This window comes from Ricinus communis, chromosome 5, assembly GCF_019578655.1.
Source record: "Ricinus communis isolate WT05 ecotype wild-type chromosome 5, ASM1957865v1, whole genome shotgun sequence".
Lineage (NCBI taxonomy): Eukaryota > Viridiplantae > Streptophyta > Magnoliopsida > Malpighiales > Euphorbiaceae > Ricinus > Ricinus communis.
The window spans coordinates 7,150,067-7,291,053 of record NC_063260.1 but is presented as its reverse complement, the minus strand read 5'-3'; the positions used below and the strand labels follow the sequence as shown (position 1 = coordinate 7,291,053).

General features: G+C 31.2%; 15 protein-coding genes across 28 annotated transcripts; 8 read left to right on the top strand and 7 right to left on the bottom strand.

The window, feature by feature from the left end:
• The first annotated feature begins 5,520 nt into the window (after positions 1 to 5,520).
• LOC125370218 (2-oxoglutarate-Fe(II) type oxidoreductase hxnY-like) lies at positions 5,521 to 12,475 on the top strand. 2 transcript variants are annotated; one of them, XM_048375153.1, is made up of 11 exons: positions 5,521 to 5,671; positions 7,243 to 7,435; positions 7,832 to 7,900; positions 10,102 to 10,153; positions 10,499 to 10,620; positions 10,785 to 10,885; positions 11,223 to 11,281; positions 11,383 to 11,439; positions 11,556 to 11,601; positions 11,758 to 11,837; positions 12,239 to 12,475. In XM_048375153.1, exons 1-11 carry the CDS (start codon positions 5,594 to 5,596, stop codon positions 12,291 to 12,293), a joined length of 912 nt encoding a protein of 303 aa, XP_048231110.1. In that variant the 5' UTR covers positions 5,521 to 5,593; the 3' UTR covers positions 12,294 to 12,475. The 2 variants fall into 2 exon arrangements, with proteins under 2 accessions (XP_048231110.1, XP_048231108.1); XM_048375151.1 differs by having other exon boundaries at positions 12,221 to 12,475.
• Positions 12,476 to 23,654: 11,179 nt separating this feature from the next.
• LOC8266434 lies at positions 23,655 to 28,043 on the top strand. Of its 2 annotated transcripts, XM_048374275.1 has the most exons (5): positions 23,655 to 24,771; positions 24,880 to 25,292; positions 26,377 to 26,523; positions 26,913 to 27,029; positions 27,116 to 28,043. In XM_048374275.1, the coding sequence occupies exons 1-5, from the start codon at positions 23,781 to 23,783 to the stop codon at positions 27,725 to 27,727; spliced, it is 2,280 nt and encodes a 759-aa protein (XP_048230232.1). In that variant the 5' UTR covers positions 23,655 to 23,780; the 3' UTR covers positions 27,728 to 28,043. The 2 variants fall into 2 exon arrangements, with proteins under 2 accessions (XP_048230232.1, XP_015583854.1); XM_015728368.3 differs by having other exon boundaries at positions 23,655 to 25,292.
• A 14,109-nt stretch (positions 28,044 to 42,152) lies between these two features.
• On the top strand, positions 42,153 to 43,307 carry LOC8261096 (transcription factor MYB114). Its single transcript, XM_015728632.3, has 3 exons — positions 42,153 to 42,467; positions 42,592 to 42,721; positions 42,818 to 43,307. Exons 1-3 carry the CDS (start codon positions 42,326 to 42,328, stop codon positions 43,164 to 43,166), a joined length of 621 nt encoding a protein of 206 aa, XP_015584118.2. The 5' UTR covers positions 42,153 to 42,325; the 3' UTR covers positions 43,167 to 43,307.
• A 10,229-nt stretch (positions 43,308 to 53,536) lies between these two features.
• Positions 53,537 to 57,685, bottom strand: LOC8267731 (probable glycosyltransferase At3g07620). 2 transcript variants are annotated; one of them, XM_002530620.4, is made up of 5 exons: positions 57,263 to 57,685; positions 56,720 to 57,178; positions 56,486 to 56,616; positions 54,962 to 55,310; positions 53,537 to 54,520 (listed from the first exon to the last, which is right to left on the bottom strand). In XM_002530620.4, the coding sequence occupies exons 2-5, from the start codon at positions 57,167 to 57,169 to the stop codon at positions 53,831 to 53,833; spliced, it is 1,620 nt and encodes a 539-aa protein (XP_002530666.2). In that variant the 5' UTR covers positions 57,170 to 57,178; positions 57,263 to 57,685; the 3' UTR covers positions 53,537 to 53,830. The 2 variants fall into 2 exon arrangements, with proteins under 2 accessions (XP_002530666.2, XP_048230996.1); XM_048375039.1 differs by having other exon boundaries at positions 56,720 to 57,684.
• A 10,912-nt stretch (positions 57,686 to 68,597) lies between these two features.
• LOC8267729 lies at positions 68,598 to 73,334 on the top strand. 2 transcript variants are annotated; one of them, XM_048373734.1, is made up of 11 exons: positions 68,599 to 68,885; positions 70,101 to 70,179; positions 70,765 to 70,824; positions 70,919 to 70,958; positions 71,107 to 71,285; positions 71,424 to 71,462; positions 71,681 to 71,767; positions 71,956 to 72,016; positions 72,364 to 72,488; positions 72,834 to 72,925; positions 73,067 to 73,334. In XM_048373734.1, the coding sequence occupies exons 4-11, from the start codon at positions 70,922 to 70,924 to the stop codon at positions 73,179 to 73,181; spliced, it is 735 nt and encodes a 244-aa protein (XP_048229691.1). In that variant the 5' UTR covers positions 68,599 to 68,885; positions 70,101 to 70,179; positions 70,765 to 70,824; positions 70,919 to 70,921; the 3' UTR covers positions 73,182 to 73,334. The 2 variants fall into 2 exon arrangements, with proteins under 2 accessions (XP_015581777.1, XP_048229691.1); XM_015726291.3 differs by lacking the exon at positions 70,101 to 70,179 and having other exon boundaries at positions 68,598 to 68,885.
• Positions 73,335 to 74,724: 1,390 nt separating this feature from the next.
• LOC8267728 (E3 ubiquitin ligase PQT3-like) lies at positions 74,725 to 82,153 on the top strand. 3 transcript variants are annotated; one of them, XM_002530617.4, is made up of 15 exons: positions 74,725 to 75,676; positions 76,200 to 76,296; positions 76,520 to 76,601; positions 76,712 to 76,878; positions 76,981 to 77,057; positions 77,295 to 77,351; positions 77,498 to 77,654; positions 77,755 to 77,903; positions 78,076 to 78,240; positions 78,320 to 78,625; positions 78,795 to 78,836; positions 79,044 to 79,296; positions 79,381 to 79,500; positions 79,897 to 79,966; positions 81,146 to 82,153. In XM_002530617.4, the coding sequence occupies exons 1-15, from the start codon at positions 75,511 to 75,513 to the stop codon at positions 81,842 to 81,844; spliced, it is 2,607 nt and encodes an 868-aa protein (XP_002530663.1). In that variant the 5' UTR covers positions 74,725 to 75,510; the 3' UTR covers positions 81,845 to 82,153. The 3 variants fall into 3 exon arrangements, with proteins under 3 accessions (XP_002530663.1, XP_015581775.1, XP_015581776.1); XM_015726289.3 differs by having other exon boundaries at positions 77,286 to 77,351; XM_015726290.2 differs by lacking the exon at positions 76,200 to 76,296 and having other exon boundaries at positions 75,540 to 75,676; positions 77,286 to 77,351.
• A 2,767-nt stretch (positions 82,154 to 84,920) lies between these two features.
• LOC8267727 (3-isopropylmalate dehydratase small subunit 1) lies at positions 84,921 to 87,183 on the bottom strand. Of its 2 annotated transcripts, none has more exons than XM_048373735.1 (2): positions 86,340 to 87,183; positions 84,921 to 85,205 (listed from the first exon to the last, which is right to left on the bottom strand). In XM_048373735.1, the coding sequence occupies exon 1, from the start codon at positions 87,111 to 87,113 to the stop codon at positions 86,349 to 86,351; it is 765 nt and encodes a 254-aa protein (XP_048229692.1). In that variant the 5' UTR covers positions 87,114 to 87,183; the 3' UTR covers positions 84,921 to 85,205; positions 86,340 to 86,348. The 2 variants fall into 2 exon arrangements, with proteins under 2 accessions (XP_048229692.1, XP_002530662.1); XM_002530616.4 differs by having other exon boundaries at positions 84,921 to 85,277; positions 86,340 to 87,180.
• Positions 87,184 to 87,472: 289 nt separating this feature from the next.
• Positions 87,473 to 89,581, top strand: LOC8267726 (60S ribosomal protein L15-1). The gene is made up of 4 exons (XM_002530615.4): positions 87,473 to 87,632; positions 87,975 to 88,141; positions 88,901 to 89,098; positions 89,185 to 89,581. The coding sequence occupies exons 1-4, from the start codon at positions 87,629 to 87,631 to the stop codon at positions 89,428 to 89,430; spliced, it is 615 nt and encodes a 204-aa protein (XP_002530661.1). The 5' UTR covers positions 87,473 to 87,628; the 3' UTR covers positions 89,431 to 89,581.
• A 72-nt stretch (positions 89,582 to 89,653) lies between these two features.
• LOC8267725 (DNA mismatch repair protein MSH4) lies at positions 89,654 to 100,506 on the bottom strand. Of its 2 annotated transcripts, none has more exons than XM_048373732.1 (24): positions 100,284 to 100,506; positions 99,669 to 99,872; positions 99,543 to 99,578; positions 99,334 to 99,446; positions 98,828 to 98,873; positions 98,107 to 98,153; positions 97,810 to 97,917; positions 97,536 to 97,611; positions 96,767 to 96,839; positions 96,457 to 96,599; positions 96,284 to 96,369; positions 95,583 to 95,722; positions 95,343 to 95,482; positions 95,209 to 95,259; positions 94,386 to 94,449; positions 93,231 to 93,374; positions 93,079 to 93,146; positions 92,693 to 92,751; positions 91,734 to 91,890; positions 91,315 to 91,367; positions 91,143 to 91,241; positions 90,561 to 90,780; positions 90,362 to 90,484; positions 89,654 to 90,033 (listed from the first exon to the last, which is right to left on the bottom strand). In XM_048373732.1, exons 1-24 carry the CDS (start codon positions 100,347 to 100,349, stop codon positions 89,869 to 89,871), a joined length of 2,481 nt encoding a protein of 826 aa, XP_048229689.1. In that variant the 5' UTR covers positions 100,350 to 100,506; the 3' UTR covers positions 89,654 to 89,868. The 2 variants fall into 2 exon arrangements, with proteins under 2 accessions (XP_048229689.1, XP_048229690.1); XM_048373733.1 differs by having other exon boundaries at positions 90,561 to 90,675; positions 100,284 to 100,505.
• A 775-nt stretch (positions 100,507 to 101,281) lies between these two features.
• On the bottom strand, positions 101,282 to 104,396 carry LOC8267723 (inositol 2-dehydrogenase 2). The gene is made up of 7 exons (XM_002530612.4): positions 103,972 to 104,396; positions 103,712 to 103,882; positions 103,425 to 103,589; positions 103,189 to 103,353; positions 102,335 to 102,469; positions 101,794 to 101,891; positions 101,282 to 101,675 (listed from the first exon to the last, which is right to left on the bottom strand). The coding sequence occupies exons 1-7, from the start codon at positions 104,146 to 104,148 to the stop codon at positions 101,462 to 101,464; spliced, it is 1,125 nt and encodes a 374-aa protein (XP_002530658.2). The 5' UTR covers positions 104,149 to 104,396; the 3' UTR covers positions 101,282 to 101,461.
• A 2,476-nt stretch (positions 104,397 to 106,872) lies between these two features.
• Positions 106,873 to 113,099, top strand: LOC8267722 (phosphatidylserine decarboxylase proenzyme 1, mitochondrial). Of its 3 annotated transcripts, none has more exons than XM_048374443.1 (12): positions 106,873 to 107,256; positions 107,535 to 107,623; positions 107,860 to 107,913; positions 108,019 to 108,084; positions 108,473 to 108,533; positions 108,699 to 108,808; positions 108,911 to 109,164; positions 110,012 to 110,118; positions 110,929 to 110,996; positions 111,639 to 111,716; positions 112,166 to 112,288; positions 112,687 to 113,099. In XM_048374443.1, the coding sequence occupies exons 1-12, from the start codon at positions 107,088 to 107,090 to the stop codon at positions 112,801 to 112,803; spliced, it is 1,296 nt and encodes a 431-aa protein (XP_048230400.1). In that variant the 5' UTR covers positions 106,873 to 107,087; the 3' UTR covers positions 112,804 to 113,099. The 3 variants fall into 3 exon arrangements, with proteins under 3 accessions (XP_048230400.1, XP_048230401.1, XP_048230398.1); XM_048374444.1 differs by having other exon boundaries at positions 112,495 to 112,786; XM_048374441.1 differs by having other exon boundaries at positions 106,874 to 107,256; positions 112,642 to 113,099.
• A 695-nt stretch (positions 113,100 to 113,794) lies between these two features.
• On the bottom strand, positions 113,795 to 115,262 carry LOC125370112. Of its 2 annotated transcripts, none has more exons than XM_048374446.1 (3): positions 114,908 to 115,262; positions 114,643 to 114,795; positions 113,795 to 114,067 (listed from the first exon to the last, which is right to left on the bottom strand). In XM_048374446.1, the coding sequence occupies exons 1-2, from the start codon at positions 114,911 to 114,913 to the stop codon at positions 114,643 to 114,645; spliced, it is 159 nt and encodes a 52-aa protein (XP_048230403.1). In that variant the 5' UTR covers positions 114,914 to 115,262; the 3' UTR covers positions 113,795 to 114,067. The 2 variants fall into 2 exon arrangements, with proteins under 2 accessions (XP_048230403.1, XP_048230402.1); XM_048374445.1 differs by having other exon boundaries at positions 114,647 to 114,795; positions 114,908 to 115,257.
• Positions 115,263 to 116,509: 1,247 nt separating this feature from the next.
• Positions 116,510 to 117,324, bottom strand: LOC125369995 (uncharacterized mitochondrial protein AtMg00810-like). The gene is made up of 3 exons (XM_048373544.1): positions 117,235 to 117,324; positions 116,942 to 117,036; positions 116,510 to 116,810 (listed from the first exon to the last, which is right to left on the bottom strand). The coding sequence occupies exons 1-3, from the start codon at positions 117,322 to 117,324 to the stop codon at positions 116,510 to 116,512; spliced, it is 486 nt and encodes a 161-aa protein (XP_048229501.1).
• Positions 117,325 to 123,066: 5,742 nt separating this feature from the next.
• LOC8267721 (formyltetrahydrofolate deformylase 1, mitochondrial) lies at positions 123,067 to 126,069 on the top strand. Of its 2 annotated transcripts, none has more exons than XR_003080578.2 (8): positions 123,067 to 123,350; positions 123,470 to 123,582; positions 123,673 to 123,823; positions 123,928 to 124,001; positions 124,087 to 124,246; positions 124,390 to 124,488; positions 124,592 to 124,691; positions 125,686 to 125,747. XR_003080578.2 is itself a non-coding variant. In XM_015726281.3 (8 exons), the coding sequence occupies exons 1-8, from the start codon at positions 123,201 to 123,203 to the stop codon at positions 125,830 to 125,832; spliced, it is 981 nt and encodes a 326-aa protein (XP_015581767.2). In that variant the 5' UTR covers positions 123,075 to 123,200; the 3' UTR covers positions 125,833 to 126,069. The 2 variants fall into 2 exon arrangements, 1 of the variants encoding a protein (XP_015581767.2); XM_015726281.3 differs by having other exon boundaries at positions 123,075 to 123,350; positions 124,605 to 124,691; positions 125,686 to 126,069.
• Positions 126,070 to 126,532: 463 nt separating this feature from the next.
• On the bottom strand, positions 126,533 to 130,017 carry LOC8267720 (VAN3-binding protein). Of its 2 annotated transcripts, none has more exons than XM_015726280.3 (7): positions 129,306 to 130,017; positions 128,218 to 128,619; positions 127,594 to 127,972; positions 127,333 to 127,512; positions 127,170 to 127,219; positions 127,022 to 127,079; positions 126,533 to 126,915 (listed from the first exon to the last, which is right to left on the bottom strand). In XM_015726280.3, exons 2-7 carry the CDS (start codon positions 128,473 to 128,475, stop codon positions 126,680 to 126,682), a joined length of 1,161 nt encoding a protein of 386 aa, XP_015581766.2. In that variant the 5' UTR covers positions 128,476 to 128,619; positions 129,306 to 130,017; the 3' UTR covers positions 126,533 to 126,679. The 2 variants fall into 2 exon arrangements, with proteins under 2 accessions (XP_015581766.2, XP_048230751.1); XM_048374794.1 differs by lacking the exon at positions 129,306 to 130,017 and adding an exon at positions 128,784 to 129,071.
• Between the last annotated feature and the right edge of the window lie 10,970 nt (positions 130,018 to 140,987).

The following is a 140,987-nucleotide window of genomic DNA, read 5'->3' as shown; positions in this document are numbered from 1 at the left end:
AGATGTACAAAGGTTTTTTGATTTGTAATTGTTAGTTTTGCTAATAGCCATGTGGTCTATGCACATGTGATTTGAGTTTTCAAGTTTCCATTTCACACAAAACAAATTGCTTAAAGCAAGATTGAGTTTAATGGTTAGAGTTGTCCTTAATTAATTGTCTATGTGAGCAAAATTCACCATGTTTGTTGTTGCCGACATTTTTCTTTTCAACATTTTAATTAATTCATGCTGTATCAACTAAGTTTGTTGTGTATCTCCCTCCCTGATTGCTCCTTTCTCTAGTTTCTTTCCTTTTTGATCCTTCACCGCTTGAACCAATCAAGATATCCTATGAGCTCAAACAAGATTCCTTGGGATGTCCATTCATGTTGCAATATATGCAAAATTGTTGCTTCTTTTCTTCTTTTGTCATCTCTCCTCTTTTATCATTCTTTTTGCCCCCTGTATCCTTTTTGTTTCCTTATGAAGTCACCATCATTGTTATGTTCTCATTAGACTCAAAGATAGGTTACCTACACTTCCTTCCCCGCTTTTCTACCCTTGTTATAATTGAATATGCCTTATTAACTCAAGGCAATGGTTCCATTAACAATATTTGGCTCTTGTTATGCTCATAGTTGTCATTCAAACGCATCAAAAATTACATTAAACTATTAAAGGAGGTGATATTTGCTATTGCTTTAGCAGATCCATAAGTGCATTATGGGATTGGCATCAACACAATGAGTTCATCCCACAATCTCTTGAGCTTTGTATAATATTGTGCAACAGTTAATGATCCTTGAGTTATTGAACTAATTTCCTTTTGTATTTGATAGAGTAAAGGTCTATTAGACTCCCCATATCTCTCTTCTAATTCACACTAGAATTCTCTAGTCGTGGTAGTGTACAGAAAACCTTCTGCAATGTCTTTTGAAATCGAGTTCAAAATCCATGAAGTCACCATACAATTAACTTTAGTCCATTGATCATATAAGTATGATTCCTTAGAAGGTTCCTTATAGATCCCATCAATAAAACATAGTTTCATTTTAGCTCTTAGTCTGATCTTAATAGATTTGCTCCAAGCCAAGAAATTTTTCCTAGTTAATGGTGCAATGACCAAAATCATACTTGGGTGGTCTGAATTTTGAAGAAACAATAGATCTCCACTATCGATTAAGTTTTGATCCTTTGATGCAGCCTGAGTTATTTCCTATCCATCTATTACTAGCACTTTTTACAATTGTCTACCATCTCCAACTTCAACTAAAGTTTCTATACTGTAGATTTATGGAGTGATTCAAGAAAAAAAAACCTTACCTTCTAGCTTTCAGTAAAAAAATACCCTTAAATCGTCTGCTTTGATACCATAAGCAAAAAGACTAAAGAATTTTAAAAGAATAAGCTCTGGTATTATTTCAGTAGCTCATGAAATATATACATGGTAAGCACCTCTATATATACAAGTATAAGCTGTAAAAAATGACTTAGGTGCATAACAAATTCTCACATATTCCCATGTCAGTATGCTCCTATCCATATAACAAAAATGTTGTCCCTTAGAACCAAGAAGGGGGTTGAATTGGTAACCTCAAATTGCAGAAATTAATAATTTTAGGTAAAAACACAAGAGATTAAGGATGATTTAAGGAAAATAAAGGTTAGAGAAGATGACACAAAGGTTTATAGTGGTTTCAAAACAATCCTCCCTACATCCACTCCTTAATATCACACTTGAGTATTCGACTATAATCTCTAAGATTACAACCTTTGGATTTTACAAGTTCACCCAACAACTTGGTGTTTTCAAGGCTCACATTAAACCTTTTCCCTTGGTGAACCAATCTCTCACTAAGTCCCTTAACCCTTGAGTATTAATGGTTACTTAACAACCAATTCCTTGTGCTTTTAATACCTAGGCTTACATAAAAATCCTTTGTTTTAGTTGAACAAAGACTTTCAACTTAATACACTTTACAAAGAAAGAAATGAGTTTAGAAAGTTGAGAAATGAATTTGCAAGAGTTTTTGGTATACTTAAATCACACACTTGCTTATAGAGCCTTTAAGAGGGGTATTTATACACATACAAATCCCTTGGAGACGTTATATTGGATACTCATTAATTGCAAGATTGATGACTTAGCAAAAAATTGCCTAAAGTCCTGAAAAGTACCCCTGCGCTTTCTAAAAAGAGCCATTGGGGCTCCAATGGTTCCAGCCACGTGGCATTGATGGGATGGCTGATATCCCAACAGTTACTGACATCGTATTAATTACGAAAACTGCCATGCGCCATAATAGTGTCATCGCGCTTGCCTTGACCGTGCCTAGAAGCGCCCTCGCGCTCCTCATCGCGCCATCGTCTGTCATTTTTGTCTCAAGCTTAAATATGAAGCGCCCTCGTATTTCTTAAAGTTTTGACACTTTCACTGTCAGATGTCACAATGTGATTAGCAAGATGTCAAGTGGACTTTTCAACGTCTTGTAAAATTTTGGTTATATGAAAAGCGTCCCCTTCCTGGAAGCCATTGTGCTTTTTAGATCTATTTATAAGACTTCCTTTAAAGCTTAAGGATGCTTAGTCTTTAATTGGTTCCTTTAGTACTCTGTCATATAAACACTTAGATATAAGGTTAGCAATGTTCAATTTGGTGTTTAAGATCAAAATAGAAATTAATTGTACTTTAGGTCAACAACAAATAATAACAAATTAAAGAAATTGACAAAAACTACTATTCCTAGCTCATCTATTTCTACAACCAATAGATTTACCAACTAAAAGATAATGTACAAAATATGAGAAAATAATAATTTGTACACTATTGTATGAGATTTATTATGTTTGAGATTGATTGTAATGTACTTATAAGTGAAAAACTTTAGAAATAACGATTTCTTTTTTTCTTTTTTTAATTTTAGCAGGACAGTTATAAAGTAAAAACACAACGATTACTCTTCTTCTTTTATATTTTTTAAATTTTAGCAAGATAGTTATAAAGTAAGAAGATTAATTTTTTAAAAAATATTGGGATTTTGAATGAATAACAAGAACATAAAAGATGAGTTTGAAAGTTGAAGAGAGAGAAAATGACAACTATTCTTTCTTTTTTTTTTTCTTTTTGAAAAAATTTATTATTAAGTCTTGGAAATTTTTTAATTTTATTCTATTGATTTTTAATTTTTTATTTTATTCTATTAAACTATTATATCTTTATTTTTATTTAATTAAGAAAATTCTACACAATTTTTTATAAATTTTTATTTTTTCTACTCAATTATTGTATCTTAATTTTTTATTTCAATTAAGAATTTAGTAATCCATAATTGGAATAAAAATAAAAATAAAAGTTTATAAAATAAAACAGAAATTAAGAATTTTAATGAAAAATTTTAAAAAATTAATAATATGATTTACCTTTTTTAGAAATTAACTAATTATATTTATTTTTTACTGTTCAACATCTCTAGTATATATATATATTTAAATCAAAAGAGATTTTGGTGATTATGAAAGTAGTAATAGCGGTGGTCGCTGTGATCGTTCCGGCGATAATAACAATGGAGATTGTGATGGGAGTTACGGGTCAACTTCATCCTTCGTTAGAGTTCATCCGCAACTTGAATTCTTCCTTCTTATCTTCCACAACTGTCACAAATTGACATGTTATTGGGATGCAATATACATTTTTCTTTTCTTAATAACGTAAACATCCTATTCTTTTCTCTTTTTGTTTCTTCTTTTTTCGCTTTCAAGACCCAAAACATCTATCTTTGTCACTTATTTAGTATGGACAACGCTGATTCTAAAGTGCACGTCTTAAATAATTATTATTTTAAATAATAATATATATATTAATTATGAAATATTATAATATAAAATATTTATATATGTGTTATTTTTTTATTTATTACAATATATAAATTTAAAATAAATTTTTTAATAGAATTACTTAATATTATATTGGATTTCATTTACTAGTATATTACATAAAGTAGATCAAGTAAATAAACTGAGCTGCTCTAATTATATATGACTTTCCCTAATAAATTATAGGGATAAATATAGCAGTACCATGTAGTTTCAGATTTTTAACAAATTTAATGATGTATTTTTCAAATAAAGAAAGCTATGGAATTATAAATTATAATAAAAATAAATATTTTTTCAGTAAAAATTTCTAATTTATAAAAATTTAAATATCATCACTGTAATCAACAATAATTAACATTTTATATGTGTCTAATAATGTAATTTATTTATTGTTTGACATATTTAGACTATATCATTTGCCGAAGAAGAAGCCGGGGCTTCCAAGGGAAGAAAATACATAACTATTAATAGTTTTAACATATAAACTTTTAATTAGTATATTTTATTTTAATTATAAATATATTATATTATAAAAATAACTTTTAATTTTTATTTTTATATATTATTTATTTATGTTTTATAAAAGGAAATTTATGATATATACATAACATATTTTAATAAAACTATTTTACTTTTATTTTATTATATACTTACATAAATAAATAAGAGAAAAACACACATATATATATATAATTATATTTTTATAGAAAAATTTATTAATATATTTTATTTATTCTATTAAACTAATAAATTTCTTATATGTTCCACATTTCTCTATGTATTCATTTTTTATGATCTATTTCATAATATATGAATTTAAATAATTTTTTTATTACTCATTCATTTTAATTTTGTTTTACTCATGATCCAAATGAATATTTCTATTTTATATTTCAATTGTTTTTATGTATTTTCACATACAATACATACATATTCTTTAAATAAATTGTATATTTCTTTAGTATTTTATATTATAATTAATTTTAATATAAGCATGCCATATTAAAAATACATAATTTCTTTTTAAAGTTATATATTATACGAGTTTATAAAATATTATCAAATAAAATTTTATATTTTATTCTTTTTTTATGAAATTATATATCTATATTCTTGGAGCAATTTTCGAATCTTGGCTTCCTTCTTCCCCTTCTTCTATAATTTATTGTTACTTTCAATACTTAAATTCTTATATATATATATATATTTAAATTCTTTTTAAATCTATTTAAATATTAATCCTATTATCTGAATCCATCTTAAATATAACGATATGTTCTATTACAATCTTTATTTATATGAGTTGAATTTATCGGAAAAGAAGGGTAGTAACACCGGGTTTTGAAAAAACTTAAATTTAATCCAAGTAGAAGCCCAAGAAAGAAAAATCACGTTATGGCAAACAACATCAGAATTATCCATACCATTAAGGGGATAATATTTTACAACTAAGTAAAGGCATATGAGCTATTAATTATTAAGTAATTCAATCATTAGCTATCCTTCTTTCCTTTGTATGTTAAATTAAAAAATATATATATATATGAAAATATACCTTGCCAATTTATTCATTATAAAATTCCCTTTTTGACTTTTTTCTTTTTCTCTTTTTTTTTTTCTTAATTGCTGGTTGACTAATACTTTTTTGCCCTATTCATTTAATTACAAATTAGTAAAGGCTATAAATTCTCTAGCGGGATATGGCGTGTGTCTATACAATAGAGATAGAGAAGTGCAAATGGCAGAAGCAGCTAAACTTCAAGTTATCGACCTCTCCTCACCTCATATTTCCTCCGTCGCCGATTCAATCCGTCAGGTCTGTTTTCTCTTATTTTTACTCCACCATTTAGATATTCTTTTGACCATTCCCAGGGCTTAAAAGGATTTTGGATTGTCCCTCCACAAATTGTAGTGAATTATTCTTGTTTTGTAACAACTAACAAATATACTCTTTTCATTTCTCATTTTTTTATTATGCTTTTCTTTCTTTTCTTATTTGTACTGCTGATATTTTATCAGAGAGTTGTCTATAAAATACATATTGAATAAGAAATTATGCACCAATATATGACAACTTAAAATTTACGACTAATTATTCTTCTAAAATAGGTTGTCGCTGATATTAAAATATTAAAATATAGATTGGGATTGAAAGCACAATAAATGAATTATTTTTTTCTCTTTCTATATCATTTTGGGAAGTAGTAAATAAAAGAATTTTTAAAGAGAAAGTTAAATGAAAGATATTATTGGTTAAAAATAAGGTATACTTTCAGAATTATTTACTCATTATAATAGTTGATCGGATATTCCTTTTCTCTTTTAACACTATTTATAGATAAAGGTTGAATTTGAGATGAAGGGAGGAAAATGAAAAGAAAATTACAACCTATCTTATTTGGTATCTATTTTATTTGAATAAAGAAAAGTGTAAGAGTTAAAAAAAAAAAAGGCTAGCCAGTGAAAACCTAACTTTGAAACTTCTATAGATAAAATAAAAATAAATTTAAAAAAATTACGAGTATATATAGTGTTTCTCATATATATAAAATATTAAAATTTTGCTGAAACATCGGATAAATTTCAAAAAATAATGTAAGACCTTATAAAAATTGAGTAAATCCTAAAAGCAATGTAGAATCTTATAATGGCGCTGTCGGAAAAATCTAGACTAGCCATATGCTATTGGCAAATTAAACGATTATAGTAAACTTAATAAATTGGTATATATTTTGAAGAAAAAGAAATATCGTTTTGTCTTCATTCTTCATAATCAAATATCAATACATCTACTTTTTAAATATGAATTACGCTGTGATTGTTTTTATTATTGTTATTCTGTACAATCCATTTCAGACGTCTAACTTTGAATAGCCATTTGAATACAGTGTCCAGTGGTCCATCTAACCCTTTTCTTTGCGATTGACAAAGTTTGAGAATGACTCCGCATAGAACCATCATTTGGATTTACTTCTCATATAGTTTTAATATCAAAATTAACATTACATCTTAATTACCCTAAGTATTTCCATTCATGTTTCTTTCTCCATCTATATTTTCCCTTCTGTTAGAGTTTCATTTTACGGTATAGGATGTAAGATATTGTATGGTAAAGCTTTTTTTCTTTTTTTTCCTGAATTACTCAACATGGTTAACTACAAAACACTTATATATTGAATTTAGGTTTAAGAGATTTTTTAACAAGATATCATTGAACGATCTTTTTTCTTCTGATGGAATTTATGTGTTAGATGAAATGTCTCACATAAACTTGTGCTCAGACACAGTGTAAATAATGAACTTAGAAGAGGAAAAATTAGTGTAAAAGAGAGATTTGGACTGATTATCTTCTGAAGACTGACTTCTGATTATTGAAATGCATCTCAGGCATGTGTGGAGTATGGTTTCTTTTACCTTGTGAATCATGGAGTCGAGGAAGAGTTGATAGCGAGAGTTTTTGAGGAAAGCAGCAAGTTTTTCTCCCTCTCCTTAGATGATAAGAAGAAATTGCTTCGCAAGGAATACAGAGGTTACTCGCCATTGTTTGCAGAAAATCTCGATCCATCTTCCCGCCCTGAAGGTTTTTATTTGTTAAACAGAGTTATTAGATTTTTATTTTATTTTAACAGTAAATATGATTAGTATGTTAATATATTAAATATATTTTTGTTTCATAAAGTAAAAAAATAAATTACTATATTTAAAGAGGTGAAATTTCAAACTTGAAATTTTGATTTTTAATATTTATACCGGTGACCAGAATAAACTAAGATATTTATATTAATTACATATTAGGTGGATGATATATTGCATCAATGAAATGAAAAAAGAAAAGAATGAAGTTAAGATTGAGTTGTATCAAAACGAGAATCTTTTGATAAGTAGCAGGTAAATCAAGAAAGAATGGAGAACATTTCACTTTCTTATCTTACTTTTATTTATGAGATTGAATGATACAAATCGAGAATGGAAACAGGCGACTCAAAAGAAAGCTTCGATATTGGTAATTTGGAGAAAAGCAACCTCAACCAGTGGCCCTCAGAAGGTATTCATTTGTACAACTAGCATTTCTTGCTTGTTTATCTTATTTAAATGCAATTTCCAACTTTACATTAAGAACAAGAAATTATAATAATTTATATAATACTTAATTAAAATAGTTTTAAAAGACTTATTTATTAAAATACAATAAAACTAAATTTTAATCAAATTACTTTGAATTATAATGTTTTATATATATTTTTTAAAATTTTAATAAAATTTTATAATTAATTTATATAATTTTAGTTTTATGAAATGAAAATAGCTTTAAAGATTCATTTATCGTAATAAAATGAGATAAAAAAATCTAGAATGGGAAATAAATTTTAATTAGACTAGAATAAGGTATTCTTTTTATTTTTAATCTTTTCAAATATAATTTAGCCACTTTATATTTTTATTTGTTGCTTAAAAATTTCTGAAAATTTATAATTGCCATATATATAATATTATTAAGTTACAATACAATAATAGTCAGCTTTTAACTCTATTATATTGGAAAAACTATATTGGCAGTGATCTTTCTTAAGAAGTCATTATCTTTTTCATAATGAATTTTTAAATGTCCATGTAGTTATTTTCCATATATTTCTGATAAATAATATAGTTTTGTATGCTACAAAGTATACAAATTTTAAATATTCTCAATCGATTAAAATAAGTTTCGAAATTTAAATAAATATAAGTCTATAAATTAGAATAAATAATTTTATTTGACTAAATAGTATAAAAATATTAAATATACTCTGCGGAGTAAAATAAGTTGTAAAAATCAGACAAATATAAGTCCAAAAATTAGAATAAATACCTTATTTAACCAAATTTTATTTAAAAAAAATAGTATTTTAACATAAAATCATTGGTGCTTACATTCTAAATTATCAAATGCATGGAAAGAATTACGATGTAGAAATATGTATCAAAATTTCAAAGAGAATGTAATATTGAAATTTAAACTTACAAAATTAAATTTTTGGATTTAGCTACAATATAACGTCAGTGAGAATTAAGCCAAGAGTCTATAATAATAAAAACTGTATACGAACGTAACTCTAATAAATAGAAAATAAACAAGAAATATACCTTTAATCTCAACAAATAACAAGAAAATCAGTTAATAATTTGTAACTTTAATTTACAATTGGCTAATTAACATTGTTAACCCTAAATAAATTGAAACTAAAAAAGAAAGGACAAAAGTAAAAATAGATATAGAAGTGGAAAAGTTTTATTTTGAGAATTGTGAGTATTAATCATTTCAAGCAAAACTATAAGAATTAGTGGTGGATATTAACTTAGTTTTAATAGCTTAAATCTTTTATAGTAGATGAGAGGTAATTTCTTGAATAAATTTCAACATTTTAATAAATTTATTAGCGCAATTATATTTTTTGTGTTGTTCATTCAATAATAGTTTCGTATATTAAAAATATATAAAGATGTTAAACCTTATCAATAGATTAAAATAAATTTCAAAGTCTAGACAAATATAGTACAAAAATCAAAATAAATAGCTTTATTCAATCAAATTGCATGATAAAAAAGCATTTTAAAATAAAACCAATGATAGTTACTATTAAATTATTAAACGGTAAATAGGATCATAATATATATGTATCAGAAGCTAAAAAGAGAAGACAAGTATTAAGATTTAGACTACAAAATTAAACTTTTAGATTTTGTTGCACCATAGTGTTAGTAAGGAATTGGCTAAGAGCCTATAATAATAAAAATTGTACAAGAATGTAACAAATAAGTAAAAATATTGGAGAATCTCAAAATAGAAAATAAATAGAGACTATGCCTTCAATCTCAACAAACAAAGAAAAATAAGTGAAAGTTGTGTAGCTTCAATCTACAATCGGCTAATTAATGCTTTTGCTAACCTTAAACAAATTGCAATAAAGAAAAAAGAGAAAAAAATAAGTATGAAAATGAAAAAGTTTTACTTTGAAAATTGTGAATATTAATTATTCAAAAAAAATTATGGAAATTAATTAATTTAGTTTTAATAACTTAGATTATTGATTATAATTTAAATGTAATCACTGCAAATAATGCTCTTTTTATATTCTAAAAAAAATTACAATTCTCACAATTTAGAGAAGAAACAATTTTAGAATGCATTTAAAGTGCCAACTAAGAAAGAGAAGAAATGTGATATATATTAATTAATTAAATTGTTCTTTTTTGGGTAAATTTCAGAAGTTCTCCCGCATTGGAGATCCACAATGGAGGCTTACTATTGCAAAGTTATGTAAGTTTCAACCCCCCTAGTGTTTATTTCATGTTGTTTATGTACTTTTTAGATCCTTTTGGAAATTTTCAAAGGAGAAGGGATTGATTATCAGATATGAACCTTGACCTCTTAGACTAAAAGGGCCAGCGTTAGACTACTAGCTCAATTGCTTCATACATGAGCTTAAAGAGTGACCTCTGCTGTACCTTGGGCTCCTTTAAAAAATTCCCATGCAAACAAAATGAACTGCTTGGTTATATTATATATAGGTTCTGATTTTTTATCCCACAAAGAATTTAGACTTAGAACATAGTTAGATGGTACAGTTTCTTACTTGGTGACTGGTGCTACATGCTACCTCAGGTCTGCTGGAAAAAGACTGTCATCTTTAATGGCTCTGGCTCTGAACTTGGAAAAGGATTATTTTGAGAGAATAGGAGCCTTGGACAAACCAGAATGCTATCTTCGCCTCTTACATTATCCAAGTAGGACCAATTTGGCTTCTTTATATCTCCTTTTCTTTTTCCCTTAAAATAATTCAGTAGCATCTGTGGAGAATAAGCACCAGAGGTTTGATGAAAAAGCTAGATTTATGACCTAATTATAATACATGCTAAATGATTTCTGAATTGGTCATTTCTGGTCTCAGGTGAAGTTGTACATCGTGAGGGAGAAAATATGGGTGCTTCAGCACATTCTGACTATGGAATGATTACTCTTCTGCTGTCTAATGGTGTGCCAGGACTTCAGGCATGTCTACACCTGCATTTGTTAATTGTGGCCACAAAAAGAAAATTTAATTTGTTATTTTTCTTTTTGAGGTCAGACTTTAATTGTATGAAATTGCTTATTTTTGCTAATACATTTCAGAGATCGACATGGGTTCATTTGAGAAGGGGTAGCGTCAGATATCTACCAGAGTTGCCACCAAATTAAGATATTTGCTATAAAATTCAATAATAAATATAGTTTATGGCCAAAATTAGCATTCGTCATTTGTGTGAAGTTTAGCGATGACAAGATCGTAATACCCTTTAATTTCTCAGATAACTTCAGTGCTTAAATCTAATTTATCATTTGATAACAGGTTTGTAAGGACAAATTTAAGGAACCACGGATCTGGGAAGATGTGTTACATGTGAATGGGTAAATCTTGAGTTGCATGACTACATTTCGTTGATTTTTTTTTTTTTTTAAATATGTTTGTCCGTCTTCCAACCTTAGGACTCTTAATTTGAAACTTGCAGGGCCTTCATTGTTAACATTGGGGACTTGATGGAGAGGTGGACCAATTGTTTGTTTGGGTATTTACTGCTCTACACACTAACTTTTCTCTTAAATCATTTTCAAGGAGATTTTTGCTTTCTCTTCTCTGCCTTTTCTTCTTATTTCTAAAGCTGAGATCCTGTAATGTTTGCAGGTCTACATTACACAGAGTAATTCCAACAGGACAAGAACGTTTCTCTGTAATAATCAAATGCTTACTTCTCCGAATACAACCCTTTTTTTTTTTTTTCTAGAAAAGTTTTATGCAGTCTAGTTTTGCTTCTAGCAGCCTTTGAGTTCAACCTTTCAGTATATATGTTAAAAGATTCTGATTTTTTTAAGATAAAATATGGCAGCTGGTGTTCTTCTTATTTCCTGACCCAGAATGCATTGTGCAATGCTTGAAAAGTTGTTGCAGTGAATCATGTCCGCAGAGGTATTTCTTTTCAACACCTTTTCTTTTTCTTTAATTAACTTCTAATGGATTTAAATTCGTAATCTTAGTGTCTTAAAAGAATAACTAAGTAACTATGTCAAAACATATCAATAGCCCACCGAATTATCTCATGAATGAGTTCTTTAATTTGATATGGAATCCAGGTCCTTTTCAGTTTATTTTAAGAAAAATATTAACAATACCCATGTTTTTAATCTTTTTTATCAATTTTTTATTGTTTATTTTTGTATTTTGACTTTATTAAAATATCAAAAATACTGTTTCTCTTTAAGTTTATTTAATTTTATCTGAACACATATTTTTGATTGATATTCTTCTTTCAAATATGGGCTGTTAATGCAAATGGATATAAATGTGTGCAGATTTCCTCCTATTTGCAGTGGGGATTACCTAGAAGAGCGTTTTGGGCTGACATTTGGCTCGAAAGTTGATTAAAGCTTGAGGCAGTCTTTACACATTCAACTCCAAGTGTGGAGTTAGAAAATCAGTTGTTGTCTGTCCAGTGTTGGAATAAATGTCAGTATATGACTGGATCTACGATTATATCCCAAACAGTCTTCTCTTTTCTTAAGGGAATAGCCCAAACAGTCTTAATAAGAAAGGTTTATTTGTCCCCACGCGCTGCTTCTGACGGCTCTTCTCGTAATATCTTATTCAATTCTTTCTTTAATATTTCTTCTCCTCTTAAAACCATATTTACAGCCAAAATCATAATATGAACATGGACACATATGTACTTAATTTGGGCCTTACAATCCTTTTCATTGTCTACTTCTCTCTTTAATGTCCATATAAGTTCTTATATAGGATCCAAATTATGATTGAATTACTAATCAAATCGGCTTTCCTTTCAGGTTAAATGGATAACCAAAAAATACCCTAAGAGAAAAAGAAAAGATGGATGTAAATCAAATTAATTAACATATTAGCAATAGTAATCAATTACCCATTAATAAAATCATATACTAAGTCATAGATTGAACTCATGGGCTAGCTATAAATATATGAAAGAAATATATGGACCCCTTGAGACATTAAAACGTGAAAATGACCCATGAAGAGATTGAAGGCGGAAACAGAGATAGCACATTCATTTGTTTTGTTTGACAAAAGTTTGTAAAGGATAGAGTTCTACATTTATTTTCTAATTGTCCAATCAATAAAAGATTTAGCTGATTTCTTTTTAAGGTTACACCAATCAGGTGGCCAGTGGTGGCAAAAGATATCGGATACCCAGTGCACAATAATTATATAAATTAAAGTGATTTCTGACAGCACCTTATGTTTCATAAAAATTATTACATTAATTCTTAAAGTAAATTAAAAAATTATTTTTAATTATATAAAACTTTTCTATAATAATACTCTATATATGAATAATTTTTATATAATTATAAAAAATTTAAACCAGTTGTAAATAGAAATAAACTTTATAGTATAATAAGTTATAATATAAGTTCCATCTTAATAAAATATTAATCTATATAGTAATATTTGTATATATGTTTCTTAAGAATATATGTTATAATATATTTTATTTTACTGTATTATGGTTTTGTTTCAATAATTTTATTTATATAATATAATAAGATATTAATGTATCTTATTTTTAGTTAGTATTATGTTATTAATAAAATTAAGTATTAAGTCAAAAATAAATTTTTAATAGTCAAATCTCCATTAAATAATTATAAATTTGATTGGTCTCAAATGTACGAGTGTATAAAGGTTTTACTCTAAATCTAACTAATTAAATATTAACCTTCAATTGTAATAGCAATAAATCCTAGTTATGAAGTAAAGAAAATGTAATAATTCCTTTTAATCTGATAAATTTCCAAAACTTTAAGAAAAAAATAGGTCAAATTCAAAAGTTATATGTGGTAGGACTTTTCTTTGTTTCCAGCAGTTAAAATCTACGTGAAGTGTCTCATTTTGATTTAAGAATTTTTCTTAGACAAAAAATTCAGTGTAGCACACCTTTTTTACCATTAATAAAGTGAAAAATCAAACATTAAAAGAAATTTACTGCATTGGTAAGGTGCTACTTGTTTTGGTTATATATATATGCTGAATCACCAGGAAGAAAAGAAAGAACAAGTGTTTTTCTAGGTATATTTAGTTTCAGACTCTCATGCAAAAGGGAATTAAAAAGCCTCTTAATCTTTGTTAAGCAGTAATTGCAATATAAGGACAAAAAAGAAATATGTTCAAAATATTACTAAAATAAAAATGATTGAAAATCACATCATACATGCAATCATAAAAAGTCACAGATTATATGATAGATTTTCAAAATAAGATCACATGATTTCTTTTATAAATTCTTTGTAGGAAATATAATATAATCTGTAATTTATTAAGTCATTAAAAATTAAGTAAATTTAATTTCATAAATACAAATATTTAAATCATAAATGGTATTTTTATAAATTCCATATATGTCTTTTAGTTTAGAATTAAGCTATACAAAATTTTTTTAATTATATAGATAGCATTAAATATAATTATTTTAAAATTGTATTTATGTTCTAATAAATTTTGGTTTAGATATATAACAAAATTCTCATAAATTATTATTTTAAATTTTATAAGTTTAGTTTACAATCATTTTAATATAGCTTAGGATGTCATAGTTAATTTAACATAGTAAAGAGGATTGAAGTAATTATCCTCTAAAATGTTATAAGGGTAATAAGTCTTTTTATATATTCTAATGGATTATTCTAACGAAATATCAAAATAGTAAACTAAACCATTTTTGAGGTATTATAATATATTATTACAAATAAGAAACTGACTTGTGTATTTTATATTGCCTCGGAATTTATAGTAATTTACCCTAAGCACTTTTATTGGTTGAGAAAAATATACAATTAGTGCAGTTACATAGATAATAACTGTAAGTTTTCTTATACAATTTAGCTCTTTTTTGAATTGTTTTTATTATTTATATAATAATAAATATATTTAGATTAGCTTATTATGTCCTAATGTTTTTTGATTAATGAATGTTGCCTCAACAAATAATCGTCGTCTTATATATTGAAGGGGGTTATTATTATTTAGTATAATCTTTATTCGCATTTAATTAACTCTTATATAATATTTGGTTGAAATTTATAATATTTAAAAAATTTATTTAAGAATTTAAAATTTATATAAAATATTTAATATTTAATTATTTTTTTAAAAATTAATTTCTTATTTTAACTTATTCATAAAACAACAAGCTCCTAACCGATAGACCATTTGAAAAATAAGAGAGTCATTATATTTCTCAAATTCTTTAGTGAAATAAATTTAACTTGCAAATGTATTTAAATAATTATAATTTTTCCCAGAGATGAATTATTGGTTAGCTAGCGGAATTATTTGTATCTTTTTTTGTTTTTGGATAGAAGAATAAGTTGAATCTTAATCGGTATTTATGAATTTTCAAGCTGAATGTTTTAACATCTTATGCATTTTATTTATCACAATGTTATATCATCAGATGTATTTTTACTGGCGCATAAGAAAAAAGAAAAGGGAAATGCCGAGAAAATCAAAAGGTGAAAAGAATGAGGCATAAGTTGGAGGTTATCTTTTTTATCTTTATTTGTATTTAAGGAAATGTGGACATGCCCCCACGATTCTTGGCAAGACTTCCAAAACAAGTTAGAAAATACAATCATATCATCGAGGATGCATGCCTAACGAGTTGTTTATCCTGTCAAATATGGTCCAACCTCCTCCACAATATAGTTTCAGTAGCTTCCACGGAATAATTAATGCCCATGCACGTTTTCTTTATTTTTTTTTATTTAAAAATAATTTAAAATAATATGAAATATTAACTTTTATTAATAACTTCAAAAATTTTAATATAACGGCAATATATACAAATTTTAAATTTAAATAGTAAAATCTATTTAATATTAATGGATGGTGCCTACGATTCTCTATAATTTCTAATAATGATACACGATAACTAATATTTATTTTTAATAAATAAGACTACAATTATCATTATCAGCTTGGCTAGAGTAAACAGTGATAAGAAGTTTCCTACACTTTCTGTCATCCATCCAGACATTCCTTAAACCGCCAATGATATTATGATAACAGGTCTTATATGTTGCGAAGTAACTAGCAAGGAAATAGTTATCTCTTAACAATGAAAATTTATATTGCTAATTAGCGCAGTTAAAAGAATATTAGACCCGAGTTGAATTTTAATAAATTTGAGTTTGATTTGTTATTATTTTACACACCCAAACCGAGCTCCAGATCAATAATTATAAATTCAAGTTAAATTTAAACATGTTTCGAGCTTAATTTATTAAAATTTATTTATCAATTTTAACTTAATTTTAATTGATTTAATTATATAATTTATTTCATTATGTTAAATCAACATTAGATGTTTAAATAGAAGTTAATTATACTATTAAATATTAAAATATATATATGTAAAATAAAATATTAAAATAAAAAAAATATTATATATCTTTTACGAGTTTAAACATAAATCTATACTATCGGGCAGCAAAAATTATACTTGTTCACTAATTATGACAGTTCGCTAAGACCTTTTTAGACTCATAAGTCTATAAACGGGCTAGCTTTTGAGCTAATGAGCTAGGTCGAATTTTTACCGAATCAAATTTCGAATAGCTCACGATAGGCTTGATTTATTTATAGCTCTATTTATACATATTATTGTAATGGAATATTTATATATCATTAAATAATATTACAAATTTGTTATTATTCTTCACTAAGTTCAAAGTAAAAAAAAAAAAGAAAAAAGAAAACGAGTAATAGTACTTTCATCACTACTTTTGGATTGTTATTTTTTCAGTAATTCATTGATATAAATCTTGATCGTCTTAATAATAGTTATTGTATTGCCAAAGTTTTTCTATTTAGTGTCTATTGACTTTAGAGAGATAAAAAAGGATAAAAATAGTTTGTCAGTTGAGCTCGTTTTGATTCTTTGTGTTTCGTAACTTGTTTTCTCAGCTGCCTGTATTCTTTATTTTATTGCAATAATATTGTCTCTTTCTTTTGGTGGTTGACAAAGAAAAAAAAGAAGAAATCGATTAATTAGCGGAATCAAAATTAATTTTCAATAGGGATATGGATGGAAAGCAGCTGTAATTAACATCATTTCCTTGTGATTTAGCAGAACGCCATTAAGCATACGACAATAATCCACAAAAGCTCAATATTTTATAATCAAAAGATAGACAAGATGAGAAATTTTGGTATGGACCACCAATTAGAATACAGTACCATATATCTTTTTCTCAAAATTAAACGAAATTTTAGAACTTAGCAGTGAGATTTGGGCCACGACATTCAATTCCATTTTAAAATCGGATTCTTTCATAAATATCTTTAAAAAATCATAAAAATATTTTGTTTCTAAAATATTATTTTAAAAATATAGTGGTATATATTAGGGATAATTTTTTTATAAAATAATATATATATATTTTTATAATTTTTATGATATTTAACTTTTAGTATATATTTAGTATATGTTTTATATATATTTAGTATTAATTTGATTGCAAGTCAATCCATTTGAGAGTCGAGTATATAGATAACCAGTATCTATAACTAGTTTTTGGTATCAATTTCATATAGTTTTGTATAAGTTTTATATATATTTAATATATAACTAGTATTTGAAGTTAATTTTTAGTATTTATTTTAAATATTTAGTATTAATTTTATATATTTTAATATCTATTTAGTATATATATAGTATTATATTCAGTATATGAAACTGATATCTAGAATATATAGTTAAAAATTTATTCTCATTTTATTTTAAACTATTTGGTATGTCAATATTATATATATATATATACTTTTTTTCTTTTAGATTTGGAGAACATCTAGAATAACGTAAAGGCATTCGAGCTGCGTCTAAACAAAATTAAGGTAAGGGCCTGTACTCCCTCTTCTGTAGATACGCTATCCCTTTTTCTATGGTATGGGGGAAGGGAAGTGAGATCTACCGATTGATTTGATATTAGATGAGCGGCCGTACTATGATCGTTCGGAGTTCAAAATAGGTAGGCCCTTCTTTACCCCGGTCAGGCGAGAGCTTTTACCCATTCATTCGTTTGTTCCGCTCAGCAAGTTACCTATTCTTGTTGGCATTTGAGAAGCTGGGGACAAAGTAGTGCTATTGCCTGCGCGGGAAAGATAAGTACTTCTTTATTGTGGAATAAGAAATATTTGTATCTTAATACTAACACTTGTGAGATTTTATTACTTTTCTAGTGAGTGGAAGAAAAATATTTTAATAAAAAATTTATATAAATAACCAAAAATTAATAAATTAAAATATATTTATATGAAAATATTTACAAAATGATATAAATATTATAACAAAAAAAGAATATATTTTAAAGAATATTATGAATTATAAATATTAAGTTACAAATGGACTTTATATCATGTTGAATTTATTAAGAATATAATATATATTATATATATGTAAATTATATTTTAAAATAAACTAAAAAATAATCATAATTGTTTTCATAAATATATAGTAAAAGGCATATAAGTTAGGTATATATTTAGTATTTTTTAATCAAAATTTTAAATTTAAATTTATTCAACATCATTTAATTTTGAAATTCTTTTTCAATAGCATTAGATATAATACTATTATTTATTCAATACATTTGAATATATTAAACTTATTTTAATATATATTCCTTATATATAATATACTTACTAAATTTATATTTTAAAAAATATACAAACAAAAATTACAGGTAATGGTATATATTTTACAGATTTGTATATATGTTTCATATATATTTAATTAATTAAAAAGCATCAAAATAAAAAAAAAAACTACAAACCCAAAAAATTAGTAAACTTATATATATATATATATAAATGATAAATCTAAATTGTATATAGATATTTAAGGGTACTTTAGAGCGTTAATGATCTGTTTCTATATATAATATGGTATAAAGATGTGTTTTACCTCACTTTAGTTTTTCTTGTCTAAATTCAGGAAATAATGAAAAAAAGGAGAATTTGAGTTTAAAACACACTAATGGGCGTTAATTGGACTGCGGCTATTGAAGGCTCGAGAATCAGACAGGTGGGCTACTAATAGTTTGGGCCTAACTTAGAATCAGACATGTGGACTATTAAAAGTTTGGGGCTAGCTTAATTCGTTAAGGCCCAAAAAGGAAAGTTTAAATAATTATTATGTAATTAGTAGATAATTATCATTTGAGTAGTTTAGTTTGTTTAGGACAATAAAGGGATAAACTAAAGGAGTTGTTTGGGGAGGAAAGAACTCTCGAAAAATGAAATCTCTACAAGGAGTAGAGGTGAATTAGAAGAGGGATTTCTTCGACTACTGAATCTCTGGAAGACAAGGGTTCTATTCTCGGCAGAAAATTCTGGAGTAATTCAATTAATCTTTGACATCTTACTAGCTTGCGTGGATCACTTTTGGAAGAATCGGAGAAGCTTTTCAAAGACGTGGAGAAAGAGAATCAATATTATTCATTCCTTGAAGAGCCCTTTGAACTTTGAAGGAGTTTTAATTTTCTGTTTTATGAATCTTAAGTCTTTCTATTTAATTACAATGATTGTTGGATTAAGTATGTTAGACTAAGTCTCATAAGCGTTTAGTTTAGTTTTTTACTTATATTTGAACCTTATATATTTTGAGTTTAATGAATGATTCTTTTCCTTCATATGTTCATTAGTTTCATCTATTATTATTGATTGACCATCATATCAATTCAATAGTAATATGTGTTATGAAAATTTTTAGGTTAAAAGTATTAGAGACATCATCTTTACTTTAATCTATATTGGTTAAGAAACCTAAATGGCATCATTAGCTTGAGTAACTTAAGGAAAAGGCGCATCACCATCTCATTTGTTAAATTAGGGCTTAAGGGAATTAAGGGGATTACTAAGTAAAAGCTAGACTAAATATTATTTTATTATATAGTTCATATTAATCATTCTAGTTGCATATTTACTTTCTGGTTATTTAATTTCTTTTATTAAACTAGGATCATTCTCAAAACATCGGCTTAGAGTGTTTATATTTACTTTCAGTAATTTGTGTGATAGTTGGTATTTATGATATATGCTCTACAATTACTTGTGAGATTGACCTCGTGGTGAGCTTACCCGAACTACCATTCAGTTCGTACACTTGCGAGTACTTATTTAGACACATAAAAAAAACACGTGACCACATGATTACTATTTCCTTACTTTTTTATTGACTACATTTTAAGCACCATCGCTCAAAAATACTTCGAGTCTGTTTGGGATAGATGGGCCGGGTTATGTTTTGATGAAACTCTGATCCATTCTCTCACCATGGACTTGGTATGATACTTATAACATCAATCACGGTACATGATTCTATATGGATGAGAGTCCTTAAATACGGGTGTGTGTAGGGAGAGAAAAGTAAAATGATTCTTTATTTTTTCATTTTTTTTAAATTATACCGCTTTTAATTTTCTAAAAATTTAATAATATAAAATTATAAAAATTAATATTATATTAAAAGTTATATATTAAATAAGTTTTTTTATATATTTATAAAAATTATTCATTTATTCACGTGTTATATGACTGTTGTAATTATTACTGTTATTATTTTAAATTTTTTTTATTTTGACATGTGTATTTATTATTAATACATGAGATTTTTATTTTTAAAAATTCTAATAAAATGAATTTAAAATTAATATTATATTAAACATAATATTTTAAATACATCTTTTATATATTTATGAAAGCTAGTCATTTATCCGCATATTGTACAATTATTGTAATTATTTTGATTATAAATAATAATATAAATTAAATTTATATATAAAATTAAATAGATATCTTAATATTTTATAATTATTTAAAATATTTAAAAATATTAATAAGTTAAATATTTATATAAATTTGAATACTAAGTGTCAATAATAAGTACACATGTCAAAATTAAAAACCATATGTGTCATAATATAGTAACACATATTAAAAAAAATTTATTAGATCAAATACATATTAATATTTTTTTATTCATTTATATGTATTAAAATGTTCATTTTCTATATGTATAATATCCATTACATGTGATATTCTATAATAATTAATTTTTTGTATTTAAATATTTATTATCTGTAAATTTAATATTCATTACGGTTAATATTTATGTTCATTTTATTTAATATATTATTTGTCAGTATTAATATTAATGTTCATTATCTGATACTGCAGTATTCATTGACTGTATATATAATGTTTATATTTAAAAATATTAATTATTTATAAATTTTTTTATTATTTTTACAATACATATTGAAATTTTTTTATGATTGATATAAATATTTATGGTTAATAGATATAATACTCGTTAGTTTGTCAATAGACATCATTAATGAAAATTATATCTATTAATACATTCAAATAAGTATGTATAATATAGACATAACATAAATCGTCTTTATATCGTTTGTAAACAAAAAAAAAAATATTAAGCGAAAGTTATACCACAACTATTTATATTGTTGCACATATATATTTTCAATAAAATTAAATTAACAAATAATAAAAATAAACATTTGTTTAATGAATATAAGTTAATGAATATCTAATATAAATTTAATAAATATAAATTATTTTTTAACAAAATTACGTGATGCACATATAAAATCTAAAGCACTAATTTTTATATAAAATAAAACGATAGCATATTTGAATCCCTATATGTAATAGTGTCCACCTTATAATTTGGATACTCAGTAAGGCTTCATTTTCATTGAAGGATATATTCTGATGCAACTCTGGGCCTGAACACAAAGGGCTTGGGTGTCGTTTTCTTTTATTTTCTTTATCATCCCTAATAGCCAAGTGATTTTCAAGGCAGTATTTTATTTTTTTTTTTCATATTTCCTTTAATTCGCCGATCTCATAAACTTTGAAAAAAAAAAAGAATAAATAAATAAAATTGCAGGCCTGCCTGACATGGATATATTATATACATAGAAGAAATAGATGTTGGATGTTAGCCGATTATTAATCTAACAACTGCTTTAAAAATTAAAATTCACGACATTTTCTAACTTTGTCTTGACAACAAGTTGCTGTTGGCTTAAAATTCAAAAGCAACTTTTCATCTTTTGTTCTTCCAAAACTAACCTCAGGCTTCTGTGTGCTAAACTCATTAAACCTCCCCACCCATAAAACCTAACCGTCTCTTTGTTTTCTTTCTCATTTTCTTTTCTTAGTTAAAGTTTCATCGTCCCTTTTTTTTCTTCTTAATTTATTTTAATTAATTTTAATAAATAAATATTAATATATATTTTTAAGTTGTTTTATGATTATTTATAATAAAAGTATTGAATTCTCTTTCTATTTAAATTTTATGATTCTTATAAGAGCGTCGAGTTTTCTCTATAAAAGTGATAAAAAAAAAAAATTCAGTCTGATATTGAAACAACTGAATTCGTCAAAGACATTCATAAAATCGATATGTGATTAGTTCCATTTAGTGAAATATTATTTTAATAAAATTAATTTACTACTCAACCGATACGATTGAAAGTTATTATAAATAAATATCTTTAGATATGTTTGTTCATCTCTAATATTTATTTTTATTTTTTTATATAAATATGTATTTATTAATCTTTATAATAAAATATTTTAATTTTTTTTAAGAAAAGAAAGATAGTAAAATCTTAAAATAAATATACTTTTTAATAAATAATAAATTTCCCTTCACTAGTGGTAAAAAAAGAATATATCTTAGTTAGATATAAATATATTCTCTACTGGATTTGAGGAGCAACACGATCCACTAAACAACATCAATTAAACTAGAGAAGTTAGAACACAAAGTTTTGTTTTGTTTCTTTTTCTTTTTTATAATAAAAACACAATAGAGTTAGGGAGGATGTAACATCATTTTAGAAGAAGGTTGCCAATATCTCTTTTATGGACATGATTCATAAAAGTAAATTAAACGCTGCCAATATCCCTAAAAATAAAATTTATATTTTGGATGTTAGTTTAATTTATAAATTAGTTTTATAATTATACGTTGAGTTTTAGGCTTAAAAAATAACAATATGATTTGCAGTATTAATTTTATAAATAATCAGAAATTCATTAAGGAGGATATCTAAAATAACTAATTAATATAATACGTTGCAGAATTGTTATGGTTATTTTAATTATATATCTTTTAATTTAAAATATTATTATTTTTCATTTTTATTAAAAAAATTTATTTAAATGTTTTTAATGTTCAACTTTTATATATAGAGATTTCTGCAACTATCTAACAATACAAGCTAATGAATAAAGATTAAAGATTTAACTTTTTTCTAAAAAAAAAAAAAAGGGATTTACACGGTGTTTGATTGAAATAAATTATTAGTTCTTTTGATATAAAAAAATACTAATTGTAACTTGAAGGAATTTAATCTTATTTATTGATGATTAAAAGATAACTATCGCGGATGAATAGACAAATACAATTAAATAATATAAAGTTTCTGGAAATTTTCCCATCAAACATGGCCAAAATACAGGCCTTCTCTTCTTCTGCTGTGCACAAGGGAACTCCCGCCCAATCTTATCATCAAAAACAGCTTGCCGTCACAAAAGCTTAAAACCCCCAGTACAACCGACATTTAATTTTGCTTTTCTTAAACAACCTGGCCCACAACATCACCATCAGGACGCCACGTAAGCCTCTCGACCTCTCTTAAAAACCCGCCATTTGCCCTTCTGGTTTAAAATCTTTTTAAAAATCCCAAAACCCTCTTTTCCTCTTCTCTTCTCTTTGCTGGCGGAAACAAAAACCCTAGAAATCATTAAATCCTGATAACGCCCGTCCGTACCATAACTCTTATCATGCACCTTCACTCCTCCACCCTTGATTCCCTCTCCAAATCACAAGACCTCGCATCATCAATCCTTTCATCATCAACTCCCTCTCAGATCTCTTCAGTCTGTGCATCCATCGACTCATTTCTACACTTGCACTTGCCCGATCAGTCTCGCCACTTCTTCTCTCTCGCTTTCCCTACCCTAATCTGCAAACTCTACGGCTTCTGCGATGCTTCTAGCAATGGACCCCACTTAACATCATCGTCCAACGGCTGGATTGATATCATTCTTCAATCCAACGACTCTGATCTTGCGTCTAAAGTTTTTAATCTTCTTTCACCGAACGGTGTTGTCTTTCAGTCAATTTCAGCTGTCGATCGTCAATCGCTTGTTAAATACGTATTTCCAACTGAACGGTTACCAGAATGGGTTAAAATGATGTTATCAAGTGAAAAAGATGGCAATTTGTTGAACAATCTTTGCCCTTTTTTTAGAGGTAAAATCAAAGAGGATTCAATTAAAGGCGGTTCTTTATATTACCAAGTTCAATTAAATGTGTTTGAGTATTTCATGTTCTGGTTTGCTTATTACCCAGTTATGAAAGGCAATTGCGATCTTAATTTTACTCCACAAAGTAGAATTAAAAAATTAACGTTAGAAAATTGGACTAAATCGATTACTGGGTTCTCGATTTCGAAGCGTGGAAATGAACAAAAATTGGATTGCAATCTTTATTTGCGGCTTCTAAATGCATATTTGCGTGCTTTTGTGCCTGTTTCTGATTTAGATTCGCATCAGCCTTATTGTGGCTCACTTTTGCATAATGGTTATGTGATGAATGACGATGAGTATGGATCAGCTTTGTTGAAAGCGGAGTTTTTGGTTGATACATTGGTGAATTATTGGTTGGTTGATAATGATTTTTCACCTTTGCCCGTTAACGTTTGTAAATCTTTTGGATTGTCATTTCCGCTCAGGTCGCTTTCAGGTGAGACTCCACCCACTCCTAATCTAGGTGAGGTGGTCAAATTGTTGGTTAAGTACTTGAATCTGAGTGCAAATATGGTTAAAGAGCACCGTGCTGATTGTGTGGAGAGTGCTAATCGGAAAAGGGTTTCTTTAGGTTCATTTGATGTAAAATCGAGGGAATTTGCTGCATCCATGAATGGTTCTTCTATACATGTGGTCGGCTCATGGAATTCGTGGATTCAGAGACCAGTATATAGGTTTATTTTGAGAACATTTTTATTTTGTCCTGTGGAAACCTCTATAAAAAATGCTTCACAGGTATTTTTGGTTTGGGTTAGTTATTTGCAGCCGTGGAAGAGTGGATTAGATGATTTTCTAGAGCTTGATGCAATTGGTGGTGGGTTGGGGAAAGATGCCATTAGTAATGAGGATGGGTATTCTTCTCTGTGGCAGGATTACGTATTGTCTAACTATTTGTACTACAGTTCCTTGGTTATGCATTTCATTGGGTTTGCCCACAAGTTTCTTCATGCTGATCCAGAAATGATAGTCCAAATGGTATTGCAGGTATGCAACTGAACTAATCCATGTCACTGTGTTTACTATGTCGCTTATGCTTTCTTTTTCTTGGCTTTACTTCACTGATGTTATTGATTCTTTGTCCAATGTGTTTTATTCTCTTCTTTCTCAGGGTTATTTTAGTTAGTAGCAATTACTCAGATGAGTTGGAGTGCTTCCTTTTGGACTAACATGATTTTAAACTGTTTGTTTTTCATGCGATGAATTTGCATTTTCTTTCTAATTCATGGATTAATGCTACATGTATGACTAAGTGGGGCGTGAGCAAATGTTGAGGATTCCATACCTTCTCTTCTCATTCACTCTATTCTCAGTTCTCTCTTCGATAGTCATTTGTTCCTTTACTTGAGGAAGAACAAAAAATCTTCACTTTCTTAGGCATTATTGTCTTCATTAATGCTATCTATTGGGTGAACTATACATGTATATGTCATCATCTTGGTTAATTGATGAAGGTAGCTCAACTAGGAGGTCTATCTTAGTGCCTGAAATAAATTGATAGAACGTGGAAAGGATATTGTATGAGAAATTGAGAATGTTGAAACTTGAGACCCTATTGTACCCAATTGTAACTTACTGGATTGTGGGTAGGGAGACTACTTCCTGGGAAATAGTCATTTGCAAGGAGAATCTTGGGCACCTTGTTCAGAAAAGGGAAAGAGGCAGATGTCCCGAGTTCTCATTAATTTTTTGCCAAGCTCTCTTGAGAATATTTCAATATAATAAGCAACATAGATGATATGTTTTCCTGCTATGGAGAATTCCATCTAGCACTAGGAAAACGTATCTGAGAATGAGCAATGTCCCAATGGTATAATGACAAATTTTCAGCCTATATTTGAGAGTTATGTATTTATTTAATTAGAGAACTATTAACAAGAAGAGTCTATGTTCGGTAGTATTAAGCTGTTATAAATTCATCTTAGCAGCCATGTAAGTATTAGTTTTAGCTGCAATTACATGGTCTTCACTGGATATTCAGTATAGGTGCTTAGATTCTATTTTTGCTGTATTTTTTACTCTGCACTTTATTCTATTTTTGCAGCATTGTTGACCCTGCACTTTGTTACAGGTTCTGAAAATACTGACATCATCCAAAGAGTTGACTGATCTAATCAAGAATGTGAATGCTGTTTTTCATTCCAAACAAGCTGGATCAGGGAAATCAATGCTTAATGGCTTGTACAGTTATGTTCCTTTGATTCGTGAACAGTTGCAGGTAGATCTTCCTTTCTCTCTCTGTGGGTTTGTGCCTTTATGTGTACTCACTTCTACCTCTTCTGCTGCTGCTGCTGCTGTATAGATTCCATTTATCTCAATTAAGCTGACAAACTAAGATCTTCTGAAGCTTTGCAAGTTAATTGCATGTTACTTTGAAAGTCATTGATCTGTAGTGCTGAACCGCATATATATTTACGGTGTCTGAGTTCGGTTGTTTGAGTTTTTGATGGTTTCTAAAGTGATTCTTGCTAATGGGAGTTAGTTTTGATGACTTCTAAAGTGATTCATATCTAGTGTGGTTTAGCACTGTGTGCATCCGCATAATGCTAGAGTACTTGGCCATCCTAATTTTTGCTCTTCTCCGGTTACCTTTGTTAATGGTGCTAGGATTGGGAAGACGGTTTATGTGAGAGTGATACTGATGGGTCTTTCTTGCACGAGAACTGGAACAAAGATTTAAGACTCTTTAGTGATGGGGAAGATGGTGGACAACAGCTCCTTCAGGTTTAAATGCCTTGTTTTTGTTATGCTTAAACTGACATTTGCTCTTGAGATGATGAAGTTGGATGACTGTGATTTTGTTATTGCAGTTGTTTATATTGCGTGCAGAAGCAGAGTTGCAAGCTAATTATGGTGATAACCTTGCTCACAACCTTCAGCTTATAGATTCACTGAAGGCACAGGTGAGCTACTTATTCGGGGGTTCTATTGTCAGACGACTTTCATTTACTCCAGAAACAAGACAGCCTGAGCAATCACGAGATGAAAAATTCAAGCCTAGAAGATCTGGCAACCAGGCATGGGGTGATGTGAAATACAAGGGTGACTGGATGAAGAGGCCAATCTCTGATGATGAGGTTGCATGGCTGGTGAAATTGCTGGTCCGGTTTTCAAGTTGGCTGAATGATAGTTTTGGGCTGAATCAAGTACAGAGCAGCGACATAGACCCTAAATGGTCATATGTGGAAGTGTCAAATAACGTGGAAAATGTATGTGGACCCACTGAGACTTTGAAGATGATGTTGTGTGCTATTGGCTGTTGGTTTCTTGCGTTCTGTGCTGCAGTAGCAAGGTTAATGAGAAAGCACGGTCTTAGGGTGAACCTCAGGATGCTGGCATCAAAAAAGATTGTGATGGTTTTGCTCATGTCTGCTCTATTCAGTGTATTCAAGAAGGCTTTTGCAGTGTTTCATAGGGTGTAGATAACAGTGAAGTAATTGTGATGGTTTTGCTCATGTCTGCTCTATTCAGCGTATTCAAGAAGGCTTTTGCAGTGTTTCATAGGATGTAGATAACAGTGAAGTAACAAGAACACATGGAATGCAAAACATACAAGAGTGAAGAATATCTGAAACAAAAAAAAAACAAAAAAAAGAAACAAGGAGAAAAGAAATATACGCTTTTGCACTTTGTGCTGTATTCAGTTCTTCTCTACTTTGGTTTTTTGTATCGTCTTTGTAAATGAGCATGACACTGTGCAGTATGAAAATTTTGATGGGCAGTTATCTTTTTTCTTCTTCTTCTTGTCCATCCATTTTCCTTCTTGCTGACGTGTTTAAAGATTGTCCCTTGTCTAGCTGTCCGCTTGGGAGAAGGTGACTTGTAATATGTGCACTTCTTAAGGAACTCAAATGTCTTAAGATGGGTTCTGATAGTATTTTCGATGAGTTAGGTTCTCCAATCTTTCTCCTTCTTTTGCTTCTGCTTATTATTTGATTGATTTATATTTAGATTTAATTACTAAATAGATCTTAAATCTAAACTTTTTTCAAACTCAAAAAACTTTTCTCAAGATTTCTAGAATTTTAGTCGTAAATTAAGAATTTTTTTGTGTACATTTTAATCAGAATTCAATCGCTAAAGTGCTGAGTTGATACTGAAGTTTCATTAGAATAACAGTAATAAAATAAAAATTAAAAATTCATGTAGGGCTTAACTATTAAATTAATTTCGAACTTTTTGAAGCTTTTTCGAATTTAACCAAATCTGTTAAGTTGTTCAAACTTAATTGAAGCTAAGGATTTTGTTTTAATTCTAATATTTGACCAAAACTCGGTCATTGGAACACTAAATTCGCACCAAAATTTATTAGAATAATAACAACAAAAAGAAGTTGGCCAACTTAGGGGTCAATAACTGGATTTTCGGCCCAATGCTATAAGAAAAATAAAAAATTCTTAATTTGAAAATAGAGTTGAAAATCCAAAAAAGAATTAACTGAAGTTTTAAAAGTTTTAGAAATTTAGAATGAATTTGGTAATTAAGCCTCACTGAAGTTGTAACTAACTATAATTATTATTTTAATTCAGTATTCTAGTTCCAGAACCTAGCTAAATGCTATAAATTGAAATAAACTTCTTTAACTTGTAACTAAATTTGAAAGTTGCTAAAATTTGAAAAAGTAAAAAGGTCCAATCAAGTTTAAAATCTTTTCAGTGACTAAGCCATTTATTTATTTATTTATAACATATAGATGCAAGAATACAACAACTAATATCAAATGTATCGAGAAAGATTTGAAGGTATTTGGGCTTTAATGATTTTTTTTTTCTTTCTTTAGATTTAATTTAAAACATACTAAATAAGACTCTTATAAATAATAAAATATTATATCAAAAGTTTTAAAACAACTATATATTTAACATTCTAATTCGAAATTTTAATTAAGCTGGAAGAAATTCTTACTATCTTTTCTGAATTCTTTTAGAATAAAACACCTCGTCATTAATCCTTCATTTACCGTGTCCTCAAAAGAAAATACTTCTCCTCTACTAATATGTTTTGGCATCCAAACATTGTTCCCATTCTAGTGAACTTTGATGCAGCTTGCTGCAGAGCTACAAAAATTTGGTACTATCACTTTTGGGCGCTGTGGGTATTAAGGATCACCAAGATGCACTTAGGAAATGCATTCAAGGGAAACTTGTGGCATATGGGATCCTATGCTTTTGAAGTTCTTGATTCTGCAGCTATTACCTGTGGATGGCTAAGACCTATATTTGAAGGAGACTCTTTCCAAGTCGTTCAAGCTGTTAAGGCAGGTCTTGTTGTGTTTACGCTGATGCTACTGATATTTTGAGGCTAAACTTGGCAACTTTTCAAAAATATTTTAAAATTAATAAAGAAATATTATTTTTACTGTATAAATTTTTTTAAAAAATATTATTTTTTAAAAATATAGTATGATTATTTTTCTGATTGTCTTTTGATTTTTCTTTGGTTGTAAACAATCAAAGAAAAATAGAAAAAAAAAAACTAAAATCGTATTTTTAGAAAATTTAAAAACCATATTTTTGATATTTTCACACTTTAAATATTAAAAAAAAATTATACCATATTTTTATAAAAAATAATAAATAATAAATATTTTTGTTATTTTTCTTTTACTTATTCGTTTCTACTTCTTCCTAGCCACCTTAATCAGCATGCTCATGCTTGGGCCAGTTGGACCGAAGCCTGATTGTGTGGTTATGGCACTACCTATCTTCTTATTTTCTCACTGCAACATTTTCAATATATATTTATAAATGTCAAATTTTTTATTTTAAAAAGTCATATAATAAAATAATATTTTAATAAATTCTTCATTTTTATTTTTTATTTTCTATTTAATAAATACACTATAAATTTCTATCCATTTAATTAATAGATATTTATAGTTATTGTTTTCCTATTGGTAAAACTAAAGAAAAAGAAATTAAAACCATAAATACTTATAGAAGTAGAAGTAAAATTAAAAATAAAATATAAGGAGCCCACTGGACTTAAATAAAATATTTTATTTATTAGATCTAAATATTTTTTAAGATACTCATTATTAAAAAAATTATACTTTTTAGAATAAAAATTACTATTAGTATGATCCAGTTTCTTCAACTTTCGTCCACTTTATATACATATTTATCTTCTATTAAAAAGAAATAATAATAATAAGACGTAATTACTAATTAATTCTTGATCTTTCATGCTTTCAACAAAATTATCCAATATTTTCAAAATTTACAAAATGAGATCATTTCTTTCACTTTTGTAACAAAAATACTTTCCAATGAGATTTTTGAATTTTTATAGTGAGAATACTTACATGGCATTTATAAGTGTCAACCAGAATTAATATTAAAAGAAAAAGCTTAGTCAGCAAAAAATATTCGGTGACTTATCACTTTATCAAAAAACATTTGGTGTCGATCGCCCATTTCACTTTCTCGAAGCTGCAGCCATAGATGGCGCCGCAGTCACACTGACACCTCTAGAAAGATTAGAAGTAATCAGAGCTGTAATTGTACGTACTTGTAAAAAACTCAAACGTGATAACAGTATGATAATACGATATGATGACAATACTGCAGTTGTTAGTTATTGATCAAGAAGGAAATCCAAAGGGAACTTGAATTTTTGGTGCAATCGCCCGAGAATTGAAACAGTTAAATTTTTCTAAAATAGTTTCATTAGCGCCTGAAGTATTATAAAATAAAAAATTCTAAATAAAATAGAAGATAATACCATTTAAAATTAAGATGAGACCATGATACAGTTGTAGTATATAGTTATAGTATTTTTTTATATAGTTTTTATTGTATAGTTATAGTATTTGAATAAAAATGAAATGGAATTTCATTAGTAAATTGTGTTTCACGCATATACTTTTAATAAAATAAGTAATTCAAAAAAAAAGGAAAAAAAAGTATGTTGATTGTATCAAAACTAGAGAGAAATCAAAAATTTAGTTTATTATGGGCAGAGATCCTATTGTAAGGGATGGCTAGTTCAAAGATCCTTTTCACTTCAGGATTATATCCTGTTGCAACATTTCCTTAAAAAAAGGTTTCGATTGTACTGGGAGGGAGGGGAGGAAGAAAGCGAGTTAGTAGCCGGATCTGGTGTATCATAAGAAATTTACCTTTTTCATTGATTCCTACGGATTGGATCAAAAACAATTATTGAATGAGATATTCAACTCCAGGGATAGAACCGAAAAAGAAATCTTTATTGGTTCTACCTCCTATTTTTTATGAAGAGAATGAATCTTTTTATCGAAGGATCAGAAAAAAATGAGTCTGAATTTCCTGCAGGAATGATTTTAAAGATCCAAAACAAAAAATAGTGGTATTTGCTAGCAATAACATAATGGAGGCAGTTAATCAATAATGTTGTTATTGTAGTGGCGGCACTGCTCATTTCTACCACCGCTTGGCTCTCTCTTATATCTTTCGGAACCATAACCCGTTGTTGGCATTGGTTTCGAAAATGGGAAGGCAGCCCTAGCACCCTCTCTTGGTACTAAGGCAGTCTACTAAGTCTGATAGCTTATTTTGCAAATTCTCATTACTGCCTATAGCCATTAAAAGATTAAGTTTGATACCGAGTATTCAAAGCTTTTGTACCGAAAATAGTAGCAACCATAGCCCTGATTTCATCATTCCATGCCACACCTCCTCTCATGCCTTACAACTAAATTCAAATTATTAAAAGTCAAAATCATATCCTTACAACTAAATGCTCAAAATACAGAGAAAAACAAACATGAAAAACAGAATCTAACAATGCATTCAAAGAAAATAAAATCACACATCCTTTCCTTGCATAATAGAACCCTATTTATAAAATTTCACATCTTGAGAATACTATAACTAAAATATAAAAAAAAAAAACTCAGAAAAAGAGTAAAGTAAAATTAACGTAAAGAGAAAATTATTGAAATACTAATCATACACATCAATTGAAAGCAAGTAAAGTAGTATTATGAAACAAGACAGTTGTTGGGTTAAGAAGAATGTGGCAGAATAATAGATAAATTTTGGCAGCCGTCAAATTTTTTCCAAAAAAGTGACAGTCCAATTTGAGGAATTAAATTTTTCCGGAAAATAAATAATCAGCTTAACTTCATAAACAATAAGGAATGGCAAAACAAACAAAAGATTCTCGCAGCTCTAGATTTAACGCAAGAAGTTCGTGCGACTGTGGTGGCAGTCTAACAACATAAGAGGGCACGTGTGGCTTGAAAAGAGGTGTCTAAAGAGGATAGGCTTCAAATTTCCTCCTTTATAACTTGCAAATGGTGGATGAGAGTTTTGTGTTCTTCTTATGCTGTCCAAACTATAAACCCAATTCGAGGAGATGAGGTAGAAGACAACACCTAGATCCTAGGATTTTCTTTCTTTTATTTGTTGTTTTAATTTAACAAAACGATACATTTTGATAAAGTGATGAGTCACGAAATATTTTTTGTTGACTAACTTTTTTTTTTTCTTTTTTACTAATAATTCCGATTGGTACATATATGTATCAGATAACTATTTTCACTTAAAAATTTAACAAATCTTATCGAAAGTATTTTCATTAAAAAATTAAAAAAAATTATCTAATTTTATAAATTTTGAAAAAATTGAATAATTTTTTAAAAAACGGAAAAGGTCAGAAATTAATTAGTGATTAGGCCTAATAACAATAATAATAATATTTAAATTTATAAGACTGAGGTTGGATGGCCCAGTTTTTTGAGGTTTGGTCCACTTGGGTCTTATATTGGTTGGGTAGTGTAGTCCGGATATTTTATATAATCCAGGTTCAATCTTTATCTGGTACTTAACCTACAAATACAAACTGAAATAATTAAAAAATGCTGCAATGTTCAGAAGGAAAATATAAAATAATTTTAAGTTTTTTTGATATTCAAGATGTTAATAAGCTCGTTATAATATCATGATAGAAATGTATTAATTACATGGAAAACTTTAATCCGAATTTTATTTATTATCAATAAATAAATAACTGTACTTATTCTTTAATTGCACTAATAGAATGAATTATATATGTCCTTTTGGAAGTGGACAGTGAGAAATGAATGCAATTTTAGTGGGAGGAAGATTCAGTTCAGACCAATTCTTCGTATAGTTCTTTTTTTTTTTTTTTTTTGCCTTCAAACTGTTGAAATTTGGTAAGATTCTTGAAAAGAGAGAGGCTAGTCACTGTTCAGGATGTGTAGAGACAATGCAATTTTATGGCTGATTGGTTGGCTAGTTTTAGGGCCAAAAGATCCCTGAGGGTTCTAATTTAAGTCTTCAGGATCGGTCTTGCATAGTTTGCTCTTCTTCTTTTCATTACCCTTTAATTACTTTTCAGTTTGTATGTTTAGTAATCCAAAAAGGTAAGTTGTCTCCTGTTCCCCTTCTGTTGTTTTAGTCATTTGTTTTCATTTTCCAAAAACTAGTAAAGAAGAAAACAAGATATATATGTATATGAAATATTAGATTAAAAAAAGAAGGCGGAGAGAGAAGGCCTAATTAACATATGACTAAATGTGAAGGCATGGATTGTATGCACAAATGCCTCCCTAGCTAAGGACATAAAAACCAAACACATAATATCTTCTTATTTAGAGTTAACTATTGAAACTATATACTACCAAATCAAATAAAGGTATCAAAAGCAATAAAACAACAACCGGATGTGACAACATTCATGCATTTAGTTCAATTCTTGACTGAACTTTTTGGATAAATGGTTCACGTTACATTCTATATGCTAATTCTTGGATGTCTTATATATTCATAGAATAATCTAAATTTATATAACAGTAGGTAGTTATTTCTTTTTACTTGCTATGAACACTCGCCTAACACGGAGGATAGAACTCAAAACTCGAAACCTCTCACTTTCAAAAACAAATCATCTTGCCACTTGAACTATACTTCAAGAATTTTTAATTTATATTTTTTAACTCTTAAAAAGAAAGACATATTAATGGGAATAAGTTGATTTAAAATAATTACAAATTTAAACAAAATAATTCTTCTGTCAGGTATATATCCTTGCACAAATCAATTGCAAACAAGATCTAAATTGAATGAAGAATTATTGATTCATGTAGCCTTCTTACTATTGGAAAATATAAAATAAAAAACTATTGCTATTTGCTAGCTTAATTGAATATTTAAAAATAAAGATAACTTAAGGTGAAGCTGAATTTTTAAACTCTTAAAAGCAATAATTTGTTAAAAAATACAGAAAACAAATGACAGATTGGCTGGCAGAATATATAATTAATTTAAAGTGCAGGGGAGTTAGGCAGATAACGATGACAATAACAAACTTGTGATCACGTGTAGGCGGCCACGTAAAAGACTTCAGATAATAATTGAAATCAATTTGTAATTTATAAGTAAACGTAGATACTTTTTTAAATTGGGCAAATTTCTTGCAATGGTAGGACAAATATGGACTCCTTCCTTCTTCTTCTCCAATAACACCAATAATGAAAAACCTGAACCCCATGACTAATCTTGGATCTCTTTTTTCCTTCGATTACTATACAATATGAAAATATAGAAAAGAATACATAAAAGCCGGCCCCAGCTAGCACGCCATGAACTTGGATGCATGTGGATAATAATTATTCATTTCACAATCATACCCTTAAACAATAGATTAAACTACACAATATCCCTTTTATTGGATTTCTGTTTTTCTTTTTTCCCAGAATTCTCTTTACATTAGCTGATGCCATTTGCATCTTATATTTTAATAAAATATGATTAAGCTTAAAATTTCAGGTTTTGGATAGTGATCGTAGCTAAATTTACAAAACAAAAAAATAAGTTTGGCAGAAATTGCTAAATTTATTTCATTAAATCAATCAAAACTTTCTTCTTTATAAAAAGAAATCACGTGCATGAATAAAATAAAATAAAATAAAATAAAAGGAGAAGAAAAAGCCACGCTAACAAACTGTAGATAATATTTAAGCATATCAATTTCTTAAAAGAATAAATGCTCTTGTCTTTAATGATTTGTACGTAAAAGGAAAATACAAAAATCATTAAGAAACATATTAAAATAAAAATGAGGGGCATGTTTGGGACAATAAGAGTCAATATCTAACCTTCCAAGGAGTCTTAATTGTAATTAGTCTTCACTGCTTAGCTAATCAAATCTCTGCTGCACTTACCAGCATGCAGCAGCCTCCTACTGCCCTTACAAAGGGACTAAATCAACCCCAAGGAAAAGCCATATAAAAAGGTATCTCCAAGCTCATTTTCTGTATAATAAAATTTATCTCATTTCAGTAAGATTATATATAAAATAATTTCTTACTAGATTAAAACCTTTCATAAAAATTTAAAAATCAATAGTTGATAATTAATATATTCTTATTTATTTATCTGGATAAAGTTATCCTTATTAAAATTTATTATAATAAATTACTTTAAATAGATATTATGTAATTAATATTTTATAATTCATAATAAATAATTAGTATTTTGAAATTATACTTAACAGTTAAATAATTTCGATATTTATAATTATGACATTACGAAATTAAAAATCTTTTTATTAGTGAAATTAAAGTGTAATTCCAACTTCTAAAATAGCTTGTATAAATATTTTTAAAAATAGATAAATTGAGCTAAATAAAGCTAATTATAGTATATTTTATTATTATAAATTATATTTTATTTAAAAATAGATTATACTCTTAATAGTCATTTAGCATATTAACATAATTATTAAAAAAATTTATTAAACGGTTTAATTTATCAACTATCAGCTATTAGCTACATTGATCAGCCAAACTAAATAGCTTGAAGTTCTTAGAAGAGACTACAATTAGATAAATAAGCATCTTTTTATAAAAATAGAAGAACAAAAATAGGATAAAGGAGAAATTTTTTTGATACATGTAATTATCTTTGCACATAGAATTTTTTTTTGTTGACATATATACTTATTTTTGACACATGAAATTTAAGTTAATATAATTTTTTGTTCTAATTTCTTAATTAATAAATTACTTCCTACATAAACAATATTTCTAATTCTAGAAACTATCATCTTAATTATATTTTTAATATTAAATTAATTAATAAATTAATTTACTAATTATGCAATAACTTCTAATCCTAAAAAGCAACGTATTAAATAATAATAATAATAATCATGACATAAAATTTTCTGATATGTGTGGGTTTTTTAAATTTAATTTTTCTTGACATATGTATTTTCTTATTACATGAGTATTGTTGATGTATAATTTTTATGTTTATCATATAATTGATATATTAACTAATGAATAATTTTTCTCACTAGGAATGCTTCTAATATTAGAATAGAGTATTTTAATTACACTTTTTTATATTATATTAACTAATAATTAGTTTTCTAATTATATGCACTTTTAATTTTAAAAAATAGAATATTAATAATATTTGTAGCAATTAGTAAATCATATAATACATGTTCTAAAATAATCTCTGTATTTATTGCAATATAAAATCATAGAATACTAAAATGTTAATTTTTCATTAAAGATAACACTATAAAATATTTTAAGTTATGATGATGTTTTTAGAAATAGGACAAATAATTATAAAATATTAGAAATTTCATTAAATATCTTTTTATAAACTCATTTGTATACTTATTTATGATTAAAATAATAACAACAATAGTCAACGTCCGGATAAATAATAAATATATACAATTTCCGAGACATTAGAGTTTTTGATACTATTATTATTTTGATATGTATAAATTTTTTTAATATGTGTACTTTTTTTAACTTATTATATTGAAGTGTAATTCTTATATTTACCATATAATTAATCTATTAATTAATAAATCATTGTATTAATTAAACAATGATTCTAATTCTGAAAAGTTATTATCCAAAAAACTAATTTACTAGTTGTACACATAATTTCTAGTCCTAAAAGAAATACATCAACTATATACTAATATTAATTTTGTAATTAAAAAATTGGCTAATAAATATCTTAAAATAATTTTAATCTTATTACGTTAATACAACTTTAGAAACTTTATTAGAAAAGACATTTAAAAATATTTTAATATTTTATTATTTCATAAACTCTAATAAATAATTATAAAATACTGAAAATTATATTTAATTTTCATTATAAATTTATTTTTTATTTATCTTTATAATTAAAATAACAAAATTATAACAATAATATTCGTATGACGTATGAGTAGATTACAGTTTTGGTTAATTTTGCATGAAGAGAACCACTGTTTGAGTTTGGATTTATAGTTTTGTGGAGGGTTTCTACTAACTCTTTTATCTACTTTATTATTTTTCTTTATTTTATTTATTTATTTATTGAATTGCAACGTGTGTAAGTGAAAGAAAATGTGAAAAAGAATTTCTTTTTAAAAAAAATTACAAAGTGGATAAAGATAAGGTTTTATTTTTTTTGATCATATATAATAACTTATGATTAACAAATAAGATGCATTACTTTTATTTGTTACAAACTTCTATTTATTTCTATAGTTTAATAATTGATAATTGACAACTAGGAAATTTATTTTATATAAAATAAATAAAAATTATATATATATATATTATATTCATTAAAAATATAAATTAATTATTTATACTTTAAAGATAATTTTTTATGATGGTAAAATGCCGCAATATTACTATAGCAGAACACCGTTTCTTTTAGTATAGTTAAGTGTTGTATTTAAAAAGTAAAAATTTTAAGTTTATTAGAATTGGATTTTATATTTAGACTTGTAAAAAAGGAATTTTAGATTAGCTTATTAATCAAGTTAATGAAGTGAAATGCTAAATCAAGCCATTTTATTATTTAATATAATTTCTAAAATTTAAATAGTTGGCCTAATTTAGAAAGTATTAATTCAAGGGAATCCACTTAAACATATTATGCACCAATCTTTAGGTTTAAAAATATAGTATGTCGGTGTTTTATACTAAACAATTGGATTAAACCTATTTGATAAAATTTAAAGAACAAAAGGTAAAACGGGTTTAATGTTTAATCTCAACTAGTTAACAATTTTAAACGGCTTTTACTTATAAGATGATAGCCGATTTATTTTATTTTAATTTAGTATTATTCTTATTAAGAATAAATAGTAATGAAATAATATATTTTAAATTAATTTCTAATAATTCATAATAAATAATTACTCTTTAAGAATAAAGTTAATAGTTAAATAATTATGACATTTACATTTAAAATATTTGAAGAAAATCTTTTTGATTAGTAGAATACAAACTCTAACACCATCATTTAAAGTAGTTTCTACAAATATTATTTAAAAATAAATACAACAAAATTGAATAAAGTTAATTGTAGTATCTTTTTTAATTATTATAAGCTATATTTGATAATTTTCATAATTCAAAAATAATATAGCATATATCAAACTATATTAAAAATAAATTATAATTTAAATAATCATTTAGATATACTATTAAAAGTAAATATGATTTAAATAACTATTTAATATACTAATAATAGTTACTAATAAATTTTTATCAAACAGTTTATATTTATTAGCCATCAATTATATGACCTGCAAATGGATAGATAGAGACAAATAAATATTATTAAAAAAACAAGATTGTTTTTAAGAAGAGAACAAAGAGATTCTATTGCATCAGACTTTTCTTAGAGAATCTTATATTGTATACTACCTATTACCTAACCTTCCGTTGTATCTTTTGTATTGGTGTATGAAAACTCATGTTTGACCAAAAAACAAGAACAAGTGAAAGAAGAAAGAAAAAGGGCAAAAAAGCAAAAGAACTTTCTTCATAGAAATAAACCTTAATAGCCATTTGTTTTAACTTTCATAAAAATAAAATAAAAACAATTTGCTCCAAGAAGAAAAGACCCGTAGGAAGCAGACAAATATACCCCACTACACATCATCATACCAAATAATTAGACATCCCATTTACTCATAGAGATACGGTGGATCGATCATTTTCATTGGCCGAAATTTATATCGATTGATATTTTTTGGTCCCACTTTTAATATATATTTTTAGTTTATGTGCAAATTGAGAAATCAATCTTTTTAACACTGTCATTAAATTGTATTGTTTTTATAATGTTAGATTTTTTTGTATAATAAATGAGTCACACTTCACTATAGGCTTTGTTAATAAGTATGTAATAATTAATAATTCTTTACTATTATATTCTAGAATCGATGGAAAAAAAGAGAGGACATAAAAATTGGACAGAATGGACATAAGGAGTATTACAAATAATGAGAGGTTGATAAAGATCGGTTCAAAAAATAAATTATCCATTTTTATGTAAATTAACAATTAAAAAATTATAAACATAAGGAGAAATTTATATGCATGCATTATAACTTTCTTAAACGTTTGAAAAAAAATAAAAATTTCCTATAAGTCTTGAAAATTGACATTCTGCAATAACCAATAACTACATAATAAGAAAACTGATGAATCCAAGAAAGTCCCAAGACAGTGGGAAAAGCTAAACAGTAACAGAGTGTATCGTCTGATGGCTATTAAATGAGTGGACAAACAAAGCCTAATAATCTGCAGAATAATTACTGCTCCTTTGGAGTTGGGTGCTGGCATGTGCAAGTTCAATAAAGCTTTGGATGGTATGTATCTTTCAACATCTTTGATGATGCTTTTTAAAATAAAATAAAATAATATCTTAATAACTGTAAAATATTATTTAGATCCAATAACAATTTTGTATTTTTGTTCTTTTCTATTTTCTAAAAATACTATTGGTTCACCATTACTTTTTGGCAATGGAAGAAAAGTAAGAATATCAAATAATAAAATATAATATATTAAAATTAAAATAAAGAGTAAAAACTCAGCTTTCTAAATATGTAGAGCTAAATTATTTTTATTTTATATTTCAAAGATAATTTTCTATTACAGTCTTCTTTATGAAATAATTTTCTTATAATATCAAATTAAACGTATATAGAAAAATGTAGGATAGGAATCACAATCAGAATGTTTCAAATAAAGTGCATGGTTTGTCTAAGAAACTCTAAAATGGAAATAAAATTCTCCTATCAATTGGAATCATGCAACCTTGACCGCATCTAAAAAAGATAAAACTTATAGTTTTTATTGGAATTTAAATTAAACCAATTATAAGATGGTTAAAGAAATTAAGAAAATAATATACCATTCAAAATTATTAATCTTGTAATAAAAAAAATAATTAAAAATCACATGATATTTATAAGTACATTAAAAGCTTTCCGGTTCCTGTTATTATTATTATTATTATTATTATTATTATATATAAAGTATTTTTCTGATCCAATAATTTACATTTAATAAATTTGGTGCAACCTAATCTTGTATTTATTCCATTTATTTTTAATTACAGTTCGAAGTAGATTCTTTACTTTTATCATTCTTAAAAATTAGAAGAAAAAAAAAACATGCATAAATTTTCATATTATCATATCACGCTTCTCTTCAATAAATAAGGGCCGTGCATGTTGTTAAGGTTGTTTTCTCCTTTTTGGTTTACTATAATTATATTAGCTCTGTATTAAAAGTTAGATCTCATTTTGTACCAGAACCACAAACTATTAATTAATATTATATAATCCTCTGAATTGAGGTGCATTAACTTCATGCAGTAGTAATCAAATTAAATCATGAGATGTGACCCTTGCTAACCTCTGCAACTTTCAGCTAATTTTCTGTTCAGTTTCCTGTAGCCTTTTTCAATTTCTGTTAACAATTTCAAAAGGCCAGAGACTAAAAATAGGTGTATACGTTGCACATTGTCTATTAAACGTAACAATGGTTAAAATTGGAAGGTTCAACTTGAGATAGTGACTGTATGTATGTACAAAATAGTGTCAATGCTTTCAAATCAATGATAACTCTTATAAGCAACATATAAAACAATTATGCATTCAATGTCGGAATGATAGGTTAATAATACAATTTCTTAGATCAGCAGTGCAAAATTGGAAACACAAAAGCAATATGTAATTTTTAAAAGTCGAATTCAAACATAATTTATTTAATCACTATAGTTAAAATTGATATTTTTTTTATTTACAATATATAATTCAGTGCAGTCTGTTATAAGTAATTAACTTTTTAGAATTAAATACTCAAGTAGAGTAATTTATAAATTTTTTTTAGCTGAAAAATGAAATTCAAATAACAAAAAAAGAAGTAGAAGATGAATGGGATAATAATAAACATTTGTGTTTAATACTCTTTTCTAGGGTGATTGATAGCTATAAGGAAAAGAAATGGTCAAGATTAATGATAATGGCTATACATATATCTCAACAAGGAGTTAACTTATAGCAATGTGGAATAAAAAGAAAAGGTCTAATAGACTACTTACATTGAAATGCATTATATCTTCTGCTTTCTGATCTCATACCTCATGAGTTAGCAAACAGGGTTTTCCCATCTCTTTGTTAAGTAGGGCTTATTTGAGATATCTTTTTTTATTGTAGACTAATATAATATATGAAAGTTGGCTTACAATTCCATAAGACAACTAAATTTTTCTTCCTTTAAAAAAAAAAAAAAGGAAAAAATCTCAGCCCATGTTTCATAATGCTAGACTTTGGTAGTAAATTAATCATATAGTGACAAATATTATATATAAATTAATCATATGAAGACATATATCATATAGATTGTGAATAGTGTCAGTTTTAACTTCTACTACTTCCCATTCTCAAACAGTGGGTGTTGCCACTAGAACTGGTAGTTGGGTCCTCCTGTCTTTCTTGTCCAGCTGCCGAGAAGGGTAGATAGGTGAGCTCACTCGCCCTTTTTTTTTTTCCCCCCCTTAACATGTCTGCACATATTCATCTACTTCTCCATTTAAATTCTAACTCTTTCTTTTCTTGCTTCTTCATAACAAGCAACTTAAATTGTTATCTTAGTGTTAAATTCTCTAGTCACTAACTTTAGCTAACAGAATAAGCTAACTTATACTGCCTTAATTGACTCTCTCTTCTTCTACGTACTCAACATGGCACCAAAGAAGAGTAGTGAGGCATCTACTAAGATAGTGATGAACAAAGGAGCTTGGACAGCTGAAGAAGATAGAAAACTTGCTCAATTTATTGAAGTCCATGGTGCCAAGAGATGGAAAACAATTGCAACGAAAGCAGGTTAATTATATAGTCTTTTTCTGTTTTTTTGAGCTCAAGAAACATAGCCCACTACTTCATATGTATCACAGGCTTGATGGGTTTGCTTACAATTGTACAAAATTCTTTGGAATTATGGTTTCAGGTTTAAACAGATGTGGAAAAAGTTGCAGACTGAGATGGTTGAATTATTTGAGACCAAACATCAAGAGAGGCAACATTTCAGATGAAGAAGAAGACTTAATTCTTCGACTTCACAAACTACTTGGCAACAGGTACGTAATTTACCAGTAAAATTCATCATCCGAAATGTGACATTTTTCTGACATGTTTTTCAAGTTTTAATATTTTTATTTTCTTTTTGGTTTTAGATGGTCATTGATTGCAGGGAGACTTCCAGGACGAACAGACAATGAAATAAAGAACTACTGGAATTCTCATTTGAGCAAAAAAATAAATAAAAAAGAGGAAGCCCCGGAGCCTGCAAGACCGCAAGAGGCCAACCCACAAAAATCCAATGACACTGCTGCTCAAGTCATGGAAGAGAATACAGAAGAAGGAGTCATGGAAGAGAATACAGAAGAAGGACTAGCGATCCCAGAGCTTAACTTCGACGACACCGATCTCTTCGACTTCTCTGCCGAAGGATCTTACGGCTTGGATTGGGTGAACAAGTTCCTTGAACTTGATGAGGATGCATGGCTTGCTGACAAGAGCTGAATTTTGTATGTATCAAAGTAGAATAACTGGGTGCTTAATTTCTCCATTTTTTCTTTCTTTCTTTTTTTTCTTGGGGTTTGGGATACTAATTTTGTATGTATAATTAAGTTTAATAAAAAAAGTTGCTCGTTGTCGTAGTAATTGTTCAAGTTTGATCTGGAATTGCCGAGAATGGAGCAGCAAATCTTCTACTAAATACTGTGTTGCATTATTTTGGGTACACCAAATGCTTCGTCCTTTTTCTCGAATTGACGATTAATGGTGTTTCCATTTCTAACTTTAACTTTGACCTTTAGCACTCTTTTTTGCAAATTTTTTTACGGAATTCATAGCAATCCATCTTATTCACAATTTTAAATTCTAGCTTCTCGTTTTCTCTGCATGCTGTGCAAATTGTTACTGCTATTCTTATTATAAGTATTTTTAATATTGATTTATTTTATTTTATGGTTTTTTTAAACCGTTTTATTTTTAAATATTTATTTTTTTAAAGTTTGATATATATTCCTAGATACCGATAAATGATTGATAAATACTCATTAAATTTAAATGATGAAATATACGTAAATAATCTGATATTTTAATATATATATATATATATATGATTTTATTATTAGTTAATTTAAATAAAAAAATTTCTTTATTTTATTATTCATACATGCTTTTATGAGGTAACATGTGAAGTAATATGAAAAGAAAGACTTTAATATTTAACTTTGTTAATGTTTACTTACTATCCAAATATTTTAACTTAGTTCCTTTTACTGTGAAAATTTAAAATCTTTCACTTTTTGTATACTCTTTTTTACAGTTTCTTTTCTTGATAAAATAAATTTTTAATATGTAATTTAGTTATGATCAATTTAGTATAGAAAAAATAATATTCTAATATTAAAATTTTAAAACATATTGAATCAGCATCCAAATTTTATTTTACTGTTTTCTATCAATCAATATTGCAATTAAATAATTTTAATATAATAAATAAATATAATTAAATAAAATAAATATTTCAAATTTAGTGCTAACAATGAGGCATTAAAATAAAATAAAACAATTAAATATTTAATTATATTATAAAATATAATTCTTAAATTTATTTGAGATTAAATTGTTCATTGAATTTTTAAAGTATACAACATCATATAAGCTCTTAGTGTACGACAAAAAAGTACGCATAAAATGATTATATCTTATTAATTATAGTAATTTTAAATATTTTTAACTTTTATAATATTAATAATTTTATGCAAGTAATATGCTGTTTTTACATAAAAATAAAAACTAATTACATATATATCAGTAAGATTACACATAATATTATATCTTGTCAAATTTCTTTCAATTAAAATACATATAATATATAAGTTGAATATATGCACAAAGTATTGACAGTAGCTTCGACTTTTCAAGATAAGACTTAAATTTGAATAATATTTATACAAAATAGGTCATTTCAGCTCAGTTTGAAGTAATTAAATAGTACTTGAGGTATCCCAATGATAAGTAACATCAGCCGTGGGATCAGGAGAATGACCAAACTGTGTATAATAAATAAATAAATAAAAACCCTTTGGGTTCACATGCCTACAATAACCCATATTTGTCTGCTGTACGTTTATAATTTCTGAATTTAGATAATTGTTTTTTATTCCTCGACAGAATGTAACAGGTCATTTTCAATTTATACAAATATTAAGAGATTCAATTTTCTTTATTTAATACTATTACATTTGACTATTTTCTTATTTGACTATTTTTGTACTATTCTTTTAAAATTTATGAAAAATTTATTTTATTTATCGAGAAAAATAATATAAAAATAATAAAATTAAAATATTATATAATATATTACTTTACTAATTCATTTAAAAATTTATTATTTTATTATAATTTAATTTAATTATAATCAATTTTACATAAATTTAATTATATAGAATAATAAATTAATTTCATTTTATTTAAAGAATGTGAACTTTATATTTGAAATAGATTTTATAAATTTTATAAATTTTAATCAAACACAGTCTTAATATATATTTTAATACTATGTATGATAATTTGCTAACATATTTTATAATGAGTAGTTTGATAATTCCAACGATATTTGTTCGAGCTACTTCACAGTGTTTAAAATTAAATGACAATTTAATAAAAATATTTTATGTCAAGGTAAGAATTGGAACAAAAAATAGTGGGATATTTAAGATGGGTTTAGTTTTTCTAGTATTTTACAACCCAAACATATTTTTTTTAGTTTTTAAATTAAAGTACATAATTTAGTAAAACTCTTCAATTATTGAACCAATCTCTCTCTCTCTCTCTCTCTCTCTATATATATATATATATATATATATATATATATTAATTCTTGAGATCTAAATTTTTTGACACATAGTATTTTTATTTTGACATGTGTAATATTATTGACACAAAAGATTCAAGTTTATATGTTATTTTATGGTTTTTCTATTAATTTATGATTAATGACTTACATTCCTAATTAAACACTTATTCTAATCCTAAAAAATAACATATTATTAATAAATTAATTTTTAATTAGATAATAATTATTCTAAAAAACAGCATATTAATTATATTTTAATATGATATTAACTAACAAATTAATTTTTTAATTAGATAATAATTCTAATTATAAAATATAAAATTTTAAAATATTATATTTACTAATAAATTCATTTTTAATTATATAATAATTTTTAATTTTATAAAATAATAATATTAATTATATTGACAGTATTAATTTAAAGATAATATTAATAAATAAATATTTTAATGAATACAATTTTTAAATTTAATATTGAAAAATATTTTATTTACTATTATTTTTAAAAGTATTATAAGTTAAATTTTAAAAATTAAACAATTGATTAAATTATATTTATAAATTTAATTATATAATTAAAATAATAATAATGGTCGCAACGACGTGAATAGAAAAATTAATTTTTAAATTAATTTAAGTAATTTTAGTGTGTTAAAGTAAAAAATCAGTTGAAATACTAATTAAGAAGTTAATTCATAAAAAAATAAAATATAAAAATCTAATAGATAAAATAAAAAATTACAGGAATCAAATAAAATATATTTTCTGCATAAATTTAGTACCGTTTTATAGATTTCATTTGGTCTAAAATTGAATGAAAATAAAAATATAAAGACATAACATCTGAAAAAGAAAATACAAAAATTTAAATTGAAAAAGAAAAAAAAAAACATAAGGGATCTAATACAAGAAATTATTATTACACAGGTGGGGATTGCATAAATGGAACCCACCAATTGACATGTTGCATTATTACGGTCCCCTTTGATTTTCCTTTTGCTAAATGGTAACAGTGAAAATTGAACATCATTAATTGATGCCAAGCTGACGTGTTTATGAGATGCATTTTCTTGATTTGGAGGGCCCATCACAGGGAATCATTCCTATTTTAACATCTATATAGAGAAAACATCACAAAACAAACCCCTGAAATCTTGCCACCCAAAATTATTGAGTTTCCGTTGCTTTAAAAGTAACATTTTAGTCCTTGTTACCTTTTTCTTCTTTTGATAACCCGACACTTTCACCTATATTGCACAACAACAAAAACTAAACATTATAATTATAAAATTTTACTATTCAAGCCGGCTTTTGCTTTTGTATTTTTTGATCGCAGTGATTTTTATTTTTTAATTAGCAAATTATTAAAATAATTACAAAATTTTATAGCATTAATTAGTATATAGTCTCTGAAATTAAGTTATAATTATGAGCATATCCCCACAATTAAATTAATTAGTTACTGAATGTTACATTTAAAGATTAGAGAAGTCTTGCATCTGTAATATTTTTTTTTACCGGTAGTTTTCCTCTAAAACGAAATGAAAAATTATAAATAACATTTGAAATGCTAAGTGGGTAGTTAAATTTTTTTATAAATCTTTTTTGGGAGTTATTGAAAAGAAAAAAGAAGATACTTTATTAATCAAAACAAAATATTTTGTAAGATTTTGTTCTCTATATTTTTAAAAAGAAAAGACTTTAAGGGATGGTTAACGGTGTTTTATGTTTTTTTTTTTCAATAATTTTAAATTTCTTAAGCCTGATTTAATTCGTATTGATAATGATGTTTATTTTATTTTATGTTAAATGGGTTTTATTGACATATCTTTTTATGAGAGTTTTCCTGTTTTCCTTCATGGAGTTTAATTACTTTTTTTTTTTTCATGATAGTCTATTATCTTTGTTTATGAAATTTTTTATTGTCTTTCTCAATTGAAGTTTAGATAAATTTGACAATAATCATTTTTAATCGAATTCATACAAAAGAAAAAGTTATCAAGTATAGCGCATCTAGTAATAAAATATCAACTCCGTTAATATAATTGAAAATCTTTAGTAGAAACTTTTTATTTTTTCTATGATTATATTTTTTAATGTTTTTTATAGTGATTAATTTTGTATCAACATGATGATTCCTTTCTAAAAAAAAACATCTGAAATGCTAAATTTGTTTATAGTTTAGATTTGAGTCATTTTGATATTGAGAATTCTAAACTTTGAATAAGCGCAATTTTTTACGAAAAAACTCATCAAAATTAAAATGGTTATGCATTAAATTAAAATTTAAAGAAACCCATTTTTTCTTAAAGAAACCTTTCAAAATTTAAAATGGGTTTCAAATCAAAATCACAATTAAATAGAAAACCCAACAAAATCAAAATGGAATTCAAGCGTTTTCCATATCTAACCGATAATTTTGTGGTGGTGATGATAGATGATGAGTATCGTAGTACAATTTTGACAATTGATCACAAGACTAAAAGAAGAAAAAAATAGATGGAAGGACCTTAATAATTAATAGGTATGAAACTTGAGAATCAACGAATTTGATTATTAAAAAATTAAAGAAAAAGAGGATATGTTCATAATTATAACTTGACATTAAGAATTTAATACCTTAATTATATTTTAAATTATTATTTAAAGGCCTAATTATTAATTAAATTATAAATTTTATAATTTTTAATAATTATTTTAAGTTTATAAAAAAAATACATATACATATTTTTTTAATTTATTTTTTAAAATATTTTTTGATAATAATTTTTAAAATTTTACAATAAAAAAGATGACATGAAAAGTCAATTGTGCTTATAATAATAATAATAATTTTGAATCAGTAAAAATAATTTATCATAAACTTAATGAATGACCATTAGAAATTTTACATATGTACATCATTTCAGATATGTTACATCTAAATATAATCATTTTTATGATGACTCACTACTTTCTTTTAGTAAATAGAATTTACTTACTATATCATTTTTCTTATTGTAAAATTTTAAAATTATTATTGAAAAGTGTTACTAAACATAATTTGAAAGGGATATTTGTTTAAAATTTTTGATACAATTATATAAACTTACTAAAATATGTAAAGTTTATAATTTAACCGATAATTAATGCCTTATGTAAATTAGAAAAAAAATAACTAGTTAAAATAATAATTAAAAAAATGGTAATGAAAGAGTTATTGAATGAAAGATTTAACCAAATGTAGTTGAAATTTCTATTTTCTATTTTCCCTTACCAAAATAAGATTTAATAAATTCAAAGCTCTACAAAATAAAAATCTTGTTCGCATGTGAATTTCAGATTCATGTGCTAAAATTTCAGTAAAAGGTTCCACAAATAGGCTTTATAATTTATTTTAATATAAGTATTTTATGCTAAATACTAAAATCGAATCCCGCTCGTGTATCTCATGAATGCCAATCATCACTATTAAGAAAAATAAAAAAGCCAGACACAGCAATCATATCTATAAGTTCAATAGATTGATGTTTTTGTCAACTTTGACAGCTTTTTCTATTATTAGGTTAAGAAATTATTTAAAAGTGCAAAAACAATCTCATGAATCAATTAAAATAATAAATTTAGACTTCACAGGTATGTGTTTTCTCCTAAAATTACCTCAAAGAACTGTCTTTCTCTCAAGTCAGAATGCAAACCAGTGTCCAAATAGGTCCCTTTTATTTTGTTTGTTTTAGAATGTGAACCCAACAAATTAAAGGAAACGACTATGGCATCACCAAAGCAAAAGTATTTGATAAATCATTTAAAACATGGCATCCCACAGCAGCTGATAACCTAACGTTTAATTTTGCATTCCTGGCTGCCTGCGCCACTTTTGTTTACTCTTTCTTTTAAATTTTATATTTTATATTTTTTAATAATTTTATCTAATTATTTTAAAATTTTAAAATAAATATTTATTCTTTTAATTTATTTTTAAAAAATATTTTTTAATAATAATTTTTAAAATTAAATAATAATAAAAAATATAAGAAGTCGACTGTGCATATTAAAGAACAAGAATTATAAATCAATAAAATTTATTTATTTTAAAATTAAAATATAACCATTAAAAATCTAATGTATGTGTATTATTTTACATATTTTATGTTTAAATACAATAATTTTTTATTAATTTATTAATTTTTATATTAGTAAACAGAATTGACTTGCCACATTATTTTTTTATTATAATATTTTAATAATACTAATATATTTATTAATATAATATAAAATTAGAAAAAACTTGTAACAGAGGAGAGCTACTCTAATATAAAGATATAAAATAAAAATAATAAACTTATCTCATTTTATTAATTTTATAATAACATTATTTTGATATTTTTTAGATATATATTTAGTAACATTTTCTCTCACAAAACTATGAAAAGATAAAAAATATATAAAATAAAAATAATAAGTCTATTTTTTTGATTGATTTTACAATAATACAAGTTAAAATAAAAAAAATGTTAGCTATGTTCCTTATTCCAAAAACTCAAAACAAATACCCCTCTAGTGATTAGCAGTTTGTTTCATAGCTTAAAATTATTAAAATTGAGCTGCATGCACTTTTGATAGGCATCATTCTATTTCAATCTAATCTCATCATATAATTTGACCATACCCATTAATGAATTGAAATCATTGTCTCAAACACGATTAACTGACTATGGCATGAAACATATCTTTCCATGAAAAAATAAAATTTAAAGAGTAGTGAAATGAGATTTGTAATTATATAGATACATTTAAAGAGAAAGGAAAATTCTATAGCCACCACCCCAACCACCTGCTTGTCACAATATTCTAACACTTGATGATGGAAGTTAATTATCTCCAGGGACCAGTCCATGCCTTCCTGTGTAGTTCTGTGGCTGTTAACATTCCCTGGCTGTAGCTTCATTTTCAACTTTTTGGAGAATGGGACGCACACAGAGTCACTTTCATGTTTAGCATTTGTTGAATTTCACAGATGATTTTATTATATCCTGAGTTATGTATAGGGTAACCCTTAAAATATCATGGATCCCTATAAAGTATAAAATAGCATAAGCTTGATGTATGGAAATTAAATCATATATAAATCTAAAATTAATTACTGTATAAAATAGAAAAATTATAAAAATATGAGATAAATATTTAATTTTCAATTCAATAAGTGATTGGCATAAAACTATCTTATTTTAAAATAATTTCACGATGAATACACTTTCTTTTTAATAGATAATATTATTTTCATTTTACTTTCTTTTTCTCTTTTGGTGGCACGTGCAAAAGTATATTGTTTGTATTTAATTTCTAACATTTGAAATTTATAAATATGAGAATTCATTTTATTTGTAAATAAATTTGTTTATATTATATCTGTTAAATGTAACTATAAAACTCACTTAGAATCAAATAAATACTATATTTAATTAAATTACAATTGAAAAAAATATGAAAAAAATAAAAATAAAAAATAAAATTAAAAGTAATACTTTAGTTTTATAAAATTTATTGTCTTATTAATTTAAAATTCATTGATAAATTCTATATATCTTATCAGAATTTAGTTTACTTATAGTAATTATTATTAACTTAATAAATTAAAATTATAAATAAATTATTATTTCAACCAAATATATATAATTTGAATTTGTTAAGAGATTTTATAATATTTTTATAATTTACTTCTACTAACCAAAATATATACATAATTAGCATTTCTAGATATTTTTTCTAATAATTAGTAATTTTAAAGAAATTTTATTTTATTTTATTAATTATTGAGTAATTTAATTATTAATTATTTAATAAAAATAAGATTAAAGTCTCAAAAATTTAGTAATAAAATTATTATTTTATTAAATATTAGAAAATCGATTATAGTGATAGAATTGTGTCGATATTTGTCGACAATTTTTCTTTTTTATATTTTTATTAACAGAGTCCACAAGTTGATTTAATGAAGTTCTTTTTATCATAAATTATAAGATGGATTTCATCCGGCACCGTTTATTTATAAAAAAATAATATATTGTTCATTCATTTTGTATTAAATATTCATTAATTTATATTTATTAAATATGTGTTGAATGCTTATTGTTTAAACATAAAATATTTATTGTTTATTAACTTAATTTTATTGAAAAGATAAGAATACTACAATATAAATATTTTAGTATAAATTTAGCTTAATATTTTTTTTATTTACCAACTATGTAAGGACGAGTTATATTATTATCTATATTATGTATATTCATTTCAATGAATTAGTGGGTATGATTTTCACTAACGACGAATATCCATTAATAAAATAACAAATTTTATAGCTATAGAATTTGTTATGGTATCAGAGCGATTTTCTGTTGTTTTATAACTTTTTCCTGTTTTACATATTTTCTCGAAAGCCAAACACTAAAACCCATTTAATCTTTCTTACTTCTCTGACAAAGAAATTTACAGATCCTTATAGCTTTTTTATCATAAAAACTTTTCAATATGCATCACAAAAACAATAAAAGTTTTTATAAACAATAAATATTTTTATTTGAGAATATTGATGAACATTATATATACAAACAATGAATATTGCAGTACCAGATAGTGAATATTAAAATTAACACTGATGAATAATACATGAAATAAAATAAATATGAATATTAACCGTAATGATATTAAATTCACAGATAATAAATATTTCAATATTAAAAAATTAATTATTAATAGAATATTAATCTAATGGATATTATACATATAGAAAATAAACATTTTATACATGTAAATAAAAATATATTAATATATATTTGACCTAATAAAATTTTTTTGACATGTGTTACCATATTCCGATCCATATGATTTTTAATTTTAACATGTGCACTTATTATTGACACATAAAATTCAAGTTTATGTATAATCTTATAATTTTTTATTTTTTATTGATAATTTATAAATATTATATTAATAAAATATTAAAATATAAAAACTAATAAAGACGTTAAAGTATTTAATTTATTAATTTCTTTAGATATTATAAATAATTATAAAATATTAAAAGATATTTACATTTATATATAAATTCAATTATATCATTATTTATAATTAAAATAATTATGATAGTCGTAAAATAGGCAAGTAAATGACTAACTTTCATAAATAAATAAAAAATTTATTCAAAATAATTATTATAATTTTAAAAAATAAAAACGTCATGTGTCAAAAATAATTATAAATGTAAAAATAAAAAAAATTTAAAATAGTGAAAGTAAAATAATTATAACAGTAATATAATACACTAATAAACGACTAATTTTTATAAATATATAAGAAATTTATTTAATATCTAATTTTAATATAATATTAACTCTTATAAATATATTTTATTATAATTTAAAAAAATTTAAAGACAATATAATTTATAAAAAATATAAAAAAAGAGACAAAAATCCGCATTATGCAATTTAAAATAAAAAGATTTTCCCTTCTCCACACACGGCTTGAAGTCCTATCCCAAGTGGTTCATGTCGTTTTTCAGTTACTTTTTTTGGGAGACAAATTTGGACGTTTGTGTTTTTCTTTTTTCTTTTTTCTTTTGGGTTTAGAATATTATTATGTACTTTAATTTCTCTCACGTGTTTTTCATTTTAAGTTTTTAATTATTATATATGTTAGAAATTTTGGGGTATCATTCGAAAATTCATGAATCTTTGAATGAAACAAAACAATTTTTGAAAAGAAATAATATATTCTAATTCTATAAATAAATGAATAATTTTTTATAAAATATATTTTTGAATTTTTAAATTTTATTTTATTGAATACGTTAATTTCTTTTTTATTTCATTAATTATGACTTGAAATTAGCAACCACTGGTTAAAGAGAGGATCGAGTTATTTGATGTTATCAACAGGGAAGAAGAGCAAAAGGATGGTAATATTTAAGTGGGATGAAACTATCATCAAATCTAAGTAATTGCATCATTTCTGTGTATCTAATTGATGTAAACTTGATGCATAATTTCTGTGAATGATAAATGATATATATTTGAAATGCAAAAGCGCGGGTATGACTAGTAGTTTGTAACTAGAATAATGCATTATGAACTGTCATTTGCTTATATGTATAAATACTGAACCAGCTCCAGCTACACGCATAATGTTTTGTATCTGATCCATAATCTCAACAGCTACACCTTCCTATTGTCAACTATCGTCAGAATTGAAATTAGCCCCCTGCCACAAATCTCGATTCTTTTTAGCTCATCAGCACTGGTCAAGTATACTTTGCTAGAGTATACTGCAACGAGCATTACTATGACTCTGGAATCTGAATCTGGTTTAGCCTGCTAAACCAGATGGAATGCAGAATCATGTGGAACAGATCATATCTAAGTGGCCTTGGGTTCCAGAGAAAATGTCTCTGCAACATCTTTAAATTAGTTAGCATTGTAAGGTATCTTCTTAGTGGTATAGCCAACAGAATCTCCTTCAGTTTGGGAATATCCTTCTCAGCCACAACAATAGAGAAAGCACTCCAATCTAACACATCGCTGAAAGGAAGAACAAAGTTATCTGCAATGATGACTGGAACACACTCGTAATAGATGGCCTCAACAATCCGAGGGCTGTTCACTTCATGCCCCATCGGGCATATACAGTATCTACTAGATTTCATGTGTTGAACATAATTCATCTTTCGTGAAATTCTAGCTGGTAAAGGCCCATAAATTTTCAAGTCTTCATCTTTGTTTTGCCAGTATTGAAGAAGTGTTGGACGGACTCTACCGTGCATGTTTCCAGCAAAGAAGGCAAGGATTGGACGCTGTGATACCCTTATTCCACCACCAACGTTTTTAAGAGGTCTCCTGGGAATCCTTATAGTTGTTTCAGGTAGGGAAACATCCTTGGTAGGATCAAATATACCTTCAGATGCATCAGCATTGCATAGAGCTTTTATGGTATTCTTGGTTAGTTCCTCGTGCATAGTCAACGTGTATGGACCCTGCAATAGGTTAAGAAAAGACAGAGCATTGTTAGGTGAGCCAACATGACTTCAATACTCAAGAGAATTGGATTAAGGCTTCCCAAAGTAAACCCCACAAACAAGAGAATCTACAAATTTATACATGTCTCTATTCATTTCTGTTTCTTCAATATAATCGCCTAGATGAATGAAACCTGAAAGTAATTTTTAATTGAACAACCTGAATGGCAAACATTTATTAGTACTTTAAACTCTTCTACCAGCCCCATTCTAGATGATAAAGTCTAACCTTTCTAAACAAGCAGACACACTATCACAGTATCAAGAACTTCACCTAAATGAATCAACAAAATCAGCACAATGAATGCAATCTCCACAGCAAAACTAGTACCAATACTAATAACATGAGGCAGGCTCATCCAAGGTATTGCCCAAACAATGGAAAAGAGAATACCTTACCCAGTCATGGCAAGCAACAAGAAAATGATCCCTTCCATGTGTGCGGTTCCAAAAAGGATACTTTGTAGCAATCATATTTGCATAATCTCTCATGAAGATTGACAGTGGCCTAAGATTATGTGAGTTAGGCACATAAAGTGCCATCTGCAACTGCCGTGCACTATACGGTAGATAAAATAAGTGAGCTTTTTCTGGATCCCTTGTGACAAACTGTCGGTTTTCCTCCATAAATTTCATAAACCATCCTTCAGAAGCATAAATTCCATTGAGATGAGGTACATGAAATATAGGTCTCTTCCCATCAGGGTAGATATAAACTTTAAGTATCAGCTCCATCAATTCATAGCTCCTGAAATTCAGGTAAAGTACACAGAAAACAGTCTGTAATGAACATATGAAATCGAAGCCCTTTGAGCAAACTAACAATAAGATGGCATTAAGTTGATTAATGAAGTGTATTACTGTTTTTCCTAGCAATTAGACATATGTAACAGAGTAATATCTTATTCAGCCCAAACCTAGAGAACTCCACAAAAAGTTCTGATGATAAGGACCTCATCAAAAAGTGTATCAGCTGAGCCAACAAAAGAGTAAGACAAAAGTTATTGAAAAGACCATTGATCCACAATTAAGCAGCTAATATGCACAAATTATATGGTATTTTCAGAAAAGGAACTTTCCTTGTGGATTAAATGGCCGTATGCTATGAAGCTGGAGATATGAATATGAGGTTCACAACTTCAAGTCGAGGCAAGGTGAATTTAAGGAGGCCTGTTGCTATGGCTGAGAAGCAAAACAAAGTCTTCAGTATGACAAACTCTTTAGTTTAAAATGTACTTAACTCTAGTTTTTCAATTTGGTGCCATTTCAAAAAATAAAAAAAGGCATCATTGATGAGTCTGGTAATTCAGGAAGCTACAGTTACTCATGCTTTTACGATAATATGCAGCGTACCACTTGTGCTTACAGCAACAACACTAGGTGCAGCAACTGATTACTTGGTGTTTCTCAGACAGTCACAGGTATAGGGACACTATCAAGCTAATTTCTGAAGCCAGAGGGGGAAAACCTACCTGGACCTAGAGGTTAACGCGTAAATCATGTTATGAGCCACTAAAGAAATATGGTGAATCAAGATATGCTTGTGGCCTGTGAGTATTAGACTTCTTAGTAACTGCAGTTGCTGTTCTATAGAAGCAGTAGCGCAACTATACAACGGGATTCTTTCAGTACCAAGTTACAAATGCAAATTAGTTGGACACCCTGACTGTTTCTAAAACTGGATGATAAGATACTGAGAAAACTTTCCTTCCGCAGCTAATCTACGAGGTAAAAATCTATGCCAGAAAGTTTTGAGGGAAAAGGATAGAGGAGAACATTAAACTAATTAGAAGATCTCAGTTTAACATGCAGCCTATCACCAAAAAAAAAGAAAAATCAATTGATCATGATGCACGTGTTCCATATAATATTATAACTTTCCATGGAAAACATCAAATAAATTAGGAAAATTTTGAAATATACCTCTTGAAAACGGAAACATTGAGGAACAAAGGAGCATACAGATAAGGATCATCACTGATAACAGGGGCACTCTCAATCTCCTTTTTCGCATACAAGAGGGCATCATTTGGCGACAAAGACCAAATGTATCTCTGAACTTGTAAAGGCACAAGAAAAAAAAAAATCATTGCTAAGAGCTCATTATTCTAATTCATAATAAAACGAAATGCAATTTTGAATTCTCAATGAGTCTACCTGCAACTGATGTGGGACAGGAACACGAGGTGGCACAGGAGGTACGACCTTTGCATCATCATTTACCTTATTCTTCTTCCTTCTCCTTCTAGCTACGGAATTTTTCTTTCGAGAGACTTTAACTTTAGCTTCCTTAGACGCTACTCTTTTAGAATTCACTGAAAGAATTGGAGCAGTTGGAACAATATGATATTGTTCAAGTCTTGCTTCAGTAACAGTCTTTTTTAACTGCATGCTAGCATTCAAAGATACATGTGATGGAATTGCTAAATGTGAAGGAAAATACCACATATTCAAGGGAGGTAAAACAAAAGTTGGAACCAGAATCCCAATAACTGTCATGATGGCACTGCCCATGAGCAGTTTTCTCCAATCAACTCTGTACCATAGGCAACGTCGCAACACTTCTCTCATCATTACAGAAGCAATGCACCAGAATATTCTTCTCATTTCATTATGCTAGATAAATCCAAGCTTTTGTCAGAGAAAAAAATGTTTGATGATTCTCCATTTGGCTAGAAGCCTGGGTGTCCGAGTGCCTACCTCATGATGCAGGAGTTCGGGTTCAATTCCTAACAGCTGTTCCCCTTTTAAGAATCCTCGATGCACCAGAAATATATATATACTGACGAATGCCACAACTCTAGGAAAGATCCCCGCTTAACTTAATAACCATTTACTTGCCCTTAACGAGATGGATCTCGAATCCAAGCCTTTGATAATCCGAGATGGGTAGCACAGAATTCCAAGAACATGGGAGAGCTTAACAAGGCAGAATTTCGATTCAATCCTCCACTTAAATTGTGCCTAAGACATATCAAAGTTTTGGGTATGGAAGAAGTGAGGATATGGGATCTGAAAAGATTATGGAAATGAAATGAAATTGTTAGTTTTGAATGGAGGGAAGCCATGGAAATGGCGAGACACGCGGTAACCGAACCTTTTGATTTTTGTTTGGTTTCTTGACTTTCCTTTCCTTTTTGTTTCTTTACCCTTTCACGCGCTAGTTTGTCTCTATCTCTTAATTGTCAACTCCATAGTTACACACTAGAGATGTGTTCGGGCGTTGCTCGGTTAGAATTGAAAGTCTCTAATAATTAAGTTTTTTTATTACTGTATAAATTTGTTAGAAGTTATTTTCTATTTTTAATCCAAACATGAAGCAAATGAATAAATGCAAATAGTACAATGCAGTTATTTATAAATATTAATTTTTATTTCATATTAAGAATAAGAATATAGATAATATTAGACCACAAATTAATAAAAATTAAATACTGCAGAAATAAAAATGAATAATATTTCTAAGCATTACAAGTGTAATATTCTAAGACCAAATAAACTATGTGGAATATATATATATAAGTATTGATATAAACCAAAATCAGAATTTTTTATCAGTATACCGATCTTCAAAGGGCGAATTGATAACGTTATGGAATCTATAAAATAAAAGTCAAGTGAAGAATCTCAGGTGCGACAGTCCGAAAAGATACTCTGACGATTAAGTTAGTATTTGACTGAAGGTTTGTATAAAGATGTTTAAAGGGTGCAAATTATCTTACCTTGCTAATTTCTTCTGATATTTATAAGGTAGAATGCTGAGAGTTTATCGCCTGATAGATAGTGTGTAGTGGTGCTTCAGTGATGGACAGAGTGAGCTCCTATATTCAAGGAGGAAGTGGTAATTGTGGGTTGCGACCAAGTGTGCTATGGAGATTCGATTATCATGATGTAAGATTTAGGGGGAGTAGTTGATATGGGCGAGCTATTACTCGCCTTGGGGCGACCTTTTTATGCCGAGTTGTATCATATATCATTTCAAAAAATCCGAGTTAACAACTCATATGTTACTTAGTTATTGGCGATCTATATCAATCGTCAGGGGTATCACTATGGCGCCTGCCAGCTGCACTTTTTCTGGGTGTTTAAATTTGAAAAAGATAGCAGTTACTGAGACCCTTGGTATTTTCGCTCCACACGTTCTTGGAAAGGTTTGTGACCATTAGATGAACGTCCTTTCTTTTTCTTTTTGCATATTTTGGGTTGTGCATTTTCGTCAAGTTTTTCATTTTTCTCTTTCATCATTTGGGTTTTTCCTTTTGCTCTCTGTTTTCCAAAAACTATCTTCGTTGTCCATTGTTCTCTTAACATTCTCCAGTGACCAAAGTTGACAGTGTTCTTCCTCGTTCTTCGGTGGTTTTCTTTCACCATGGTTGTTTCTCAGATAATTTCTGCACTTCGATACTCTCATCTTCGTCACTTTGCTATTCTTGAGTACCATCTTAATAAGTTCTTTGCTCTCTTTCCCATTCTTTTTTGTAGCCCTGAGTGATTATAAGGATAGCCAAAATAACTTTTATTTAGTTTACGATGACACTAGTAGTGAAGTTATAGTGTCTGGAAATCTGAGATCGCCATCTCTGTCTTGTCGTGTGAGTTTAGGAAACAAGAGTCCTGCATTGCCAAAGGGGCGAGTGGTATAAGCGTGAGTGTTACTTCAAACACATCAGGGATGGAGAGAGGCTCTAAGCAAGTCATTGCTTTAGTGCATAATCCATCTATTACTGAGCCTTTAGAGGAAGGTCTAGAGGGATTAGCGACGATCCCTCGATCAAAGAAAAGTGTTAGGGAGATACCTTGTGGATTGATTATGGGGCAGATGGATCGCCTTTGTGCCACCTTCAAGATTCCCCAAGGATATACCCTTAGGTTGCCGGATCCCAGGACCTTTGCAAATCAACCTTTGAGTGACTCTGAGAGAATCGTTTATGTAAAAGATCTTAAGTTCGATACTTATGAATGTGACTCTTTAGACAAGAAGAGCCGTCATAAAGATCCACGTGAGTTGAAATTCTAAGTTTTGTTGGATATACAGCCATCACTATAGTGTTACTTAAAGGGGAATCCGTTTGTAGTGAAGAATCCATTTCATTCATCCGTACACCAATCTTTGTATCACCTCCCGAACCCTCCTCTCCAAATCAGAGGAATGAGTTGCCTCATTTGGCTCCCCATCAGACCAAGGTAAATCATGATCAGTCAGAACGACTTTGTCTGCATAAGAAGGTAACCTATGACTTATAAAGTCCTTTAAATTATCTACTGACATTGGCTACTTTCCCTTGTCCAGGGCCCTGAGATCAGTCAGTAGAGTGGATGGGTTTTGAGGTCGCTGGATAATAACTCGGGTCAGATCCTTAAGCTAGGCAGTAAATTCAAAAAATTTTGCTGCATAACATTATTGTCGAGAACTAGCTGGTTAAGGTTGATTATGGGGATCTGGTTTAGTTGTGTTTGGAATTTTAGGTATATGACTATTAGGATGTTAAGTGGGATTAATAGGGATTTCTTCATTTTCAGAATGAGATGGGAATAGATTTAATCCTAATCTCCCATAACTAGAAGAAGGATCTATCAGAAGAATTCTACGTATTGAACTTTTGAAGATGTAAAGGATCTATCACGAAGAATTCTATGTACTAAACTTTTGAAGACGCTTAGTCCATACTCATCGCACCAAATAATACAGACAAAAACCAGAAATTCTGATATGTATATCGATCTTCAAAGGGGCGAACTAATCACAGTATGGAACCTATAAAATAAAAGCTAGGATAAGAGTCCCAAGTGTGGCAGCCCGAAAAACTACTTCGACGGTCAAGTTAGTATTTGGCTGAAGGTCTGTAGAAAGGTGTTTAAATGGTGCAATTTGTCTTACCTTACTAGTATCTTTCTTCTGATATTTATAAAGTAGAATGTTGAGAGCTTATCGCCTGATAGATAATATATAGTGGTGCTTCGATGATAGAAAGAGTGGGCTCCTATATTCAAGGAGGAAGTGGCAATCATGGGTTACGACTAAGTGTGTGCTATGGAGATTCAGGGGGATTAATTAATATAGGCGAGCTATTGCTCGCCTTGGAGCGACCTTTTTATGTTGATTTGTATCAAATATTTTTTTCTTTTGTTTTCTAGAAAAATATGAAAGCAAAATACAAAATATTAGCTCCCTTAAACAAATCTCTTTAACAATAATATATATAATAAAATTAATAAACTAATATAAATTATTTGATTCTTTCATTCAAACACCAGTATGTTATATTTCTTATTATAAAAATATTTTTTATTTAATTATAGAAATATTATTCCATTGAATATGATATTTTCATACCAAACCTTCCAAGAGCACAAGAGGATAAAACTATATAAAGGTAGAGTTGGCTTTTTAATCTTTAGAAAAAATGAAAATAATATATTGATAATTTTTGTTTTTAGAAAAATATCACTATCTTTTGTAATGAATTCTTTAATATATATATATATATATATATATATATATATATATTTAACATATAATAGTTTTTATATTAAAAATATAAAAATATTAATTTTTTAAGGAGTTGCATAAGATAAATTTCAAACTCTTGATAAATGTGAGTCCAAAATCAGAATAAATAGCCTTTCTCCACCTAAATTACATTATTAAAAGTTAGCATACAATTAAATAGGGCTCCCTTTCTAAATTATTAAGCACATGGTGCATACTACAATGTTGAAATATGCCTTAGATTCGAAAATCGAAAACTAAATAAAAATTAATAAAACAAAATAAACAATTTTTATATGCAGAATTTTAGATTATTATAATATGAAGTCATTTTCATATTTTTTATTATAAAACTTTTAAAAACTTTAATAAAGTTAAAAAATTAGAATGTATTTAATAGTACTTTATAAAACTCTATATAAGTTACGAAGTATTCAATTATAACTTTCATAACGTCTTTAAAAATAAACTAGTATTTAAAAAATCATTAATTTTTATAGGCATGTACTTTTATATACTTTTATATACTTTTAATGATTTTTTATACATTATTATAAATAAAAATTTTGAAATTTTTTTTATTCTTTTTTCAAGATTTTAATGGACTTTTTAAAAAAAAATTACTTTTCTTCTTTTCAAATTCTCATGCATTATCGACTTTATTTCTCTTCATTGTATTTTTCATTTTAAAAAATATAAAAAATTAGATGAAACTCATAAATTAAAGATTATTTACTGATAATATTTTCTTATACTCATACATAAAAAAATTAATTTAATTTTTTAATCTAATTTTAAAAAATCTTGTAAAAATATGAATTGTTTTGAGCAAACAATTCCACCATATATAGACTTTTAGATTTTATTAAAAAGACTATTAGTATAATATTTTCTGTTGGCAACAAGATTGTCAGTATAGGTATTTATCAAATAATTAGTATGTGTAAATTGTTGTTAGTTTAAGTATCTATCAAATAAGTAATAAATAAATTATAACGAGTATGACACGAATTTGACGGTTTAATTTGAGGCAAATTTAATAGGATAATTTCTTTTTAAAAAAAATATTATTCTCTTGAAAAAAAAAATAGTATTAATGTTGTGAGGTAGAAAATTTAAAGGTATTATAGATTTAATACAATCATAAAATAAAGTCCGTTATGTCATATGATCCGATCTGTGGACCCGGGACTAGCGCTAGGGAATGAGTAAACGTAAGGTCACCGAAATCCGTAGCAAGCCTGACGATTCGCTATCTCAATCAAAGTAGAATTCAAATTCTATCCATTATAATACTAATTCATAACTAACTTTTAACCACCTAGATACTAAGTTCTGATGACTCACTTGTTCTGCTCCTATGCTTCGGGTGTGGGGCGAGTTAAAATGATGGATTATCTATTCACGGGAATAATTCAATCAATAAAAGTAAAATAAAATAATAAATAACCCTAGGCCTAGACTCCTAGAACTGACTCTCTAAGAATTTCAACTCAGAAATTCTATCGAAAATTTGGCAGAACCTCCCCTAAATTACGAATGTTTACCTCCTGTATAACCGGCCCAGGACCTGCCAAAAACACTTCTAATATTCATCAATTAATTAACGGGAGTCGGGCCACCAAAACTATATTTTTTTTCCGACTCCACAACACATCACAGATCACAATTATTGCTGACATAATATTTATTTTAACAATCAATCCATATAATTTTTTTTTCTAGTATTAACTAGTTCAACTCCATCACATCCATCATAAAAAAAATACAATAATTAATCAAATAAACTTTTAATTAACACTCTTTAAAATCAACAGGCTAAAGAATTACTGAGACGCTTGATAAATCAACTGACTCGCCTTCAGCCGCCAGAGTTCGATCGATGATTCGAGCGTGCCTACAGACTCGAGACAACGCACAGATGATGATTCTAGCACCTGATTCTCCGATCCAGTCCCCGATCATCCGGAGAAAATCACGGATAATTTCAACCGTCGATTTTCAAACAGAGTTCGATCGCTGCAAAATTAGTGCCATTGGAAAGCTTGAGACAAGGGGAATTCATTCATGAACTCCGATAAGCCATAACTCGCCGAAGATGGCCGGAAAAGTCCAAAAACTCGGCTGCCTCTCTTTCGCTGGAACTCTATTCTCTGGCCACCATTGCCGATGCTGTTGCCCCCAAGCTCTCAAGTCGCCGATCATTTTAAGACCGAAACCGCCGCCATTGATCGCCGAAAACGCCAACAACGGCGTCGGAGAAGCTGCTGCCTTCTTCTCCATTTTCGCCGCCCCTCGCCGCTCGCAGCTGATGCCGCCATTGCCGCTGCACTTGCCGGTGCCTCCTCTGCCTCCGGTTAGCTTCGCCATGCCTCAGACGGACGCACCTCCCGTTTGCCATTGAAGGCCGATGTCCCGCTCCTTCTCCCTCTTCTTCTTCTTCGTCGTTCTCCTTCTTTTCTTTCTTCCTTATCGCAATTTGGTCCCTCAATGTTTACTTAACAACCATTTAGTCTCTTATCCTTTTTAATTACTAACTATTACCCCCTGCAAATTCTTGTTTAACCCTCCAGCTTTTTTTTAGTATTTCAATTAAACCCCTATCTATTTATTTTGAGCCAAATTAAAATTATTAAAAAATAGAGAGTTACTTATTTATCTTTACTTTTAATGGTAATATTACTAAAATGCCCTTATCGATATATTTAATTACAAAAATACCAACTATAAAAATTCTCATTTAAACCCCATTATTAATGCAATTATACTTTTAGCCCCCATCTCATAATTAATTATCAAATTAATACTAACACTTAATTAACTTAAATAATCAATTTGTTGACTATTTTTCAATTAAATTCAATACCATTTGCTAATTAAAATTTGTCATTCCCCAAATATTTTTTTTATAGTTTTTAAATAAAATATTTAATTCATGTCTTTGTATTGGAAAATTATAGTATGTGACATCTAAAAGAATATATTTATTCTTAATATAAATCATTTAATTAATTATTTAAAAATTAGATATAGTTAAATAAATCCCTTTATTTTTATCTAGCATTAAAATTTTATTTTAAATCATCCCAAGTATCATCATCTTCAAAGAAAATTGTTGAATCATCCCACATCTATTTATTTAATTTAGTCTTTTAGAAGTAAAAGGAAGCAGAGAGGACTAGATCTACCAAGAATCAATTCAATTAATTAAAATTAAACTAAATTAAATAAAAATTTATTATTTTAATCATATCCATTAAACTATAAGACTTTTAGTTTTATTATTATCATCATCGTAATCCTTATTAGTTATTATTATTATTATTACTATTAAAAGAAAAATATCGGGTATTACACGTTACTTGTGCATGAAGTAGCATATAACATTATGTAGAATAATATTACATAAAAAAAAAAGATGAAGAAAATAATAAAAGAAAAATAATTAAATTTATTTTTAAATAATTAAATAATAAATAGATAATAATTTATGAAAATCAATAAAAATCTATTAATATCTATAAAAGTATATTTTTATGAAAATTATTTATAAAATCATAAACTCTGTAAAATTCATTAAAAGTTGAGCAACTCTTTAGAAATAAATTTATTTAGGAAAAGCCTATAAATTTTTTTAAATATTAATTAAATACACATTTCTCTCTCTACAACTTAAAAATATTATATCAAAATTTATATGAATTATCAAATTTGCTAGCTGTAAATGAGAATCCTTTTAGTGCACTAAACAGAAATGAAGAATTTGTATGTTCCATGCAAGTTTAAAATGAACATGGCAACACCTGATTCAAATTAATCAAAGATATTGTAACACCCAGAATTTTTATATATTTAATAATGAGTTTTTATTTAAGTTAATTTTAGCTTCATTATTATTGGGTTTAATTTGAAATGATTTAATGAAAAATTTAATATTAATCAAATAAATGAGTTATTTTCTATACCCAATTAGTTTGAAATTTTAAGAAATTATTCAAGTAAATTATTTGAGAAATGATTATATTTTGGTTATTCAAATTTTTTTTGAAATGCATATTTATATAAGTAAAATTATATATTGGAAAATTATGGTAGAATTGTAAAGGATGTTTATAAAAGAATTTTGGAAAAATTGGTATTATAATTGATTAGTAGTATTAAATTTTAAGTTGGAAATTGATTATTTAATTTAATTGTGTGTTAGGACTAAATTGGAAATTTATTTTGGAATAAGGATTGAAAGTATAATGTTATTTTTATGGGGTTTTAATGGAAATTTGTGAGCTTGGTATTTTTATAAATAAATATGTCGGTCAGGGGTATTTTTGTAATTGTGTATTTTCAATAATTCGGATTTGGCCAAATTAAATAGTTAGGGGCTTAATTGAAAGGCTAAAAAGAAGTTTGGGGGTTAAATTGGAATTCTGCAGGATGAAATTGTAAGTAATTAAGAAAATTGAGGGACCAAGTTGTAATAAGGAAAAGTTCGGGGGCCTAATGTCAATATTGAAAGGAATGGAAGTCGAGGAAGAAGAAGAGAGAGAAGAGAGAGAGAGAAGGAGGAGGGCTGCGGTGGCGTCGTCGTCGGGCCGTCTTGGTGGCAGTAGCAGCAGCGAGGGAAAATGGCCGAGCTTCCTTCTTGCCGCGCTTCGGCGTGGTGTTGATCTGTCTTGATCGACTCCTCTCGGCTTTGTTTTAGCGGCGGTGTCGATGGTGGCCGGAATCGGAAGATCCGGTGGAGAGAAAATGGTGGCGGCCGTTTTTGAGTTTTTTGAGATCCGGCCGGAGGATGGACGATCGGAGGGCATATCCCGACTCTCCTGCTTCGCGATGGCCTTTGGTTTAAGTGGCGATCGGGCTTCATTTGGAAATCGGCCGTGATCGTTCGCAAATCTCTCGGGATGGTCGGGTGTCGGATCGGAAAATTGGAAGCGGGGATCGTCATCGGTAGCGTCGTTGTGAGTCCGATGGTGTGTTCGGATCGTCGATCGGACTCCGGCCAATTATCTTTGCCCCGTTAATTTTGGAATTCTTGGTTTAATTGTGTCTAATGGTTTATATTGAGTACTTGATGATATTTGTGAGTCAAAAATAATTGTCTCGGTTGTCTTGTGTTTTGTCTTTGTGTGGCGGGTCGGAAAATAGTGAAGTTTGGGGACTGAGCTCCAGTTGTTTAAATTGTTGGATATTTGGAGTGTTTTTCGGCAGTCCTGGACCCGTTTTACGGGAGTAATGTTCGTGTTGTAAGGGAGGTTCTGCCGGGATTTTCGGTAGAATTCTCCGAGTCGAGATTCTTAGGCGATCGATCATAGGAATCTAGACCTAGGATCTATTGTAATTGTTTCATTGTTTTGATAAATTGTTTTCCGTGACTAGATTGTCGATTCGTTCGGCTCGCTCCTAGTGCAGAGCTAGGAGGTCGCCAAACCCTGTGAGTTAAAGTCATATATCGCTTACACGTGTCATGCATAAAATTTGATTTGCCACTCTGTGAATATTTATTTGCAATTTCAATTTTCATTTAATTATTATTATTATCATTTGCATGATGCTTTTAATTACTATTTAAATATGTTTTTCCTTTATTACCAATTTTAATATTGCATGATGACTCGGGATGGGACGGTAGAACATAGGAGTTGGATGAGTGTCCCAAATATAATCCGAGAGAGATAGGGAAAGGGTAAAGAGGTAAAAATTTTAAGAAAGAAAGATTAGGACTGCCTGGTCGAGCATCGCTCTCTGGGCTTAGTAGAGTGTGGTTAGGAGTAAAGGTCCCTGGTCGAGCATTGCTCTCTGGCCGGCTTATTTGGAAATTTAAGTGACGGTGGAGGTAAGGTCCCTGGTCGAGCTAAGCTCTCTGGGTGCCAGTCTTATTGGATAAGAGAGCCCGAAAGGCTAAGGGGCCGAGAGTTAAGTGGCCGATTTGGAGGTAAGGTCCCTGGTCGAGCTTTGCTCTGGCTCCCGATCTGTTGGAATGAGAGGTTTGAGATGATAGAGTTGAGGTTAGTTGAGACATAAGTGTTGAAATAATCGAGATTTTAGAGTTGGGATTAGAGTTCTACCCAAGTACTCCGTCTCGTTGCATGTGGAATAAATTTTGTTTAAGCATGGCATGACACATATGTTTTAACATGACACGTATGGTTCGCGTGATTTATTAATTATTTTAAAATTAAATAAGGTGACATTGAGATATTCAAACTGTTATAGATATATGATTTTAACTCACTCTCGAGACCCGAGTCTCTATTCTATTTTTTCGGATTTGTTAGTCCTCTCGCGACTCTTATTCAAGAACTCCTTCATCATCGGGTGATGTATTTGATTTGTTATGTAAATTGGTAAATCTTAGATTCTCCGCAGTAGTAATAGTAGATGTATCAGTTGTAAATTTTCCGAGTTTGAGTCTCGCCTAGTTTTCCGGTAAGTATTTATGTAGAATGTATTTAAGATAAATTGTGGCTTTAATAATATTAATTTGAGATGAGATTTGTTTAAATCCCGGTGAGTGTCGAACTACTACGAGTTTGGTGGCCTACCCATTCCGTATCGATCAAAATAACCAAAAGTGATTCAGAATAAATTCTCTTTTCGATAGAAAGCCTCAATTCATTTCAATGGAATACTTTTCCACTAGCATAGTATGGCTTCTAATTTATATATTGGTTTGATTATTAACTAAATTTAAAATTTTACATCATTTTAACAATCTTAAATAAAATATTTATATTTTTAATTTATTTTAAAATATTTGGTAATAATTTTAAAATATTACATCATAGATTTGAAAATATAGTCATTAAAGATATTACAAATGTATATTCTTTCACAAATTTTATATCTAGACATAGTAAATATTTTACAGACTCATTAATTTGTTATTTAGTATACAAAATTAATTTATTATATTATTTTTATTTTAAAATTCGAAAATTATTAATAACTTATTATTAAAAGTTATTTTATAAATAAATTAAAATATGGACATTTATTCTAAAATTTTAAAGTAACTAGATAATTTTTTTATTAAAATTAGAGATTTTAGTTAGTAATTAGGTGCCATATATTAGCTGCAAAAGAGTTTGTTGTACACTATAATGGATGGAAACTACATCCTTATTTTCCTTGATCTTGCCAGTTTAGATGTATCACGTGAGAGGCACTCACTTCCCAAAAACAGAGTTATTGACCGAAAGAAGCAGGGCATTGCTTTGAAACACGTAAAGACTGACGTTTGAACCAATAGTAACACGCCACATCAACACCTCAACCACGTGTGACCTATCCAATAAATTTAACAGCAAATATAGAAAACAGCAACGGATAGGGTACCCGACCGATGAAAGGTACCCGAAAGCGCACTATACATAAAGAGAAAAGCCCATATTCTACTCCAATTTCACAAACAAGCCACTGAAAGATATAACCATCAGTCAGCTAATTTTCAAAGACAAGTCACCACTAATCAAAGGGCAAATTAGTAACTCAGTACTTTAATTTGGCTTATGACGCATAAAAGAGAGAAGAAAAGCAGAATCATCCATAGAAAAATAAATAAGCATATAAATGCAGAGAAAAAAATTAATAAAAGCAGAATCGTTCAAGTTTGGGTCGTGATCATTTAAGCAAAGTAATAAAGTTTTGACGTGAGCTTGCCAATTCTCGATCTGATTAACCAAAACAGGAATGAAGCAATTTAACGCGTAATAATTCCTCAAATTTGAGAAAATTTTGAAGCTGTTCATCGATCTCTATTCTGTTCAATTCACTGCTTTTATTCCTATGGCTGCACCGTTTTTCTCAACTCCGTTTCAGCCTTACGTTTATCAGGTATTCCGCTCTTCATTACGTTTCCTGAATTATATGTTTATATTTATTTACACTTTGTTCTTGGTTTCTAAGAAAATAGAGATGAGCAAAAGAAAATTGAATTCTGTGCTTCGGTTACTTATATACATAGAAAGTTATCAGTTGATGAATTTTTAGGGTTTTGGCGTGGTATTTGTGTTTGATCCATTTTGGTTTTTGTGCATTGTACTAGATCTTGGTAATTGCAGTATATTTTCGTTAATTGGACTTACTTTTAGCGAAATAGTATGTTGTAGTCTATTTTCGTTAGTTGGACTTACTTTTAGCCAAATAGTGTATTGGGAGCTTAAATATATGTAGAGAGGGAAATGTTGGAGATATGTAATTTTGTAATTTATAGGTTTTTGAGAATCTAAATGACAAAGGGAGAATTACTAGTGCATAGAATTTAAGGGATATGATTAATTTAAGGACAGTGCACTAAACTTAAGTTAGTAGGAGAAATGATCCATGGAAAATTGGAACTAAAATGCATTTGATATATGTTAGTTTGGGAAATGGGTGCAAATCAGGAATATATGCGCTTCTGAATGTCTAGCATTATTGAGTTTCAGAAGGAGAATCCTCAATAGAGTGTTAAAATTCACCTTAGGAAACAAATAAATGACTGTGAAGTATCGATACTATAGAGAGGTAATACACAGGTTTGTCTACCTCTCTTGCCGCTGGTAGATGCCACTTTGGTGGCATAACTGCCATCATCTTGTTGATCCGTGATATGTGGCAAAAATGCGAAGCTGCTAGTGAGCTTATGTCTTCTCTGGACTGAGGCAGGCATTAGCTTAGTGACAACCCCTAGTCTGTTATCTCTGTTCTAAGATGGTATACCTTGTAGCACTTTTTTCACCTGATTTTCTAGAAGATCTAAGCTTCAAATTGCTTTGGTACTTTACATCAGGACTACCATCAATCAATAAGGATTGGATCCCCTCATCATGACCCCAGGAATAAGTTTATAGGCTGAACCCACTTCAGTCCATGTGGGGCATGTGTGCTTGCGCCTTTTTCTTTTAATGATAAATTGTCTTTTAATAAATTCGAGGTACTCAAAATTGTGCAATGATCCTTCCTCTTGCAAATCTAGATCCTGGTATATGTTTGGTTAAATAGATATGGATCTGTTATTACCGATAGGGATGTCTGGGTCATTATTTGGTTACCAATTTCAAATCACAGGTATATCCTGGATGGTTTGACTTTGAAAGATGGTGGAACAAGAGCTTCATCAAGCAAATTTTCAGAAGTTCTAAAGAAGGTGATTATTTAAGGCGTTAGCCAATTGAGTCTGTTTTATGAGGATGAGGCTTGGAGGTTGATCCTATGATAAGCTTGTTCTCTGTGATAGCCGATTTAAATCATCATTTTATCCTTCTTGCAATGCACAAAGCCTCATGTGTCTTTTATCTTTACAAGTAACTTTATGATGGAAAAGTATTATGAATGGATATTTACAGTTTAATTTGTAATATTTCACTTGATTATCTGTAAGCACTGTCGCAAGATAGCATGGATCGTTGACTTAAATGAAGGCTATCACTGGATAGTGGGTACATCACTAACAAAGCCACTTCTATAATTGGTGTTTTCTATTTCCATTGATTTCTTTTAGGAGTGGCAAATTGATTAATGATATTGTGCTGTGTATTCTGATGAACCATTGTGGCTGTAATGCTTGTGGTTGGGATTTTTGGCCTCCTGGTGTAGTTTCCTTTGTGCTCTGTTTATGGAGTCTGCTTTCATCTAATTGTTGCCCATGTCTGTTTTGTCCTGTGTTGTATAAATGCTTGTCTGGATCTTATGATATTTTATACTAATTTTACTGAGGGATAATGCACTGTAGAGTCAGCAAGATGCAGTAATACCATTCCAGATTTTAGGTGGTGAAGCACAGGTGGTTCAGGTTTGTGCAATGATCATCCCAAGCTATATAAAGTTTGTGTCTTTATTTTCTCAGCTCTAAGTTTTCTTTCTTCGTATTATCCTTGCATGGTCAGATAATGTTGAAACCACAAGAAAAGGTTGTTGCAAAACCAGGTAAATTGAACAAAACTCAGATTTTCTTGAACTGACTTGCGATTCTATGCTAGCTGTGCTGCTGACTAATTATTTCCTTTGAGTTTAAAGTATAAAACTTAACTTCTATTATGAAGCTACCATGTTCTGATATGCGATAAAATCGTAGGTTCTATGTGTTTCATGTCTGGGTCTATTGAAATGGAGAACACGTTCCTCCCTGAAAATGAAGTAGGTATGTGGCAGTGGCTTTTTGGGAAGACTGTCACAAGTATAGTACTTCGTAATTCTGGTCCAAGTGATGGATTTATTGGAATAGCTGCTCCTTCTCTGGCAAGAATTCTTCCGGTTTGTGCTTCAAACGATGCCACATTTTAAATAATGCATTGACTAGATGTTGCATTGTAGTCAATGCAGTCGTGCTAACTTTATCATTAAATGTGGCTAGAGTATTGGTTTGACATATGTCTTTCATTTCTTCTGTAGATTGATTTAGCAATGTTTGGTGGAGAGATTTTATGCCAGGTAGATCTACTATTCATTCTTTATTTGTTCCCTTGTTTTGCTGGCTATGCTGTGATCAGGAACTTAGGATACTCTGGCTTGTCTTCTGCTCTCTGTATGATTTTTCATGGTTGAATTGTCTTCTGCTCTCTGTATGATTTTTCATGGTTGAAATACCTTTCACCTTTTCCCTTACGTTTATCAGCTATTTAATGTGTCTTTGTCAAACTATTGTGTAGCCAGATGCATTCCTTTGCTCTGTAAATGATGTAAAGGTCAGCAGTACAGTTGATTACAGGGCGCGCAATGTCATGGCTAGTGCAGAGGTGAGACTAGCTGGCCGTTTGATGATCTTGTATTCCCCCCATTCCATTTTGCTTTATTGACTGCCTGAAATTGGTATTCAAGTAGCTGTGACTATCCTGTTTTTAACATTATCCCATTTGTTTTTTCTTCTTTCTTTCTGTTTTCCTTATTTATCTCCCATTTGATGGGCATGTAAATGCTATTGTAGGGATTTTTAAGGCAGAAGCTATCTGGACAGGGACTTGCATTTGTTGTTGGTGGAGGATCTGGTATGCATCTTCTATCATCATTAGATAACTGATATCGGGGGTCTTTTAAAGTTTGTCTTGGCCTGTATTATGTGAGAATGTGACTAGAAGAGGAATGGGTTTTCTCTTTTAGATCTGTCTAGTTTAGTGATGATCTCTACTTTTTACCTAGCCCCTGGCCTGCTTTCCTTGTGTTATTATATTCCCCCTTGTATTGGCATATTTAGATTGACTTCAATTTCCAATACTTTTTCCCCTCTTGCCTTAACCTGATATATGTATGTACAAAAAATATAACAATCCTAGTTTTCTGATCTCTCTCTCTTCTTGCACTAACCATAAGAAGTCCATGATTGCTTTTGTGTTAGTTATACAGAAAAATCTTGAGGTGGGTGAGGTATTATCTGTTGACGTATCTTGCATTGTCGCCGTTAATACCACTGTCAATGTCCAAGTTAAATACAATGGTCCCATGAGAAGGGCAGTCTTTGGTGTAAGTTGCTTGTTCTTTTTTCTTTTGCTTTTTCTGCTGTCCTGGCTTTCGTTATTCCCATTGTCATCTCATCAGTATTTACCTTTCTCTTGTTAGCAATGCATGTACAATGAACAAACAAATCATCCATGTTTGTATTAATAATGAAGAATGTTGCATGATAGGACATTGTACTCTTCTCTTGTGTCAAGGACAATAATTGTGATCTAGGGCCTGATGCATGAGCATTTATATCCCAATCTTTTAAACCTTTATGCTAACGCATAACTATCACCTAGGGCTATCATCATGCTTGAATATTCATGTAAGAAGCAGCTATTGTTAACTGAAGCTGTGAAATTGCAGGGTGACAATTTAGTAACAGCAACTCTGACGGGACCAGGCATTGTCTTTATTCAGAGTTTGCCTTTTCAACGATTTTCTCAGCGCATTGCTAGGTATTTTTTCTTTTGCAGCATAGTACTTTTAATTTTCCAATTCCAATGTTACAGAGATTTTATCCTTCCCACCTTTTATTTGGTAGAATCTTTGTATACCGCGTACCCCAAGGTTGACAGTGAATGTTTTCTGAATTTCAGGGCAGTGACATCCCCAAACATGAGAGAAAATCCAAAGTTCTTCGTTCAGATAGCTATTTTCTTTTTTCTGGCGTATGTTGTGATTGTATCTTCATTAATTTTGACCGATGTGTGAATCAGCCTTTTTGGTTTCTAATGTCGCTTTCTTTAGGAAACTCCATATAGTAGCCCTGATCACTCATTGCAGTAGTATCCCCCAGTCTATTTAATCTGAATATAGTCAATATCAATAGAAACAAAGGAATTTCAATTGGGTTTCTTGGATTTACATTTGTTTTTTTTGTTTTCTTAACAATTTATTGATCCAAGTGAAGCATTCTTTTCCTTTGATATTTCAACGGTGCTATAGGTATTACTCAGGTGTGCTCTAGCCTAGTCTCGATCACACGTGTATAATTTGTTTTAGCTAGAAATATTAATTATACAGAGGCTCCTGTTAGTGGATGTATCTTATGTTTCCTAGTAATGGAGCTTTTCATTATTGCCCCAAAAAAAAAAAAACTGAAGTGGTTGCTTGCGGCCATGACAGTAACTTTTGGTCCTCTATTTTAGGGCCAACATTAATGCACTGATCTCTACTACTTTTTAAATCTAAATGACATTATAATATGTTGAACGACATGATTCCTTCCTTCCCTTTTTTTTTTTTTTTTTGCTTTTTCTCTTAAAGCAGAACTAAAGTTTTTTCCTGGAGTCCTTCGTTCTCATGGATTACTATCAGTTAGTCATACTGAGAGTTAGCTTTAATCCTGGTCTGTATTCCGAAAGGTATATTTTTCCTCGTAAGGAATTTCTTTTAAAAGGTTTAGCTATTTTTGACTTATTATTCTGTGTTTTAGCAAAACAGAATACTATTTTGGATGAGACAGAAAATTATATTTGACGTTGGTTAATGAAATATGATTTGAATTAATGAACAATATTCAACTATGATATTGAAAAGTAATAGGATTTAATAAGAAAAATACGCATTCAAGACTTTGAATGAAAAAGTCATAATAAGTACTTTTTGGTTGAATACTTTTTCATGGAAACTTGTAATTTAGAATCAATTTTTTAGTAATTATTATTGAGATTAGATTCCAAACAAAAAAATATAACTCTCACATTGTATGAATAGATTACAAAGACTTAAATGAGAAAATATAATTTAACATTAGTAATTAAAAATATAAAAAAATAAAAATATTTCATCTAAATTTTAAATTTATTTCATATGTTCGAAGTTTGTTTTAAGTGTCTGGATTTGAGTATGAGTGATGACTATTCTATATTAGAATAATTTTTATATTTATGACGAGTATGAGTGATGACTATTTTTTTTTTAATAAAAAATTAAATTTTTTTAATTACTATTAATTATGAATTTAAACTTTAAACAAAAAATATAACTCTCTAAAATATTAGGAGATTAATAAGTATTCGTATTCGTAATTTCATGTTTGAATCTTTGTTTTTTTGACTGTAACTATAAAGACAATATTAGGAGATTAAAATAGATTGAAAGCAATTAAAATTGACGTAATAAAAAGGAGAAATAAGTTAAGAATATTATATGATCTAAATTAAATAATTTTAGGCGCAAAAGTTGTCACAGATGGCAAACTTTCATTGGCTTGATAATCTTAGCATCATATATATATATCCTTCATAATTATATAGAAATATATATATCCGCCAAGCGTTCACAATAACCACCTGAAAACCCCCTGCCTGTCTCTCTATCGCTCTCACAAAATACAAACCCTAATCGGGGTTCACGCACCATGATTATCACTCAAGTTTCTCGCTCAGGCACTTAGCAAATTGCATCAAGAAATCATCTCAACTTATCGATTTTGGCATTCTTTTCTCATCGGAGATTCTCAAGTTTCATTTTCTCGACTTCGCGATTTCATTCAGTCGGCGATTGAGGAATAATTCGTGTTGATCTCTCTTTATTCAACCGAAGGAGATTTCATTTTTGCCGTTCGATTAATCGCTGAAATTGGTTTTCCAAGTTCGTGATTTCTCTCTCTCTGGAGATTTAATTTTGTTAATCGGCGTCGGCGATCAAGGAATTTGCAGCTATTTGTTGAAGATTCTGGATCGGAGTTTTCAGATTAAAAGATTAGGGATTCTGTTGCTATTCAAAACTTGCCTGCGGACATAAGGGCTATGTTAGGGTTTTTGACGGAATTAATTCATCAAAGCATCGGACTTTGAAGAAAAACGCGTCGAATAGTTTGGTTTGTTCTTGAAGAAGATATATAAGGAAAAAAATAGCTCAATTCTTGTATTGTTATGTTTTTTTGTTTTGAGTTGAATATAAGGCCAACCATTTTTTTTTTCTTTTTCTTTTTTCCTGGGTGGGCCTTTGATTATCATTTTATAATCTGCTGTTATTGATTATAATTTTTATTTTTTATATGAAAATTTTTAGCGTGTGAACAAAAAACAAAGCAATGGCTGTATATTACAAATTTAAGAGTGCTAGAGATTATGATTCTATAGCAATGGACGGTCCATTTATATCAGTTGGTGTCTTGAAAGAAAAAATATTTGAATCAAAGCACTTGGGCAGAGGCACTGACTTCGACCTTGTGGTTACTAATGCTCAAACAAATGAAGGTTGGTGTCCTTGTTGAATCGATGTCAATTGAAACACTTTGATTTAGTTTCTACATTTATCTTCTTTAGAATTGCAAGTCAGTTCTTAGGCCCTATCTTTAGTTGTATGATTCAGCTCCTATCCTCAAATTATTGGAGCATTCTGGATTCAGGGCTTTGCCCCTATAAATAGTTTCTTTCAGATTAATGCTCGGGTTGAGCTCTAAGAGACTCTTTATAATACTTTTTCCTTAATCAAAAATAAAATGCGTGGTATCTAGGTTATTTGTCATTGAATGAGAAGGCCATGCATAATCGACTTCACATTACCTACACAGTAAACAAAAAAGGAAAATCAATCAAATTATGTGCAACAATTCTTCTGGGTTGCTGAGATCTGTTATATTAGTTTAGGCTGACCTTTAATTGCTAGGAATAACTGGCACTGCAATGGGGATTCTGTTCTATAAATTTTAAGTTTGGTTTGTTTTTATCATCCTTGCAGTGTTTTATAGGTTTATTGTTCTCTGTTTTGCAATTTCAGAATATCTAGATGAAGGCATGTTAATTCCAAAAAATACCTCTGTGTTAATTCGTCGCGTTCCTGGAAGGCCTCGCATGCCCATTGTTACTGAGCAAGAGTACTATCTCAAACCTTTAACTTGTTATTCACTTAACTGAAGTTCTTTTTAAATGGGGCATAGAGTGTCCGGTGAGTGTGTTTGCCAAATGCTTTTCATTGCAAGGAAATGTGTTTTTTAACTGGTAAATTGTATAGTACTGGTGCCACATGCGTGCTGGTTTGTGCATTAGCAATACAAATTCTGAGGCTAGCCATGAGTTTTCTTGATGTTATATTTGCAGGCCAAAGGTTGAGAATAAGGTGGAGGAGACACCATTAGAGAAGAGTAGCTTTTCAGCTCCTGATTCATCTGCCATGAAATATGTAAGCTTAAATTGCAATATCCACAACTTCTCCTGGAATTTCCATCTTGTTATGCTGCAAAATCCCCATTTTAGCACATCTATCAGTGTTGTTAATAATTTGATTTACAGACTGAAGACAATGAATGGGATGAGTTCGGAAATGACTTGTATGCAATTCCTGAAGTAACACCAGTTCAGCCTAGTAATGTGCTTCCTGATGCTCCCCCTACCAATAAGGCTGACGAGGACAGCAAGATTAAAGCCCTGATTGATACACCAGCCTTGGATTGGCAACGGTTAGGACACTTCTGCCTATTATTTTGATAGATTCTTTTATCATTACTGTTTTTGGAAGTTATTTTTGCGTGCCAGGTGTTAAGTTTCTGTTGGATTTGCAGTCAAGGAACAGACGGATTTGGTCCTGGTAGGGGTTTTGGAAGGGGTATGGCTGGAAGAATGGGTGGACGTGGCTTTGGTGATTTTCTTGAGCCTTATTTCATGTTAATCTTTTGGTGTTTTTGCTTGGTGAACTTACATAAAGCTAAAAAAGTTTCCTTCCTGCTGTTTTCTTGTGTGCATGCACACACATATACATTCATTCTTTACTAAGTTTAGGTTCATCAGTGTGTATTTCTTTCTGCTAGTTTAAGCTTATTTAATTTTCTTATAAATTGTAATGGAAATTCTTGATTCTTTTGTTGAGGTCGGTTAGGGTTGGAGCGGAAAACACCTCCACAAGGTTATGTATGTCACAGGTGCAAGGTGCCAGGTAGGAATCTATTTGAAATGATGGATCTCCTCTCCTCCTCCCCCTTCTCCCTCTTTTTACTTCCTTAAAAAAAGGGGAAAAAGAAAAAAAAGAAAGGCTCCTTGCTGTAAACTTGTGCTTATCTTTTTGTACTTTTCTGTACCCAGGCCATTTTATTCAGCATTGTCCTACAAATGGTGATCCAAACTTTGATATCAAAAGAGTAAAACCTCCTACTGGAATTCCAAAATCAATGCTAATGGCAACCCCTGACGGCTCATATGCATTGCCTAGTGGTGCTGTTGCTGTTTTGAAGCCTAACGAGTAAGCTGACCTCTAATGTTTTTGTTCATACATGCTTCGTCGAAATAGTCATAATGATCTATTGGGTTGAAATCCATCATAAATTGTTCAATTTAAACAGGGCTGCGTTCGAGAAAGAAATCGAAGGCTTACCTTCTACACGATCTGTTGGCGATCTTCCACCAGAACTTCACTGCCCGTTATGCAAGGAAGTTATGAAAAATGCTGTCTTAACTAGCAAATGCTGTTTCACAAGTTTCTGTGACAAGTGTAAGTTTGTTGGAATTTATGTTTTGTCTTATGTTGTTCCATCTAGTGCAAATTAGATAGTAATTGGCAGTTTACTGAAAAATTATACTTTTTCGCCTAAATTTCAGTTGAGCAATTTAGCATACTTCCATCAGCAATTTAATATATTTCTCCATGTTTCTGTGTACTGTAGGTATAAGAGATTATATCATCTCAAAGGCAAAATGTGTATGTGGGGCAACAAATATTCTTGCAGATGATCTTCTTCCTAATAAAACTCTGAGGGATACAATCAACCGTATTTTGGAATCTGGTAACAGTAGCGCTGAAAATGCAGGAAGCACCTTTCAGGTTCAAGGTTGGTTTTCTGTAAGTCACATGTATTTAGAACCATAAACACGTTTAATACTAATATTATTCTTAATTTTCCACTTCAGATATGGAGTCAGCTCGCAATCCACAGCCTAAGATTCCATCACCCACGCAGTCTGCTGCATCTAAGGAAGAGCAGAAGCCCTCCCCTGCTATTGAAGAAACTCCAAACCCAAATTTGAAGGAAAAAGTGGACGAGGAGAAGCCTGTTATCCTCTTACAGCAAGTCCCTGATAAACCAAGGACCTATAAGGCACCTGATGTATCCGAGGCTACCCATGAGTCAATGAGCATGAGGGAGCCAGCATCACAAGGCAGTGCTCCACTTGCTGAGGAGGAAGTGCAACAGAGGCTGGCTCCTGGTGAGGCGGGTAATGTCTTTTTTTTCTTTTTCTTTTTTTTCTTTGCAAGTTTGTTCATTCACTAGTGTTTGACAAGGCAATTGCCTTGTGAATCTGCTATTCTGTCTTGTGTAAAGAAACAAGTGATACAATCCTTTCAAATGAGTTCATAATTTATCTTTGTTCTTTGCTTTGCTAGGGAAAAAAAAGAAAAAGAAGAAAGTTCGCATGCCTCCAAATGGTAGGTTTTATGCATTCTTTAAGAAGTGTACTTCGGGTTTGTTAATATTGAATATACTCTGAAAGTCAGGATTACAGATGAATGCTATGACAATAATGTGCTTGGAATATTCTATTGATTGTAATTAGCTTGTTCATTTTTTTGGTATTGAAGTATAATTAGTTCTTGGTGTCAAGATATGCTAATTCCTGCTATGATGCTGCACAGATATGTGGAAAGCCTCTCAAGATCTTGCAACTGAGAGTTATATGATGCCTCTTGGCCCCTCTGCCTATAATCCGTATTGGAATGGCATGCAGCCAGGTATGGAAAGTTACATGAATCCTATGAATCCTTTTGCTGCTCCCATGCCCTTCATGGGTTATGGAATGGGCCCCTTGGATATGCCATTTGGGGGTGTCATGCCTCCAGACCCTTTTAGTGCACAAGGTTATATGATGCCTGTTGTTCCCCCCCAGAGGTAAGTGTGATTTTTTTTTTTCCCATATTTTTTAGTTCTTCGGCTCAGCTTAGAAACCTAATCAGGGCCTTCTATCTTTCATAGGGATCTCGCAGACTTTGGAATGGGTATGAATGCTGGACCTCCAGCAATGAGCAGGGAGGAATTTGAGGCTCGGAAAGCTGATTTGAGGAGGCGGCGTGAAAATGAGAGGCGAGCTGAAAGGTATTCCTTGTATTTTTTCATTATTTTTTGAGGTTTCAATTTCTTTTATTGCTAATTTGATGTATAACGTTTGGTTGACTAAGTTTACACAAGCTTCCTTCACTTCTATGGCAAAATGTAAATATTACTGTCATAAGTTAAAACAAAGGAGTAACATAGTATGCTGATGCATTCCACATTTTATATCCTGTAATACAGTTACCTCTGTAATACCTGTGATAGTCCAAGTTCATTTTTGGTTTACGTTTACATGATCTCCATATTGTAAATAACATCCATCTAATTTCTGTAAAGTGAAAACTGGGTGTCCTGTTTCCTTTGGGCGCTTACAGATTTCAGCTTAATAATTTTGTTTTAAGTTGTATGATTGAAAAGTTTAATGTCTTCGTGCATCAGGGAATTCCCCAGAGATCGAGAATTTGGTAGGGAAGTGAGCAGCGGTGTTGATATTTCTTCAATGAAATCTGTATGTCCTTTTTATTGTCTACATTTCCATTCCCTTATTTTTGTTTACTGTAGCAGGTATCATATCTGGTGTCAAACAACACTTTTTAAGATAAGACCTTTACTTTGTCCATCTTTTGGCAGAGACAAAGGGAACGTGACCTTTTATTTATCTCCAGGGTTTTCGGATGCCTTTTTTTTTTTTACTCACTATTCATTCTTCTTAGAAAAGATTTACTCCTTTTTTCTTTTTTTGAGTATATTTACAAAAAAATCATAGGAAAATAGTAGAAAGCTTCCCCAACTTCTGATCTTTCTGCAGTGCTTTTATATATTAGAATTTTTGTTTCTGGTAAATATTGTCACAAGTGTTTTGCACCACAAATGAACGAGTCTATGCGGCCAAAAGGACCTCTCAACAAGGCAGTGGGGAGGGGAGAGAAGCATATGGATGCATTCGCAGTCAGTCTGCTTGCTCCTCTCTCTTTCTTTCCTTCTTTCTTTGTTGGTCAGCTCCAGATGAGCTGATTTGATTGATTACCTCTTCAGGGATGAAAAAGTACATAGAATTGTTTTCAAGAAATAATGACACTCCAAAGTTTCTGCTTTTTAAAAAAAATGCCCTATTACCTTGAACTTCGGTCTTTGGATTATTTATTTATTTTTAAATCATCTCTCTTCAAATTCAAATGATTTTGAGATTTATAATGATTTCAGACTTTCCATCGGAAACAAGACAACAACGTTTGGGTGCTTTAAGAAGAATGATGAACCGGGGTTGGTCTACTAACTAATTGGCCTTTTGTCTGGACGATCTCCGTTTCGCGTTTCTTCTTTGAAAATTAAATGATTAAATGAAAACGAGAATGAGAAAGAAATAAACATTTTTAGCATCTAATTTTTGTAATTTTATTTTTATGTACTCTTTATTCCCTTTATCTTAGAAAATTGGATTAAATAAGTAAATATAATGAAAATAATATAGTAATAGTAGTAATAATAATAGCTAAGATAACAATATTAATAAGATTAGCGTCATTTATGAATGTGAAAGAAAGAGTGGAAAACAGTAGTCGGTCAGGAGACTAATAGTGGTCCAGCGGCTCAGGTTCCGTATGGGCCTATTTATGTCTAAGAAGTAGTAATGTATAACCGAAGGTCGATTTTCATTGATTTGATTCGTTTCTGTTTATGGGCGCAGAAGCCTATCCCCCAACCGTCGAGGAGCGGCGACCCTCATCCCCACCACCGCCATCGATCTGAAAGGTCTTCACCTGAACGCCCTGTCCGCGACCTTGAACCTCCTGCACCGCCACCACCTCGCCCCTCCAAAAGAAAAGCAGACCACCACGACCGTGACAGAGATAGAGACTATGATCACCACGATGACAGGGAACGGGAACGAGAACGAGAACGCCACCACCGTCACCACCACCAGCATCATCACCGTTCAGACTCCTCTGCAAAAGCAGCAGCAGCAGCAGAGACGGCTCCTAAACCTACATCAACGGCAGCAATGGCAACATTAACAGCAGCAGAGCGGAAGCACAAAGCAAGCGTGTTCTCTCGCATTAGCTTTCCGGAAGGAGGAGAGACGAAGAAACGCAAAGTATCTTCTCCTTCTTCTTCAGGTGAAGCAGCTGGTGGTCATCAACACAAGTCTTCATCCACAGTTTATAACAATGGTACTGTCAAGGCAGCATCAGTGTCTACTAGTGGTGGTGGTGGAGGCAGGAAGAGTAGCAGTGGTGCTGCTGCTGCAGTTGATTACGAGTCGAGTGATGATGAAAGGCATTTCAAGAGGAAGCCATCCAGGTATGAGCCCTCTCCTCCACCACCTGCTGACTGGGAAGATGAAATTAAGCATTCTAGAAGCTCAAGGGATCGCAAGCATAGATAATATCATTTCGCCATTCTAAAAGCTCTGCTATATTGTGGGACCACCGTCTCGTTAGTCCATAGTCCACAATTCAGCTAAAAAAAGCAAGTTGCTGTGCTGTGGCGAAGGGGACAATTTGTCTTAAAACAGAACAAGTGATACGAGTAAATGAAAATGAGCTTTTCATAGTTTGGATGAGAAGAACGGCGATGATTCCTATGCCTTCTATTAAACAATTTCAGAAATTTTTAGTCTGTTTCTCGCATTTGGTTGGATATCTATGTTAATTATACATCTATTTATTTTAATAAAACACTTTGTTTTCCGTCATTTTCCTTCTTCTTTCTAGTTATTTTTTTGATCAACGCTCCATTTTCTATTGTTTGGTTGTATGGAAAATTGAAAGAAAATTATTTTAGTGTTTGCCATTTATTTTGATGAATATCACTTTCTTTATAGATTCATCAAGATTATGCGAATATCGGAAACTTCACAGTTTTTCTTTAATGATCTGTCATTGCTGGCACCAGAAGACACTGGTTATTGGCGGTTGCTGATTGATATGTATTGATATTATATTATTATTAGAAGTCTATAAAAGTTTGATAATGAGTTTCTTATTTTTTAAAAATTTAAATGCATTAAATGTATGAAAATGCAATAATTATTTTCTAGCTGAATTCAGGAAAATGCAATAAAATATTTTCCTCGAAAATATTTTCTATTATAGTGCATCCAAGAAAATGCAAAGAATATTATTTTCTAGGAAATAAATGGAGCCAAGTCATACTCTTTTTATTGTAGACATGTGATAGTAATTTCGTTACTCTTATCCTCTGTCTGCATTAATTATGCAAAACGAGAAATAAAAAATTTTCGGTTGTAAATTTTTTAAAATTTAAGCTCATTCCATATAAATAGAAAAGATGAGATTTGAGGGAGATAAAACAATGTTGTAAATATATAGTGATAGTTGTCACGGGCTTAGTCTTTTCTACAAATGAATCGTGCTGCACTGGCTACTTTCTTCCCGCAGATAAATAAACTAGTCAGCCTTATACTTTGAATGTTAGACAAAATACTAACTAAGATGACAAGAAGAAAAAAAAAAGAGCTTAAGAAAGCTTAGAGAGCTTTTAGAGAGAGAAATTGCTTTATTTCCATTTGATTTGCTTAATGATTACAAATGAATTCTCCAAGTTATATGTAGGCCTCTATCTCTTCAATGGACGGTGATGATACATTTGATCTAATGGCTAAGATTAAGTATCTAGAATGTTCTACACACTTCCATACTTATCTATACATTATACATGCTTCTAGATTATTCTAGAATGTTTCAGATGATTCTAGAATGTTCTAGAATCCTCTCTTGTTTTATAGCGAACTCTAGAGATTTCTTGGGCCTATATATAGCTTAGAGAATTCATTTGTAAGCATCAAGTTATAATCAAGCAAATCAAACATAATCAAGTAAAAGAGTGAGAAAGCTCTCTTTACAAAAGCTCTCCAAGTTATCCATAGCTCTCTTTTGTTCTTCTTGTCATCTTAGCTAGCATTTAAAAAGTAAGGCTGACTAGCTTACTTGTTTGCGAGGAGAAAGTAGCTAGTGCCGCACGGTTCGTTGGTAGAAAAGACCAAGCCCGTGACAACCTTTGTGCGAGAAAGGAAAATCTGCGGGCTGTGACATAGTGTGTTGGGAACGACCACGACCTTATTTTTAAAGGAAAGGAGGGGAAGTGAAATGTTGTGGAGTTAGGGTATAAATTGGATTAGATATTAGAGAAAAAGTAATGAATTTTAGTAAGCGAGAAGATAATTCTTCTAGGTTTAGATTTGGATTTGGAGAAGAAAGTGGATTCTTTCTCTTTTTTTTTTTCAGTTATTAATTTATAAAAACTAATAAAAAAATAGTGATTAAGAATAAATAGTTGGTAACTAGTTTTATCTCTTTGTATTTTTTTCTTCTTCTATTGTTGAGTAGCTGAGTCTTATTAGGTTAAAATCAAAATAAAATATCTGAGTTGATATAATATAATTTAATATCGAGTTAAATTTTATAATTTGTGTATTAGAAATTTTTTTTAGTTTTAGGATTAATGGACGGAAATAGAATAAAAGCTATTGTTTATAATTTCATCTATTTTTCATGATTTATAGGTTACACAACAATTTTATTAAAACATAATTTCATACACAAATTTATTAAAATTTAAAAAGTTTAAATACTATAAGAATTATTATTCATTAAAATGGAAGTTGAAATCATATTTTATTATTATATTCTTTATAAATGAATTTTGCTTTTTCTTATATAAAGAACAAACTTGTGAATTCATGCTTCATAAAATCTAATCCCATAGTTTCCACCCAAAATAAGAAGAAATAAGTGGAAAAAAAAAGACGTTAGTTTTTTTTTTTTTTTTTTCCCTTTCTCCCTTTTACATCCAAACAAATAAAATGAAATAAATGTCTATTTCTTTATATCAAATTGAATAATAAGTTTATCTCATATCAAATTGAATAATAAATTCAAATCAATTAAACATTAATACTATATTTGATTGAAATATATATAAAAAATATTTTATTTAATAAAAAAATATAAAAAATAAAATAAAATAAAAATAATAAATTTAAAAAAATATTTTAGTGTTATAAAATAAATGAACTTACTAATATATAATTTATCTAAAAATTATATCTATTGTATTAAAAATTAATTTAGCTATAACTAATTATATATAAATTTAATTATATAAAAATATTAAATTAATATTTACTCTATTTAAAATGCATAAATTTTAAATTCATAAATAAATTCTACTGCAGCTTAACCAAATTCAAGTCAAGTAGAATTACGTTCCTGAGTTGTCAAGTAAAAAGAGAGGCACAGTGCCCAATATAATTAGATCCTTATAAAGAATAAGTCTAGCTCTCCTCGGCCTAATACTAAATGCTAATCACTTGTATTCCGGCGGAAATTGCACTTTCCAATTTCTTTTTCCTGTAAAACTTGGGTCGACCTCTGTTGCAACAAGAGAAGAGACGTGGCAAAGCAAGGTAAGAGGAAGAAATTTGTAATGTAAGGGCTGAATTTAAATAAAGTGCCAAGCCTTTTTAATTCATTCTAGCAATGAACAATAAAATATCGACGGTATAAGCACATACATGGTAAATACATAGGTAATACTCTCCAGGATTAAACTCTAAAACATCCATATTTATTATTTAATTTTGACATCACTGCTGCAACATAACAACTAGAGAAATAGAAGAAACTAAATACCAACTATTAAAGCAATATGCAACACATGCATCGCCACCTAGCCCATGATGCATTCTGCAACAGCCAATCATAAAGAGGTTCCAATGAGATGCTCTGCACATGAATATGAAAGCTTCGCGACACTAGTCTATGAATTCTGGCAGTGATGTTCATAGTACAAAATTTCTGCAAACAGAAAAATAAAGACATGAAGCAATTTGAAAAAAAAAAGTCATCTGTTAGGACTCTTTGCTAGTAGCAAAGCAGATATGGCTCATCAAGCCACAACGTTGCATAAACTATGCTTATGCAGATACCGCAACACAATATCCAAACCCCTACAATAATTATTAGGTGAATGTCTTTATCATCAAATTCAGTTAAAGAATCGAACTAAAAGGAATACAGAAGGATATTGTAAGAGAGAGAGGAGGGAGGAGAAGAAATGGTGAGCAGAAAATTTTCTCAAAATCACAATCCCTTGTTCCTCAACCAATCCAGTTCAATATATAAAAAAAAAAACCCAAATCTTTAAATCCTTTCCTCCTACAGCCTAAGTTCTTAAGAAGTAATTTCCACTTAGCGTCTATTTATCACAAAATCATGTTCTTATTGTTCTCATTACGAACCAGAAAGTGAGTTACTAAATAAACCAACCCAATAACTTAACACTGAAACATTTCAACATCACAGTCCCTGTTTAACATTGAAACGTGCCTAATCATATGAACATTTGCATCCACCCAGTTACAGCACCTAACACGAGTGTTGTATCATATTTCTATACTAAGTGCAGACGCTATGCAAAGCTGATATTCACATATATCACTCCCCAGTTCATCACAACTACAAATATCGGCTAGCTTGTCTTGCATTATCAAAAACCTAATTTCAACTAAGTCGTTCAGTTTTATTTTTATTTATTTATTTAGAAAAGCCAAATAAGATCCCACTTTTCTTCTGCATCACCAATAGTTTGTGGCAGATTCCTGGCATTTCAGAGAAACCACAATCCATATAAGATTCCGAGTTGAGTGAACTATCATACTACTTGGTGGTTACACACATCCACAGAGAATGTTGCTACCTAAACAGTAGGGTCAGAACTAAATGAATTTATCATTAATATAGAGTTTCGAACGTCTAAAAATGCAACAATTCAAGTCAATTTAAAATTCATGAACAGCACAAAAAAATATTTCTAAAGTACCAGTATCTTATAATTAATAAGATGTGATAAATATATACCTGAGATATTTAAGCAGATTGTGAAGGAATCATGCCAGTACTCCTAGCATAGGCAAAAATCCCACCAGCTTCAATAACGGGACCAGCATCACCAATAGGCTTCAACTTATATTCTTTCCCAGTCGTATGATTGATCAAACGGTTCTCAGCTAACTCAATAGTGACCACATCCCCAGTTTTACACTCCTCACATATCCTCACTTCCGTTTCTAACGGATATATCTCTCCTGTTGCTACCGAATTCCTAAAGAATATTCTGGCATAAGACTCCGCAACCACCGCAGCTACTCCGGCTGCTCCTAGTGCCACTGGCGCATGCTCACGTGACGATCCGCACCCGAAATTATCGCCTCCAATCACGATTGTGTATTTCGTTTTCATCTCGTTTGGTTCCATAAACCTGGTCTTGTATGATGCTGGTAGACCAATTAGGGCATACGAACCGAGTTTTTCGTATTCGGCTGGATTTGATGGGACTAGGGTTAGGTATTCGGCGGGGATGATTTGGTCGGTGTCTATGTTGTCTCCGACGACATAGCAGAGACCGTGGAAGGTGGTAGAGTTGGAGTTCAAGTTGGAAGAGGAGGCGGCGGCGGCGCGTGGAGCGAGGAGAGGTGACAAGCGGAGAGAGAGGGGTCTGGTGGTCAGCGAGATTGAAGGGAATCTGAGAGCGCGTGAAGAGAAGAGAGAGTGAGAGAGAGAGGGGTTGGAAGTGGTGGCGACGGAGAGTTTAGGGCTTTGTGAGAGAGAGATTGTAGAAGAAGAAGCCGCCATTTTCTGGTTGACAGAAATGAAGAAGAGAGTCTTTCTGTGTTACTGAAGTAGGTTTTGGTTTGTTTTGCTAAGCTTCTGTATATCAATAACTGATCAGATTCTGCCACGTAAGAAGTAGTGGGCCCATCTTAAGAGCCGCCAGGCTCCATCTTTTCGCCCATGAACATTTTCACATCACGAAAATGTCAAAAGTGCATTGGTAAATCGACGGCCGTTATGATTTTGCCACGTAACCGGAGGATTGATCATGGCAAGATGCGTCACTCCTCAGCCTCCATCTGTTATCTTAATAAGAAGAAAAATAAAAATTGAGGGCACAATGTCACAGTCGCTTACGGCCCAGGTCTTTCCGGTTGGGCTAGGTAAAGCCCAAGAATTAGAGTTTAGACACGATGTCGTTCTTTTAAGAGTGCAGTTTATAAAGGAGACTAGGGTTTTCTCTAGAAGTCCTTAGCGCTCATTCTCTGTGTAAACGAGAACCGTAACTACAAGCTGCGCAGCTCAGCTCTTAATCGATGGGTACTCTCTCTCTCACTCTCTGCCTCGATAAACTGATAGTATCTCTTCACTCATTGATCTGCTTCTTTTTTAATTAAGCTGTTGATTTTGCATTTCCTTTTTTTCTTTTGCTTATAAACTGTATTTTCTGTCGCTAAGGTGGTAAATGAAAATGCTCTCTTCATTTGTTAAAAACAGAAGCATACTGATCTCTTAATTGCATTTTTCCTGAAACTAGCCCATTGAAGTATGAAAATGGAAATTAGTTAGTGCTTATAGTTAATTCTTAGCTTTTAATTTATTTTCAATAATTTTTTGATAAGTATGATGTGCTGTTTAATATTGGGTTTTGATGGAAAATAGGGGCTTACAAGTATGTGTCGGAGTTATGGAGGAAGAAGCAATCTGATGTCATGAGGTTTTTGCAGAGGGTGAGGTGCTGGGAGTACCGCCAGCATCCTTCCATTGTTCGTGTCACCCGTCCAACACGTCCTGACAAGGCTCGTCGTATGGGTTACAAGGCCAAGCAGGTAATCTTGACATGATGTTTTGATCCACCACTTATATACATATCTTGCTTCAAGCAAATTGATTTGAGGGTTATGACCAAATTGTCCCGGTGGATAGTTTTGCATTGTTCTTTCCCAATGTGAAAATGGGGAAGCATATTGCCTCTGTTCAAGATATCAGCTATTGTGTTTGTGCTAAAGTCTGTTGAGTACGGGTGATTAATTATCTGGATTTGATAAGTGGTTTGTTGTCTAGTTGTATGGCATTTACGCATTATCATCTGCTGCCTTCGAATATATAGATCCTGCTGGTTAAGTAGCGTCTTGATGTGTATTCATCTTCCCTAAGAGGGTGTGTGCGAATGATGATAAGATGCTTACTAGAACTAGCTATATAAAAGATAATCGATCATCTGACCAAGTGTGTTCTCTTTTACTGAATTCACTTTTGTCTCGATCTGATACACTTCTGCTCTTATTTGGGAATGTTAATTTGTGTTCCTTTATTTATTGTTATTATGTTAGGAAGGTGGTTCGGTCATTTGCGTTTTGCCACACATGTTGTAATTTGATTGTCATATGAACATATAATTTCTGTTTGCTCTTTAGGTGGCTTCAAATGGGAAGTTAGGCGTGTGTTTAACAGAAGGTGTTGTGACCTTGTGATTAATCACTAAAATTCTTTCTTGGAAAGATATTCTCCATGTCCTCTTTGTTGCTTGTGACAGCATAAAGGTCTCCGCTTTGGTGTTCACTGCTACTCACTTCACTTTATTTCAGGGTTATGTAATTTATCGTGTCAGAGTTAGACGTGGTGGTAGGAAGAGGCCAGTTCCTAAGGGTATTGTGTATGGTAAGCCCACCAACCAGGGTGTGACTCAACTGAAGTTCCAAAGAAGCAAGAGGTCTGTTGCAGAGGAGCGTGCTGGTAGGAAATTGGGAGGCCTCAGGGTTCTGAATTCCTACTGGATTAATGAGGTATGCTGGCTAAGTTTAGAAGTACTATTTTTTCTGCATCATGTATGTGTACCAATGTTCTCATATTTTGTTTATGTCTGGAACAGGACTCTACTTACAAGTATTTTGAGGTTATATTGGTTGATGTTGCACATAATGCTATCAGAAATGACCCACGGATCAACTGGCTCTGCAAACCTGTCCACAAGCACAGGGAACTCCGTGGTTTAACCTCATCTGGGAAGAAATACAGGGGTCTTCGTGGAAAGGGACATTTGCACCACAAGAACCGCCCTTCTCGCAGAGGAACCTGGAAGAGAAACAATACTCTCTCACTTCGCCGCTATCGCTGAGTTCATTGATGTGCTTAAATTTGTTACTTTCTGGATTTGGTCCCAAGAACAAAGTAGATGGCATATTGAGATTGAGTTTGAAATTTTGGAAATGAAATACTAAAGACTTGTTTTGGAATTTCTACATTTTAATTTAAGACGTTGAGCATAATATTCTTGCATAATTTTGTGGTTGCTTAAAGAGGTCTATTTTAATATTTATTCTAAAAATATGGTCATGCTATTGAAATTAAAAGTTGTTTAGCTCAGCATTATCGCAATCTGCATTATTTTAAAAACTTTCAAAAAGTTAAATCTCAGCAGTCAATTTTCTGTTCGACCTCGGTCACTGCCCCCATATTTTATACATGCATAAGAAATACGATGATGCAATCATTCATCATGTAGCTATAGCTTTGTAAAATATGGTAATTAGTTGTCAGTGGCTTATGGGCTCGTTCAGATCTTTCCATCCATGTAGCTCTCTTTAAGATTCTGTAGTGCTTGCCGAATAGAATCTTCATCTTGGCTGGAATACTTCAAGCATATTAGCCGCTGAGCAACATGATATATCATCTGTAATTGTCGGTATTGGTGACAGTGTACTTCCATTTGTGTTATTTCCTGGATGAATTTAGAAGGCCAAATTCTCACTTCTCAAGTTACATGAATATAAGATTGTTCAAAAGTTACATCTACATAACTAGATCATAGCAAGGAATCAGAGCAGTTTTATCTATTCTTGAATATCGAAGATGCTGCTTAAGCTTTAAGGCATCAATCTCTTATATAAAAGACCTAGAGGAAGAGAACAATGTGTGCTCATGCGATGCTATGAAGCCTTAATTACTATTAAAAATACTTTTTTCTTTAAATGCAATTTCTGTTAATGATTTGTGACCTCACGATGAAGATTAGACTTGAACCTAATAAAATGCTTAATCGAAATCACCTTTTCCTTAATCTTTGATGTGATGCTTCTAGCTGTTTCAATCACTGAGCTTGGTAAGCCTGCCACTTCAGCCAATAGAAGGCCATAATGGGGTACATGTCTCGGTCCATCCTTGAGTTGAAACTAAGTAAACAAAAATGTCAATGAAAACTTAAATTCCAAATTCAAATTTGGGGCAAAATGTACTCAGGAATACCACCTTGAAGTCTAAGCGGTTGTTTTTTACAGTGACATCTAAGTGAAGAAGCTTGACATTCGGATAGATGGTTGCTAGTTCCGATAGGTTCTCCATATGAGTAGCAAATATGGTATACCTGAAGAATGTCAAACATTCAAGCACATCCCTGTCGCAAGTGTTTGCTGACACAACTCTTCTTAAACAGAAACCTCCTAACATTTTGTGTGCCGCAGAGCTTTTTCTAAAGCAGGACAGTTAAACTCTAGGAGTAATGTAGAAAAAATGTAATTAAACAGAAACAAAGGGGGGAAAGGGGAATAAGAAAAAAGAAGAAGAGAAGTTTAGAACTTTGGCTGCCTGTTAACTGATAATAGCAAACATTAGATATATAATGTGTTAAAGAAACTCCAGCAACAACTATGAATTAGCTAATCTATAGCTCCAAGGCATGTTTTGCTCGAGCAACTTTTCTACTGTCCACTCACATCATATATTTTAGAACTGGGAAGTAGCCAATGTAGACCGATCATACTTAGATATAGCATTTTCATTAGATATTTAACCAAATAGTGGGCGTAATATGAGTAAACATAAAGTACTCACGCTTTGAGTGATAACAAATGCTCACAGCAGCTCCAGGCAATGGAAAATCCATCAGAAGAAGAAGTTGCTCTCCCAAGTTCATCCATAATGATCAGGCTTCTGTTAACAGAGAAAATGATGTCCTGACTATATATTTCACTTTTCTTATTGGTAAGAGCACATGATATATCACCTTTGGGAGACATTCTGCATAATGAAAGCTGTCTCTTTCATCTCTGTCATAAACTGCGGCCCAATGCAAAACAGGCATGATATGGTTTCTTACTATCAGAACTGCATTTCACTTGTACTATGCATTTGCAGAAAGAGAGCATTTAATGTGGTCTTGTGAATTTTGATGGGATCTTTCTCCTTAATTTCTCAGCGTCTTAAATTCAATTTCTCAGCATCTTAAATTCAAACCAAACTGAGAATATGACGGTAGAAGGCATTGCAAAAATGAAACTTTTGCTTGAAAGACAAATCTGTTAACAGCTACATAATATGTTGTCCTTCATTGGAATAGTGGTTTTGGAGATAAAATTTCTTATTTGTTTGAGTAGTATAATAAGATGAGGGATTTATTTCAAGACTTGAGACCAGAAGTTGTACCGTACTGGAGTTGGATTCAAGATTATCAACTGAACCCATCCTCGTAAATATACGATCAACTATCCTTATAGTTAAGAAGCGAGCAGGAACATAACAACCGATCTGAGCCAAAATGACAATAAGACAAACTTGTTGAAGATAAGTGCTCTTTCCACTCCTGCAGAATATCATAACTAATTGGAGTATGAGCCAATTAATCGAACAATGCCTTTGTGTGCACATGCAAAAAGCTAAAAGAAATTTAATACACTAGAAAACACTAAAGGATAGTGACTTAGTAGCAAATCATAAGGCAGTTATTTCTAGGTCAAGTGAACAGCAGTTGACACTTCAGTTCAGACCCTCTTACACTGAACTGGATGTTTGGATTCTTAAACATAAGCCTGCTGCTAAAGTGGTTAGAACATAAAATTCCATCTCAGAACACCTGATTCAAATTGTTTTGGTTTCTTTGGCAGAGGGGGTGTTCTGAGATGGAAGGAGCTGTCTCTGTTGTGTGGCCAAGGTGCAATGAACCCAAAAGAAAAGGTAAATTTACAATTCATCAGCCCCTTTCTACATAGTTGACTTTGCCATTTATGATAGCTTACTTGAGTCCCCGTTTTCAGCAACTAAGGATATTTTAGTAAGATCATTGCCAAGAACAGATATTTCAGCACCATCCCCCATTATTTGGCTATTTTGGAAGAACAATCTGAAGGCCAGTCAAAATGATCATATATAAGCCATCAGTTCAAGTATAGAGAATCCAAGGATCTTTTTCTGATTCTTTATGTTCTGAATTTAACATGTATTACTATAGCACCTGAAAGAGTAGGGGGAAGGGGTAGCAAGAAAAAGGACTATATTGTGGGCAGGCTTAATGTAGATAAGGCCTCAATTACAAGTTCAGAAGAAATGATACAGTGCATAGACTATTTCATGTTCGGACATGAGCAACTTTAATAAGTATCACTTACATATTTGGTCCCATGACAATGACCATGTTTGATGCTTCTGAAACAAAGAGATTGTTTGGCTGCAAAAAGAGCTCATGAACACTTCCCAAGAACACTAATGAGAGAAATCACAAAATAAAAAGGTGCTTCTACATACCAAAGATCATACATAAAGAAGAGTGCCGCTACCAACAGAAACGGATGGCTGGAATCCACACATTGATTCTTTTTCTTATTTTTCCAATTTGATTGAATTATATGGTTCCTACTTTTATTAGGATGCAATAGTTTCTGAATCTCCTATAACAGTTCATATTGGACCAGATCTAGATACCCTTATCCTTATTTAGTCACAGAAAGGATTATATTATTTTGAAGCAATGAAACAACCAGACGGAGTTACTTACAACAAAGTCATTGTGTATGCTTTCCAAGATAGGGTGTCTTCCAGCATCAATTGCCAATGGCCCACTACCTGCCAATATAGCAAATTATTATACAAGCCTGTTCATATCAGAAGTTCACAAGATATAATTTAAAGAACATCCAAATTGCTTACTAGTGAATTCTGGTCTAGTATAACGGTCAACGAGCTTAGTTGAAATTGTATGAGCAAATGAATTAACAAGCATATCCAACAGGCATAAAACCTCAGCAAGCAGTGTGAGTGCAGAGGCATCCTCCCTTATAGCATCTAATAGAGCTGCAAATCCAGTGACCTTGCTTCAGTAACAAACGAGGCTATATGGCAGGCATACTGCATGTAGAAAGAAACATGTACATCAAGAGAACTTGTCCCATCACTACCCGGTTCTGCCAGATATAAAAAGTAGCTAATAGAAAAATAAGACTTTGAGTGCTGGTAAGTAGAATCCCTATTGGTAGTCCATACATCAGATGTTCACATTAATTCCTTTGCTACAGGAGGTACAGAAAGAACTTGCAATATAAGATTCCCTTGATAATGATGGTACAGATAAAACTTGTAATTCTCAAGTCTAATGACCTCCATACCAGTATAACGAAAAAAGCGCCACATGTAAAATAACTACTTAATATCCATAATTCCTTGAATATAAAACTACAATATTGCATTGAATCAAAAAAAAAAAACTACAATATTGTGAAGTGGTGCCTCTTACATTAACTATATTTCTATTTTGCTTTCCTTACCATATGATGGGGCTTCCAGCATCATCAGAAGTGGTTATTGAAAAGCAAGATTGACCATGTTTCTAACAAAGTACTACAGTATCATCCTTCCAGACTTGTAAGTTTTTGCTAGAAATTAATTAGAAAAGAGTATTTTATAGTTCAATGGCTTATAGAAGTATAAGAAATTATAATCAAGTCCAATTAAGACAAGATACTTCCATCATGGAAATTGATAAACCCCATTCAAGGCATCAGTCATTAACTTCTTACTTCCATTCCTCACAGTCAAGGCACAGAATGGCCTTCAACTAGAAAACTGTAAAAAGACCAACCAAGTCTAGTACTGTTACCAGGATGTTTACAATAATATGAATTAGATCCATCCAGCATGTGACTATCCATATACTAACCAGTTGATATATCAAGAAAGCAGGCTTCATGCTGCCAATTATGGTAAAGAAATTAAGAACTTTACTAAAATCAGAGATGCATAGGTAATGCTCCATCGATGAAGTGATAAGAAAACATTTTGGAAACTCATATAAATTGCTAGTACAACCTTCAAGGCAAACTTCTGTTCTTATATAGCATTCCTCAGCTGCAGACCTATTTCTGACATTCAGCTGCACATTTAATGCAATAGAGCAACAATGAATTAAAACATTCCCAGGACCCAGCCATTTTAATTGAATGTACAGCTAATGCATAAAGGTAAAGTAATTACATCAAGAAAGAAAATAACAATAGGCAGAGTCATATGGTACCATATCTAACATTACATAACCTGACAGAACATGCATAATGGAATTCCTTTTAAAGTTTAATTCGAGTTTATTGCTTAAATTCCGCTGAACTAAAGGTAGGAGGAGTTGTTTGAGATGAAATGTTTAATGAACCAATTACACAGCATAAATGTTAATCAATATGGTCTTTAAGGGAGAAACAGAAAAGAAAAGAAAACCAGAATCTGGTTATAAAAAGAAGTCTGGAACACTAGGAGCAATACCTAAAAAATAAATCATTTGAATGGGTCTCTTATGAATGATCCCTTAAGCATACTTAATTTGTTTTGCTATATGTATCTCCCGAACCTTACCACAGTTGCATCCAGAACTAATCTTAAGAAAATTACAGCTCCAGATGGTCCTTTATGATTAAACAGTCAGTAAAGCTCAGGTTCTTAGACTTAGTATAATATTTCACTTAATTTTCATTCCAAATGCAATCCTGAAACAATGACACAGTATCCATGCAGCCACAACAGCATATTGAGATGATATCAAATGAACTATGAAACAATACTATCCTCACTTCTTACAATAACAGATTAGTAAATTTCATGCAAATAATAAATAAACCCATGAAATGAAGAAGATACTCACGGAAGCAAGTTCTAAGGTGGAGCAATGTATATTGTTTCCATGTTTCAGGACCTGATTTATGTTTCACAAGTCCATCAGATGGTAATAAGGAGATTTTGGTATGAATAAGTAGAAAAAGGATGTTATTCAACTACCTGAATAAACTTGCTTGGCAGCTTTCCCTGGATGTCCTTATGTGGAATGCTAAAGTAAAAGCCTTGTCTACTATTAAATGGAAGTTTCAAGTTTGGCATCTTGAATTCTTCACGATACTTGTTTGCAAGATTATGTATACCTATCATATTTGAATAGGTAATGCCAAAAGCAACAACAAGCATATAAATGGATGCAAAAAGAAAATTTTTAAGAATGAAAAAGTGCTAGACTGTTAAAACCTTCACTGGTATCACAAAATGTTCTCCGTGCAATATCCAGAAGTCCGTCAATCCCAGCCTTGACAGCAAAACACTGCTGCGTTCGGGCAACAAAGGGAACCCGTGCATGAAGCACATCTTCATCTATCACCTCTCCAATTCTTTAGGGATAAAATGAGAAAAGAAGTTTCTTCAGATAATAACTGTAGTTTTATAGTCATGAGTCTCTGAGTTTTAATAAGAGAAGTTTTTCCAGATAAAAGGTGAAGTTTTATAGTCACTCAGTTTTAGTAAAGATTACATGTGAATGCGACGGTAAGGTTGTTTCTTTTTTACAGGAAGGTTTCAGGTTCAAGTTGTGAAAACACTCTCTAAAGAAAAGTAGGGGCTGGTTCTGTATGATACAAGACACGCTGTTGACTCTCAAAAGCAGGAAGCTTATGCATCAGGAATTCCCAGGATGGAAAATCATCGACAAAGTGCTTTTCTGCATGCAACAGAACATTGAGAAGATTCTAAAGCTTCAAATAACTGAAGGGGCTAATTACTGTAGGCTTACATTATTTAAGTTAGAGATGGGATTTTTGGCTGTAAATATTTCTCTCCTTTTATTTCTAGTAAGAATTAGCCCATATTTTGGCCAAAGATACTTTGGCCTATGATCAAGAAACTCAAAACCAGATGGCAGTACTTCCAACTCAGCAACTAAAATTGCAATGTACCTTCTTCTGATGGAAGCATATTTCTCATTTTCACATATAGTCTTGTAAACATTTGCAAGAAGAAAACTTTTTGCATCTTTAAGCACCTAAAATATTTCAGAGCCCCATTAATGTAAAATGTATTTGAGTTCATAGAAAACTCAATGGTGCACGCAAAAATATAACAAACTTACCTTTGAGAGTAAAGGTAACGCATCTAGGGCAGTTTTAAGTAAAATAATACTTGATATCAACACCTGACTCTTTCTAGCATTATCACCCAAAACCTCATTCGTAACTTTCTTTGGCTTAAAGCAGAAATGGCAGAGTACTCTATCTGAATGAAGAGCATGAACAAGATCGACGTTATATTTTAAAACAAAACTGCCTTGACTTCCAGAACATTTACCATCAACACCCAGTCCTGAGGTCCTGAGGACTTTGAGGGGGCAGGGCCAAGACATATTAATTCTGTTGGCATTTCTTATTTAGATTTTTCCTTACCAGTCTCTTTCGGAAACTTACGCAGAACCTGAGAGAGTCCAAAGAACAGTTGCTCATTGCTCATCAGTTCATCCTGAAATGAAAATTCTTTTGGATGAGATTAAAAGACAGGTGTGCAAGTTCATGAAAATCAGGAGCTATAGCAACAAAATAAAATTAAACAGTGAGCATGAAAAATCGAATCTTTTACTAAATAAGAATTACAGTGCATATGACTCGTCTTAGTGGGCACTGTTCGGGAATAACTTTACAGCCAACTAAAGGAATTGAACCTAGATAGTTAACATGGTCTCACCAACACGAGTCAAAGTTTGCCACACTGGGGTTTATGATGTAATTATGCAATAAGTGTTAAGTGTTGATGTACAAGGTTTAAGCAGTTGCTACTAACTCAAATAATATTTTATAAAAATTAAAATAAATTTAAAAAAAAAATCATTAAAATTACAGTAGAAATAGTGGTCCTCCTTTTCTTTTATTCTCTCATTTTTTTTCTCTACCTTTTTAGATGGTTTTGAGTGTGCTCACAAAATTCAGTTCCATACACATAGCAACCGCGAAAAACCTACATCTATGCTAAAATCAGCAAGATCCCTATTCCCTGTAGTTTCCTGTTATGTGAAGTGTGTTGTAAGTGTGGAAAACAGATAATCCTTATAGCTACTTGTAAAGAAAAGCACAAATGTCCTTGAAGGTGTGTCTTAATGACAGGATAAATTCTGGCATAGCTCCTTAGAAGAATAATCCTTAGAAGAATCTTGACACTAACCAAGCAATCAAGACGAGTATTGATAGTTTCAATATCTTTTAAAGGCTGCAACAGATTGGCACGTAGAAGTCTAGTCCTGTAAAAGCATTCAAATTAAACATCATTTTCTAAATTTTTCAGGAGAAAAGAGACTCAGCCAACACCTTATGAACAATCCTGTATGGAATTGAAATTTCTGAATATTAAGAAGGGCCCAACTTTTTTTCTTCCATGCTTGAGCTTACAATTCACAAAATGACGTGCTGGATCTACCAAGTTATAAGATTATACATACCCTCCTACAGTTTTTGTCGTCTTAAGCATATGGAATAGACTTCTTTTCTTGTTGGTTGTGCCCCAAAGGGAAGAATGAAGTGGCTCAATGATTTCCAGATTCTGGACACTGCCACGAAATTTCAACCAGAAATTTCTTAATAAAAAACTTCAAATGGAATTCTAAATATGGTTAGGTTTTATCTTCTAGGCATCTTCCTAAATTAAATGCATTTTATATTCAAAATACCATCGTTTTAACCTGACCCATAGTACACTAGAAATTGAGACAATCATCCAGCAGAGAAAGAAAATATACCTAGTTGCATCAATATTCATGTGGTCAAATGAACCATTAAAGGTAACCTGGGATAGCATAAATTCCACAAAATGAAGGTCAGAATTCTTTATTACATACACTGTAAGCGTGCATGTAGCTTGAGTTCTATGTGGGAGCACAAAAAGATAATTTGCATTTGAGTTATAATGTCAATGTAGCTGCTATATGCTCAACAAAATCTTGAAGCACTCGTGAAATTATACTTCTAGAGATTCATGCAAAAATTGGCTGCAGTTAAGATTCATGATAAATGAACCAGATAATTCACTCTAAGTAATGTTCATCAAATCTGACTTTTATGGAAGATCTTTCAGTTAGATAAGTAGTGAGTGAGGATCAACATCAATTGGCATAAAACCCAGGGCATCTTGGTATAAGATAGGGACAATCACATTTAATACTCAAGTGAACTGCTAAAAATTAGAGGATCATAGGTCCACTCTAAACATTCTTGGCAGGTACCCAAAAGTGTACCAAGTATGTGAGAGAAATAGGATTTCGAGTATTTGTAAGGCTGGAAGGAAAAAAATCCTACATCTGTAATGCCTTTCACTCTCCCTAGGCCCTATAGGCAATCCACATAGTCTCACATTTAACCACATGATCATTATTTCAAGAGAGGAAAATGCTGGTGACACAACCAATTTGTTGATTAATTTTTCCGCTGGCATAAAAGGAAGATATAGTACAGAGTACATACCAATAATGAATGGTTTGTAACAATGACCCCTTTCTCAGCTTCTATCCTGTGTACATTGAAACGCGTATGTTAGAATCAATTAGTAATAATTGTAAGCAAATTGGAGATATTAGGAAATTTGCAAGGTGAAAAAGTTCAAAAGAAACATAACAGGCACAATTAGGGCCATAGCTGCAATATGACCTCAATTTTCAAGGCAACCACACAGACATTCGAGGACTTTTCTTTTTATCTTGATTTATGGGCACATTAATAATCATCTAACATGCCAAAACATATGTTCTGACTTAACAGCGTTGAAAACTAATTAACCAGGCATTGAGGAAGTTTACTGCTTCCTGGTTGAACAATAAGGACTGCTTAAGCTATGCCTCTAGAATCAATGCAATTTGTTCCCAACTCCAGTGTCTAGGCCAACCATTGGTGCACACTGTAAATGAATTGCATTCGAAATTAAGATATTCCTATCCCATCAAATATTCTGAACATTAACATTCTTAGAGTACCACTTCATTGTAGCTGCAGCAGCAGCCAGGCAGAGATAATACTGCTTATAGTAAGTATCAAGACCAAGTGCTGAAGGTTCCGTGGCTGCTAAACTTTTAATTAGTACAGCACCCTGGAATAAGTAAGAAAAAAGGCATTACCAAGAAAGAGATATAATAAGCGTCTACAAGTAGAACACAAGTAAAGCATGGCAAGTTCTTGGTGTAACCTTGGTGTCATCAAAGCAACCACGGGCCATCACAACCTACAAAAGTTCAGCAACTATAATTGAGTTCATATGCATGCACAAGTACATGCAGAAGCAGAATTCAAATTACTTAAAGGAAACCATCACCTTCTTGACTAAAGCATAGAATCGATCAACCAATTCTGAAACTCCAACCATTCCATCAGGTGCCATTTTATTTGGAGGAACAATGACCACCATAGGATCATAAAATTGCAACAAGGTCTTCGTATTCTGGTAAGAGCTACTTGTTTCAATATATTGAGAAAGATGCAATGAAGCTGACCTCAAGTCAAAAGCAGCCATTCCCACCTACAAAATTAGTTAAAATCAACTATTTTAGGCTATAGAGCATCTTTAAATCAGCTCTTAGAAACCTAATTACTATATCAAAGACGCTCAACTAGAAATGCTCAAATTATATAAAATCTCATGTAGTTCAGAATTGCTTGCTTCTCCGTGGCTAAACCTTTTCATTATAACACTAATATTTGAGCTAAAATGCAGTTGTCGCCTATAATAAGCATCTCAAGAGAAATTCAAAACTGAAGATTCAACATACTTTTTACGAATTCAAGCAGTATATTTTAGCATTTTTATTCAAACTCTAAATTTAATTCAAAAGTAAGTCAAACAGTAAGATTTCCTGTTCAATCACAGAAGTTATTGCCGATTTTTCCTTCACTTTCGGCAATTTGTAGGCAACCAAACGGAATAACTTACCTCTTTGGCTCTGTTTTCTATTAGGCCGATCACGATGCTTGACCTTTCTCCTCCATCCTCTTCCATTTTGATTTGAAGCAAAATAAGTGAAAAAATTTACAAATGCGCGCCAAGTCGTGGAATATTTATAGTATTAGGAGCTGCTTTTACTTTGTGCGGGATGCGTAACACACTTAAAATGCGCACTAGGAATATACGCGACTCAATTGGGAATGACTTGCATGTACGCTTGTATTACTCAGACGAGTGACAAGTATACTCCAACACTCAAAATAATAATAGTAATTCATTAATTAATTAACTCGCACGTGCTACACACATTCCATCAGTTTATCAGTCTGAGAAAATACGGTCTTATTCTATGTTGAGGTAATACACGCACGGAGAATATGCAAGTGGTGAATGCAATTTAAATTATTAAAGAGAATGTTGAGAATGGTCTCCACTCTCCACTCAATTGAAGAAAAAGAAAATTCCATTAACACAAGAAAATTACCACTTCTATTTAATTACTGCAATTGCCTTCATAATTAATCTACCTGAATGACGAGAAATTTGAAAAGATCAGTAAGCGAATAGAAATGAATAATGAGTCCAATAATATTCCAATTTCATTGCCGATTTTGACAATTAAATCTCCTACAAGAGAAAATGTTTTACATTCAAAGAAACTGACAAATTATGATCAATTTGACTGAATCTAGCATTTCAACTCAAACTTCTAATAGCTACTTCTTTTTCTCACTCTTTCCGGAGTTGTTGTTCCCATGTTTCCACCGTCGGGGAAACGATTCATAAAGTTTATTGGGAGACTGAAAAAGCTTTGTCAAGCAGGCATGATTCTCACCTACAAAGTAATGATCTAAAAGAGCGGTAAAGCAGACATTGTCTTGTATTATCATGAACAAAAAGAAATAATAATCATTCATAAGTTGGATAGCATTTGTGCAGCAGAAGAAAGCATATTAATACAGGAAAATAATGCTGACAACTGAAGGTTAGGGAATGCGGTAAGCAGGTTCTGTAAATGATTGACAGGTTTTTGTAATCTTTATACAACATCACTACTCCTCTTTTGTAATTTATACACGAGTATTTCAAGGGAGGAGATGGAGTACATTAATATGTTCAACAGGAGAGCTGAAACAGCCAACGAATAGAGTCATCAAAATCAGGATTCAATTTGGACCATTGTGCTGATGTTCATCCATGACTTCACTAATCATAACAAATCGACCCTTTTCAATAGAAAGCTGCGCTGCAACTCCAATGGCTACTGAAATCAAACCATCTTGCAAATCCACTGCAGGAGCTTTTTCACCTTTAGCACGAATTGCATATAGGAAGTTAAGGTGTTCCAAATAGCTAGAACCATGATGCAGTCCATCATATCTGCAAAACAAGTTAGATTTTAAGAATCATATTAAAAACAGTCTACGATTGTAATTTAAGAAATGACCACGAGCAAGTTAATAATACAAAATAATAAAATGTAAGAAAGGAGACCCACTTTATTCGGCCATCCTCAGCTTTGAATGTTTGAACACCATCTCTACCTGCTACTCGAGTACCAAGGCGCACAATATTCTCAGGAACAAAGGCCTCCCCCTGTTGCAAGGTAATAGGTGGAATTAAAGTGAGCTCAAAAACAGGCATAGCATACCCCAGAATAAAGCACTTCAATATATGAATCACACATTGAATTAATTAAATGTACAAAGTTTAGGCCACAGTTGGATATGTCGCTTGGTTAACTCTGCATCCACCCAAAAGATATGAAGTGAGAAAAACAGGACAGGCTGAGCAGTCTATAGAAGCTTGTTGCCACTGTCCTATCAAAGAATGAGAGAGAGAGTTCAGTTCCCAGGTAACCTTCTTCAGTTCCAACTTCCGACCTCACACACTTGGTTGGAAGGCCCGCCTGTTCGTCTTCTGCCCTACCCTATCCTATGGTGTCTATTGCCAGATGAAAGAGTCTATCTGTATATCAGTGCCAATCAAATGTGTATGCACGGGAGGTGAGGGGGAAGAGAGAGGAAAAGATTCAATACCTTTCCAATGTCACCGACAACAGAGATTTCTTGTTCATTTTTACTCCCTTCAGCAAACATGCAAAGATCAAGCATTCCCCGAGAACCATTATCAAACTCGATAACGACATATGCATTGTCAATAATGTCTGGTACCTGAATCCAGATCAAATTTATCAAAAGGATAAAGGTTACCTCAAAATAACCAAATGGAAAAATTCCTAACTACTGCTAAGAAAGCTTTGAACAGTCTAAACTCAAAACATGAAAAGTCAAATATAGAAGAGTTCAAAAACTGTCAATCTAATTAGTTAACTTATGAATTACTTAACTGGAAAGTGAAGAAAAGTGCAAAATTGTCCTAAAATTCGTAGAAGGACATCAACAAGGATTGGACAGTCATCTTGGTTCAATTACACTCAAACAACTGGCAAAAACAGATGACATTACTACAAGATCAGGAGATAAAGCCCTGTTCCAAACATAAGCACAGGGTAACTTCACCATCATCAACTTTCCATCGCCCAGCATAAAACGACCAGCTAATTGCTTGATTAGACTGTAGTTAAACCTCTTTTCTGTGAGAAATTGAATTTCATATGCAAGACTGTGGTTGAGAAATTGTAGACCAAAACTATTATTATACATAGTGAAGCACAGAATGATGAATTCTATTAGAATAGGCTACAGATAAATTAGGATCCAGGTTATTGCTCATTGATTTGAGCTAACAGCAATTTAGAGCATGCTTTGTTCATTTTCTTCTCTAGGTCCAGCAGCAGTATAACCTCACAAAGAAAAAACATAAACTCGACTTTTTCTCAGGAAAATTTGTATACAGGATCTTCATCAAATTGCTAAGACCATAAATTTACCTTCCCATCATAGACTTCATCTTTATGATTAACATCTATAGCTCCTGAAGCCATGACTCGAACAGGATTTGCACCTGCAAACAGCCTCATAAGATCAAAGAAATGACAACATTTCTCTACCAAAGTCCCCCCTGTGTTGGCATTGAAGCGGTTCCAATCGTTAACCTAATACAAGCATTAGTCAAGAACATTGACGCTGCAATGACAACTTCAAAAGCTAAGTTAGCGCTATTTACCTTAACCAGAAATGGAAATCTATGTTCCCGGATTGCCACCATTTTGACTTGTCCGAGAGATCCACCTTTGACAATTTCAATCAGCTTAGCAACTGGTGGCATGTATCTGTACTCTAATCCAACTTGCACGAGCATATCTGACCTCTTTCTAGCAGCATCTACAACCTTATAATAAATTTAGCATCCAATAAGACAGAATGATCAAACAACTGCTAAATATGCATTACCATCGAGCATAAGCTTAGTTTTTCTTTTCATTTCTTTCTAAGGTAACCATGTGGGCAGACCTTCATGCAATCAGCAACAGTGGTACACAGTGGCTTCTCCACTAGCACATGATGGGGTTTGGGGTGATTAATAATATCCATAAGGATTTGATAATGAGTCATGTTTGGAGATGACACAACCACAGCATCACAAAGCCCACTATCCAGTAGCTCTTGATGCCCTGAAAATACCTAATGCAAATCATCGAGTAACAAAATGAAACAAATATCCAATTATAGAAGGAAATTTCCAAGCAAAGGAAGCGTGTATATGAATAAACCTTAAGAGGCCAGTCAAACGATTGGGCAAATTCAATGGCGAGTTGCTGGGAGGGGACGTGAGGATCAGCTATACAAACAACAGCCACGTTTTGGTGGCGAAGATGGTGGAGATTGATGAGATGTTCTCTACCCATCATCCCTGTTCCTATGATCCCATACTTCACTGTATCTGACATGGGTTAAAGAGCTGAGCTGAGCTGGTTGCTTCCTTTTTCTCAGTTCTTGTTCCGATTTGCCACTGTATCTAGTTTGTCTTCGTTTCTCTGTCTATAATTCATTTTGGTCAAGTTATGGCGTTTATCGGCTCGGCGATAATTGAAGTTGAATTACTAGGAAAAATCATTAAATAGGTAGTACATTATATAAAGTTAACTGATAAAAGAGTAATTATCTCGCTAACAATTTTTTTTAATGGCTCTTTTCATTGTAGATTATGGGACTCCTTTCTATTTTTTGATTCCATTCTAGAAGTACCTTTTATTGGGATCCTTGCTTCTTGTTTTTTCTTTTTTTTGTTTTTTCTCGTATTTCTATATTCCAGTTTGAGAATTGGAAGCTCAGATAATATAAAACTACAATCCATTTGTATGATAGATTTTTATTTGTAACTTTTATTCCTTTTATAAGTTTAAAACTGTATATTATAGAATTAAATAATGCATAATAAAAAATTTAATAATTATATGTAATCACAATAATCAAATAGATTGATTCACTTAAGAACCTGAATATTTATCATATCCAATATTTAAAATTTAAAGCTTATTTAATTTTTAGTTTTATCAAACATGACCTAAGAATATATATTGAATCGATAATACAGTGAATAATGGAGATAGGTTCCGCGGTAGCGCCACAGTCCAACAGTAAGATTTTATATATATGAAAAATCATTTATTCGTGATATTTACTTGAATTTTAAGCAGCTTTTTATATAGAAACTTTTAATATACTATAAGTAAAATTTTAATTTTTGTAAAATTAATACTTTTATGTGAATATTTTTTGGGAAAAAGTAAAAAAAAGGTGCTTTGTGGGTTGGAATTTTTACACTTAGAGGACTATAATTTTTTTTGTAATAAAAAAATATCATGTGATTTACATTTTTTTTATATTTTTACTACATTATAAATTAATATCTTTTATTTTTTTGATTTAATATTAGTATAATATTTATTCTTTTATAATAAAGTCACTTATTATACGATTTAAATCTGATTACATTGAATTTATATATAATGAAATTAATTATATTTTTTAATTTTATTAGAAATAAAATAAAATAATTTTTAAAATAAAATTATAATATTTTAAAAAAATCAGGATAGTTGATTTAATAATAAGTCACCTATAAAATAGTTTTATTATTAAAAATAAATATTATATTATAAAAATTTAAAAATATTGATTTGTAAGATGGTAAAAATATAAAAAAACTATACCGCAATATATTTATTTTTTACGAAAATAATCACAATCCTCTAAATACAAAAATATTTATCCATAAAATATATTTTTATACTTTCGTCCATTTTTTAATTACAAATGCATGAAAGATTTATTAATTTTAAAATTATTGTATTTTAAACCATTTTCTGTATTTATGCTAAATTGATTTTTCTCAATTATATATTTTCATTTATAGCTTGAGTGCATAATCATATATACAATTATGAAATTTTGAAATACATTGAGTAATAATTAATTTTATAATTATAAAACCAATAGAACATTGCAACATATTATAATCGGAATTCGTTCAAGAATACAATTGTTATAACTACCAAAGATTGTTGAAATTAATGTTTTATTATAATATTTCATAATCTTATTAATAAAAGTGAAAAGTTATATACCATAAATTTAAGCCCTAGTAATCAGAATTTGCAATTCTTTTATTAAACTATGCCATGTCTTGTGTGAGATGAATCTATATATTCTATTTAAGACTATGTTTAATATATGACTTAATAAAATATAGTATATAATAAAATTATTTCATAGTTATATATTTTATAATAAAAGTATATATAATTTTTTAATATTTAATCTATTTATAAAAATTAGTATATAAATAAAATATTAAAATAAATTATTTAGATATATTTATAAAAAATAGTTTTGTCAACATTTGTAATAATTAAAATTTAATAATTGGTCACCAAAATTTCATTATTGGCTACTAGATAATATTGGTAATAACTGATTTATGGTGATTCATAATGTTATAATTATATTTAAAAAATAAATTATAAAATATATATACCGATCGGATGAGCCGGTAATCCTATTTCCATAAAATAGATAAAACATATTTTAAAAAATTTATAATTACATATAACATGTTTTTGATTTATTTAATTTATGTCAAATTAAGAATAATAAATTAAATTCATTATATTTGTTATATATATATATATATATATATATATATATTGGGCCAAATCTTTTCATAAAACTTCACTTAACAACATTTCGGATAAGATTTTGATAAAAATATATAATTTTGATATGGTTATATAATAATTTATTATAATATTAAATGATAGTTAAATAAAATAAAAATATTATAATATTAAATACTGATCAAATAAAATAATATTTTAAATTATTTATTAAAATAAAATAATAGTTAAATATAATAGAAAATTAATAATATATATTTCTATTAATTTACTATACATATTTTTATATTTCATATTTTTATAATTATTAAAATTTTCAATTATTAAAATAAAATAATAATATTACATGTTTATTAAAATAAATTAATAATAAATATAATTATTTTTATAATATGTATTATAAAATTAAAATAAAATATTTCAAATAGAATATTTAATTAAAAGATTATCAATAATTATCCATTGACACCCCAATTGCTAGTTAAATATAAGCCTCAAGCATCATGCCCTGATATCAGTGACAACTGGAAAAATAGCCGTTTCAGAAGAAGAGAAAACAAGGTAATATAGTGCAAAAACGGTGCAGGTAATTGCCGTTTTATGTACTTTTCACTCACAAATCATGCATTCATTGAAACTTTAAAAACCCTGCCGGAAAACCCTAACGAAACAAATTATCCCTGCGAATCAAACCATTCCACAGAAGAAAGATGAAATTTCGGTTTTCCCAAAAAGTCCCTATCATCCCTCATAATTTACGCTTGAACCACCACCAGTATCACCAACGCCAACTCTTCATTTCATTTCTTAAAAAGGTTCAAACAGCGTCTCAAGCGCGCGCTTCTTTCAATGGAAGCGGTAGCAGCAACAACTCCCAAGGTCAGTTACATTAATTTTATTGGCGGGGCATTGTTTGGACGATAGTATTAAAAAAACTGATATTTTTTATTGTTCTTAAACGCAGTGACGGTGAAAATGATAAATTATAGTGTGCTAACGTATTTCTACTGTTCATTTAATTTATTTGCTGTTTGGTTCAAACAACATTTCTAAAACAAATAGACAATCAGCAAATTGGCGGTGTTTATTAATTGATTTGATTAGTATCTATGCAAAACATGTGATTATGTGAAGCTCATTAATTAATATCTATGCAGGTAGCCATTTGCTGTTGCCAGGTGCAACTGTGGCTACGATACTCATGCTTGGTGCTCTACACGCTCGTCGGCTCTACGAAGACAAAAAGGTACCTAATTGATATGCATGAAGAAACATACAACTGCTGCTGTTAATATGTTATCTTGTTTCATTCCTATGATTCCTTAAGTGCTTGTATTTTTCTACAGTCTTCTGTTGCCTGTTATATTTGCTTTGTGTAATAATCCTGAGGAGTTTAATAAGCAGTATGTTGGCGTTCAGATAATGATTACTTTGTTACTAATTTTGGTTACTCACTCTCTTTTTCTTTATTCTTTTGGGCAGACAGAGGAGGCTCGGGAGAAAGGAATTGAAATAGAGTTTCAGCCTGACTTTAAAGTAATTCAGTTATTTGATTGCCCATGAATTGATATTTGGTTTCAACTATTCATATGCTGTAATGACATGTCTAACAAGTGCTTTCTATGGCAATTCCAATTTTAGGCTACATTTTTAAGGATGCTACCTTTACGCTCCATTTCCAGATTTTGGGGTACCTTGACAAATGTGGTGAGTATTATTTCCTATTCCTGAAGCGACAATATAGTTCTATGATCAATTCTTTGCTCTCTCTCTCTCTCTCCCCCTTTGTCCAATGCATTTTTTGGTATAATAGGAACAGAGTTGTTGGTAAAACTATGTTATGTGTCAGAGTGGGTAATTGTGAATTTAAGTTATTTTTTAATTCAATGGAGGTTAAAGAACTTAACTATACCTCAGGTGATATGTCATTGATTTTATTCATTATATTAGCTTAATTTTCTGTTCAAGCAATATTTCACAGTCTAAATGCTGCTGTTTGATTATATTATGAAAACTGACGGTCATTGCTTTTTACACTGCTGTCCTGACCATTAAGCCATGACAAATACAAGTTGCTAAGGGAACATGTTTTCAGGAACTTCCTCCCTGGGTGCGTCCGTATGTCTACAGATCTTGGGCTCGAGCGTTCCATTCAAGTATGATTGATATATGTATTAGTATTTTTCTTTTGTTACTGCCTGATCTGAAGATATATTGCATTGTTGATCATTGTAATATCTTATAACAATGGCATAATATGCGAATGATTTTCCAAAAATGAAGAAAATGCAGTACGTTAATAACATTGTTTTGTCTCTTAGACTTAGAAGAAGCAGCTCTCCCTCTCGACAGATATGCTTCTTTAAGAGAATTTTTTGTTCGTGGGTTGAAAGAAGGTTCCAGGCCTATAGACCCTGATCCACATTGTCTGGTAACTGGTAACAAGCTGCTTGTACTACTTGTCCAAGTTGTTCTGTTAGATGTCCTACTAACTGCTGTAAAATTTTTATGGAAATGTTCTTTTTTTATTCAGGTTAGTCCTGTAGATGGCACTATTTTAAGATTTGGGGAGTTGAAAGGATCAGGAGCTATGATAGAGCAAGTCAAAGGCCATTCTTATTCTGTTTCTACTCTTCTTGGTGCTAGTTCCTTCCTTCCTATGATAGCTGAAGGGGACATTTGTGAGGAGAGAAGTGAACAACAAAGCAATCTTGAAGAGAACAACAAGAAGTCATGGTGGAGAATTTCATTGGCTTTTCCTAAAGTCAGGGAAAATGTGCCTGCATGGTAATCATTTATTGACACGTCTAATTGTTGATTTGTCAATTACTAATATATATACAGAAGAATGAGAGAGTCAACTTTGTGGATTGATGACTGCTAAGGCTATTCATTGCCTAAAAGTTTTCTTCAGATTAACCTTGAAGTACTTTGCATATTATGCTTCTCGTATGTAATATGGTCATTTTGTTTGACTGGAGAAGATATCTTTCATAGGCTTCAAATCAAGTGCTTTATAATTCTGATTTTCATTGAAAATATTAGTCTGCTACAGTATTCATGAAATTATGTTATTGCAAGTTGGAATCAAGAGGAAGAGAATTAAGTTTCCCTTAGTAGATGGCTTGAGCAGAATGGCTCTTTGTATCTCACTGGTTTTGTGGATGACTTGAATGTCAAAATTTGTGAACTGCCAACATATTTGCTAAACTTTTCAAATGCATGTAAAAAAATCAGGAGTTCCACAAATAAACTGCACAGGAGTAAAGTTTTGTTCAGTTGAACAATTTATTATTTGGAGATATACACTTATTTTGCTTCACATAATGCTTTATGTATTATCAATTTTCAGCATATATGTTAAGGATTAAATATAAATTTGAGAACAGAATTCTTATGAAGGCATTGAGTGCTTGATTTGATGTTATCATAGTACTAATTTACTTTGAAACTTTTGCTAGAACATGTTATCATTAGGTGCAATCAAGTTTAGCTCGTTTATGCATTGGGTTATATTTAGGATGATTCCTTCTCTGTTGGGACCATAGCCAACAACCATTTGAATTCACCTCTTATTTGTCTTTCATGGATGTTTAAAGTATATAATTTTACACATTGGAACCGTTGATTGCAGTCCTACAAAGGGTCTTTACTACTGCGTAATATACTTGAGGCCTGGAGACTATCATCGCATACACTCACCAGTTCAATGGAATGTTCTTGTCCGCCGGCATTTTGCAGGTTACCATGTTTGCTTTGTACATCTGGATAATTCACTTGTTTGATAGTTATGCTATGTAATGTACTATGTTTTCCTTTTTCTTTCTTTGACATGGGCATCACTGTTATTCTATTTAACATGATGAATGTTATAACTGATAGCAGACTGGATCCTTAGGTTCGTCTGGGATGTTTGTTTTCTATATTTTATTTTTAAGAAGTATAAAAATGTGATGGCAAGTGAGCAATAAAAGACCTTCAAAATAGTAATTCAAGTAGAGCAAGAGGATGGGTAGGAAGAAGATCTAGGGCAGTTTGTCTAGCACCAGTAAATCATCAATAGAGTTCTCTCATAGAATATGAGAATAGCCATACCTCGTCTCTTTCTTGAAATTCTTTGCTCCCAACCATCTTATTTCATCTCCCTTGCAAGCTGCATTTCCTGTTCTTTACAGACATTCTGCTCTACTTTAACAAATATTTTGCACAATTCAGCAATGTCTAGCAAGAAATATAACAAAATCTTATGTGATCATTGGGAAGGTAGTCTAACAATGAACACTAGAAAGGAAAATGACCAGGCAGAATGACCACACCACGGGCTGGATGGGCCTGACCTGGGGAATAATGTACTATTCTGCATCATGGAATACTGAATCTGGATTAGCCATATTAAACTGAGTGCCTTTGGTTCCCATTGCTGTACGTCTGTAGAATTTATCCAGGTTACTTTGAGAATTTTGTTGCATGGAATGATTCTACAAGTATCAAATCCCAGTAGTTTAAAAGGTGCCTGATTCTCTTTGCTGATAATTTCTTTTTGTTTTATAGGGCATCTGTTTCCTATGAATGAGCGTGCTACAAGAACAATCAGAAATCTTTATACAGAAAATGAAAGGGTAATTATGATATTTTAGATAACTTTATTTGTACTTCAATTGTCACTATCATAGCAGCTTCAGTATTGCTTTCTTATATTTGATAGTATTTATTCTCATTAGATTGTTGTGCAATTTACCTAAATACATCTGTCAGTTATCATACAAACAAATGGAGAGACATGAAATTAAACAAAATATGCAAAATGAAGAAACAGCTCATGGCATGAATAAGATCATTTTTCATGCATAATCTGTAATTTGATATGGATTTCTCATTTACTATGTTCATGATTAGAAGTAGACAAAGCTTTACAACACATTAGACGATGTGCTACCCAAAACTTACTTCCTTTTCTCATTAATATGGTAACACATGCCATGAACTGCTTCTTTCCTAATTTTGAGTCTTCAGTGACTTGATTTATGAGTTTGACTTAACTTATCCATGTTTTTTCATCTGAAGCACTAATTTGGCTACTCCACTAAAACGTGGGGTTGAATTTGCATGATCCAGTGATCCTGAATGTTCTTAAAGCTCTGTTTTATTCTGAAGTGGAATATAATTAGTGTCGTAATTCGTCAATGTACATTACTTTTTTTTTTCCATCTTTGGATTTGTTGGGGTTTCATAATTTGCTTTTGCAAAACTGCTGACACCAGGTTGTGCTGGAGGGTTTGTGGCAAGAAGGATTCATGGCCATTGCTGCAATAGGTGCTACAAATATTGGGTCAATTGAGGTCAGATGGCTTTTTGAAATGCTTATTTTAACAATAATTCCTATACCCCCACTCAACCTCCATTATACATTTCTGCATGCATATAATTTGCACACAGTTCCCATACCCCCCTCATAACCTTTTGCTGCTGTGATGGGTTGAATAATAGAAAGTTTACCAACTCCAGCGATTGGGTAAGTTAGTAGACCTGAATAATAGGGATTATAGGTTTGATGCTTCAACCCTTTCCTGAAGAACCAAAATAAATACAGAGAGAGGGAGAGAGAGAGAGAGAGAGAGAGAGCATAACTTATATGCAGCTTAGCTCTAAAATAAAGGCAAACCTCAATCACTTAAAAAAGGAATTGATGTATTCTCCATAAAAAAACCTAATTCACTAGGTTGTCACTGAGCTTCTCTTATTTGAGAAACCTCTTGTGTTGACTTTAGTCTAAACTTGTATGTTGCAGCTCTTCATCGAACCAGAACTTCGGACAAATCTGCCAAGAAAAAAGTTATTGAATACTGAGCCCCCAGAAGAACGGGTGTACGACCCTGAAGGCATTGGTAAAGTACTGAAGAAAGGGGATGAGGTTAGTCATACATACTGTTCTTTGTTTTCCCCTTGCTTTTGATGCTTGATAGAAACAAAACTCCTGCTTTAACTTTGGGTATTCTTAAAGAGTAACTCCATAATTGAATTAGAAGCATAGCTTCCCTGCTGTTTGTTATGCTATAATTCTTCTTTTGCAAATGGATGGATTCCCAAATGAGAGAAACCCTCATAGTGTTACCCTAGGTGTAAGCAGCATTGATTCTCAGGTCTTTCAAAGACCATACCAAGCGAACCCTTGCAAGAATGGACCCACTGAAGTATCTCTCTGAAAAGCTAGCCTCATGCGCAGGCACATTTTTTTTCATTATATCATGCTTTTGATGCTTTTAGGTGGCTGCTTTCAATATGGGATCAACAGTAGTGCTCGTCTTCCAGGCTCCCACATTAAAGCCAGTGAAGGACGGGGTCCCATCCTCAGACTTCAGGTTCAATATCAGACGTGGGGATAGAGTTCGTGTTGGAGAAGCATTGGGGAGGTGGCATGATTTGTAGAAGGATGTCCTGTGTGGTACATTGCCAATTGTGAGCCTTGTATAATACTTTGAGCAAATATAGTTTGAAAGACCAGTCACTGATGCTATAGTAAGATTTTGTACCGATACTATTTAGCAACCTGTCTTGGATTGATTTTTACTCCTTTTTGGGGGCGATCAACAGAGTGCAAATCAAAATTTGATTCTTGAGCACCCTGGGTTCTTTTTACATGATGTGACATAAATTCATTGGTCAATGTGTAATTGGAGCACCTTTATAATTCTTATGATGTTATATTTGGTTTTTCTTTTGTACATCCATGTTTTACTAAGTTGCTCTGGATGCTTGCTGACAAATTATTGTCAAAAACCAAGTTCATGGAATTCTCAGCCCAAAATTGATGAATGAAGACAGTTGAACACCAATGCATAAAGTATTCCCGACTTATCAGGGTAGAGACGCTAGAGTGCGCTGAGACTCTGTATCAACAACCATTTAAAACTTTTCTAAACCAGTAGATTTACAAGTCATTTCCCCCTTCCAAATAGTGAGTGCTCAATACTCAATCCTGAGAAACATGACATAACACCTCATCGTCTTTCTTAGCACAGTACGTACTGGACTAAAACTCTGACAAACAAGCATTAATCCATAATCCCATCAGCCTACTCTCAAGGAAAAAGATCTTCAATTACACAATACCATTATTACAGTCTAATTTCCCAATTCTAGTCCACTGAAAACGAATAATGCAACGAAGCACATGTTGCACCACACAAGCAATTGTTGCCCTTGTTGACAATTGCTCAAAAAGTCCTAAGCAATAAAAACGATAACAAGCAATTCTTGCCCTTGTTGACATGATGAAAGGAGCAGCTATATTCTCAGAATTCTCATATAGACAACTGGGAAATTATGACAACAAAATTAAGAACAATAAAAGTATAAGGGGTCCATATTGGACATCAGTATAGAGCCTCTATTTGATTCCATATCAAAGATTAAAAGATTGAATAAAACCACAAATCTCATGTAATTAGAATTGCCAAGTACAAAGATTAAAAAATAGCAGTCCTAATTCAAACCATACACTTTATAAACTCAAATGAGAATTCCCACAAAATCAATACTAACAAGATTGTAGTTTCAATGCATTTACATTTGTATTTTCAGACGAGCTAAGACCACCACCTGCTTTTGCATTTTCTCTTCATAACTCAACCGGCCATGAATTGTATCTAAGAGTCTCTTGTCCCAATCTGTCTATATCAAAACTTTGTTCCTGAGAATGTTGAAATCCATCTAATATTGGTTTTCTTGGGTTGATAAACAATAATCACAATAATAACTCACATTCTATAAAATTTAAACACAAAAAAGAAACATATTAGAATTTCCAATCTTTCCCAGACTTTCGTGATAATAAAACAGAGCATCCAAATGTTTATGCATAATTATGTTACCATCAACAACAAAAAGAAAACTTTTGGGTACAAGTTGGCATTAACTTCTTAAAGCATGCAAATTAGACCAAGCATGCGTCCAGTATGAAAAATCACTTGTTATATTTATAAATACATATTTTTGAACTTGAAGCCTTCACTCCAGATCTAGGATGAGGAATTAACAAGAGCACCTGATGCAGCTACTAATTAACAAGAAAATACCCATTTTTCCGTTGATAATTGAATAGTAAAAACAATTAACCAGGACATAAGCGATAATTTAACACTTAATTCAAAGAAACACACCAGAATACAGAGTCAGTTTGTAACTTATCAAGTATAAGCATAATTTTTTTTCTTTTTTTTAAAAGAAAGAAAGAAAGAAAATCAATGAAAATATGCAAAGGCACACCTACGTCTGTTTGGAGTAAGAAGAAGAAGAGGGAACACGCTTGTTACGAAACATCATGTAACCGACTGGTAAGACTACTCCTATCATCATTATCGCTGCTCCTATTATGTATCTCAATGGACTCGGCGGCTCCACTTCCATTATTCCCCTGTACTGCACGCACACCACATCATACCCCAAAAGAAACCAATTCAAAATTTGTTAATAGATCTGGATCGATGATTTTGATAAAGAGAGAGAGAGAGAGAGAGGGAGAGACACTCACAGGCATTTCTTTGTTTTCTATGTAATTTCCTTTTCGGCTAGGTCAGCTTGTGGAGATCGAGACCCAGAGCGAGATGGTAATTCAATTTGATCGTTGAATAAAGATTGATCGATATGTTGCTTGCTTCTTGCACTTCAATGGCGATTTTTCTATGCTACTCTACTCGCAAGATCTTGGGCTCTCTGGACTCGATTCTCCGCTATTACACTGGTCCGGTAAGTCTTTTCGGCCATTTATATTTTGCAATGTGGATTGATCTTACTGTGTTGTAATCGAATTCGTTTCACCAAATTTTCATGCCATGCTGGCTGGAACTTCACGTTTTCTCTTTCTTTTTTCAACAGAAAAGGAGCTGGTATTAACAAGGGCTAACAGCCCAACAAGGTACAAGTGTTACCATTAGAGCTCAGCAACTAAATACAATAAAAGGTTTAAAGCCCAAGAAGTTTGCACCTTTGAAGCAAGCAACACAGGTGTTACATTCAAATTTTCAGGCTTAAACTCCCAACAATAGACAGCCCGTATACCTACCAGATTAAAAATACTGAAAATAGTTTAAAACACTAATTTTTATAATAAATAGTATTTAAAAATATGTAAATATATAAAATAAAATCTTTTATTTAAATTTAATTTATTCTATATTTTATTTTATTTTATAAATATTAATAGTTTTTTTTTCTTTAGTTTTTACTAGTAAAAAGATAAAAATTACAAGTACTAATTAATCATATTATATTTATTAAATATAAAATAAAGAGTGAATTACGATAGAATCATATTTTGATAAATTATCAAAAAGTTTAAAACTCATTATCTAAAATGTATCCTACTATTTCTTATTTTTAGACAAAGGTAGGAATATATTGATATAAAGGGAAAGCATATACAAAGAAACTCTTCAGCAAATGAAGTAGCCAATATATTAAAGTCTTGGAAAATAGTACCAATATCAGCACGTGGATGACAGTTAAAAAAGTCTCCTTCGAAGCAAACCCTTTTTCAGGCTTTACCAATAATAGCCCACGACAAACAAGGGAAAGCAAGTGCTTCTAAAACAAGAAGTGAGGAAATAGACGGAGGAAATCATAATGTACATCATCAAAACAAACTTAACCTTAAAACAAAAGAAAGAAGGCTATTTATACTCTAACACTAAAAAGAAGGAAAGGACTACTCTTATAATAAACATTGAATTACAGTATTTAATATCCCCCATCAAACTTATGATGTGATAGTAACAAGTATCGAGAGTTTGTCAGACAGAAAGCGAAAACGTGAAGCAGTTAAATATTTTGTAAATAAGTCTGCAAGCTGTAAGGAACAAGAAACAAAAGGCAATGTCAAGGTGCCATTTTAAAGGTGATGACGAGTAATATGACAGTTGATTTCGATATGCTTGGTCCGTTCGTGAAATACCGAATTATGTGCAATCTGAATATCACTCTTATTATTACAATGTAAAGGAGTCGGTTGCCGCAGAAAGACACCCATATCAGCAAGCAACCATCACAACCAAACTATTTCATAAGTAGTGGAAGTCATAGCGCGATATTTAGCCTCCGTTGAGGGTCGAGAAATAATGTCCTGCTTCTTAATTATTCAAGAGATAAGAGAATCACCTAGAAAAATACAAAATCCAGTAGTTGATTTACGGTCAGTGGGATTACCGGCCCAATTAGCATCAGAGTAAGCACATAACTCTAAAGATGAAGTAGATGAAAATAGAAGAGTCTGAAACCGAGTGCCACAGAGGTATCTCAAAATGCGAAGAACAACAGCCCAATAAACTGTAGTAGGAGAAGTAACAAACTGACTGACTATATGAACAACATATGCGATATCAGGACGAGTGATAGTAAGATAAACCAAACTTCCAACACAGTCCGATATAAACTCGGATCTGGCATTGGAGAACCATCAGAAGCAGAATAACGAGCGTTGAGCTGAATCGGAGTATCAACAGTCTTATTATAAGAAAGACGAGAACGCTAAAAAATATCAGAAATATACTTAGATTGAGAAAGAAGATACCCTTTTGGAGAGGAAGCAACTTCAATACCAAAAAGTAACGAAGGGGACCCAAGTCCTTCATAGCAAAACAACGAGTCAGTTCGGGCTTCAACATACTAATCCCAATAACATCATTACCTGTAATAATCATATCATCAACATATAAAGAAAGTAGAATTCGACCAGCCGAAGTACATTTGACAAATAGTGCAATTCATGGTTGCTAGGATGAAAGCCAAGTAAAGTAATCACAGTAGAAAACTTCTCAAACCATACACGAGGAGCCTGGTTGAGACCATACTAATTTTGCAAACTTCACCAGAATGATGATCAAGGCCGGGAGGGGGAACCATATAGACTTCTTCGTGAAGGTCGCCATTCAAAAAGGCATTTTTAACATCCATTTGAGTTATATCTCAATAACGAACAGAAGCAACAACAATAAGAATTCGAACTGTAGTCATTTTAGTAACGGGAGCAAAAGTTTCCTCATAATCCAGACCATATTCCTGAGAATAACCCTTAGCCACTAGACGAGCTTTATATCTTTCAATGTACCCATTAGACTTAGTTTTAATCTTATAGACCCAACGAGAACCAATAGTACGTTTACCTGTAGGAAGAGACACTAAATTCCAAGTATGGGTTTGATGAAGAGCAGTTAGCTCCTCAGCCATAGCACGCTGCCAAAGTGGATCAAGAATTGCTTCTTTGAAAGATAAAGGCTCATAAAGACGATAAATAGAAGTTAGAAAAGAGACAAATGAACTCGAATAACAAGAATAATCAAAATCAGATTGTTTAGTGGACTTACGATTTCATACAGGATAGCGAGGTTCGATAGTGTCTGTAGTCTCATAAGATGATTGGATAGAGATTATAGTGGAAGAGCCAATAGAAGTTTCAGGAATACCGGCAGAGGATAGCTTGTCAATATCAGTAGCAAAAGAATTAATATGGATAAGATCAGACATATATATATACTATGAGAACGATCAGAAATTGCAAAATAAGGAATATGTTTAAGAAAAATAACATGACGAGAAACATATAACTTATGACTGATTGGATCAAAACAATGATACCCTTTTTGACCTGCACTATAACCAAGAAAAACACATATGGTAGATTGAGATGTTAACTTTCTACGCTCAACATGAGGAAGAAGAACAAAACATGTAGAACTAAAGACACGAAGGGAAGAATAATCTGGAGAACGACCATACAATCTTTCATAGGGAGACAAACCAGAATTATGAGAAATATGAATTTTATTAATTAAATGAAGAGAAGTAAAATTCCCTCCCCCAAAATTTACTAGAAACGCTAGCAGACAACAAAAGTGATCGTGCAGTCTCAAGAATGTGCCTATATTTTCTTTCAGTAACTCCATTTTATTCAGGAGTATCAGCGCAAGAAGTTTGGTAAATTGTACCATCTAAAGCAAGTAGGTCCTTAAAATCATGAGAAGTATACTCTCCCCCCAAGTCACATCTAAAGCATTTAATAATAACTGAATGTTGGATTTTCACAAGAGATTGAGATTCATTATAAATGCCAAAAAAGTCTGAACGACATTTCATAAGATAAACCCAATAATAACAAGTGCAATCATCAATAAAAGATACATAATAACAAGAACCCCCTTTTGTAGAGACAGGAGAGGGTCCCCATACATCAGAATGAATAAGATCAAAAGGAGTAATAAGTATAGTAGTGCTTTTAAGAAAAGGCAATGCAATAAACTTTGCTAGTTTACAATCACTGCAATCAGAAATATCATGAGTTTTCAAATTTTCTAAAGCTCCTGTAGAGACTAAAAATTGCAAATAAGACACAGAGACATGACCAAGGCAAGAATGCCACAAATAAAACACAGATGAAGAAGGACTCAAACGAAAGGATGACAAATTCACACCAGGAACAACTGCCGTAGTATGAGGAGTTTTGAGCTGATCCAATACATAAAGTCCTCATTCTTTATGGCTGATCCCATTCACCTTCTGAGAATTTAGATCCTGACCAAAACAAGTAGAAGAAGAAAAAGAAATTGAGCATCCAGTGTCACATATCTGACCAACAGAAGCAAGATTCGAAGCAAGATTTAAAGCAAGACTAGGAATGTCATAGACATTAAATAAAGACAGAGAAGGCGTAATAATCGAACCAACACCTTGCAATGGCATAGATGTACTACTAGCATTCATAACATGAACTAAAACTTTAGGGGTTAGAGAAGTAAAAGATGACAAATTAGGTGACATATGGTTTGAAGCACCATAATCTAAAATCCAGGAGGAAGGGGATATACCTGAGGGACTAGATGACAAACCTATTTGAGAGGAAGCTGAAATGGCATGAGGCTGAGATGCAAGGAAATGTTGAAACTGCTCAGTCATTGATGGATCCAAGGAGGAGGTTGACAGTGCATTATAAGGATAAGATAGAAGAGGAGGTCCGTTATGAAGAGTCGATGGTCGATAAGACCACTGATGAGATTGTTGCTGCTGTTACTGCTTTCTTCTACCCAATTTCGGACACTGAGATTTTTAATGACCTTTTCGCTTACAGAACCCGCATTCATCACGAGCAACAGATCCATATGGTCTGAACTGAGACTTAAAGTTTGATCGAGAAGGCATGGCAAAGACGGATGGAGTAGGAGCTGAAGAAACCTCTTTTACAACAGAAGACTTAAGATGAATTTCTTCAGCTAAAAGCTCACTGACAACAGAGTCAACAGAAGGCAGTGGTTGACGATGCAAAATAGACTTGCGAAGTCCCTCAAACTCATCACGAAGAGCCATTAAAAACTATACCAACCTCTGCTTCTTTCTTCGTGCAATATAAGCCCTAAAGGCTCATAATTCAGCAGATTCTGTGAGAGCTAATTGATCTCACAAATCTGTCATAGCATCATAAAATTCCTGGATACTCATATTTTTCTGTTGAAGAGCACGAATGTCAGATTCCAACTGGTACTGTTTTACAAAATTAGACTGTGTGTACAGTCTAGCTAGATTATCTCAAACCTTTTTAGCTGTCTCATATTTTGCTAACTGGGTACCTATCGAATGCTTAATAAAATTATTGATCCAAGTAATGATTTTTGAATTATCTACCTCCCATTTATCGAATAATGCCACATAGTCCGTGCCATCTTGAGGCTTAACAAAAGCACCCGAAACATATCCCCACTTTTGTTTTCCTTTCAGAAATTTTTTTATCACATAACTCCAATATGCATAATATTTACCATCTAATTAAATACTAACTGCTTGAAGCGAATTATCTTTAGCTTCAGCCATAATGGAATAGAAAAAAAAAATTCAATTGAAATCAACAACAATCAATTACTTGAAAAGATTAACAAATTTGCTTTACAAACTGATAAGATGGACATCTAATAACCTTATAAGAAGAACCTCTTTTACAGATTGCTCATAACATTTGTCAACATTAAACCCCATAATCATTTATCAACATTAAAACACAATACATAATTTCTCCACCTCCCCTAACCTTAAAAAGACCTATCACCAAGCAAAATAAATCCAACCTTTTACTACTGTTGTTGGATTCGGTAAGAGGAAAGGACGTCCAACTTAACTTAAGAAAATATCAACCGAGTGGCAGACGACAACGACGACGAGAGCACAGTTGCAGTGAAATCCCAGTTTCCGTCAACATCGAAGCCGTTTTCAGCAGTAGTCGACGTCGAGGCTGTTTGCAGCAAAACCCAACGCCCTTTCTGGGTTTTCTTTATCTTCAAATGGGTTTCCAAGATTTTAGTATAGTCGATGTCGAGGCCGGCTGTTTTCAACAGACGCAGACGTCGAGGCCGTTTGCAGCGAAATCCAACGCCCTTTTTGGGTTTTCTTTATCTTCAAATGGGTTTCATATTTGCAAAGCAGAAGCTGCTGCCGTTTACAGCAGAGGGTCAGCAACGACGCTGTTTGCTGCTTTCATGTACACACAGTCAACAACGATGACGTCGTTTTCAGCAAAAGCCAGTCTCTATGCTAGAACGACACCATTTTTCTTATGCTATACCAGACAACACAGCAGCAGAGGCTAATCCTTTTGCTAGTCCAAACAATAAATAGAACCGAATGTCCTCATTGCAAAATAAAACAATTTAGCTCTGATACCATGTTAATTGAAAGAAAATCATAATGTACATCATTAAAAGAAGCTTAAGCTTAACCCTAGAACAAAAGAAAGAGGGCTATTTATATTCTAACACTAAGAAGAAGGAAAGAACTATACTACCCAATAATAAACATTGAATTACAGTATTTAACAATAGCGTTAAACGAAGTAGCCAATATATTAATGTCTTGGAAAATAGTATCAATATCAGCAGAGGGAACCAAGAATTTTAAAACTGTGTGGATGACAGTTAAAAGAGTCTCCTTCGAAGCAGACCCTTTTCCAGGCTTGACCAATAATAGCCTAGGACAAACAAGGCAAAGCATGTGCTTTTAAAACAAGAAAAGAGGAAATAGATGGAGGATAGAGTTTACTCCAAATGATCAATAACCTGAGTTCTGACCCTAGGAGTTAGAAGCCCAAACTGCCACTTTGAGAATGCGAGTCAGGCTGCCGAATCAGAATTATGCAAGATTTTTTATGGCCTTTCGGCCGCTGTATTAATGCATGATTGCTTATTCTGAAATCTTTTTGCAAACTTCATAAAAATCATCTATGTCTTTGAGTGCCAACCAGACCACTTTTCTCTCTAGGTATGTAGCAATGATTAAGGAGGTCTCTATTTCTGCTGTTCATATCCTTTCTGACATGTTAATTTTATTTTAGATTATATATTGTTTTTAGAAATTTTCGTTTATTATGATATTTTTTATAAAATAAGGAAATAATATTTAATCCAATAAATCAAAAGTTATACATCTTTTGATAAAAAAAAGTTATACATCTTTACTCATAATTATAAATGGTTAACAATATAAATTTATTTACATATATATGGTTAGATATAATTTTGATTTAAAAAAGAATAAAATTATATTAAATTTGATAAATAATGAAAACAATGGAAGGTTTGGGATTATTAGCATTGTCAACACGAAATGATCCCTTATTTTATGAATATTAAATTAAATTTTAACATAACTGGTCGTCTATTTGCACGTTGCATGACCGTTATTATTGTTTTAATTATAAAATTAAATTTATAGATATAATTTAATAGATATTTTAATATTTAATATTAATTTATAATACTTTAAAAAATAATAGTAAAATAATTATTTTTAAATGTCCTTAATCTTTTAAAATTTTATTAGTAAAAATAATATAGAAAATATTTATTATTAATTTTAATATTATATAAATTATCAATATAATTGATATTACTATTTTCTTAGAATTATAAATTATTATATAATAAAAATTATTTTATTAATGAATATAATATTTTAAAATATTATTTTCTATAATTAAAATTATTATCTCATTAAAAAATTAATTTATTAGTTAATATAATATTAAAATATAATTAGTATGATATTTTTTAAAATAATCAATTATCTAATTAGAAAACTAATTTATTATTAATATGTTATTTTTTAAGATTAAATGAGTGTTTAATTAGAAATATAACTTGTTAATCAATAAATTAGTAGAAAAAATTATAAAACTACACATAAACTTAAATTTCATGTGTCAAAAATAGTATAAATATCAAATAAAAATTCTATATATCAAAAATTAAGTACACGTGTAAAAAAAATCAAATTTTAAAAATTAATATATATATAGATCCAAAATTTCCCGTCATTTTCTTTTGAAAAAATCTATATTTATAATTTCAGCTTAACTTTTATTTTTTCAATTCTTTTTAAATATTGTTCACTTTTAAAAAATCAATTCCCTTATTATTATATTTAACACCATTAACAAAGTTGATTATTTTTTTTTGTTACTTCTATTAATTGGTTAGGATTGGATCCAGCGAAGCAAAATGCAAAGTTGGAAAAGATCAATTGAACTAAGATGAATCTTAAGGGTCCAATTATAAAACACATAAAGTTGAGAGGCAATTATGCATTTAGCCTTTTCGAAATTAAGACAAGGAGGAAAATAATAATACTGCTAAATATCCAACTCGGGACCGGCTAAACGACGCCGTATCATAAAACCAGGCCTTGAAGAGTGGCGAACAATTGTGATTGCGACGTCGCTTGAAGCACCATCCAAAAAGCTGGGTGGCTGTGCTGCTTGTACAGTTTAAGAAATAGAGGATAACTTGGTAAAAGTGATGAACCATGTACAAAGAAGGGTCTCCTCAGCCATCCCTCAAGTTTTTGGATTTGCAAACAGGTCCTTCAAATCCTTAAAAACACCTGGAGAGTTCCTCGATTCCTCCTCTCCTTGTCTCACTCATGGCATCCACGTTTTTCATTGCCCAGTAAGTTCTTGATCTCAAACTTATATACCCTTTATAAGAAAAATAAGTTTTGTTGAAAAGAAGTTCGTCTCTTTTCTTTCCTTTTTATTATTATTATTTTTTTTATATTTTATTGATAGGATGCAGTTGGTATTGTTGCCAAGTTATCTGACTGCATTGCTTCAAGAGGTGGCAACATTCTTGGTGCTGATGTTTTCGTACCTGAGAACAAGAATGTTTTCTATTCTAGAAGGTCTTCTTTTTTTCTTTTTTTGTGTGTGCGTGTGTTAAATTAAAATTCTTTCCTGAATGGGTGCTTGTATGTTTATGTTTGGTGTGTCAGTGAATTTGTATTCGACCGAATTAAGTGGCCACGAGCTCAAATTGATGAGGATTTTCTCAAACTGTCAAAAATGTTCCATGCAATGAAATCTGTTGTTCGGGTGCCTGATCTGGACCCCAAATTCAAGATTGCTGTTCTTGCTTCAAAGCAGGTATATAATTTGTTTTTATTAGTATGTTTGTCTAATTGTTTTTATAACCAACAGTAAATGTGGTTTATCGATTGTGTTATAGCAAGAATTTTTTCTTGTTGCAGGAGCATTGTTTGATTGATTTATTACATAGGTGGCAGGATGGAAGATTTCCAATCGAAATAACCTGTGTAATAAGGTGAAGTTTTAGGACCGCTCCCTTTTGGCTAAAGGAATTTCTTTCTTGAATTCTTATTATGTAGAGTTCATATATTTTATGACAGTAATCATGAAAGAGGCCCAAATACACATCTGATTCGCTTTCTTGAAAGGAACGGTATTCCTTATCATTATTTGTGCACGACCAAAGAGAATAAGAGAGAAATGGAGATCTTGGATCTGGTTAAGGATACTGATTTTTTAGTACTTGCCAGGTATATGCAGGTAAATTTTAAAGTTTGATTCTAAACTAGAACCATTGTATTTTCTGGGTTTTATTATTAATGTTTGAGCTATAAATAGATCTGTTGACATAATTTAATGCACTATTATAATTTTGAAACTTACATGTTCAGTCTCTGTGGCAGATATTATCTGGTAACTTTTTGAGGAGCTATGGGAAAGACATAATAAACATTCATCATGGGCTTTTGCCATCATTTAAGGGTGGGCATCCATCCAAGCAGGTTAGTCTACACCTGATACCTTATTAATGTAATGCAGATACTATCGCCCTTTCAACCATTTAAACTTTTCTCCCTGACTCCCGTACATCTTATAATTTGCTAGACAATGTTGTCAGGCTTTTGATGCGGGTGTAAAGTTAATTGGCGCAACTACACACTTTGTGACTGAAGAACTTGATGCAGGGCCTATTATTGAACAGATGGTGATAATTTTTTAGATCCTTATTAAGTTCTTAATTCTTATTCATGATATTTAAGTTGCTTGTGATTGGTGTTGAATATTCTTGTCTATTGCTGTTTGCTCTTCGCAATAGCTTCAAGCTGAACTTTATAGGACATTGTGGTAAGCAGTTACATAAGCTAGGTTTTAAGAAAACAATGGATAACCACTTGGCGTCTACTGCATATTTAGAAGCTCTGGAATCTTGCCAGCTCATTGCAGATGTCTGACCTTACATAAGTTCCAATTGAGTTGGAGATTCCCTTTATTTCATTTCTGCTATCTGCTTACTACATCTGTAACATTGTTATTACTCCCTTCATGTTAGAACGGTTTTAGTGTTAGGTGTATAATTTTGGCAAATGTTTCCAACTTCTTAAATTGCCCATCAAATATTAGTTTTCATTCATTTGTCGAATTCAGATTACGACTGTCCATGTCTATAATGAAAGGCCAGCAACTAGTATCCTCGCTAACAGAGTTTAATATCATGGTCTATGTATCTCCTTTAGGCCTCAGATAAACAGTATGGTTCTGGATTAAAATTAGATTGAAAATTGTGAGCTGAGTGGATCAAGTGGAATCAACTCTTATCAGAATGTATTTGTCTTCAAAAAGTGCTATTACTGAAGAATGCTTATCGGGAATGTAAAGCTAAGCTCTCTTCAATCTGATGATCTAGGTGGCATAAAGTCTTCTATTGCCCTTTGTAATTATATATACACTTATTCAGAGTACGCATCAGTTGTTTGTCCGCACTTGGCCCATATCTTATATTTCTGCTGATCTTTTGGATTTCTGGAATTGTTTTAATGATACTTTCAAGAATTCAAGTTTTAATGGGGCTTTTCATACATTGCTATATAATTCCCTCAAAAGTAGCATTTGGTTCATCTGTGCAATATGCACAATGTCCACGATTAGCATATCGTTCAACTTGCTAACTCTTGTTGATATGCATGTACTCATTTTTGCAGGTTGAGTCAGTTTCCCACAGAGATAATTTACAGAGTTTTGTGCAGAAATCAGAGAACCTTGAGAAACAATGCCTTGCCAAAGCTATAAAGTCATACTGTGAATTGCGAGTTTTGCCTTTTGAGACAAACAAGACAGTTGTATTTTGAGGTGAACGCAAGGAGACAAAGCTCTTGAAAGTTGTTTATGTTTTGACACCGCTTTGTAGAAATATGTTTATACATACCTGGCAAGTGAAAGTCAACAAGTACTATTCTTTCCTTCTTCTATTGGTTGCTAAGTCGATCATACATTGTTTAATCTCATTTCCACGTTCTGTTTCACATCTTCTGAAAAATTATTGTAGAAAGTTTTTCAAGCTAGTGCCATATGCTTGTGGGGTTTCATCTTTTCTTGTTTTCTTGGTTGAATCACCTTTCATTTTGTTCTTTTACTATATATTTTAGTTTCTTTCTAAGTTTTAGTTGGATACTCCCTCTTAAATTGTCTCTGTAGTAGGCCGATATTTTCAAAAATATATGTTATGCTATTGCTATAAGGTCTCTCATAAATTGCTTGATATTCTTAGTAGCTGTACGCTAAATGTTGCACCAGGGGCTTCCTCCAAATGAATAATAGTGGAGGTTTCTAACTAATACCTTCCATATTCATGAACTTCCCTCTGATCAAATTCTAATTAGTATATATTTTATGATAAAGTTGCGAAGGGAATTCTTAGCAATATGCTAAATGTGGCCTGAAGGAAAAACATTTTGCCTAATGATGTAACCCTTAATGTGCGAATGCTTGCCCAAGCCATGCAAGGCAAAATGGGACTGGAGGTGCATTCATATGTGACGTATAAACACATGGGGTTTAATTCCTTATTTCATATATGTAAGATGGTATACAAAAAATTAAAGAAAAAAAAAGAACAAAATCCTCAGTCGTATATCACTCGGAGACTATAGGTCATTGGTCTACCCTTGGAATTCATATACAAAAATGAATCACATACTATATGCTATCGTTTATGCTTAGAAATTCCAGAGAGCCTTCAGTTGCTTCTACGCAGCTGACTTGAAGAAGATTTTGAATCCCATCAACCCATCTTTGCTTATGTATCTTGTTTTTGCACTTGAACTCTAGAAGACCCTGTGCAGTCTTGAGCCCAAAATAAACATCTTCAGAACTTTCCCTTTCTTTTCTGTATGGCCATGCTGTAGTCTCGTCGCAGACCCCATAAACAATGCCTTTTGTCAGCAAAAGGACACAGTTAGAATGTAGCAAAACAAATAAGAGAGATTGTAAGGTGGAAACTTTAGCTATATTTATGCACTGCAAAGTGTAAATGCTTACATTTGTGCTTCTTGGAGAAAGCTCCTCCGACATGTTTGCTTTTTATCTTAATTATAACCTGAAAATAAAAGAATGTCGCAAGGTGAGCATCAGAATTTTGTGTTTAATTACAATCTATTTCTTCTTCTTGTACTGAATCTACACGTACCTCTGATTTCTTGTTGATGTAGACAGAGATGAGTTTCCATCGTAACACTCCTGAAAATTCCAAGAACAATTGATTTAGCCTTAGCAGCTAGCAATTCTTTTGCCGATTTTTTTTTACCAGGAATTCAATCTAATCTTAAGGCAACAGCAAAGGAATTACAAACCTTTTCTTGTGTGTTGCATTAGTTCTCCATTGCAGGGAGGTGCCTGTGCTTCTACTTCACCACTACTGTAAGCAGAACCCCAAGAAGTATCAGCCATTCCCCTATCACAAGGACTTATAGCAGCATTCTTTCTTGCTTCTTTGGGCAATCTTGCTCTCAATGCTGCTTCTCCTCTCAAAGCTAATCATGTGCAAAACCCTTTATTAATCGCTAATCAATTACTACATTAACATGAAGGAGGGTGTATAATCAAGTCAGTACCTGTTGCAGCAGCTGCAGTAAGGGTCATTAGATCACCAGGACTATGAATGTCAACTGCTGATCTCACAACAGAAGCTACACGATCATGATCAGCTCCAGCTGATTCTGCTAACTCTATGCAATGTGATGCCAGGAGTTCTGTAGCTGAGGCCAAAGCCATACCCATTTTTGATCCAGAATCACCAGAGTTTCCTGAAGCAGCAACAGCAGCCAAGGCTGCGGCCAGTCCGGCAACGGATATAGCAGAATGCATATGGGCATTTTCCATACGCGCCTTATCTTTCTTCTTCACTGTGCTACTGCTAAGCTCCTTGTGGTGGAACCACTTCCCTATCGATCCTGTCTTTCTTGAATTTATTGAATTTATCATCTTTCCCGACTGCAATATAAGCAACAAACATTAGACGACAAGAACTGTAAACGATTTGAAATTTTTTAAAAGGTCACTTTTGAGGTCTATTGCTATGCATCTACAACAGCATCAAGTTATAAAAAAAAAATCTACCAAGAAAATACATCAATGAAAGGCCAAGGTATTTCTTTCTGCTGATAAGACAAAACAAATGAAATTTTTCAAGAAAAAGAAAAGGGTCATAAAAGGAAAAATATGAAAAGATAACTTACAAACTGGGGAGGAACAATTGTATCTGGAAATATATTTGGTTGCTTGTCAATGAAAAATTGTCTCTGTTTCTGAGCTAGAGCTTTCGAAATTTCGGAAGCAGATAGACTCCAGGATCTAGATAAGAACTCCATTGGTTCTTTCGGTGTTTGTGGTTGAGGAATTGCTGGCATTGACGACGCCAGTTTCTGTTCTCGATCTTCCTCTAAATAATCTAGCAAAGAACCATCCTTCCCAGCTGAAAAAAACCCACTTCCCATTTCTGCAGCTTGTATCCAATTATTCTAATTCAATAATTTTTTGTTTTTTCCTTTTAAAAGAAGAAGAACTCTCTCCTCCTTGGGATATTTCTTATATAAAATGGATCAAGTTATCTGATCAACACTTAGATTTCTATTATGTTCCTGCAAATATCAGTCAGAAAGCAAGAATATTAGAATGATAGCTGAACTAAGCACCTCAGTGTAGAAAACTGATTTATACTACAAACAACCAATGACTGTAATAAAAAATTTATGCAAAGTTTTCATTTTGAAAAACAAGAAGAAGCAGAAGAAAAAAAAAGTACCTCCAAAAGCTATAACTAATCTGTGTGCATATAGTCAAATGAAATAAACTAAAAAGATTGCAACTTTATACCCAAAAGAAAAAGAAACTCTTTCATTATAAAGAATTCAGACTGAATGCTTCAATTTAAGAAGGAAAAAGGAAAAGTTCTCGAAAAAGATAATTTTTTTAAAGACCCATCAAGGAGAAGATGTAAAGAAATAAAGGTAGAGACGCTGCTTTATAAATCTTTCAACTTCAAGGGCTCCATGCCATTAACAAACGCATATTTAACTTCTCCTTTTTATACAATACACGTTACGAAAAAGACCAAGAAAAAAAGCCTAGCTATATCATCAAAGGAGACAAAATTGATTACAGAAGCACTTTACCAGAATCTAGTGCTTTGAACCACCACGAAATGAGGTTGGGTTTCATTAAAGCAATCAAAAAGACTATTAAGAGAGACGAAAAAAAACAGAAATCACGAAACTCGAAAAGCAATATAACTCTATAGTTTAAGGAACATAAAGAACACAATTACCCTTAATAGCCGGGGCTTGTTCCTTAACAGTCATGCAATTAAGCACAGGTTTCATACATGGAAGATTGGAATTGTCAGTTATATGTACTATATAGTGTTTTCTAGTGCAAAAAGAGAGCGTAGACTACAAAGAGCGGCTTCTGTAATTTTATATAATTTTCTTGCGGAGGAGTCGTCTGACTCTTGCTCAAGGTCGGTACTCGTATTGTTTTTGTTATTTTAAAATAATTATGAGACTACTCGGATGGTTCTTTTTCTGTACTCTCAACATAAGGTAAGTATTTTTCATTATGAGAACGTCAATATCTAACCAGTGAGCTGTCTTGCTCGATATTAAACGAGAATGTTGAACAGAACACCTAACATATATATGATGTTAGATTTTCTTAAGAGACCACTAGATTTTAAGGATGTCTTATCTTTTGTTGGCATCTTAAGAAAGTAAAAAACAAAAAAAAAAAAAGAAGAAGAAGAAGAAGAAGATTTATTTGGCACTCGATGATTGGGAGTACGACACTTGAAAGAGCAGTGTGCAGGACGAGTAGTGATGGCAGTGAGTGGCCATGCATGAATTTTATTTCTCTCGCTGGACGGTGGGGACGGTCGAAACGCCTCCTCGGCTCTCTCTTTCCACAGCTTTGCTCGACCTTGACTCAAATGCATGTCACTTTCGTATATTTTATTACATTACATTTTAGGGTTGATTTCCCTGTCTGTCGATCACTCTAAAGAATTTATGAAAACCACAAAATATATTGTATATAATGGATACTATATATTAAGGTGCCTAATAATTAATTAGGTGGTGAAGTGGTGTGATCTCATTAACAAAGATGCTTTGGAAATAAATTTAGGTGAGGGTTACCGACTTGATGGTCAAAATCCACTTTCATTTCACATTTTATTCGACACACAAGCAACATATAAAGTATACAAATTTAACCTAAGATAAATATAGAATTTAAACTTAAAAAAATGGACATGTATTATTTTCTATTAATCTTTTATTATTATCAATTTATAATATATAGAGAAGCACGGAATTAATTAATTTAATACTATATATGAATTCATATGTTAAGTCTTGATAAAAAGAATTAAATTTTTTTCTTTTTAATTGTTTTTCTTCTCGAATGATTGTTTGTTACCCATTTGATGATTCTTGTTGATATATACAAATTAGCTATTTGCTTGTACTAATGCGCAATTATTAATAATCCTTTAAACTAAATTTTTAGTTCAAAATATTTTATTTTAATTATAAATATATTATATTATAAGAAAATAATTATATTTAGTTATTACTTTATTTTAATAAACATTTAATATTATTATTTTATTTTAAAATTTAACGATTATAAAAATAATAATAAAATATAATAGATATATAATAAATTAGTAGTAATATATAATCACTAATTCTTTCATTATATTTAGTTATCATTTTATTTTAATAAGTATTTAATAATATCATTTTATTTTATTAATCTTTAATATCATAATAAATTATTATATAACCACATCAAAGCAATATATATTTTTATTAAAATTTCATATTTATAGATGCAAAATTTCATATACTAACTAATTTTGTGTTTTCTTTGCATCTTTTAAATTTGTGTTTTAAAAAATATATTTTATTTAATATTTATATTATAGTTTTTGAATAAAATAATAAACTATTATGCAGATTCGTGACTAGTAAATTACATTTATGGGTTGTCGTGAAAAGAATTTAAAAGTGTGACTATTATATTACTAGTCTAATTACAAATATTTGATTCTGCATTTTTAATAAATTATGTAGAGCAAGTATCAGCTTTTTTTTTTTCTTTTTTCCTAATAAGGAAAAGAAAAGCCTAACATGAAGTGATTTCAAAGATTTGAAAGATTTATAGAGTGTATATATATACTTATGGTGTATTACAAAGTGAAATCGTTCTTTAATGTCTTATTTCATGAAAATCTTGAGGATTACATTTTAGCATGTACTTCATGATATTGCTTCAAAAAATTACATCAAACAGAATGCTGCACTATTTTGGGAAAATATTTCCTTTATGTGCCTATGACTCTGGTGCGTGCATTCAATTGGATAACTGCATAGGATACAGGAGTGGTTAGTGAATGACCCCATTTCCATTTCCATAGCGCCTAAACCAGGCAGTGTTGGCAACAAGTATTTCTTGTTTTCAGTGTGATGTATGTATCTCAGATGGAACCCTATACTGCTGCCACAATGTCCATTCGTGCGCATTCAATTATAACAATAATTAAATTCATCTCATCACCAAATTAATGGCAAAATAAATTAAGCACAAGTATGCAATTTTAAGGTTTCTTTTAAGTGTTGTTACAACCCACCATTCTTTGATTTGATGGCCAAATTAGACTCTGGAATTGAGGGACCTCTTCTCTTCAAATGTATTATTCTTTTGTATATCTTGTAAATATATTTTCTTTCTCTTTTAACACAGTGACATTGCTAATATTGTTACAGAAAAAAGCAATATCTATAAATTTGTAGAATTACTATATTTTATACTTATTTTCTGTTTAATTACTAAATCTTTATCACCAATTGAAATGAAATATGCAGTTAAATTATTGAAATAAAAAAGAATTTAAATTTAATAACTAAATTGAACTAACTCGAAAATTTTTTAAAAAAGAAAATCTAAAAACTAACAAATCATTTTGTCAAATTAGGCTGCTAAGTAGCTAGCTAGTTTCTGTTAGCAAATGGCCCAAGATCACCATGCATAAGTTAAAAAGGTCAATAACTTCCACCATGCACCGAGTACAATCCTCCTGTAATTGCCCTTAAATATATGGTGGAAGTTTCACAACCGACACACTAGCCAATCTTCATGCTTATATCACATTTCAATTATAAGTATTTAATTGGAAGCTTCCTGTTTGAAATTGGAGACAAAAATGTGTTATTTCTTGTCATTTAGCTTCTTCAAGGGCCACTTCCAGCCAAAGATTCAGACTTTGCTCAGATTTCAAATTGAGGTATGGCACTTCTCGTTCTTATATCTTTCATTCCTTATCTTCAACCAAAAACTTAAAACAAAAGAAAGGCAGAATAGGGCCCTATAGTTTGGGATTACACATAAATCAAGTGCACTCCATAGATATCCAGATAATACGATTTGACCAAGCCAGTCTGTACTTGTGTTTCGTGTCTATAATCATTACTTATATAGGAAAATATGGGACTTAATTTATACTAAAACCACACTATAATTACAAATGCCTTCTAGTTCATGTATCTTTTGGGCAGCTCCATATTATCAACTTGCTCTCCACCAACTTTCTTTTCTTTCTTTTAATTATACGAGAACTTTAAAAAAAAATTATGAAACTTGATGTGATTTTATAATTTTGTGAAAATTTCTAATTGTCTCACTTTGATCATTAGGTTATGAAGATAGCAATCTCTTTTCTGTACATAATTTCAAAAAAAGCCTGCAAAGTAACATAATATCGTCATTGATTTTGTGGCGTAGTCTTTCTCTTTTTTTGAACTGCAACAACTACATGGTCTTTGCCATTGATTTTATAGCTTAGCTTAACTGTTATTTACATAATGTTCATGCCACATTGTATTTTTCCAAATCATGGCCTTACCTTTTGTTGAAGACCAAAGGAAAGATGACTTACCGAGCCACTATACTAGTGACCAAAGGTCAAAAGATCAAAGGACCAGAGGGCATGGCCTCGAGTCTGACTCGCAGGAAAGGAAAAGGAGCAACCTTTCTTCCCTAAGGAAGAAAGATCGCTTCAACTATTCCTAAAAGAGAAGTTAATGTTGACATAGGCCATAGGAGCTCTCTAGGTAGCCTAAAGACTGTTGCCAGCTCAATTATGTATATATCAAAGCAAACTTACACAAAAGAGCTTAGAATTCTTATTTGTAAAGATCCATTTTTAATCACAGAAAAATATATACAAACTTCACATGGTATCAGAGCAGGTTTAACCTCTCATCATCTACCCCAACCACAGAAACTCAAAATGTCTCACAATGATGTTTCAAAGCTAACCAACATTGTACTCAAAGGCAACCAGAACTACTTTGAGTGGTCTAGATCAGTATACATTAGTTTGAACGGCAGGAAAAAGTTGGGATTCATCACAGGAATCAAAAGCGAACCAACTCCTATCAATCCAGCACAACCAACTAAAGAAGAAACAGAGGAGATTGAGGAATGGCAGACAACTGACCATATGGTCATGTCCCTCCTCACAAATACAATGGAACCACAGATTTCACGACTATGCATGTTACTCGAATCCTCACAAGAAATTTGAAGGAAAATGAAAGGCTTATACGGACACGAGTAAAATTTTGCTCATATTTTTAATCTGAAGCAGGAGCTTTCTCAAATCAAACAGGGGACAAAATCAAGCACAAACTACGCGACAGAAGTTTTAACTAGATGGGAGGAGTTGCAAAACTACCTCCCACCCACCACAGATCCACAGGAGATCAGAAAGAGAGCTGAACAAGATTTAGTTTATACCTACCTGGGGGGTCTGGATTCCAGTTATGAGGCGCTGCGCTCGCAAATCCTATTGTCCAACTCTCTTCCGAAGATTGACGACGTCATAGCCATCTTCCAACAGGAAGAAACCAGACGTGTCACGATGAATAATCCCAGCCTAGACAACCCAGAATCGGGTGTTCCTCTCACGCCACCCCGACTCCACCGAAGCATTTCGCGAGTTACACGTGTGGATGTTGGCTTCTTGACCCATTGCAGCTACATGGTCGGGGGGAGAAAGGAACCCACACAAATCTTAGGGGAGGCGGAGGAAGAAGAGAGAGGGGAGAAATGTGGTTTGGAGGCAACCCTAGAAGAGATGGGAATGAAGGAAGCGAGTTCCTCATGGGCAACATATGCCACAGGGTCGAGTCGGGTCGGGTCATCAACATGGGTCGGGTTCATTTAAAAAATCCGAGCCCACAGACTATACTTGGCCCGAGCCCGACGCCTAGGCCGACCCGGACAATTGGCCCAGGCCCGAACCTAGTATCCCGACCCGATTCGGCCCAAAGAGCTGGACTAGTGCAGATTCGGCCCATTTTACAGCAGCAGTCCGACCCGACCTGGCTGAAAATTCGCAAATTTCCCAACTTATTTCTCAGCTCCAATCTCTCGTCAATCAACAACAATGTCATGGGTCAGGTTCAATTCCTAACTCTGAAAATTATTTTAATTTATTTAATTCTAACGATTGGATCATCGATTCTGGTGCTACTGACCACATGACATGGGATGCAATAAAATTACAACACTTTGTTCCCATTGACTCCCAACATGTGATCGTTGCAAATGGTAACCAAGCCAAAATTTCTGGTTGCGGCGCCTCCACCATCCTTCGCAAAAATATCCCTGATATATTATTGTTACCTGAATTTAAATCAAATTTATTATCTGTTGGAAAAATTACTCGTCATTTAAATTGTAACACAATTTTCTCACCATCTTCTGTAACGGTTCAGGATCGCATCACCGGGAAGATGATTGGTGAGGGATATTTTAAAAATGGCCTTTATTACCTTAAAGACTCCACCAACTAGTGTCTTGCCTCGACGAGACCGGTCGATCAAGGAATGTTGATGCATAGGCGGTTTGGGCATCCTTCTGATCGTGTCCTTAACAAACTTTTCTCTTACAAATTAAACTCTGGTTGTTGTGACATTTGCAAATTTTCCAAACATACGCGATTACCTTTCCCTTTATCTACTAGCATATCTGAAAAAATGTTTGAATTAATTCATTCTGATGTTTGGGGACTTGCCCCGTCACTTCTTATAATCATTTCTGCTATTTTGTCACGTTTATCGATGACTATTCCCGAACTACTTGGCTCTATTTATTAAAAGGAAAAAATAAAGTATTCAGTTGCTTTCAAAATTTTTACAACTTCATTCAAAATCAATACACTGCCAACATAAAAAATTTTCGTTCTGACAATGGAACTGAATACATTAACACATAATTTTCAGCTTTTTTTACTCAACATGGAATCTTGCACCAAACCACATGTATTAACACCCCTGAACAAAATGAGGTTTCTGAACGAAAAAACAGGCACCTTCTTGAAGTAACTTGTACCTTACTTTTTCAACATAATGTCCCAAATATTTTTTGCTCGGATGCCCTCTTAACCGCCACGTATCTCATCAACCACCTTCCTAGTGTTATATTAAATCACCTCAGCCCTTTAGAAATTTTGAAAGGACGGAAAATTGAACTTGGCCACCTCCGAGTTTTTGGCTGTCTTAGTTTTGTACATGTCAAACGAAGACACAAATTTGACAAAAACTCAGTTAAAACTGTGTTTTTAGGCTACTCCTCTGAAAAGAAGGGTTACAAATGTTATGATCCCACTACGCACACAACTTACATCTCTCGCAACGTCTCCTTTGCTGAAAATGATCCTTACTTTCCCCGTGATCCAATCAGTACCACTGGCCCTGACACATTATTATTTCCACATGATATTTCTTTGTTTGATAGTCCAATGCAGGATGCTAATCCCGAGGGGGAGTTTACTCTAGATTCTCCGGCAATTCCTTCAGGGGGGAAAATTGGAGAAGAGTCACATGAATAAATTACCTTACGAAGCTCTACTTGACCCACTAGGCCCTCTGTCAAATTAAGGGACTATGTGTCCCACAAGGTATCGTATCCTATCCAAAACTTCATTTCTTATAAATCAATATCAAGCCAGTATAAAGCTTATCTGGAGAATCTTACCCATCACGTCGAACCCTCCTTCTATAAAGCTAATATCAATCCCAAATGGTGCAAAGCTATGAAGGAGGAGCTTCAAGCTCTTGAAAAAAATGACACCTGGGATCTTATCCCTTGCCCAAAAAAAAAAAACCGTCGGGTGTAAATGGGTATATAAAATAAAATATAATCATGATGAAACTATTGAGAGATATAAAGCTAGGTTGGTAGCAAAAGGGTTCACTCAAACCTATGGGGTGGACTACCAGGAAACTTTTGCCCCTGTGGCAAAAATGAGCACTGTTCGAATTTTATTATCTGTTGCTACTAACTCTGGCTGGAGTCTATTCCAAATGGATGTTAAGAATGCATTTCTTCAAGGAACCCTAGAAGAAGAAGTTTATATGACACTTCCTCCAGGACACAAATCCTCATCTGATTATTCCCTAGTATGTAAGCTAAAAAAGGCAATCTACGGATTGAAACAATCTCCGAGAGCATGGTATGCCAAGCTAAGCCTTTTTCTCTTAAAAATCAATTTCAATAAATGTATCTCTGACTCTTCTATGTTTGTAAAATACACGCACATATGCACCATCATTATCTTGGTTTATGTGGATGATATTATTATAACTGGGAGCGATGACACGGAAATTGAGAAAGTAAAACAGAAGCTAAAAGAGGAATTTGACATAAAAGACCTTGGTCAATTGTCCTACTTCCTTGGGATAGAAATAGCAAAATCTTATAAAGGTCTATTGTTGTCTCAAAGAAAGTACGTCCTTGACTTATTAAAAGAAACAAAAAAGATTGGAGCCAAACCCATAAATACTCCAATGGAAACCAAAACCAAGCTCAACTTAGAAGATGGAGACGCTTTAGACAACATTGGCCACTATCAACGTCTAGTAGGAAAATTAATTTACTTAACCGTTACTAGGCCTGATATAGCTTACGCAGTTAGTATGGTCAGTCAGTTTATGCATGCTCCCCATACCTCTCACTTAGAAGTTGTTGATCGAATTCTTAGATATCTCAAAGGTGTCCCAGGTCAAGGTATTTGGATGAAAAATAATAATGATAACACTATTGTTGGTTTCTCTGATGCAGATTGGGCAGGAAGCTGGGACAGAAAATCAACCTCGGGGTTTTGCACCTTCGTAGGAGGAAACCTAGTAACCTGGAAAAGCAAAAATAATCATGTATGAGATCCGGTAGGCGAATATCGAGTCATGGCATCAACAGCCAGTGAGCTCCTCTGGATCAAGCAAGTGCTAGCTAACATGAAAATAGAATACAGATGTCCTATGAAGATGTATTGCGATAATCAAGCAGCCAGACACATTGCATCAAATCCAGTCTTTCACGAAAGAACCAAACACATAGAAATTGACTGTCATTTCATAAGAGAAAAAGTTCAATCCGGAGAGATTGAAACTCCTTTTGTCAGAAGTCATGAACAGTTAGCAGACATATTCACAAAGGCGCTCGACAGATCAAATCATCTAAACCTACTTAGCAAGATGGGGTCTATCAACTTATTCGAACCCATCTTGAGGGGGAGTGTTGAAGACCAAAGGAAAGATGACTTACCCAGCCACTACACTAGTGACCAAAGGTCAAAGGATCAAAGGACCAGAGGGCATGGCCTCAGGTCTGTACAGCTCTCTGCTGTATAGACAAGTCATCATAGGCCTGCAGAAAAGAAAAAGGAGCAACCTTTCTTCCCTAAGGAAGAAAGGTCGCTTCAACCATTCCTAAAAGAGAAGTTAACGTTGACATAGGCCATAGGAGCTCTCTAGATAGCCTAAAGACCGTTACCAGCTCAACTATGTATATATCAAAGCAAACTTACACAAAAGAGCTTAGAATTCTTATTTGTAAAGATCCATTTTTAATCACAGAAATATATATACAAATTTCACACAAATGTACTGTGCCACGAGACGTTGCGATACAATTATATCACATCTCAACTACATATTTTTTCAGGCTTTTTCACATAGACCCAAATTCCCCCCACAATGATTAGAGAGATGGTAAGTAGGCACATTGATGCTTCGTGTATCTTTCACTATCACCTTTTCTTTGAATTAGACATTTGAGTGCTTCCAATTTCCACCTGTGCATTGTAAAGCAGAAATCCACCACTATGAGTTAAGGGTCGAAATTCAAAAGTTGAGAAGAGAAAGTGGAATAAAAATTTAAAGAAAAGATATATGCATCGAATAAAGTAGACGATAAGAACATTTCCTATAAGGGTATAGCTTCATGCACTAATTCACTATACTTTGTTTATTGACGTTCACTACTTTTGTCTAAAGTCTTGTCACAAAAAAAATGGAGACAAAATTATTTTTTTTTTAAAAGTTCATATGATCGTGACCAGTTAGAAAAAAAAAATAAAAGTTAATTTTAAAGAATATGCCAAATTTAAGTTTGTGGCTCATAATTTCTTCAATTTTCAATAAAATTCAATTATTAATAATATACATAAAATGAATTCTCTCCACATATGATTTTTTAAAATCTCAACATTTCATATATATTTGAATTGTCCTTTTTTATATTTTTTATTTTAGTATAATAATATTAATAACTAAAAAGAGTATCAAATAAGAGTCTATATGGATATGTCCAAAAAGACATCATCTAATAATGAGAAAAAATAATTGAGAATCGATACTCAACATTAATATGAAAACCCTAATTTTCACATATACATGTTATTTTAGGCAAAGACTTTTTGCAGCAGATAAGGGAACTCTAGCTCAGGCTCGTGTCTAGTAAGAGGTGCAAAGTATGCGTCCACCATGTCTTCTGAAACTTGTTCCAAACTAGGAGGATCCCACTGCACATTATTACCTCAGAAAATTAGAAACATAATAATTTGAATATGTTTGTTATTAATGAATTAAAATGCCTTCGAACAGCTAGTTAATATACCTTCGGTGAAAAGGATTTGTCAACAAGTCGCATCCGAACTCCCTAACCATCATTAAATGAAACAATAAGTTGATATTATTGTAGAGTCAGTAAGAAAGCTTGAAGTATACCAAAAGGGAAAAATAAGGTACCCGACAGCACAATTTAATAATATAATTCTCATCTTCTCTTAGTTTAAGAAATAGGATCTCAGTTGTACCTCACAGAAATCATTGGAGACTTGTCTTGAAATTGCCTTAACAGTCATCCGGTACTCCCGGAGAAGGCACTGTTCGAATGTCTGATACCTACCTTCTCTTATCTAAACATGTTTAAAGAGGTCATAAATTTATTCATAATCCTACGTATATATACAGTAATGGATTAGACAATATAATGATATGAAAGAGAAGTGTAAGATGTTAAAGAAATTTTCAAGCTCAAAGGTGGAGCTTCTCTTAGTCTTTTGAAATGCACCACTCATCTTTTGTTGTTGCTGCTTCACTTTCCTTGAAAAATTGTGTATATAAATAAATATGCAGAAATAGTTTTAATCGCCTTTCATAAATATGCAGAAATAGCTTCTCTCTAATTGCCCTTTTGATTCATCAATGGTATTTGAACTTAGATAAATATCCTAATTTTTTCTACTATTCAAGGAAACAAGATTACCAGAGCGTTAATGATTTCCTCGACTGTGCTATGATCAAAACATTTATTTATCACGTCGGTCCTGAAAGCAACAGCAGTAAATCAATATTAGGATCATTTACCACATAAATGGACTGCTAATTTGAAATACAATTATATATTCCTTCCAAATTTACGCATAGATTAAGAAGATTAGTCTTTTTATAGTTGATACCATTAATTTTTATTATCTCTTACTAAAACATCTTTTGTTAGATGTTTTAAATATTAACCGTTCATATTAATTTTGTTAGACTTATCAATTCATCAATTATCATTATATTATTTGTATCTATGGATATTCAAATAAAAAAAGTTAATGTTACATGGAAACTGAAAAGTTATTCGGTAATAATTTATAATTATAATTTTAAAGTGAGAAAGTTGAAAGTTAATCAATAATTATATTAATAAATGGAAGGAATTTTTTACCATTAGTTATTCAACTAATTATTAAAAAAAAAAAGAATGGCTATCTTTTAAGGACAGAAAAAATTATAAAAAAGAAGATTAAATTGAATAAAAAACTAATTTATATACGTATGTATAAAATACTGCTAATAAAACTTATACAAATTTATTCATATATATTTTTCAAGATTGTTTTTGGATATATTAAATTCCATGTTCAAATCTTATTAAAAAAAAATTCCTAGAAATTGTAATATCCCTTTCTTATCTAGTACATACAATTCTTTTTCGTACTGAATTTTCAGTTGATTTTGAGATTTTTATTATACTTACATTGAAATCAAAAGAATTATTTATCTTTTAAATGTCAAATATTAGAAATAGAAAACAAAATTAATTTTTCTTCATAATTATTAGTTTATTTTACTTGTAAATACATAGATTAGAGTTAGAGATTCAACTGGAAGAAAATTGAACTTGAATTAAACCATATATAGGCATGTACACCTATGAAGAACACTTGTATGACTTGGAAATGCGAGTAAATTGCCCAGCTGTTATCAAACTTTGGGATTGTATATCAATTTGATATCAAGACTTTAATTTGAATCAAAATGGTATTAAAAGTATAGAAAAGTATATCAATTTAGTTCAAATGTCCAATTTCCGACAACGGATGGTGACGTGGCAAGCTGAGGAGGTATATTCCGGTTGTTTCGCCTCTTTAGCATATGCCACATCAATTAACTTTGTCTTATCAGCTTGTCACGTCATCATTCGTTGTCGAAAATTGGACATTTGGATTAAATTGATATATTTTTCTATACTTTTCGTACCATTTTAATTCAAATTAAAATTTTGATATCAAATTGATATATACTTTCAAAATTTGATACCAGCCGAG

Excerpts from the sequence above, each read along its gene's own strand:
- LOC8267726 (XM_002530615.4), top strand. Across the intron at positions 88,142-88,900 it reads TGGGTTACAAGGCCAAGCAG|GGTTATGTAATTTATCGTGT; the intron begins GTAATCTTGACA and ends ACTTTATTTCAG. Across the intron at positions 89,099-89,184 it reads ATTCCTACTGGATTAATGAG|GACTCTACTTACAAGTATTT; the intron begins GTATGCTGGCTA and ends TGTCTGGAACAG.
- LOC8261096 (XM_015728632.3), top strand. The coding sequence starts at position 42,326 with ATGGCACCAAAGAAGAGTAGTGAGGCATCTACTAAGATAGTGATGAAC. Across the intron at positions 42,468-42,591 it reads AACAATTGCAACGAAAGCAG|GTTTAAACAGATGTGGAAAA; the intron begins GTTAATTATATA and ends TTATGGTTTCAG. Across the intron at positions 42,722-42,817 it reads CACAAACTACTTGGCAACAG|ATGGTCATTGATTGCAGGGA; the intron begins GTACGTAATTTA and ends TTTTGGTTTTAG.
- LOC8267725 (XM_048373732.1), bottom strand. The coding sequence starts at position 100,349 with ATGGAAGAGGATGGAGGAGAAAGGTCAAGCATCGTGATCGGCCTAATA. Across the intron at positions 93,147-93,230 it reads TACTAGACCAGAATTCACTA|GTAGTGGGCCATTGGCAATT; the intron begins GTAAGCAATTTG and ends CTATATTGGCAG. Across the intron at positions 90,034-90,361 it reads CATCAAAGATTAAGGAAAAG|GAAATAACACAAATGGAAGT; the intron begins GTGATTTCGATT and ends AAATTCATCCAG.
- LOC125370218 (XM_048375151.1), top strand. The coding sequence starts at position 5,594 with ATGGCAGAAGCAGCTAAACTTCAAGTTATCGACCTCTCCTCACCTCAT. Across the intron at positions 7,436-7,831 it reads TCCATCTTCCCGCCCTGAAG|GCGACTCAAAAGAAAGCTTC; the intron begins GTTTTTATTTGT and ends GAATGGAAACAG. Across the intron at positions 11,282-11,382 it reads GATGTGTTACATGTGAATGG|GGCCTTCATTGTTAACATTG; the intron begins GTAAATCTTGAG and ends TGAAACTTGCAG.
- LOC8267731 (XM_002530620.4), bottom strand. The coding sequence starts at position 57,169 with ATGAGAAGAATATTCTGGTGCATTGCTTCTGTAATGATGAGAGAAGTG. Across the intron at positions 55,311-56,485 it reads AATGTTTCCGTTTTCAAGAG|GAGCTATGAATTGATGGAGC; the intron begins GTATATTTCAAA and ends CCTGAATTTCAG. Across the intron at positions 54,521-54,961 it reads TTGTTGCTTGCCATGACTGG|GGTCCATACACGTTGACTAT; the intron begins GTAAGGTATTCT and ends AACCTATTGCAG.
- LOC8266434 (XM_015728368.3), top strand. The coding sequence starts at position 23,781 with ATGCACCTTCACTCCTCCACCCTTGATTCCCTCTCCAAATCACAAGAC. Across the intron at positions 25,293-26,376 it reads TAGTCCAAATGGTATTGCAG|GTTCTGAAAATACTGACATC; the intron begins GTATGCAACTGA and ends ACTTTGTTACAG. Across the intron at positions 27,030-27,115 it reads GTGGACAACAGCTCCTTCAG|TTGTTTATATTGCGTGCAGA; the intron begins GTTTAAATGCCT and ends TTGTTATTGCAG.
- LOC8267729 (XM_015726291.3), top strand. The coding sequence starts at position 68,838 with ATGGCTGCACCGTTTTTCTCAACTCCGTTTCAGCCTTACGTTTATCAG. Across the intron at positions 68,886-70,764 it reads TTCAGCCTTACGTTTATCAG|AGTCAGCAAGATGCAGTAAT; the intron begins GTATTCCGCTCT and ends AATGCACTGTAG. Across the intron at positions 71,286-71,423 it reads CTCTGGCAAGAATTCTTCCG|ATTGATTTAGCAATGTTTGG; the intron begins GTTTGTGCTTCA and ends TTTCTTCTGTAG.
- LOC8267723 (XM_002530612.4), bottom strand. The coding sequence starts at position 104,148 with ATGTCAGATACAGTGAAGTATGGGATCATAGGAACAGGGATGATGGGT. Across the intron at positions 103,590-103,711 it reads CTGTTGCTGATTGCATGAAG|GTTGTAGATGCTGCTAGAAA; the intron begins GTCTGCCCACAT and ends ATTTATTATAAG. Across the intron at positions 101,892-102,334 it reads TTGTCGGTGACATTGGAAAG|GGGGAGGCCTTTGTTCCTGA; the intron begins GTATTGAATCTT and ends ACCTTGCAACAG.
- LOC8267728 (XM_015726289.3), top strand. The coding sequence starts at position 75,511 with ATGGCTGTATATTACAAATTTAAGAGTGCTAGAGATTATGATTCTATA. Across the intron at positions 77,352-77,497 it reads TCACAGGTGCAAGGTGCCAG|GCCATTTTATTCAGCATTGT; the intron begins GTAGGAATCTAT and ends TTCTGTACCCAG. Across the intron at positions 78,626-78,794 it reads GCTGGCTCCTGGTGAGGCGG|GGAAAAAAAAGAAAAAGAAG; the intron begins GTAATGTCTTTT and ends TTGCTTTGCTAG.
- LOC8267720 (XM_015726280.3), bottom strand. The coding sequence starts at position 128,475 with ATGGGAAGTGGGTTTTTTTCAGCTGGGAAGGATGGTTCTTTGCTAGAT. Across the intron at positions 127,513-127,593 it reads TACTGCAGCTGCTGCAACAG|CTTTGAGAGGAGAAGCAGCA; the intron begins GTACTGACTTGA and ends GCACATGATTAG. Across the intron at positions 127,080-127,169 it reads ACATCAACAAGAAATCAGAG|GTTATAATTAAGATAAAAAG; the intron begins GTACGTGTAGAT and ends TTTTATTTTCAG.
- LOC125369995 (XM_048373544.1), bottom strand. The coding sequence starts at position 117,324 with ATGGATGTTAAAAATGCCTTTTTGAATGGCGACCTTCACGAAGAAGTC. Across the intron at positions 117,037-117,234 it reads TTGATCATCATTCTGGTGAA|TATGTTGAAGCCCGAACTGA; the intron begins GTTTGCAAAATT and ends TATTGGGATTAG. Across the intron at positions 116,811-116,941 it reads GTTGCTTCCTCTCCAAAAGG|ATCCGAGTTTATATCGGACT; the intron begins GTATCTTCTTTC and ends CTCCAATGCCAG.
- LOC8267727 (XM_048373735.1), bottom strand. The coding sequence starts at position 87,113 with ATGGCGGCTTCTTCTTCTACAATCTCTCTCTCACAAAGCCCTAAACTC.
- LOC8267721 (XM_015726281.3), top strand. The coding sequence starts at position 123,201 with ATGAACCATGTACAAAGAAGGGTCTCCTCAGCCATCCCTCAAGTTTTT. Across the intron at positions 124,002-124,086 it reads GAAATAACCTGTGTAATAAG|TAATCATGAAAGAGGCCCAA; the intron begins GTGAAGTTTTAG and ends ATTTTATGACAG. Across the intron at positions 124,489-124,604 it reads GTGGGCATCCATCCAAGCAG|GCTTTTGATGCGGGTGTAAA; the intron begins GTTAGTCTACAC and ends CAATGTTGTCAG.
- LOC8267722 (XM_048374441.1), top strand. The coding sequence starts at position 107,088 with ATGAAATTTCGGTTTTCCCAAAAAGTCCCTATCATCCCTCATAATTTA. Across the intron at positions 107,257-107,534 it reads TAGCAGCAACAACTCCCAAG|GTAGCCATTTGCTGTTGCCA; the intron begins GTCAGTTACATT and ends ATATCTATGCAG. Across the intron at positions 108,809-108,910 it reads ACCCTGATCCACATTGTCTG|GTTAGTCCTGTAGATGGCAC; the intron begins GTAACTGGTAAC and ends TTTTTTATTCAG.